Source organism: Aulostomus chinensis, chromosome 11, assembly GCF_037954235.1.
Source record: "Aulostomus chinensis isolate RoL2024-O1b breed Wild chromosome 11, RoL_Achi_v1.0, whole genome shotgun sequence".
NCBI classification, from domain to species: domain Eukaryota; kingdom Metazoa; phylum Chordata; class Actinopteri; order Syngnathiformes; family Aulostomidae; genus Aulostomus; species Aulostomus chinensis.
In genome coordinates, this window is record NC_141330.1 from 22,878,445 (window position 1) to 23,022,623 (window position 144,179).

Genomic DNA, 144,179 nt, shown 5'->3' on the forward strand with positions numbered 1-144,179 from the left:
ATAACAAAATTGCAATATGAAGCTTTTCAATAGCCCGATTGTAACACTGTTCTACAAGGCAATTATTTGACAATTAAACTGAAGAAAATCTCAATTATCTTTTCATTTCATTTCCTTGACAGGAATAATGCTATGCCATGGCCTAACAACAAATTTTAGCCAGAAAATAAAAGAAAATCTTAGCTGTGTTCCCCTTGTCTTTTTTCACACACTTTTTTCACCTTCCCAAGATGCATGCAAGAAAGAGAGAGTGCAATGTGACTAGAAGGACAGTTGGGGAGAAATTTGTTTCTGAGGTGAACAGACGGGATTTGCCTCGTGCACAAATTTCTTAGCGCGGCACTTTCCCATCCAGTCTGAATTTAGCATAACGATGTTGAATTCACTAGTAAAGTTATTTCAGTTCCCATTAACACTAAAGTAAGTCTCTTTGGGGTTTCGGATGGGGTGTGACAAGGAGCAGGGGAGTGATTGAGGGGATTGGATGGAAGGCCCAAAGAAAGAGAGTTTAAATTTCAGCCCGGATGGCTGTGATTGGTCAGATTATTTGCGGTTTTGCAGGCGCTAGAGAGAATGGATTTATTTGGTTCCTTTTTTCTCTTCTGTGTAGGTCTTAATATAGGACCCTAACTGTAATGTTCTTATTCTGCTAAGAATAAAACTAGCTGTTTATTCACACTGTTCAGACACTTGTTGTCCCGACTTCATACATTCACTCACTCAGTGGCCTACTGAGGTTACACTGCCACCTTTGGGCGATACCATTAATAGCACTTGTTATTACAATAACCACTATCTAAATATCCATCCATCCATTTTCCTCCCCTTATTCCTGTTAAGGTTTGTGGGGGGGGTGGAGCCTTTCCCAGCGGCTATGGGCGAGAGGTGGGGTGCACCCTGGACGGGTCACCAGTTCATCGCAGGGCCAACATGTATAGACAAACAACCATTCACACCCACAGTCAATTTGGAGATCCAATCAGCCTAGTCCCCAATTGCATATCTTTGGACAGTGGGAAGAAGCCAGAGTACCCGGAAGAACCCATGCAGGAACAGGGAGAGCATGCAGACTCCACGCAGAAAGATACTGTGCCCAAGCCAGGACTCGAACTTCGAACCTTCATGCTGTGAGACGACAGTGCTAACCACTACACCACCGTGTCACCTCCATCTAAATATGTTGGAAAATGATAAATTTTTCTAAACATAGACCATATCTTTAAGAGCTGAAATAATTATTTTGAGTATTATTATTTTTATCAAGTCAGAACCAAAATATTTTGATCTACTTTCAGCTTCTGATACACAAGTATTTTCGACTTCCTGATTTTGTATCACTGCAGTTGAATATATTTGGGTTTTGGAGTATTGGTAAACACCTCAAGACATCATTTTGAGCTGTGTAGATAAATTTATTCATATATTTGCTTTAACTGTAGATTAATCTATACATATATATTTGCTTAAACTACTTCTATTTACAGAGTGGACACAGGTGAAAAGGTCACGACAGGGAATAGCAGGAGTGTAGCTCATGGCTAGCATCACTCCCTCAAGCTAATTAAGCTAGAACAGAGTCCACAGAATTTCTACAGTAGCATGAAGTAGTGGGAGTCAGAAGTAGATAAGAGCAAGGTCATGAATCAGGGAAAAGAGAGGTTGTGATCTTCACAGATGCAACAAGAAGTCTACGATGGGAACAGATGGTGCTGGCACGTGGTCAGACAGAAGATTCTGCAAAATAACATGAAGATCAAAAATACACACTTGCACGCAGAAGCGATCACATAAGCACCTCCTTGTAACACATAAAACTGGAGAAGATAGTTAGATAGTCGGACTTCTTGCCCCAACGCCAGGGACAACGCATCTGCGTATGCTGACTCCAGGATAGGGGAAGACGACCTCCAGAGCTCTGTATTCTTTCCTGTTAATCTGAATAAATTCTTCTGAACTAACTAGAAGGTGTCCTCTTCAGATTTTGAACAGCGCAATATATACTCTGTGGGTCCTTCTGACTGATTAACGATGACCTGTTGAAAAATTCCTACAGCTGTTATGCCTTATTTATCTGCCACAGGAATAAATAAAGTTTTCTGAATCTGTTATGATTATCTTTTCAAATAGTGTGACAATAAGACCATCTGAGACACTGTTGTGGCGATTCCCAACCTGCGGACCCTGGCCCACAGATGGACCGTGAGGGCATTGCCGGTGGTCTCCCAAATACTTGGCTAAACACTATTTTTTTTAATTGAATAGTAAGGCTGATGTTAGAAAATGGTAGTGATACTATGTTTTGAAAATGCATGTAGCCCACCCATCCTAACACTTAACATGACTACTGTTAGACTGTGTGTGGCCAGCTGGGTGGGCCACAAACATTTTCAATATTTTCAAGTGGGCCCTAATGTTGAGAAACTTGTGAGCCACTGCATTGTTAAAAACGATTTTCATAAATGCTTTGGTCTGAATCCCTTTTGTAGGATGTTGGTCCTGAAGCACAGCAGACATTGAGTGAGCAACTCGACATGGTGGTCTATGTCATCCAACGCGAAGGAGCTGAGCCTACAGATAACCTATGGGATGTCAAAATTATCATAAAGGGGGTGGAAGTGCTGTAGGACATGAAGGACATGGCAAATTGTTGTGCACTCCTCCTTGGGCTTATCTACTGCCTAAATCTGAAGTACCCGAGCAACCTCAAATAAAACTTTGAATTCATTCAGAAGGTATTTATGGACACAGATGGACAGAAACTGTCACAGAAGGTGTAGGTCCTCAAAGGCAAACAATACGAGTAAGGGACAGGAGTTCACCATGTGCTTGCACCAGTACCTTTGACTTCTAGCAGTTGAACTGCACTATAATACAGTCAGCGACAGATTTTTTTTCTTTGCTATTTTTTTAAAACTTTTTTTTATTACTAACCAGTTAACCAACTGTCCCCCCTGGCATCTTTATAAGCTTTTGCAGTTCTGTAGGATAGAGTTATTAGCGTTATTGTTGGAAAGGTTATAAGTGAACTTTAAATTATGTTCCAGAACATCAATGGTGGCTCATTGTTACCCAACACCTCATTGGTGCACTTTGTTCCTAATTTGTTTACATGTGCTTATTTTCAGAGAGACACCGACAGAGACAGAGACACAAAGAGACTGTCACAAGGTAAGTGCGGAAACAGGACCCAAACGCAGACCGCAGGCGATGGAGTTCAACAAAAGTATTGAATTATCAAAAAAGGCAAAGTAACAACTCAGGTAGTTCAAAGTTCAATGGAAGGCAAAAACAAAGTAGTAAACAAAGCGGTCAACAGGCCTAAGTCCTGGATGGGTAAAAAGTACAATGAAACCAAGCGAAAAAATAAGACTGAAAACTAGTGATGGGCAAATGATACCGAGGCTTTGGAGCTTGTGTCACTCTTCCTGAAGCGGAGTGATTCTAAACGCTGTGTCGGAGCTTGTATCAAAACACCAGTGTCACGTGACTGATGACATTCAAAGCTTCGAACATCATTGTATGCCACATGGAGTTTGTGAATGCTGCTTCTTTTGTATCTCTGCCTCAGATGGGCATCGAGGTAAAAAAAAAAAAAAAGCTTTAAATAATATTACTTTCACAGAAGATGAACACATACCAAATTTTTGAATAAGCATATTAGCTTGTGCATACAACAAACAATACTGCCTATAAATGTCACAGTTATCAGACAGGGCATCAGTGATGTAGTCTCCTATATTTAGCCTGGAGTGTTCCAGACTGGGACAAATTTGAAGTTATCGGTTCTTTATCTGCCTTACTTCTGATAATCATGTTACTCTTCTTTGCGTTATATTTGATGTCAAAGTCAAAACAATATTGAGCGCACATTCTTAATAGCTGTTGAAAACCAGCACTGTATGGGCAAAAGACCACCAAATCATCTGCATACATCAGGGGATTAATGATGTGGTCACCAATCATGCAGCCTGTTTTACAACTGTTTAACAGCTTTGATGATCCATCCATATAGATGTTAAAAGGGTAAGGGGATAACAAACTACCCTGCCTGACTCCATTTCTAACATTAAATCAATCATTGGGAGCAGGTGTGTTAAAGTTGCCACCAGCCCATGAAAGCTGGTTGTTTTCAACTCAAATCCAGAACTCCCCTGGAGGCTCCTTGTCAAGTCATGTTAGTCTTGGATAGGCTATTTTGGATACTGTGTTGCAGTCTATCCATGACGGGTCAAGTTCAGCACTTGTCTTGGTCTCAGAAGATGAATCCTGTAGTTAGAGCTGATGACAAAGCGCGCCCTTCCTTCCGTCACCTACCCATGTTCCGGCATGTACCGCAGCCATTTATAGCACAAGAGCATTTTCAGCCGCTTCCTCGTCAATGGTCGTTGCCCCCCCAATTGATTGCGCTGCTGTTACCGCCAAAAACACCACACCAGAGCATACGCGAGACAGATGCGCGTGCCGTGGAGGTGTCATGCGGTTTAGATCAAATCTCTGTTCGTGTGGATCTCTTCCAGCTGCGCGCATGGTCTGTCCCATCGCTGTTCAAACTGGGCTCATGCCAGGCCAGCAAGATCACCCCTCGCTTCCTGTATTTCCATCACAGACTGACGGAGTGCGACGGAGAGTCCCAGGTAGAGGCACCCACTATCATCTTTCCTCACTTACCGTTCGCTTTCGCTACCTCGATTAAGTTTGTTTCAGTTTGGATATCTGGGTTTGGATAGTCGCGAATGATCAGGGACCGTCTACAACTTACTTGCAAAAAATGTGAAAAGATTTTTTTCCTCAAAAGCTGCTCTGCCATGTGACACGGTGCCAAATATTATTACCAAAGAGACAAATGGGAAACACCTCTTTAATGGGATTTACAGCTTGTCTATAATTATATTCATATTTAGGGGAAAAAAACAGGGTTTTATCTCAGTAGCTCCTAATTCATGTGATGCAGTGACTCCAAAGTCAGGCCAGATAATTTACTCAAGGGACAAATGGGAAATGACTGTTATTGCGTTGTCTATAGTTATATTAATGTGGAAAATTCAGCATTTTTTTTCAATAACTCCTAGGTGATGTGACCCAGTGCATCACATTGGATGTGGATTTATATTATATTGTTGTTGTTGTTGTTGTGTTTTTTTGTTTTTTTTTTTAAATTGTGAACGCAATAAGGGGCTTCTGATGGCTGGGGTCCGTTTCACAAAGCAAGTTCTAATCCTGATCTCCGAGTTGATCTACCCTAAGATAGAAAACTCAGAATTTTCGGTTTCAGAACAGCGGATTTGAATCAGTTTGATCAACTCGGAGTAGGTTCACCTGGGGTAAAGCGCGATCACGACAACTCTAAAAAACCAGCATAAATGGAGCCCCGATTCACCGAGTCACCATGGCGACGGAGAAGCGGAGAGCTTCGTTTTTTACGTCAGTGGAGTCGGAAATCTTGATGCGATCATATGAAGAGTTCCAACACGCGTTAAAAAAGAAGTGCAACACCACTGTAGCTGCAAAAGAGAGAGAGATGGCGTGGAAGAACATTGCTGCTCGGGTCAATGCGTGAGTTTAAATGTAGTCCTTTGCAATCATGATTATCATGGAGGAAGCTGCTTACATGGTAGCGCATTAATTTATATCGTTTGGATGCAATACCGCGGGGGAGAAACGCACTTGGCAGCAACTTAAAATGAAGCATAAAAACATTATTCAAACAGGTAAGACCATCTCATGGGGTACCCCATGTTCTGCATTGTAAATTAAATATTAAGTGGCTGTTTGACTGTGTACAATAGTTGTTTTATCCCCAACATAATGCTGGTTTCATACACAAATGTCTTTTCATCGATATTCATGTTCTGTTAAATAATTAAGCCTATTTAAACAAACACAGACTTCTACTCAGCCAACAGAAAGAAGGCAGATGCCCCTAAAACGGGTGGTGGCCCAGCACCAGCCCCTCTAACAGAGGCACGGGAGCTGGCCCTAAGCCAGAGTGTAGGAAGGCCAGTGGCTGAAGGAGGTCATCCTTAGAACCCAACCCCCAAGACACTAGTGCCTTCATAAAATGTAATATGGCGCTTGAGATAGATAGATAGATAGATAGATAGATAGATAGATGACATGAGAGCATGACTACGACTTGTGATGTTGCAAATGTAAGGACGGAGGAGGTTGTGTATATAGACGATGGACTGTGATGTGAAACGGTACCAACACTGTCTTGAAATGCAAGAACGTCTGATCACCATCTCCTGACAAATACTTAATTTTCTGCGCAGCAATGCTGCACCTTCATCCACAGGATCATCAAGAAAAGGACAGGCCATGTTAGTTGAAAAACTCGCCTGCTGATGAATGAATGCGGAAATCAAATGGAGTTTGTGGCTCTGAAAGTGGGCGGAGACAGTGAGAAACTTGAGGTTCATTGACAAAAACCTGGTCCCGACCAGATTAGTTTCATAGCGTCTGTAACTTCGGTAACTGACCGAGAGCTTAAGTTACCGCTGTCTGTGAAACAGGCTCGAGTTAACCCTCTTTCTCTGGTTTGAGTGACCTCCCTTTGTGAAACGGAAAACTCAGTGTTTTCCTTATTTCAGGGTTAATAGACCCCGAGTTTTCACTAAACCTGCTTTGTGAAACGGACCCCTGGTCTTTCTCTGGTTGAAGATTAATCCTTGCTTGATCTGTCTAATGGTTAAGCATACTGCAGACTTACTGGCCGTCATTTAGTGACCTTTATCAGCAGTCATCTGCATGTTGAAACTCTTGTGGCTCTTTCATCCAAGTGTGAAGCTGCTGCATTCTTCATTCTTCAGGCAGAAGAAAATTGAAATTCCAAATTCTGCTGAATAGGAAAACACATTCACATTGAATGTCTCACACCTGTCTTTCAGGTTGTTGGTGGTCAGCTTGTGTATACCTACTATTTGTGTTATACTCCTCCTCCACAAGGCGATGTCGTCAGAATTCTACCATTTAAACTTGCTATTCACTGCCATTACGACAGGTAATTTTTGACACATCCACTTCGCTGTCGTAAAAAAGTTTGTCTCTTCCCAGTGACTGTCTTTTTATGGATTTTTATAAGTTTTAATCATTTCCATGTCCTTTCTCCAGACTGTGAGCCAGATATCTCTATGGTAGGCCACTGAAAGCAGTGTCCTTTTTTATTGCATCTCAGACATATACAGGGGCTTGAACAGGATTCATGCAGAAGGCATTCAAAAAGTGTACTCCCCATTAGGGGTGCTCCTGATTGATTGGCCATCATTGCAATCAACTAATACAAACTCTAAATAATTTTGAGATTTCAGTTGTCTCTGAAAATTGCATCTCCCTGCATTAGCAGTTTATCGAGCTGGCTGAAAGGAATAATCAACAAAAGATACTTCACACATCTAATATGAGACAGGTGTGTTAGAGCAGGGGGGGGGCTCACTGGAAAGTTACAAAAGATTTCTGTCTGTTGTCTAACATGTAAAAGCATTTTTACTTACAACATTTCAGTACTGGACCTTCATTGGGTGAACAACTTGTATGAATAGAAAGCTATAGGGTAGTGATTAAAATAAATCCTGTAGACAGTGCCTGATTTAAAAAAAAAAAAAATCAACATATTTAATAAGATCCAACAGATTTGGGGGGACCTGATCTATACTGGGGTGGCATGGTGGTGCAGTGGTTAGCACAGTCGCCTCACTTCAAGAGTTCAGAGTTCGAGTCCCGGCTCAAGCACGGGGTCTTTCTGTGTGGAGTTTGCATGTTCTCCCTGTGCCTGCGTGGGTTCTCTCTGGGTACTCCGGCTTCCTCCTGCAGTCCAAAGACATGCAAATGGGAAACAGGCTAATTGGATACTCTAAATTGACCGTAGGCGTGGCTGTGAGTGTGATTGGTTTTCTCTCTGTGTGTGATGGCCCTGCGATGGACTGGCGACCTGTCCAAGGTGAACCCTGCCTCACGGCTGAAAACTGCTGGGATAGGCTCCAGCCCCCCCCTGTGACCCTTAACAGGATAAGCAGTAGAAGATGGATGGATGGTACACCTTAATCTTTTCATCCTTTAAAGTAGAAAATGTAAAAACAATAATGACTTTATTTTTGTGAAGTTTTAATCATTTGGTAACACTCTAACTTTTTTTTAAAATAATGATATCATTTTTAGCGATGTCCCCTATACCCTTTTAGCACCAAGCCCTTGCAATACATACTAAAAACCTTATCTTAATGTCAATCCCTGAATAGTTTTTTCCTTCCTCTGATTGTGAGCATTTTTGTTTTTGCTGTAGATGAAGTGAAATTATGTTCTTAAATGCAAAATACATCACCTTCCAGGGGCACAACCAAGGAGCGCCCATGGCCTCTTGCCTTGCCTATTAACTGTTTACAGTGAATAACCATTACTTAACCATAACCATTACATGTCCTCAACAACACAGCAATGAACTTCCACCACAAGAGGGCACTGGTGTTACAGCCTTTCCAACAGATTTTATCATTAAAACCAGTCATTTCATTTTTTTTCAGTACAGTTTCAAATTGAAAGCTTGAGTTTGAGCAATATGCTGTTGGCTGCCTATTTTTTAATGAAATAACTCAACATTTTATCAACAGAATTAAATAACCTCTATTTCACAGAATACTCAAGTTTATGGTAACCCTAATTTGGATAGTTGCTTAAAATGACTTCGTATGGCAAAGCTCCAAGTAGAATATTTTTCACGCTGAGAACATTCACAGACATTCATATACCAACTTCTTGCAGGCGTGCACAAAGTCAGGCCTGGGGACAAATTCAGCCTGCCATCAGATTTGATTTGTCCTGCCAGATGTAAAAAAAATAAATTCATCATAATAGTATTTTGTTAGATAAAAAAATTTCATGTGGCGGCATGGTGGTGCAGTGGTTAGCACAGTCGCCTCACAGCAAGAGGGTTCAGAGTTCAAGTCCCGGCTCAAGCATGGGATCTTTCTGTGTGGAGTCTGCAAGTTCTCCCTGTGCCTGCGTGGGTTCTCTCTGGTACTCCAGCTTCTTCCCACCATCCAAAGACATTCAATTGGGGACTTGGCTAATTGGATACTCTAAATTGACCGTAGGTATGACTGTGAGTGTGAATGGTTGTCTGTCTACATGTGTTGGCCCTGTGATGGACTGGCGACCTGTCCAGGGTGAACCCCGCCTCTTGCCCGTAGCCGCTGGGAAGGGCTCCAGCCCCCCAGTGACCCTTAACAGGAATAAGTGGAAGATGGATGGATGGAAAAAAAATTCATATTTTAAGGTGGTCATGAAATTTTGTGCAGGATGTCAATTTGGCAAGAATGAAAAAAGGGGGGAAAAAAGGAAAGGTGCCAGAACTTTTTCTTTTTGTCTTAAGGCTCGTTATTTAGTTGGTGATTTAGACCTTAAGGAAAATGTTTGAGCATTATTGTGTAGTAATGTAAGTGTTAGTTTCAACTGTTGCACTGTTGTTGAAAAATGCACCAATCCTTTATTTCAGGTTCCATTATTCTTATCAAGTTGGCTTCCGACCTCAGGTTCTGCACACAACATTTATGAAGAATATCAGAAGTAAACCCATCTTCACCCTCACTGTCTGCAATGGTAAAATGCCTACAGTCTCAATTTATTGTTGTGGGACGACAGTGATTGTGCAAAGTTCTCAATGTGCAATGTGTAACGAGAAATTAAGTGTCAGCATATCTCGTTCAAGTGGTGCAGTCACAGACAAAGGGCAGATGTCAGTTGCAATAAGCCTTTAATGGTTGCAGTACTGCAAAATCATAGGAGCAGTTATTGCGGTTCACGCGGTTTACCTGTTTTCACTGACAGTATCACAGGTTTTTTTTTTAAAAAGTACTTTGTAATGTCGGTACTAGGAGAAACCTACCTGCTTTCACATTGATTCCCATGTAATTTTTTTGGTGGAGTTTAAGCAGATTACTAAAGATCCCCTTTTCATGTAATTTGCCTTCATGCTATCATTTCATTCCACCAATAAATAAGACATAGACGTTTCCACATTCCATAAGATCTGGGTGCACTTCGCAATCAAAAATGGAACCAATAGGAGTTATTTAGAGAAACAGGGGCCCCTATTTGAAAGCACTCCATTGTGTGTCTGTTACACATGAAAAATGCTTATTCATGCTGTCTCCTAGGTCACTGGAACTGAAAGGATAGCCATCACCAAGGCAACTGAACATGTGGGCCATTTACATTGATTAGCCTGAGACTTCAAAGGCTTAAATTTCTGCCTTTGAGTGATTCACCTGAGGCAGTATAACCTTGCATAAAACAAACGGTGTAACATTTAAGATACAACCATTTGGTACCTTTTTTGTTTGTGTATCTGACTCCTGAAGAATGACCAATATAGACCTCAAGTGTTAGTGGCTTACTGCACCAGTATCTGCCATTGGCCTGTAACTGTGCCAGACAAACCAGGAGTATGTGGTTAGAAGCAGGCCCATTGATAATTTCCAAGAGGAAAAACTTCTTGCTTGTATTAGTCAATTGGTTTTTCCAAGCTATTATATGTAGATGTCAAAATGACTGGACAAGTGTCTCCAACTAGCAAGGAGGCTCAAGGGACATGCTGACACTGAGCAGTGCACCCAAAAATATGCATACTATTTATTTACATATGTACTTTGTGTCAAATGATCTTGCATTCATACTGAGTATGCTGTTTATAGTTATGCAACTTCCACTGTGGCCTCTCTGAAGTAAAAAGATGTCACTCTCTTGCTAAATATTTGTGATAAAGTTGCCTTTTACTTTTACAGTGATGTTTTAAATGAACAACAATTAGCCACAACTATAAGTTTAACTAATTTGAAATTGAAACCATAACTTACAATAACTAGCATGCGTATCATTGAAAAGTTGACATCAAGTCAAAATGAGGTTGTACTGAGTTTGCTCAATAAACAAATTAAACTTTTTTTACTTTTCAGATCAATTTACAGTCCTCTCACATCTTTTGCTGACTTTCAAATTTAATACTTGCCATAGTTTTAGTATTTAAAAATGGATTGCCCAGCACATCTGGAAAATGTTTGAATCATCTAGAACAAGGTGAACAGACCTGTATAAAAGTAGGCATTGTAGCAGCTGATAACTACAGATAATGGAACAACTGTAAAAAAAAACATTTTTAATTTATTAAGAATTTATTTGTTTTAAATTCTGTATGTAAACAAAGAAACCCCCAAAACAATTGTACCCTTGCCAGACCTTATCGTGCCCCCTCCAAGAATACAAAACAGAATGTACTTCTGAGTCACAAAATCTGCAAACCGTAAAGTATAAGCAAAAGTGAAAACAAATGTACATATTGCAGGTTGCATGTTTCTCAGTTTTCTTAAATGTAAGTGCTGTTGGTTTTATCCTTACTACTCCCTACTCAATGTTAACATCCTCTTTCCTTCCTTGAATCTGTTTGTCAGCCCAGTGGGAACCTGTTCCTTCAGACCATTGGTTCTTTTTAGGAGAGCAGGTGTATTTTTTGGCCCAAACAGGAACCTTATTGGCTAAAGAGAGGCTTTATGTGGACTCGTGCCATGCCACAAGTTCCAAAGACCCAAACGGCATGCCCAGAGTGGATATTATTACAAACTATGGGTTTGAACACGTTTACACTCATTTATTTCAGTAATTGTTTTCTTTACTTTGCCTGTTTTGATTAATTGTGCTCTAATCTTTGATTGCAGTTGTATGACAGAAAGTCAGAGGGAGGGCAGCAGCTCCCAGTTCTGGCCAGGGGGGAGGAGCATGCTGAAATTCTCTGTGGATGCCTTTCGCATTGGGCAGGTCTCTCAAGTAAGAGAAATTTTAATTTGAATGACAATTCGGGTCCCCCAGTTTTTCACATATATAAACCTGTAGGTTTTGGCCCATCCAACCCAAATGACATAACTTGAGGCAAATCATTAGACTTTGCAACTTCCACTGTGGCCTCTCTGAAGTAAAAAGATGTCACACTCTTGCTAAATATTTGTTATAAAGTTGCCATTTACGATGATGTTTTAAATGAACAACAATTAGCCACAACTATAAGTTTAACTAATTTGAAATTGAAACCATAACTTATAATAACTTGCATGCGTATCATTGAAAAGTTGACATCAAGTCAAAATGAGGTTGTACTGAGTTTGCTCAGTAAACAAATTAAACATTTTTTTAACTTTTCAGATCAATTTAAAGTCCACTCACATCTTTTGCTGACTTTCAAATTTAATACTTGCCATAGTTTTAGTATTTAAAAATGGATTGCCAGCACATCTGGAAATTGTTTGAATCATCTAGAACAAGGTGAACAGACCTGTATAAAAGTAGGCATTGTAGCAGCTGATAACTACAGCTAATGGAACAATTGTAAAAAACATTTTTAATTTATTAAGAATTTATTTGTTTTAAATTCTGTATGTAAACAAAGAAACCCCCAAAACAATTGTACCCTTGCCAGACCTTATCGTGCCCCTTCCAAGAAGGTTTAAGTAACGTTCTTTTGCACATATGTAGCTATACTGCCCAACACACTGCAATATTTCTGATGTGTAAAACCAGAGTTCCCAAAAATACTCAACTGTGGTGAATAACAATGCACCAGGATCGAAATATGCATCGAAGCACAGATAGTATCAAGCAACTGTATTACTCAGATAATAATTCAACTCTGATCATTTTGCACAATGATACCAATGCTGCATGATAGGGTCCACAACATGAGCGAAGGTCAGCCTGTATTTGCAGTGTCAGACTCACTGACCTAGGGGCCATCCATACAGCAATGAGTTTAGGAGTTGTTGTTTTTTTTTTAAATTTTAATGTATGGGTTTTTCGTCCACCCAGAACTGCTGTTTTGGGAGTCAGAATACAATAATTTTTTAAATAAGGTCCCAAAGTGAACAAATCTGAAGAAACAGCTTGCATTATGAACTGGACTTTGCATTGCTGCATTACATCTTCTATAAACTGGACTTTGCATTGCTGTATTACTTTTCTATAACGGGACTTTGTGTTGCTGCATTACTTTTTCTATGTATATAGATATATAAGATATATATCTGTGAGCAATGACAATAAAGATCTATTCATCTATTCCAGTGTTTACATCCTATGTGCATCTTTTCTGAGATGATGACAACATATCCCCACATCTTCCTCAACATGCATCAGCTAACCCAGCCAGAAACAGCATTAATTGTGGATTATAGTGACACATTCATGTTGCAGAAGCTACTGGGCTTTTTTGGGCTTTAACAGCAAAATCTTCTGCTCCTCTACTAACACTGTAAGTAACAAGTCAATATGGAGAACAGCATACGCCACGTGCTCTCAGATTGCACGAGTTATACGCATGCTCCATGTCTTCTCTGTTTTGGGTGTATTCCTGTGGCAGCATTACAGCACCACTTACAGGCCTGACATACACACTACAGTGTTGTAGTGGTTTTGTGAGGGCACAAACGTTTCTTTAGAAGATTCTGTGCTCATGGAAAATCTTGTTAAAACAAGATTGTTTTTGTCTCTGTGTGGGCAAGGCCCTTGTCACACTTAATTCACATTGTGTAATCAAGCCTGAGATGGTCATGAAAATAAGTCTCAGTCATCCAGGTTATGGTACTGTATCTCTTACGTGCTGTGTTGTAGTCAAATTGACTGTCAGTTTCTTGAAGACATTTCACATCTCCTCCAAGAGGTTTCTTCAGTTTTTTGTGGGTGTGACCCTCTACAATATTGTTGGTTGTATAGTTGTTGTAATGTCATGTGAGAATGCGAGTGAGGCAAGAAAAAGCCCTTTGAAATTGAGACAAATATTATTCATCTGAACTCTACACACAGCATATTAGACTCGTTAACACATTAGTAGTCCTTCCTCTCTTCACTCTCTTGAAAGCAGACAAATCATTGCTTATCTGCTTTACATTAAAGAGCACGTAAACATGTGTTCAGCTGTCTCTTTGGCTCAATTAGAGGCCGCTGGAAGCTCTCACAACAGTAAACACATTAGCTTTATGACACAGTCCCTTAATTGCTCCTCTCAGTGCAACAGAGAAAGTGTTCTGAAGTTCTTTCAGTCAATTAAGTTTTTTATTGCACAAGATTTGAGATACTACAGTATTGTTGAGCATCATGGATTTTTACATTTTGATTTTTTTTTTGTATGTTTAGGTGCTCTATCTCCACTGTTCAATGTCAGTTGGTGTCGCCACTTCCCACACCTCAAAGTCCTGCAGCTACAGCAAGGCTACTGGCAGGTAAGCACATAATGTTATTAAATAACTTTCTGTGCAAGTATATATTATTGTATGAGAGCTGTTAAGTTGTCACAATTTTGTCTTTGGCATATAATTACGACATTTTGCTGTGGCTTTCAGCAGTCACACATTAACGAGCAAAGTGCATAGAATAAGCAGCACATTTTCTGTAGCTATGCAAACAGTATGCCTCAAACGATGGTTTGCAGCTCTTACACAATTATACAATGCCTGGCCAAAAAAAGTCACCACCAAAAAAAAAAAGTCACACACTCTAATATTTCGTTGGACCGCCTTTAGCTTTGATTATGGTACACCTTTGCTGTGGCATTGTTTCAATAAGCTTCTGCAATGTCACAAGATTTATTTCCATTATTCCATACATTTTTCACCAAGATCTTGTATCGTTGATGGTAGAGACTGACTGGGATGTGTTGGAGAATGCTTTGCACAGCAAAGATTCTCAATGGGGTTAAGGTCTAGACTCTGTGTTGGCCAATCCATAGGTGAAAATGATGTCTCATGCTCCCTCAGCCACTCTTTCACAATTTGAGCCCAATGAATCCTGGCATTGTCATCTTGGAATGTGCCCTTGCCATCAGGGCAGAAAAAACTATTGATGGAATAACCTGGTCATTCAGTATATTCAGGTAGTCAGCTGACCTCATTCTTTGAGCTCATACTGTTGTTGAACTTTGACCTGACCAACTGCAGCAAACCCTATCATAGCACTGCCCACACAGACTTGTACAGTAGGCACTAAGCATGACGGGCGTATCACTTCATTTACCTCTCTTCTTACCCTGATGCGCCCATCACTCTTGAACAGGGTAAATATGAGTCCAATATTTATGATCCCTGGCAAATTGAAGCTTTTTTTCCCCCAGTTACCCTCACTTATTGGTGGTTTTCTTAAGGCTACATAGCTGTTCAGTCCCAATCCCTTGAGTTCCCTTCACATTGTGCCTGTAGAAATGCTCTTACTGCTCTCTTAAAAATTAATATGGTTGACAATAAGTTTGGGTATCATTCGAAATATTTTGATTTCTTTGACATTTTGTTACATTTTTGTCCTTCTCTATACAAATTCTGATACTGAACTTCAAGTGTCTCTCAATTCACCATACTCATCTGATACCAGTGCATTAAAAAAAAAAATCTAGGTTTAATATAATCTTTAAGAGCTGTAAACTACTAACCCTGTATTGATGTGGTAAATCACTATACATTTGTAAAGCAAATACAGAGGATGAATGCCATTGAGCTTTTTATTATCTAGTTCAGTCATACCTGAGAGAACGCAGATCCTGGAATAAATAATATTCCCTTGAGCACACTGTTGGTGCAGCCACAGTTAAGAAAAATGAATCATTTTTGTACTGTTTTTAATTCTAATTTTTACCACTGTAGTGCAACAACAACTTCAAAGATAAAGACATGATAAGAACAAAGGAATGAATGAGTTCCTTTCCTAAAAGCTGTCTTTGTAGTATTCACTAAATTTTTTGAAACCTGTTCTGTAAATGAACTGTTTTATATAGCACCTTTCTACCTTAGTGGCACTCAAAACACTTTACAGTGTCATCTCATTCACCGACTAGACAACTACTTGCTAGACAACCACTCTACCTCTGAGCCATGCTGCCTCTGTTTCCACCGTAGTTCATTTGCCTTGTTGAACTCATCATGTTTTTGGTGGGATGCGTCTTCAAATGCTTGACAAGACTGCTGGTACTGAGCCTCCTAAAGGTCGGTGCCACCCCTTTAAACTAAAACCTTTAACACTGTACATGTCACTGTTTTACTGGTGGGATGTTGTCATGGCTGACTTTTGTTGCTTTAAAAGAGTGATGTGTAGCTGCTGGAAATGACTGATTTCATGGCATTAAGGAAGCAGTGATCTCTAGTAGTGTAGGCTAACAAGACGGCAAATGCTAGTTGCTTCTTCTTCCCAACACCAGGGAAGTGATTTGCAGGAAAGGAAAAAGGAGTCACTTTGTTTGGATATGTATTATCAAAAATGTGGTATATAGATGGTTTACACAAACAGGACAAATCTCATACTTATTTTCTGGTATTCAGGGCTTTTCCAAATTCAGGTATCAGAAAAACTCTAGTTTCTTTTCAATTCTTACCCATTGAGAATGGCACCAGTTCCAAAAACAGTTCCTTTCTTTTTAGAAATGGGAAATACCAAACAAAGAAAATTGGCATCATTGATTAAAAAATAAGCCTTGTTATCTGTTTCTCTCTCTTGGTTATAGTCTATTTGCTATTTGTAACATGATCCCACAAGGGTATGCAGGCGGCAACTAAGACATGTAGGTGTTCCGTTCCACTTGGCTTGGATCTTGAGCTCGAACAGTTACTTACCAATAATAAACTTTAACTGTGCACCTACAGGCCCATATAGGGTGGTGTCACATAAGTATTTCAAACCATAGCAGAGAACTTCACTTTGCTTACAGACTTTGAACACATCACTATTCCTTCTATACATTGGTGAAAACCCTGCTGTCTCTGTTTCTATCTCTACAAATCCACATGCAGACCTGTTGCCACACCTGTACTTGCAACTATCATGTTCCTTTACAGTAACTATGTAGTACTTTAGGTACCATAGAAAAATGGGTATGGCCATGTTTTCAGAATTTTCCCATGGATTTGGTGCTGAAGTATTGGGGGTTGTGCTATCACTTCACTGCTATAATTATAGCTATAACATTGCAGCTGATTTCATACATAATATCAACTACTTGAACAAAGTTGTACGACAAAAAAGATGTACCAGCCTGTTGAGGCACTTGTATATTGTCTCTTTTACTTTAAACTTATGCTGTATTGACACAACTGCTATGGTCTTTGTGTGCAGGTGGGAGGAGTTGGAAGCACCACCTTCAGTATGCTCCTGCTGTGATTCAATATGCGGCAGCATCCAGGAATGTAAGTTCTGTAAATGTGATTACGGTAGACTTTATTCTACTGCTACCAATTATAGCTTTACAGCTGTTAGAGGTCAGATCAAACAGCTGGAGAGCATGTATATTTTATATTGAGATTTTACATTCTTCTAATGAGAAAAAACTAAAATTTTTCCTTAAAAATGGAGCGGAAGGAGATTTAGTCCAATATGAGGGACACAGATCAAACAACAGTGTTCTTTTTACAAACTCAGTTCTGTTCTTTTAAACCAAGAGAAGTCTCTGGCCTAGGGGAAATTGTGTTTTTTGTCTGCCTGATGGGAGGTTTAAGTTTGACCCAACCCAGATGTGGAAGCATGCTTTAGGCATCTACAGTCCTAAATCTCTAGTCCTGGCTTGGGCGCGGGATCTTTCTGTGTGGAGTTTGCATGTTCTCCCTGTGCCTGCATGGGTTCTCTTCGGGTACTTCCTCCCACAGTCCAAAGACATGCAAATGGGGACTAGGCTAACTGGATACTCTAAATTTACCATAGGTATGCCTGTGAGTGTGAATGGTTGTTTGTCTATATATGTTACTCAGCACTGCACTGTCATCAGGCACCAGCATTGCCACCCCAAGTTTGACATTAATTAGATGATTGTTGTTGATTTCAATCAGGCCAGAGACATAATTGGAAATTGTTTTTTTGCAGTGCTGTCTTTTTTTTTCCCTCAGCTATGAAGAACACAGTAAGCAGTCCTGGCTGGCACACTCAACAAAAGGGTGATGCAAAACCAAGGGTGGAGCCAACTTCTTTTCAAGCAGAGGAGGGAAGAGCATTGTTGGATCAAGAGGAAAATATTGGAGTTAGAGTGGACAAGCACTTTGAAAATATTAGCCAATCCCTGTGTCTTGTGGAAAAGTGCTATGATTTGACAGAAAAGACCAGTTCAGAGGAAAATGAGATTTTTCAGGCCAGGAATTGGGTATCTAATTTGAAAAAGGGTTCTGTGAGAGGTTTATCCATCAACACCTCTCTTGATGCTTTAAGTGATGGTTTTATCACTACAATGAATTCCAGCTTTGGTAGCAATCATGGTTCCGCTGAAAAAATTTCAGCAGCTGGAATTGCCACCTTTGAACCCACCATAACTCCCTATGTTAGAGCTGTACCCAATGCCACTGATGTCCATGACAGTCTAGACAGTAGTCTAGGGACTTTATCAGGGAGACATTTTGTTAGCAGTAACTTTGAAATAAGTGCTCCTGACTTTCTCGATGGTCAAGAGAAAAGATTGGGTTCAAAAAATTTGGACGCTGTTCTATGGTCAGAACATTTCAAGTCCACTAATGAATCGGGCAAGACTGAAATTGGCAAATAACTAACAAGGAGTGGGATAAGAGTTTGATATTAATCAGCCAACTGAGTCGAAATAAAAATATTTCAACTTGGAACACATCCTTTTTAAGTGGCTTGAGGGGTTTTTGCCTTTTTCACTTGGACTGTCAGAGGTTTGGAAACTGAAATTGCTTTATTATACCAGTGCAACCTACTAAAACCACCTGATAACAGTTCAAAAATATTTGAAGTTTTAAATATATGGTAATGAGACTAATCAAAAGGTAATAATGTATGTTGTGGGCTGTTGAACTAAGTGGGTTGGTTGTTTAATTGTTTTGGTCTGGTGGTACTGCAAATATGATTAACAGGAAGGGAGCTTTACAAGACACAGACCTCAGGTCAAGTAGTAGTTAAGGGTCATAGTGGAGGCATGATCTGAAACTTGTATGCCGAGAGAAAGACACAGATATTGACGAGCACTCCATATGATCAGGCTTTTATTGCGATTGATTAAAACTGATGGCAAGAATGCTCTAGATTTTTGATAAAGCAGAAAGGTCCCCACACATCTGTAATGAAAGATTAGAATGAGAGCTTTTCAATTATTCCTACTGACCATCAGTTAAAGATCATTGTAACTCCTGAAAATGTAGTTCTTGTCATGAAACTTGGTGTGCACCTGGCTGTATCTTTGCTAATGTGGATCGGTAATAAACCCCTGACATAGTCCTTGGCTATATTTTGCCTAATTCCATTTATCTGTATAGCGTCAATGATATGCAGAATGGCAACTATTGCCGCTTTCTTTGCCAATGAATGTGGTGTTGAATGAAACATTTGCAAAAGGGAGAATGATGTGGATTCAGTGTTTATGTGCTGTGAAACATGCCACAGAAAGGTTAAAAAGAGTTGAGTCAATTCCACTGTAATTAAAGGGCTTGAATACTCCTGAGAAACACTTAGATGGTACACAAACCACAGGGCCTCGAACATTATTCTTCATACTAACAGCAACATTGTCACAAGCATACTTCTCAGAAAATATTGAAGCTGACTATTACGGTAATGTTTAAAAGAAAACTTTACTTGCATGAGAGGAATCCAAGCACTTTGCAAATTGAACCTAGTGCTAGTGAATGTGATGCAAGTTGGGCCTCATGCCAAATTTTAAAGATAGAGCAAATCCTCATGTCATATAAATACAACAAATTTTTACCTAGGTTTTCAACACCTGTTCGGAATGTTATAGTTACATTTATAACTTTTTCATTTTGGCTGATAATTGAAATGCTTTCAATGAACTATTTATCCGCATATTTAAACTGTGAAAACTTTTGTTCAAAATAGACAAACTGCAACCAGGATTTAAAAAAATCATGTTTTTCATTCTGCGCAATAGTGTGCAACATCACCAGTGATGTAGACGGGTTTAGAGGGACGTGACTGGGGCCAGTTTCAAGTCAACACTTGCCAAGATACACACCTATTTTGACTGTAACATATTTATTTTACGTTCTTTTGGGTTATCAAAAGAATTTGAATGTTTTCTATTTTGCACAACTCTGTGCCACAGCACCACCTATTGACCAATTGGCACCAAAGTTTTCATGTTCAGTATTACATCTACAATAGCTGAATGAACTTTCATGTCTATGGTGTGTTTGTTGTTATGTTTTGACTGTTGAAAAGATAAGCAACACCTCCATTTTTAGCTGCAATGTGCAGCAAGTAGATCGAAGCGAAGTAAAATCTGGTCAACTGGACGTAAGTTTATCTTGAAGACGTTTCACCTCTCATCCGAGAGGCTTCTTCAGTTCTAGTGAAGAGTGTGGAAAGTCCAGCTTATAAACCTGTGTGGGAGTGGTCAGTGCTATTGTGGTGGAAACAGCCCACCCGAGACTCACCTGGCCTCCCCAAACGACAGTCGTTGTGCGGTGTCAGGAACGGCTGATGCCAGCACAGCCCATTAGCATCTGAGTGGTCGGTGAAACTCCCTAACAACCACCCCTGAAACTCCCTGACACCTTTCACCATCGAGGGACTAAAGAGCAAGCTAGATCACCTTAATCAAGAGTTAACGCCATTTTTGCCACCCGCCATCTTGGACAAGGTCACCTCCTTCGTTGGGACAGCCCAACTATCTCAACATTAGAAGAGCAAGGAGAGGCAGAAAAGGAAATTCGCGCGCCTCCAGTCTCGCCTCGACCGGGAATGAGAAGCAGAAGGCCCAACCCCAGCGGACTCACAGGACAGGTGGATAAGGAACTTATCCAACAGGGAGCTCACCAGTCCTGAGAAACGCGTCCTTGCCAAAGGAATGAACTTTGCTGTCACCCCGAAACATCTCCCGACGGTGGACCTCATCACTGCCACAGAATCCGCCATCAAGAAGAACAACCTCTCCACCACAGAAGCAGATGAACTACGACTCAAGGTCACAGCGGCCCTCTCCGAAGCAAAGGTCCCCTCTGCCAACCTCTCGGTCAAGGAAAGGAAGGCCTTGAATGCACTGAGCAAAGATGAGAACATCACCATCCTTCCGGCTGACAAAGGAAGATGCACGGTGGTCCTTGACACAACTGACTACCAGGACAAGATCACATTTCAAGCATCTTTATGCAACAATACAGGAGTATTTAATATCTTTTCATTTGACCTTGATGCCTCTTAGATTCGCTGCCCAAACCCGTAGGTGCTAGTTAGTTGGATGGCCACCAGGGTCCTGTGAGTACCAAATGTGCCACCTGCTATCCTCCCTCAGAGAAGCTCACATCTCACTTAATATATCAGCGCAAATGTCATCCCAAACCAGCTCACATGTCCTATGTTAAACACAACAAACAATTGAATCAGCGCAAACCTCTGCAATATTCTACTCAGTTTGTTCATATATCTTTATATTTCCTTTGTAGTGGTATTGCTTCACACTCCAGGAACAGTAGCCACTCACTTGAGTTTTTCTCTTATTTCTTTGCTGCCTTCCCTCCTATATCGACAATGGCCTTTTTCTAAACATTAGTTTTAATTGTGAAAGCAGCCTTTAACAGCACAGCCATGCATCCTGCAATTTTGTTGGGCAACTCTGTGGCTATGTGGAATTTTAACAGCTCCAAATGGTAACATTAGCAAACAACTGAGTGCTGGTAAACATATGTGATATTATTGAGCTGAGCCATGTTTTGTCACTAGTACATGATGTTACTCTGTCTGATGCCTTCCAACAGAAATGGAAAAAAAGTGCATGAGAAAAGCTTTATTTTTAAATTTAATAAATACAGTAAGGTTATAAGTGTGACCACTGACAGTAGAAGAGAGATTTATCACCTCATCTGCGTATTTCAACTCACATCACAATCAACTTTCTATCCTAAATGTTGCTGCCTTGTCATGCTGTTTGTCTTTGAGACAATGTTTATCTCATCGAGGTTTGTCCCTTCATGACATACTTAACATTCTGGAAAACAAACACAGTGCTATCTTTCCCATCATCTTGCCCCTCCACCTTTTGAAAGCTCCCATGCACTGGCAAAAATATCAATTTTCTATACCGCTTATCTGTTCAGGGTCATGGAGGGGCTGGGTCCTATCCCAGCTGACATTTGGCAAGAGGCGGAGTACATCCTGGACAGGTTACCAGTCCATCACAAGGCCATCAGGGGCAATTAGGGGCACAGCATCTTGCTCAAGGATACTTCGACATGGTCACTGGGGGAAGTGAAGATAAAAACAAACCCATCGGTTGCTAGACGGCCACTCTACCTCTAAGCCATGCTGCACTGCTGGCAAAACTAAAAATAAGACAAGTCCCGAACAGTATTATATATTTTTTTTATATTTAATGAATATTCAAAAAGCATAACCCATCCCTATTTACTTCTTATATCTGTGGATATGCCGTGTGAACAGTGTAGATGCCTCGTTAACAGATGAACAGGTTTCTCATGAAAGCAAAGAATTCTATCAGATTTCTCACATAATGGGGAAGAGCCTTTGAACTAAAACAGAGTAAAATCATTCCAACACTAAATTTTAAATTTCAGATCATTTTCTTATTCCACAGAATTGAAACAAATGACACATTCCTCAGTTTTTATAATTTCACATCAATAATTTAGATAATGATCAAATTCGAAAAAAAGTTGTGTTTCATGTAATAATATCAAAAGATATAATCATGCTGAGCTAGTAAAAGAAAATATAACTAAAAGGAAAAGATAAAGGCAGAATTGTTTTTATTCAGGTAGTCAAGGGCATGAGGCAAGGTTTCAATCTGATGAGGGGCAGGCAAGCTAATAAGAAACATATTCCTGTCCCAATTTTTGTCTATCCTTAGCTAATCATTTGAATCTTTTGTCCTGCATTTTATAATATGCATACATTAAAATACATATATTTTATACATTCTATAGGATTTACTTTAGGACCAAGCACAAGGAAGCATGTAGCTCCATCCCATTTGAATCTGCAATTGCCTCTAGTTTAGCTTGACTTAACTAATAATGCCCCAGGTCCAATAGCATAATAAAAAGTTTATGCTCATCAATTAAAAGGAGTTGGGACAAAGGTATTTCACCTCATGTATGACTCATGTACAGCACCCAAATTACAGAAAACTTCAGACAGGTGTCTTTCTATTTGTATATCCCCAGTCATACAAGACAGTCATAAAAGTCTTAGATTGTAAGGCCCCAAACTCATTTGTAATGTATCCGTATGTGATGGAGCACTAGCTGTTACAAGTCAAACTATTACTACTTATTTGTTTGATGGATTCATTATTCTCATTTTCATTGATCAGGCAATCAACAGAAATGATGAATTCTGTAGTCTCCATTGAGCAGTAAGGATAACACAGAGGCATGTCTCGATGAGATTTTTTTAATCAACTCACCTTATCATGACAAACGTCTGAAATGAAAGAATTTATTCAATTTAAAATACAGGATTAGGATCAACTGCTCTGAAGTGGCAAAGAGGACCTACAGCATATCTAAATCAATCCACAGAAATTGTGAACAGGAATCAAAGTCAAGTTTAAGCATGACACAATAACCAAAGTATTTTTTTGTTCCCAAGCCTGAGATTCTTTTGAAATACAAGTAAGGAAAGAACCTCATTAGGACCACATTTTGCCTTTAATGTCGAACGCAATCCATCTCTGACGGCAACTTCTCTCCCTCGAAAATGAATGAAAATAAACTAATGTCCCTGTTATTTCCAAATAAGTTAATATGACCAGTCATTAAATCATCTTTCCCTTTTTACATACAACAAAATATGTATTGTATTGTATAAAATATGACAAAGGGAGGGAAGGATTTTAACTTTTCTTAAAAGAGGAGAGTGTCAGGTTTATAGAAGAAACAATTGCATTGAATCCCACTCATAGACACTAATGGGCTTTACAGTCTCCAGAGGCACTGAAATACTGTGCTACACACACACACACACACACACACACACACACACACACACACACACACACACACACACACACACACACACACACACCCCAATATTCCTTTCATGCTGTCATGTCAAAACCTCATTCAACTGAAATACAAACTTTTAAGGGGAGGAATGTCGGGCAAATGCGAATTTGATGTGTTGTCAATAGCAAAACGTAGCCTGTCATTGGTCCAAAATGCTGTGTAATTGGGTCTACATAACAATTTCAAAAGCTTCAAGTCAGGAGCAGAAGTACTTAAATCATTTACGTGAGTAAATGTACCCAAAGCCATAAAACTCCATTACCAGAAAACTACTACATTTAAAAGTAATGTATCAATGGCTAACCTAATTTCAAGTAACAAAGTTACTTGCTTTGCAGGAAATCATACGCATTTTCATACAGTAGAATACTCACACTGAAGCATCAAATGAGCAAAATAACATGTTGTACCTGCTAGAGGTGGAAAAATTTAAGACTGATTCATATGTGTACAGCAAAGTTATAGTGTTTTGTCCAGTAGTTCCCAACCCAAGAGTCAATTTCATCAAAGGTTAAAAGACAAATCTGAAAGGTTAAGACATTAGTTGAAAAACCATAAAACAGGCACACAAGCCTGTTTTAGAATTTTTACCAATCTTTGCTTAAACACTGATAATGTAACTAAAGATAGATATCAAATTGGCGTGGTGGAGCAGAAAATACAATGAAGTATTACAAGATACATCACATAGTTCAATTTTACAATACTCAGATAAAATTTTGCGGGAATTGAAATTTACCAAAGTAAATTTACTTGGCTATTTTATTTTGAGACTAAAGTTCCAAAGTGACTGAGGAGAACTAAGAAATCCTTCGCTTGCAAAAAGTGAAACTAAAAGAAGTGCAGCTAATAGTCAACAAATAAATTGCGATCTAGAATAGAAAAGCTGGTGCTAAACTGCTATGCTACCCTGAAAAGTTGAATAATATGAAAATCAAATGAAATATGTAGAACAAATAGTATAATTACAAAGAAATACTTTAGAAATACGTAGTATCAGTCGTAAGTAGTGCAATAGTTGGAAAGACTTGTTAATACAAATGGAACTAAAGTTGGACTAATCTGAAAATGTTTACCAGATGTGGAATATTGAGGGGGCAATAAATATGACTGGAAAAAATTGGGCCATATGATAAACTAGAAATTGCCAGTAGGGAGCTGTGATAGAGTGAGAATTGAAGAGACAGATATTTGGGTAAACCTTACAGGAGAGGATGAATGCATCTGAATTACTTGACAATGCAGAGTTTATCAAATGATATCATCATAGCAGAGCAGCAGAACAATCATCTCTATTACCAACTGGATGAGTGACGCCATCTCATGACAGTTATCATTACATCATAAAAACTAAGCTATCTAGAGAGAGGAAACAGCACTGGCTTCAAATTTGTTGTAAGGAAGTGGTGGAAATGTGTTGTAAACTTTTTATTCTTTAATTTACAATTGGGATGTGTGGATGGCAGGTATCCATCAACAGCCCCCACAATTAACCACAGATAATGGATGTTAACATAACATGTTATTCGTAAGGAAAGTATATTGCATTTTCTGAAATTCAAACTTACGTAATAATGTACAAGGCTACTATAAAGAAGGCACTGAGTCAGAGATGTACTTAATTAAAAAGCGTCTGTGTAGGTTCTCATTCATCCAGGTCATCATAGATCGAAGCGAAGTAAAATCTGGTCAACTGGACGTAAGTCGTCCAGTTGACCAGATTTTACTTCGCTTCGATTTAATTAAAAAGCCTTTATTATTTTTTGGTTTTGCCATATCTGTCGTTCTCGCCCTATGTTCTAACAGCAAACAATGCCTGCCTTCATTGTTCACTGTCCTGCCAGCCCAACGGCCAATGAGCACCTCTCCGTTTTCATAACTGTTGAGCCAAGTGCTCTTTCTTTTATTATTATTTTTTCTTTAATATAATCTAAGGTCTGTTTTTCATCAGGCCAAAGTCAGACTACCATAACACAGCACTTGCATGTCAGGATATCCACCTCGGCTGACTTGCTGCCAAAAGATTTGTGCATCTCCTAGTTAACGCATATTTAAATCCTCCTCATATTCTATTTTTCTCTGGGCAGCACAGTTTGACAGTCCTTTCAAGTTTATAACAGACAGTGTTTACTTTTACTCCTAAATGCATAAAGCACTTTGTTCTGTGTTGGAGCTGTGCCATCCTTCGTGACCAACTTTATTGAATTGCTTCATCTTGTGCTAAACAATGGAGAGGTGCAGAGGAGCAGCTATGAGCAGACAGTAGACGGAAGCTGCATAGCTCACAATTAAGAGGGCCATTTACAAAAACAGCATTGCTAATTTGCAGATGGCAGGAGGGTGCCGATATATAACTTAATAATAGTAATTATTGCGGGCAGAAGGTGGGTGGATAATTTGTATGTGTATGCAGATTTGGGTGACATACTTAATATGACATATGTGTATTGAATGTAAACTCCTCTTAGGAACTTCTCAGTTCAATGTGACCTTTACCTGAGAATGTTCTTGAATAAGGAAACCCACTCAGTGATTGGTCTTTGCCTCCACTGACACCCAGCATCCCATTTTTGGAACAGAAAAATCTTGTGAATCAGCCCCAAGACTGACACTTAAGATTCCTTAAGAGTTCTTGGCCCTACACTTGGCTTACAATGGGACAGAGATTCTCAATAACTAACTTTTTAATGAAGATTTTTTTGTATTCTCATGTCAATTCTGAGTATTCCTATGAGTAATTCTGAAAAGCTTCCTGCATAACGGCTCTGGCTACAATGCAGGAAAAACTTCCAAATTAATAACACATTCATTCAAGATGTGCAAAATCAGAAATCATTATCCAGGCACATTTCATGTTAACACCAAGTGGGAATTGGATTGATTCAAATCTTGTGCAATTGACAATACATTACGTTTAAATGTGTAAAAAACATTTAGTTGCTGCTGACATCTTACATCATTCTTTCACATCATTTTAATTTAATTTTAATAAAAATCTTAAAAGGAAAATCACTTATCATTACAACTTGCACCCTTTTAGTTTAATTGCTGTAAATGTCATGGTGACATCACTGACATCAGCAATTACTGTATCAGGAATTCTATTGACAAGGCAACACTTCATGTAACAGGTCAAGCTCTCAGACTGTGACCTAAAATGTCCCTTTTAGCAAAGGACAACTGTAAGCACACAATTACATTAAGTACAAGATGGAAGACGGTCTGTAACATGTGATGCTGTTTACCTTCATGGGCTTTCCTAGGAAGGATAGAACATCCCAAAAATTTAAATCCTGTCATTATCCTCATGCCAACAGAAGGTGGGGTTTAGGTTTTTTTAGTCAACAAAACCCTGCTGGAGTTTTCCAGGAAAATATTTTGTAGTAATATCCCAAAAATACTGAAGAGAATGGTGATCAATTTTCAAACATAACAAAATCATAAAATATCATATATAATAATAATATAGTATAATATTCATTGCCTTCACCTGTCCCTGACATCTAACAGCCTGGCCATCCTTTTTTTTTTTATTCATAACCTGGTTACCTCCTAGAGGATTACTGTAACTCCTTTCTCTTACGTCTCCCTCTCACTGTCACTCCATAAACTTCAACTGGTAAAAAAAAAAAAAAAAATCTTCACCAGAAGCATCTCCATTAATTATTCCCCTGCGGTTCTTCAGCAGCTTCACTGGCTCCCAGTAAAATATCACACTGACTATAAGACATTGATGCTCATCTTTATGGCCATTCATAATCTCACTCCATAGCTCTGTGAAATCTTGCACTTCAACACACCCACCCACACTCAGGTCTTTCTCTTCCATCTATCTCAATGTTCTACCTACCAGCCTGACTGTAATAGGGCTGGGGCTTTCAACTACTCTGACCTTGATCTGCCTTTTGACCTACAACCAGACATCCGTAATGTCACCTCACTCCACTTTCAAAGTTTGTCTTAAAACTCATTTGCTTAAACTGGTATATTTTACTTAATCACCAATCCATCCATACATTGTTTTATCTGAAGATTTGTCTCAAATTTTTTTTTATCTTTTTTTTTTTTTGCCTTTTTTTTTCAAAAATTCTGCCTTGTAAGGTGACCTTGACAGGTTTGAAAGACACCTATAAACAAAAAGTATTATTGACTGCCCTGGAAATTTGTTATGATTCTTGATTGTAGCACTGTTGGCACTATATTAGTGATGTCACTGTTCCTAGACCCCACCTCCTAAATTGGTGAGTACATCACTTGAACTGGTCAGAAGGGTAGAAATAACACTGGTTCATAATTTACTGGAATTATCCTTAGAAAACAATCATATGAAAAGACATCTCATGCATTTAGAGATACAAAAATATCATTCTTCTTACTCAGTGATAACAGACACTTCCACTTCTCCAATCCAATACCATCCCCCGGTCCCTCTACCAAAACAAATACCGAGACACTCACAGTGATATCTTTCATCATCAACTCAGACACTTCCAGAGACCAGTAGAGCTAGGATACTTTAATGAGCAAAAAAAGACAGCAAAGTACCAATGTATCAGACTTATTCCCAGTTAAGAAGGGTAAAAGGTAAATTACTATATAGTGCTCTTCTAGTCTACCAACGAATGAAAGTGATTTACAACACATACACTCATTCACACATATTCATGCATTGCTAGCAGAGGGAGCAATGCAAGGTACCAACTTTCAAGAACATTAACACCCATACACCAATGGCAAAGGCATCAGGAGCAAGAAGCGGTTGATCAAGGACACTTATACACAGTCTCTTAAGGAGGCAGCAATGGAACCTCTCGATAACTAGACAGCCACCTGAAACATTCCACCCCCTCCACTGAATGGAGGAGAACAAATGCTTTATCTGTAAAACAGTGCCCTATGAGCAATACACATTCTCAAACACAAGCCAGAAAAAGACATAAAGTAACAGAGCTGTCTGTGCTTTCATTATCTGGGGTCTCATTTATAAAACATTGCGTAAGATTCATACTACAAGAGTACATATGCAAAACTCCAAAAATGGTATAAGTAAAAAAAATAAATAAATAAAATTAAATAAATAAATGTAAATATATACTGTATATATATATTACACATAACTGTGCCTACAAACTCTGCAAGCCATTTCCCTTTAATAATACAGTCTACCTGCAAATATGCGCACACATTGCGGGCCACACATACCATCCTTGACACACCGCCATTCAGTCAATGTAAAGCTGCTCATGAATGGTGAATGACTAACTCTAGCTGGGTAATCAGTAGTTACTCACAGTGAATTAAAGAAACAAATGCCAGGAAAAGCAAGAAATGTGGATCAAAAGTCATTACACGAGTGCCACTGCAGTATCTATATGTTTCCATCATTTAGACTGGTGGCTTCACACCATAACAACATGATGCCATCTATCAGTGCCATTTCATTATCATTTAATCATGACAGATGATAGGTGAGGACAATGTAAAATCACATCATTGTGAACTTGAATGTGCAGTGATTATAGACTTCTAATGAGGATGTGGATTGTAATAATTGTTAGACAATTCTCGCTGGCTCTGTTTAGAGACCTTGCTAGTGTAGTGCTCCATATGTAAGAGATGAGGATGACAAAGATGAGGTGATAGGAGTGTGTGCGCCACTGCATTGTCTCTGGGTGTCTGACAGTTATTTTCAATGCAACTATTTTACACACCAAAAGCCACAGAAAAAAGGAAAATGGTAACAACTGATTTCACAGCATTAGATGATACAATAACACCCAGTTCTCTTGTACCTTAATGTGATCTTTGATTCAAACAACACAGTTATATAATCCAGTGCTTTCCTTCATTCTAGTGGTAGAGAATGTGACGCAGAAAAAGCACTGATGAAATATTGACACCAATAGACCAGACTTTTCTTAGGCTATAATTTAATATTATCAACATATCATTTCAATATTGAATGTGTTCCTGGAACAACCATGGTTTACTACAAGTGCATGTAGTTTACATTAAAAACAGAACTGCTAGTTTGGATGGTAATGATAACTAGTTAAAATTTGACATGAGGTGGAATTAAGCGAGAGAGAAGTGTCTTTACAGAATATGATGTTAATATACCAGTGCAGCATACCAGTGCACACATTCTCTAATCAAAATTGATTACATAAATCATAGCCATTGAGTGGAAGGTGGTGTACACCAGTTTCTGTCACAATTGTAGTATACAAAAACTTTATAAATGAGACCCCTGGCCTGTTATTGGTCCGCATCAAAATCCGTTTTGTTGATCTGGATTCAATCCATTGGTTTTCATGCATGAAGTGAATTTGGAAATTTGGACTGATTTAAGCTGACTGTACCAACCACAAAGTATCACTGTGTACAGGAGATGGCAAAAAGGTATATGTTTTGGCATTCTTGTCTAAGGGGTGTTAGAAGGAAAAAGACAACGTCAGTCGTGAGGTTTAAATCAGTTTCAAAAAGTTGTCCTACAGCTGAGATGTTGAGTTAATTTTTATTTGAATAACTCAAATAAAACTTTTCCATAATTCATGTTTCTGTAGAATGAATTAATGTGCCTGTAATATTTGTCAGGTTTTACTTAGTTGAGTCTCTTACTTGTATAGTGTCAATGTATTTTTGTATCTATGTCTGTTTAAATTATTACATTCATACATATATATTATGACACAGATCAAAATCCATATTTAAATCTCTAACATCCCCCTTATTTTCTATTCTCTTCAGATAGCTAAATGAAATGATGACTTCCAAAACTCAAGTTGAACATGACATTCAAACTTAAATACTTCTGATGTGAATTTTAGGCAATGGTTCCTACTAACAGAAAAGGCCTTTTCAGCAGTGAGCGGCCTGTTCAAATAGGTGTGGTTGAGGTGTAACAGGAGTAGTTTATTTGACATATCAACATTCTGGTTTGAGTGACAGTGCAACTTAAGTAATTCCACTAAGGATGCTTGCAGATGACTTTTCATTCTAAAATCTCTTTCCCCTACCACTCTCAACATATATAATACATCAACTTTGATTACTAGTTTTGAGTGGTTTTGGTCCTTAACTGTCGACAACCTGGTGTGGCAGAGTAACAGAGGAGCCATTGATAAATGAGCCTTGTTTATCTCTTCCCTTGAGAAAAAAAGTAAGCAGCTCCCCTTTTCCCTTGACAAAAATGGGTCCCCGCCTCACAAAGCGGAAACCGTAGTCCTTTAGGATGTTGTAGCAGTCCTCCACCACCTGTGGGCAACACACACATGAAAAAAATAACTACAGCAGCACCCAGGAGCCTTTGGGAATTGAGTATCATGTTACATGTAAAAAAAATTTTAAAAAGTAAAAGTATAGATGTAATCTGTTCATTTGGTCATTTAATATGAAACAAACATTCCCGATCACAATGAAATTAACTACACTCATACATAGATCCTTACTGGATTAGCAGACAGGTTAAAAAAGGGGGCAGAAAACATTAGAAAGTGTAAGTTAAATCAAGGCCAAAAGTGAACAATATAGGATGAATTTTAGATAAGACAAGACCTTAAACACATTCTCAGTCACTTCAACACATTTTACACATTTTACACTGTGATAAACTTGTGTTGCAAAATTGTAAACACTGGCAGGAAAATGTGAACACAATTCCAACACAGCTATCATCTTTTTCACAAAGCAACTCAAAATTGAACTCATTTGTTTCTAACAATGTGATCAGACTGATTGGGCAGGAGATGGATGGAGATGTGCAATTTAACTGTATTTCATGGAGGGATAGAGGTACAGAAACCATAAATGATATATGGAATAAAAATAAATGTATCTCTTGGAGCGATCTGCAAAATAAATCTAGGTTGGCTTATGAAGAAATTTTCAGATATATGTAACTTAAAAGTTTAATTCAGTTTTTCGATTTACATACATTTGAACAGCAGAGCAAATTACAGGAAATTATATATGATTCAGAAACAAATAAAAAATTAACAGGAAAATCTACAAAATTTTACAAGAATCACATCAGGTAGACACTCTGCTGCAATCTAGAATACACCTGTGGAACCAAGACCTAAAGAGAAATGATTTTAATTTAAGATGAAGGGATAGTTGGAACTTAACAAGAGATTTTACTGCCAAATAAAATTTACATTTAATTAATTCAAAATAATATGCAGAACTTATTGCAATAGAGATAAAGTTAATTAACATGAAAAAAACATGTAAGGGAATTGTCTTAAATGTGGAACTACAGATTCCTTAATTCATGGGTTTTGGAAATTTAGTAAAATACACAAGATTTGGTTAGATATAGAAAATTGGCTGACAGATGTGTAGGGGCAAAATTTTATTTTAATTCATCACCTTTTCTATTTCAAGATACGTTACATGATACTGTTTGGTATCCATATCGATGGATTATAATTTTTTTTTATCAATTACATTGAAGAAACTGTCTCAAACAGTGGAAATCTACATATGCTCCATTGTTAAACTGGAAAAAAGAGATGGGTTACTGTTTGAACATAGAAAAGGCAATAGCCACTGAAAAGAAAAAAATCAATTCAATTTGAAGTTGTATGGGGAAAGGTGTTACAAACCTTGAATATGTAAAAGGAAAAGAAAAGATGACATTTATAAAGAAACTTGGTTGGGGATTATTGTCTGTAATTTTTGGTTTGTATGTTAAAGATGCTGCCTATCTACTCATTTTGAGTTATATGATGAACATACGTTTGTTCATTTTTGACTATTCTATTGGAGTTAATCAGATATGAATATGTTGGGGTTGAGCGAGTCTGTTGGTGGGGTGGTGTAAATATGTGTTATTGTGGATTGTGTTGGTTTTTGGGGGGGGGGTTTGGTTTGATTTGTTTGTTTTTATTTATTTATAAATGTTTGTGTTGTGTTGTTTCTTTTGCTTGTACTCATTAAGAGAATGGGTCCTTTATTTGTGGATGTGCAAATGTCTATTAGGGAAAAAAAACAAATGAGATCGGAAGGAGAACCCTTTTCTCCCAAAGACACAAAGCACTCATTGTTTCCGTGGTCTGTCAAAATAATGAAATCTAACCCCGTGAAATCGAGCAGAATGATTGAAGACAATACTTTGATGAATCAACAGTGTGTCTCTGTCAACTTATAGACCATGTACAGTATATACAGTACCCTTTGAGCGCAACTCGACAAGAGTCAAAGATCTGAGATATCAGTATGTGCAAGTAAGTGTAACCTACACACACAGGCCTACTGTCCTATAAGCATAGAAATGTACTGGAAGCATCTACAAAAACCTATTCATGGGAAATTTGCCATGGAATCTCGTTAAAACACTATACAAAAAGGTAAAAAGTAGTTTAGTACAGTAAGTGATACAGAAAGACTTTTGCAATAGTGCATTTACAGTATATGCACTCAAGATTTATGTACATTAAAATATAGTTTACAGAACTGTAAAAGTTGAAACTGCTAGCCTACAGCAGCTACTGTTACTGTAGGCTACAGTAACAATAAATAATGGATTATGGACGCTTCACCAGTGTGCTGACATTTTTTTTTTTACCCCATTAAATGTTAGGAAGACAGAGCCAGGGTCCAGCTGGGTCAACCTGAAGTTGGTTACTGTATTCTGATGTACAAAGTTACCAACTTTTATCAAAACAAATACAAATAACAACACAAGGTTATAAATAAACTAATAGAATTCAAACTTCTGGCCTCAAGGGGTTGGTAATTTGGATAGTGATAATGGTATACTTAGTTTCCAGGATCTGTGTTACATATATCCATGATGTGACTAGTTCATCTTTCTTTTTTTGCTCGGAAATATGATGAGCAGTTCAATCAAGTGAGTGCATGTGCTGCTGTGGGCTAAACTAAGCCAAGACATTTTGATGGATGGAGAACCACTGAAGAGGGACTTTGACCCAATGATGTTGGAAATGTCTCGCTGTTCAAGATTTCGGGACCCAACCCAAACACCCATATTCATCTGAACCGAGACCATGCCTTTTACTATGACTAAGTTAATGTCTGGATTACCCTGACCAAGGATAAACCTGGATAAAATTATAATTTAATCCGAAACATTAGGTTCTACCAACTAATTTAGCCTGCAGTAGTAGAAATGCTTACTGTCATACCTGAATGTTTCCCATCACCCCAGTGGACTCCATGCGACTTGCCACATTCACAGTATTTCCCCAGATGTCATAGTGGGGTTTGCGGGCACCGATAACTCCTGCTAACACGCCACCCTTATTCAGACCTGTTAGAGAGCATTAACAAATGTGATTTAAGCAGTGTTACAAGAGGCTGTGCTTTTTTCCAAAGCCATTGTCCCTGTAGTCACAACCACTTTCTGTACAACTTTGTTCAGACACAGGTAGAACTGACAAACTTGGTGAGTATTGCAAGGCACAGCGCAAAACATCAAGCCATAACCCCTTTTTAAGGGATATCTGTGCTACATAATAATATAAGACCCTTTGGCCACCCTTTTCTGTATTAACTGAAACAGCCTGTAATAACTTAGCCTCCTCCATAAAACTGTTTGGACCTTTAACATTTGTTTTCACAAGCTCAGAATTATGACAGCACAATCAAAAACTTGCGAAAAGTAAGGACATACCAATGCGTAGCATGAAGTTGTTGAATGACTGGTAGTTGATGTTCATGAGTGTGACCTTCATAGCCAGGGCAAAGTCTGCCAGGTCTGCCAGGTGCTGCCAGCGCTCTCTGTCTGACTGCTCCTCCTTCTGACAAACACCAAACAGTTCAAACCAAACTTATAACTACCCATGAATGCTAAAAAAAAATCTCATTTTAACACAATGGAGATGGTCATTTATGAGGTTTCTAATGCTACATCATCGGTATTCCATCCATCCATTCAATCAGTCCCCAGTCCTTATTTGCCTGTCTTTGGACTGTGGGAGGAAGCCAGAGTACCCAAAGAGAACAGGGAGAACATGCAAACTCCACACAGAAAGATCCCGTGGCCAAGCTGGGACTCAAACCGGGAACCTTCTTGCTGTGAAGCGCCAGTGCTAACCACTGCACCACCGTGCCACCCCATCATTAGTATTATCACATTCAACCAATATTTAATCCCCTGATGAAGATAGTGATAATGATGCAGACTTAATCTCTCATTGGTTCAGAGTGCATATTAACAGATACACTACAGACTGGGTGAAATAAAAGCTCCCTTCCCACTGGCGTTAAAAACTTTAACTACAGCTACCATCTGGCATTTACGTGCGATTGGCATGGATTTAATTGGCATTTTGTCCTGTGTCAAATGACTGCAGTTGATATGGGTTTTTACTGGCTATGAACAGCATTAATGTGAACATACAACATGAGTGATTTGCCTATTTCAAGCATCTCTAGTCATGGACCCACACCAAGCAGTTGAGGTCTTCTATCAGCAATATGCACAGAAGCAATGAAGGCTTGTTGTCCATTAAAAATTCAACATGCTTGCCTTCAAGCAGCTATCTAACATGTTTGTCCACTGCTGCATTTGAAAGACAGATTAAAGCAAAAGACTACAACAAAAACACCATCACTATCTTCCTTGCTGGTTTTAGTACAGTGACCAGTGAGTGTATACAAGTCCAAGATTATACATTTAGGGGCTTTTCATTTCTTATTGGCATGGTTATAGCAATTGAACATGATGCACTAGAACAAAGCAAAACAAAGGCACTCCTGCTCTATTGAATAAAGGAAATGGGTATAACTGTCTATGCTGACCTTCATGCAGGTGTAGCCATTGCTGGCATCTGGAGTGACACCTGATGCTGCCATGTAGGTACTTCCGATGGTCTTAATTTTTGTGATGCAACGAAATTGAGGCTCATCCAGCAGCTGTATTGAAAAAGATCAAATACTGAAGTTAAACTCCAGCCATATGAAAAATAATGCACTTTTGGTCAAGTAAATACAAATAACAGCAGATGTCTGGAAGTCAGGATAAATAATGTATTTTAAACCACAACTTAATTAAATCAGTTCTTATTAGGGAAATTACATGTACATAAAAACAGAACAGTTAATAAATTTGTTTTTGTTGTTGTTAAGAGTTGGACAGAAAATTGTGAGCACCAGCTGTTCAGTAAACAGAAGCTGGAAGTAGATATAGCATGCTAGCAATCTTAACTCGCTAGGAATGCTTGCCAGCTATTATGACACAAAGAAAAAAGATTGTAGCATGAAAATAAATTTCATAGAGTTTAATTTTTCCATGGTTCTGCTTTCAAAGAATGGGCATCATCATGTATTGACTGCTTACTGTCAAAGTTCCCAGCCAGCTGAGCCCTCCTCCACCTGTTTCCCATTCCCCAAATGAGCACACCTGCAGGTACTAAACCCTAGCCTTTCACGCTGTTCTCCACCAGATTGTCGAGTTATCTAACGCTTCTTGCACTCCAGAAACCTGCATTTTCAAATCCTGCCTGTTTTCCAGCCTCTCCACCTGCCTGCCTGCTCTGCCTGCCTCCCCGCCCGCCTGTTCTGCCTGCCTGCCGGCCCTGTGTAAACCCCTTCCTGTCTGCCTGGTGTCCCTGTTCCCGTGTCTTTGGATTTCCCTGTAGCCACCTAAACCTGAACCTCGGCCTTGCTCCTGTATGCTGAGCTCTAACCTCATCTCTACCCCACAGATAGGGCCAGGATGGCTTTTGTCATCTCCCACCTGTCTGGAAGAGTGGAAGCCTGGGCCACTTCCGAATGGAGTCAGGGCTCAGAGATTAGCTGCTCCTTCCCAGCCTTTCCAGTGGCACTTCAGGCCAACATCAACTACCTGGAAGGGTAGTTGATGTTTTCCAGACCTGTCCTGGAAACGAGCAGGCTCACCAGTAGCCAGGGGAATACTGACAAGCCAGACCAGAGAAACCACCTCTTCCCCAACCTGAACTCTATTTCATGTCTGCCTGTACCTGCCACCTGGACCCCAGATGGTGGTTGCTAACTAACACTCCTGCGGTGTTTCAAAACCTGATCAATGATGTGCTCTGAGACTTTGTGAGTCATTTTGTTTTTGTGTATCTGTTTTTTCTGGCTCTCGGAAGGAACACATCAACATGTTTGCATGGTCCTCCGAGGTTACTGGAGAATTCCCTGTTTGTAAAGCCAAGAAATACAAGTTCTATGCCTCGGTCACCTTTCTGGGATTCATCGTGGGCACGGGTAAGGTGGAAGCAGTGGTCAATTGGCACACTCCAGCCAGCCGCCAACAGCTGCAGTGCTTTCTGGTGTGGCAAATATTATAGTTGATTCATCTGTTGATACATCTCTGTGGCAGCTCCACTTACAGCCAAGACCTTGGTGAAGGTTCCATTCCAGTGGACTTCAGAGGCTTCTGAGGCCTTCGAGACCCTGAACAATAGGTTCACCTCTGCCCCTGTTCTTCAGGTACAAGACGGTGGTGGAGGTGGATACTTCAAGCATCAGGGTAGGGGCCATCCTGTCCCAGAGGGCCGCCATGAACCAGAAACTCCACCCATGCACCTTTTCCTCCCAGTGCCTATCACCAGCTGAGAGGAACCATGATGTGGGTAACCAATAGCTCTTAGTCATCAAACTGGCCTAAAAGGGGTGGCATCACCAGCTGGAGGAGACTGCAGAGTCCTTCCTGATGTGGACAGATCAGCGGAAACTAGAGTACCTTCAATCTGCCATGCAACTCAGTGCCAGACAAGCCAGATGAGTCCTCTTCTTTGCCCTTCACTTTTTCTCTCTCTTAAAGACCCAGGTCCAAGCCAGACACACTTTCTTGCATATGCCTGGAGGGAAAGGAGGACCCTGCACTGGAGCCTGAGCCCATCCTACCAGCCATTCACCTGCAGGCTTCCCTGGTCTGGAAAGTGGAGGAGAGGGATGCATCAGAATGTCAACTTTGTGCATGCCTGAACAACAAAGTGTTCATTCCTACCACTCTCAAGAAGGATGTGGTTCTATGGGGACACTCTTCCAAGCTTACCTGCCACCCTGGTAAGCACAGAACAAGCGAAATCATGGAGTGATGGTACTGATGGCACTCTTTGAGAAAGGATGTCCAGGAGTTTTTGGAACCAGTGTTAGACCTCCCGCCAGTCTCCTCCACCTCATTGCCCCTGATTTTAAATCTCCGTTGACTTTATGACTAGATTTCCCACGTCAGATGGGGAAATAACGTGTCCCTCGGCCCTGGCAATGTCAGCGAGCATGGAAACGGGCCTCCCCATGTTGAGAAAGCAGTACAAAGTGTCCGCTAACCAAAGACGCTCCGGGGCACCCAAGTATAGAGTGGGACGTTGAGTATGGCTGTCTAGCCACAACCTACCCCTGAAAGGTGACAAGAAGAACCTGAGTCCATGTTGCATTTGTCCTTTCCCAAGACAACAGATCATTAATCCTGTGGCAGTGAGACTCCATCTGCCCCTGTCCCTGAAGGTTCATCCGACATCCCAAATGTAAGGGGTTAAACCTCATGTGGAGAGTCCTCTGGTGCCTGCTATTCCTCGACCACTGCCTCCCCACATGATCGAAGAAGAAGGCCTGGTCCATACTGTACGCCACCTGCTGCAGTCCTGCCATTGGGGATAAGGTGTCCAGTACCTCATAGACTGAAAGGGTAATGGGCCAGAGGAAAGGTTGTGGTTGCCCACGTGGCAGATCCGAGATCTGCCACGTGCACCCCAATTACCTGGGAGTCAACTCCCTGCAGGAGACCCAAACAGCTCAGGGATGGAGACCTCCTCGGGTGGTCGCTGAGGTTGATGGGCAGCAGTCACTGATGACAGACCACTAAACTTTGTATTGGGTGTTGATTGAAATGCAAGGAGATATGACATCATCCAGTCAACCACTGCTGTACACATGCACAGTGTCCCCAAACTGAAGTCCTACACTGAATACTTCTCAAAATAAAGCAAGAGCATTGAGATCATTAAGAGCAAGCAGCTTCTGCACTTGATTGAAACTGCCAGCACAAACATTGTGCATGATGATAATAATTATATATTTTTTAATATATTTTCGATATTAAAAATTTGTGGCGAATCTCAAATGGCTACAGAGGTGCAATAGATAAATAGAACAATTATAAAACTATGAAGGTAATATCAAAATTCAATTAAACAAATATACATAGAGGCAATATAATAAGAAATACAAACATCATAATAAAAGGGTTGAGAACAGTCCCACTGCAAAAGAAGAAAGAAAAAAATGAGTAGATACGTAAGTGTGCGTCTAGCAGTCTATTAACAGTTGGTCTTGTTAAAAAGGAAAGGGTTGCTGGCCTTTTTCAAAACAGTGGTGTCCTCATGTGACCAGGGAGATCAGTTTGGGAATGTTGTTGAGATGACAGAGGAGGCTTTGCACAGATGTTTGATGTTGGCATTGAAGCCCTGAGTATGATGCCCAGATTAGTGACCTCTGGGGCAACTGATTTTCTGGACAGTCGTGAATTTTATGTGTGAACTCTTGACCTGATGTGGGGTATTGACCAAGAGGGCCTCAGTTTTGGAGTTGTTGAGTTAAAGGAAGTTGCATGATATGTAAGCTTTTATCCCCTCAAGGCAGGTGGACATTGATGATAAAGTTTTAAAAGGAGTAGGTCTGGATTTATAAGTAGAACTGTGTAGCATCAGCATAGTGATAGAAAGAAATGCCATACCACTCAGAGACGATGTAGAAGGTGAACAGAAAAGGACTAAGAACTGACCCTTTTGGGACAAGACAATTGATGAATTCCCCAGAGAGATGTACTCCACACTTTCAGACAGATAGAACTGAAACAGTCTAGTGCAGAGCCAATGAAACTGTGTTGGCAGTTGAGAAGGATGAAATAGTGGACAGTTGCTCTGAGGTTTAGGAGAACCATAAGAGAGGATAAGCCAGCGTCAGCCACTATTAGCAGATCATTTGTAACCCTAAGCAGGGCTGTTAAAAGTCCTGTGGGTTAAGTGAGAGTCTGACTGAAACGCTTTATAAATGTTGAGCTTAAAATTGTCCTAGAGGTGAACAGCAACCCCTTAGACTGGCATTGAAAGTTAATAACTGGTCAGTTCTTTGTGAGAGCTTATGGGCTCAGCATTTACTCAGTTTTAGAGCATATGGGACATGAGTGATTTATAGCTTGGGTGACTGAATTTTTCGTGCGATTTGTTTACATGTAAATTCTGTGTAGAGAGGCAATTAGACACAGATTTGCATGTATACTTGCTGGGCAGCGTGAATGATGCGCATTGCGAATTTTGGGTATTTGCGTTTATATGCAAGTTGAAAATATTCAACTTGCACGACAAATTTATTGACATTGTGTTAAGAGAGCCTATCATTGTTGGTTCCCCCTGAGATCAGTGAAGTCATGTCAACGGTCCTGGTGCCTGTAGTTGGTGTCCATCCATGATATCCTGGCACCGATCCTTGCCAACAGGTCATCTAACTGGGCCCTTGTCAGCCTGAAGGACTGCTGGAAATGGCTGTCGTCCAGGTGGAGTTCCTGGAAAAGGTGGTGAATTCACCCGGCTGTGTGCGCCTCCGGATTGTGTCATGGATCCAGATACAGCGGCATTTGGTTTTCTGTCGTATCTGGGACTTCTACTACAGATACAAGCCAGCAATATTGTAATGTCAGCCATGTTTGATGATGGAAAGAAACGGTGAAAATAATTTCTCCTCACAGGGGAAAAAAGTTCACGCGAATGATGCAAATAAAAACAAATAATCCAATAAAGCAACGCTATAATTCTTGTTGTATTTGGGATGAATACGCCTTAAGAACTATCCTGTGCTGTTCTGAACTATACTATTTGCCAGAATGTGACAAATGGGTCTGAGGGACAGGTGGAGGGTTTTGTCTAGGGCAGGCAATCCATGACTCCAGAGCTGCATGCAGCTCTTTTGCCTACATGCAATAACACCTTTGCCTTCCACAAAATCTACATGGAGATATATGAAAACATTTTTTAACATTATCATTTAGATCCAGAGGGATTCCTGCATTTCCTAAACAGAAAAAAACACACCCTAACCCACACAGAATTAAAAAAAGTTTTAAAAAATTAATTCAACTAAAATATGCATCACAGCCTGCGTCTCAGGTCTGGTGCCCTCTCCTCTGCAGGTGGCTAGCTAATTGTGAGTCTCCTGCAGTCTCCCCAGCTATGCTAACCATGTATTCCAATTTTTAAAAAAATAAATTACAGAGGAAAAACAGAGAATTTAATAAGGCATGGATAGATTTGTTTGCTTACACAGCCAGTGTTACTGACTTACTGGTATGTCTAATCTGCAGTAGAAATTTGCAAACAACAAAAAAGGCAACATTGAAAGACATTTCCAAAACAAACACACAGAGAAGTATCTGGCTAGGGAGGTGTTGTGTACTAGCCCCTTTTCCTTCCTCACACTTCACAGGACATCTGGAGTACCCCCCCCCCCCGACCACTTAGTTTGGAAAGAGGAGCAGAACATTTCCCTCTTTGTCTTTTTAATGGTAATTAACCTTTACATGAAACAAGAACTTCTACTCCTCCTTTTTCCTTCAAAGACTCCAGTGATCCACTCTCACTCATCCTGTCCCCGGAACTTGCAACTCCAGTCAGGAGTGCTAGGCAAAAGGGGGTTCCTCATCTCTCTGCGACCTCTACCCCCACAGGGTGTAACAAATGTTTGCCTTGCGGAAGACACCCAAGATCATGGACTAAGGATGCATTGTCTGGTCATGTGAAGATGCACCCTCTTTCTTGGGATGTATGGGTGCTTAAACATTCCAGCTTCCAACTGCTAACATCAATTAGAATGTTCATGTGATTGAAAGGTTCTGTGTCACTGTTAAATGAAGTGCAAGAGTATGAATCTATCAACATCTATAGATGAAACCTGGACTCCATATATTAAGTTATGCTACCTTGTTACTGAAGTCTGTCACAGAATTCCTCGTTTAACTTCAATCACACACACACACACACACACACACACACACACACACACACACACACACACACACACACACACACACACACACGCACCCAAATCCACTCACATAGTCATGTATCTATCACGAACACCTATGTGTATGAATATGATGCCAAGAATATTGCTTTCTCGGTTACTGTAATAACGCTGAGCAATCTTATTCTAGATGATCTATCTGTGTGATACATGATTGCTCTTTGTTAAACCAGTATAATACGGTAATATCTGATAAGTATTGAGGACCGCGAAGAGTGCTGATTGGCCAGTGGCCCCACGCAGGTCAAAGGTCACTCCCCCGACGCAGACCAGTCCCACTATAATAGTCGCAACACCATTCACCATTCTTGCTTCTTCTTCTGTTTTTCTTTCACTCCTTCTGTTCATGGTTCTTGCTTTTTTTTTGAGCAGCCGCTTCGCCTACTTCTTTTTATGACCATCCACCTCGTGGGTTTTGGACAAATTCTTTTTTCTCCTTCAATAATTCCGCTAATAGCAAGGTTTTGTGTGCGGAGTCAAAAGTGCTTCTTTTTCATCTAAGTTCATGAAGGCATCGTTCCATGTAACACCTACATTATTGATTTTTCAAATTTTTGTAATTTGTCGTCAATCGCAGCTTACAGTCACAATACTATTGACCTCCCATGAGCCTCGCATCTCCACCCTGACCAGTGGACAGAAGTGACTTTGAGCCTGAGAAGAGCATCGCGTTGAACCAGCCAGAAGCCTGAGACCAGATGGTAGCGAACCAACGTATTTCCCTTCCCCATCCAACGAATCCTAGCGGAAGCCACAGTCGTCGAGGTGGAGGCTTTGGAGGCCGTCATCCCAACAGCTCGTTGGAGAGGTATCGAACATCGATGGGAGCAATCCAGCTGAGAACATAAGCCGGTTCCACTGGTTTTCGTGGTGTCGCAATAACAAAGATCAGTGCTGCATCTATTCAGGCCTCGATCTCTCTCACTCACTGCTAAGTCCACTAGACTCCTTAGAGTCTGCTCAACCTCCATTCAGTAGTTTTCTTTTGTTTGTAGGTCACTAATCGTTCAAACCACACACCTTTTTACCTGCTACCTTTGCCACCCACTTGAATCTCAGATAAATCTTGTAATTCATGTCTGATACTCAACATGTGCCTTAATTGCTTTGCTGGGATTGTTACTCTGTCTTACGTGTTTTCTTATTTGTATTAAATCGTCTTAAAATTCCAAGAAGTGTTCCAACTCATTTATATATTTGTATGCAAGCCACTGACCCGCAAAGAACTCATTGATAAACTATCACCTGAGATTAATTGTTTCTCTTTGGACAAAACTAAATTACAATGAGTGGTGCCCAGAGTAACAACCGTGTAAAACATCCTAAAGATATGCCATCATCATCAGCTTATCGAGTCACTACAGAGGAGAGAAAGAGATTGATTTCAGAACTGCTGTGGAAAGCTATGCAGAGCAAGCGCACCTTAAAGAAGTGGATCAAGCCTCCAAACTCCACTACAGCTGCAATTATAACAACAAAAAACTTTGAGTAAAAATGGAAGAATGCATTTACCATGTTTATTTTAACTGAAAGGAACAAGTTTTCCAATGAATGAAACAATAGGCAACTGCAAAAATGGCAACTTCAAGTACATAATAAAAATTTATAGACCACTGCATAGTAGACAAATGTGAAAATGTTGCTGAAACTTTAGGTATATTAATGTCTCATATAATTTGTGGCATCAGATAGATTTTTCTGCTAAGGAGGGGTGCAAAATGGCTCTTTTGATAGTAAAGGTTGCTGACCCTTGGTCTGGTGGATGCTTCCCTCAACTTCTTTCTGTGTCAAAACAGTGAGCCTGGAGGCTGTGAAATTCCATAAACCTGGGCAATGTGAAATTGCGAAACTTTTGAGTTGTCACCACACTATGTGGTCATGGTAGGCCTGTGAATTTTGACAATTTACCACAAAACTGTTATAGCTCCTCCACACAAGCTTCGCTCTCTTTCAAACTTCATGTTGGATACACTGAGGACATCTAGAGGTCAATATTGGCATTCAGCTCCTCCTGGTTTCAACAGGAAATAACAAATTGTACTCTGTGATGTCCTGCACTTACCCTGTTGACTTTATTCCTCTCAAATTTTGTCAGGCACACCCTGAAACTTTACTGACTAGCCCAAGTGAGAAGTGACATTCCATTTAATGGTTACATGGCGGCAAGCAGTGAATGTTTATATTTTGCTATTACACGTGAAAATGTTATAACTTGACTCCACACTTTCAAATGTCATAGGTTTGATACATGTCCTGTCCTAAAGACATCTCCATGTCAATATTAATTCTTCATAGTGTTATAGCACCATTTAATGGCAAACCCAATTGACGTATTTACAGATTACATTTAACACTTCACTCATTGACCTTATCCAACTCAAAGTTGGCCAGAAAATACTTCAGAACTTTAGAGGAATGTTGGTTAAGACTATGAGGATGTGAGACTATAGTGAGATGAAAAATGATTTTCTTGCCATGACACATGCAACTGTTGTAACCTGACTCCACATGATCAAATTGTCATGACACTTTGCACAGACATCATGCCTGCCTAAATGTTACATATTTTTTAGGTATCATGCAAAGATTTGCCAAAATTCTTTAGTGGCACCCCCTACAAAATTAAAATAATTCTTCCCAAAAGTGTGTTTCATCTGCATGCACGGAACCTGGTACACATGTTTAAGGCTTATAAAAAAAATAAAAAAAAAACATTGGTTCCATGACATCAACTCAACAAGAAGTTTGCCATTTCAAATTAAGTCTGTAATTTCCCCCCATTTTTTGGCATTTCCAGGGATCATACTTTTATCAAATTTCTCCTAGGGTCATACTCCCATACTTTTCAACTTCAAAAAAATCTATCCTGGATCCCTTGGGGATATGAACTTGCAAAGCTTTTTAGGCTGTGTGACCATGATGTGGTCTTGGCAGGCCAGCAAATTTGGATCATTCACTATGAAAGTTGAAACTGTTATAACTCCTTTCCACGTGGACAGATGTTTCAAACTTCACATTTGATAAACATCCAGCCCTGGAGACATCTATAGGTCACTACTGATGCTTAGTCATAGTGCCACTATGCTGTCCTCATTTGCATGTACATCAGGATAATATACAGTTAGTGTGTTTTCTCTTGTGCCATCTGGGAAATGCAAGAAGTCAGCGTTGCTCCAATTAAAGGACACATTGGTCAAAACCATTCCCTAAAATCCAACAACAACATTGTGTCATGACCTTCTTGCACTATCATACAGCAACACATCAAGAGCCACCCTGTGTGGGTGCGAGGGTCAGTTTACAGCTATGTGCCGCTTTCAACTGTACTATTATTATCATTTTTTATTGCAATCTCTTGCTGCCATTTCTGTATATTATCAACTGTTATGGGTATATTGGTTTGTACGCAAGTTTATCTGTGTCTTTGTGTCTTCAGTTTTTGTCATGTTCATGTACGTTGCCCACTTTATGTTTATGCACTTGCACAATTGAAAAAAAAAAAATCTTGTATGGGTGTTTTGTGAGGCTATTCCAGCCTCTCTATCCCACTCATACACTCAGACTTACTGTAGATAAACACGCCCCTCCCCCCTCTCACACAGCTAATTCACACATTCCTCATGCAAATCAGGCTACTGACTGGCCGGCATAAGTGAAGAGAAGTAAAGAACAGCATGCCTATTATTTATTGTTTGTACATGAACGCGCATCTGGAACAACTGGATCAGTCACTCATAGCTCCATGTCTGGGTCCACTCCTGCAAAAAACTGCTCGATGTCTTCACAGTCGACCGCAGGCTCCTCGTCAGAGTGTCCGAGGCGAACAACTGAAGCACTATTTAAGCCTCTTGCTCTGCCTAAAATCACTTACTGGCCATCCTTTCCGTCACTCTCTCGCTTCCACCGGCATCTACTACTCCAGCGCTGCTTTACGCAGCCAAGCTAACTTCACGCACGGCGAGTGCGCAATCGCCGTGTTGTTGCCTACCAAACTTGATACTTTCAAACAAGGTACCGTGTTTTTCATCTGTTTCTTGGCAAAAAGAATATCTACTTCCTATTAGGAAAAAATCTCACAGGCAGGCATAAGAGTCATGCAAATGATGCATGGTCCGTTATGTAAACTGGGGGCTGGTTGGGGTTTCAGCGCTGTAGCTCAACAACCCAGGCACCAATTGGCTCATGTGTGATTTATTTGTGTTCAGCAGTGCCTCACATGACCAAACAAGTCATGTTGCATGGACTAAATCAATAACGACAACTTTATGCAACCTGGTAGGGAAAACTAGCAGTGATGCTTTGAATACCGTGTAATGCTATTACTCAGGTAAAACATGGATTATGCTGGAAATACAGAATGCTGGGGGAAATCCTTTAAGATCCCACATTTATGGACACTTACGGACTAACCAAAAGCAGCTTGTTTTAAAATTTGGTCTATGACGACGTCGGGAGTACGAAGTTGGTATGTAGGTATTTTCCTTCGCATGCTGTCTGCCTAGCAACATTTGAACTCAGCTCCGCTGCAAATAACTTTATTTGTTGTGATTGGGTGCTACTTAATTGTTAGACCACCAGGTACAACAAGGTATAACATGACCAGATATGTTGTTGTATGCCATTGAAATCCATCGAATACCGACATTGGTATCGGTACACTGCGGCTTAAGGGGTTAGACATCCCAGCGTAGAGTATGCTCATTCTGTACCCCATTTTCTGCCCTTTTTACAGAGCTTTTAAGTGTTCAGTTCTGTGTCATATCAGTACATCATATGTGTCATCTCAAAACCTATGTCATGGCTCATATCTGACTATAGACCCTTAATCCCAACACTTTAGCACGATGCCATCAAATTTAGCACAGTACTCAATGACAGCAACAGCAATATTAGATTAGTAATCTAATATTGTATGGATAATCATACAAATAAGCAGCCCCCCCCCCCCCCACACACACACACACACAGATAATATTTGCTAAAGAAAACAAAAATAATCCAGGCGTTTTTTTCAACAGTGGTACCAACTGTAATCCCCCTGGGAGAAAACAAAAATGTATAATCAATGATATTTTCATAATACTTATTTCAGGTGCATACACTAATAAAGAGAAAATGATTATGCTGCAGTGAGGGTTTTGACAGGAGTTAGGAAGAGAGAACACATCTCTCCCACTTTAGCTTCTCTCCACTGATTTAGAATTGACTTCAAAACTCTTTTACTGACTAACCTCTTAATGATAAAGCTCCATCCTATCTGAAAGAACTAATTATTCCTTACTGTCCAATCAGAGCACTCCGCTCCCAGAATGCAGGTCTGTTAGTGACTCCTAGTATCTCTAAAAACAGACTGGGAGGTAGAGCCTTCAGTTACTGGGCTCCTTTACTGTGGAACCAGCTCTCTCCATGGGTCAGAGAGGCAGAAACACAAACTACATTTAAGTCGAGGCTTAAGACCTTCCTCTATGACAGAGCTTCTAGTCAGGGCTAATTCAGGTAGCTCTGAACCATTTTATAGCTATGCTGCTATAGGATTAGACTGCTGGTTCCATGGAGCCCTCTCCTTTCTGCACATTTTTGCACTGTCATTATCATTACCTACTTTGTAGTTAGGCCTTGGTGTCTCGCAGTCTCTCTGTGTTTCCACTGCGCTCCCCTCCCATGAACCAGTCTGCCATCCAGTCCTCCCATCAAGCTGGCTCGCTCTCCCTGCCCCCTGCCTATCAGAAGCCCATATTTTGTATTATAAACTGTTTTCTTGTCTGTAACAACATCTATTGCACGTCTGTCCATCCTGGATGAGGGATCCCTCCTCTGTTGCTCACCCTGAGGTTTCTCAGATTTTTCCCTGTTAAAAGGGTTTTCTATAATGTTTTTCCTCAGTGTGAGGGTCTAAGGGCAGAGGATGTTGTTATGATGCCGTGTCAAGCCCTTTGAGACAAACTGTTTGTAAAAAAAGGCTATACAAATAAAATTGCCTTGTTTTGCCTTGCCATTACTTAATTTACCCCATGTCAAAATGGAAGTTAAATTGTTCATGTCAGTTTAAACAGATATTGAACACATAAAATTAAAAGCTGTTATTTCATACGTTAGCCATTATCTACACATGTTTAATAATCAGCTGATCATAATCAGTTTTCTGCTTTTTGGTGCTCTAAACATCAGTACACTGCCCGGAAAAATTGATAAACATCTATGTCAGAGGTTTTTACAGTATGACCCCCATCCCCACCCCCCACCCAAATTGGGACAAGCTGCATGAAGGAACATGTGAGTTGTAAACAAAGCAGACAAGAATAATGGGCGATTCAGCTTACACTGTCAAAGTCCGAGATGATCTCGTTGAGGAACCGTAAGCATTCAATGCCTCCATTATTGATGCTCTCCTCTGTGTAGAAGTCAGAGAAGTTGGGGATTGAGGCAAACATGACTCCGATCTCATCATAGGACTGGCTGTACAACTCCTTGGACATGGCAGATTAACAAGTGAGTGATACATCCTTTGGCAACTCATAAACTGATCCTCAATGCTGACGAAATACTAATACTGGAGTGTGGTTTTATAAAATACAGATGGAATAAGAATACTGCATATTGCCTGCTGGGTTTGTCATATATTTCATTCAAAACACAAATAAATAATATTACTTTTTATGAATTAATAGTGCTGAAACAATTCTTGAATACAGTGAAGTCAGAACTGATCAGGGTAGATTTTGTTTAAGGATCTTACCTCGTCTCTTTTCTTAGAACCCAAAAAATGTCTGGCAACATGTTCAGGAAGCATGTTGGTCACCAATGCTTCATTCCAACGCCTCATCTCATACACCTTCTCCTTCTGCTCATGGACCTCAATCTTCCACAGGAACAGAGTGCGGGCAAGCTTCTCCACCTTTAGGAAACAACAGCTAATTTTGTGAGAACTGAACCTATTAAGATCTTGCCAATTCATCTGTTTGTTGGAGGGGTTATGCCTGTGCTTTGAAGTAACTCTCTTCTTCTTGTGTTCGGTGTACCTCCACTAGGCCTGGGCGATATATTGATTTTATCGATTAATTCGAGTTTTTTGTTGGGGACGACTTAATAAATAAAAACTTTGATTTTTTTTTTATTCCTCTTGCTATGGCGCACCTTTTGTCCCCCAGGAGCTTCTATAGATTATCCCCTCACCCCTCCCCCTTGTTTCCTGCGCACGCATAGCAGCAACAATGGCTAACGAGAGCGAGAACTTTGTTTCTAAGAAAGGAGTAGTATCGTCGGTATCGGGTTTGCGGCGACAGACGTTGAACATGTGACTGTATGCTGCAAAGTTAGTCTGAAGCCCATTGCAACAAAAGGCAGCAGCAAAACAAACTCATTTCAGCATCTAAAGCAGAGGCATCCAGCCGAGTGGGAGAAATGCCACTGTTTGCGAGGGGAACAAGATCGCTATAATTGACAAATTCCCACTAAAAAACAGTTTACTGTGGTGAAATCATTTACTCACGGGAAAAAAATCGGAAAAAATCGAAAATCAAATTATTTGTGAAAAAAATCTAAGATTTTATTTTTAGTCCATATCGCCCAGGCCTAATCTCCACTGCTGCTTCTCATGGTACTTTTAGGAGTTGCGGTAGGACCCAAGAGCAGTACAAAACACCAATAATGCAATGCAGCAAGTTTTAATTCAAGGGCAATATAATTTACAAACAGTAGCAAGACATGCGCAGATTCCCAGTGAAGGGAAAGTTAAGTTCACTGTTCTGCCAGATGCCAGACATTTATTATCCTACTCAACCAACAGGGCAGGCTGGTTGAAGGGTCAAAATGAGGAGAGCTGTTTTCATTGGACCCTCAGCCAGAATATCCTCCCCAGGGGCAACTCTAAGGGAGAGGGCGTGGAATGAAGTGCCAGAACCCCTTGAAGGAGCAGAGGAATTGGAAGGCTGATCAGGGTGACAAAGATGAAAATTGGGGATGACGTCCAGGTCGAGGATGTGGCAGGCAGGGGCCCATGACCTGCCCTCAGGACTGGAGCCCCCCCAGTTGCCTAAGTCCTGGACGCCCCTCCCACGCTGATGAGACCAGACTAGGTGCAGAACGAAGTAGGCCAGACCGCTTCAATAAGACAAGAAAGAGGAGGAGTCATTGGTGAACACAGGGCTCCCATGGACTGGTTTTATCACACTGGAATGGAGCGAGCCTGGTGGCAGAGCTGTTGAGGAAGCAGCGCAGAGCCGTTTCCATCTCCAGTCTGTTGGACTGGGGCTGATGCCCAGAGGAAAAGCTGGCAGTGGCTCCCATCAGGCTGCAGAATTCTCTCTAGAAGACTGAAGCAAACTAGGGAACCTGGTCAGACACCACATCTACAGGAAGGCCATGCAGACGGCACAAGGAGAATGACTGTGTTGCTATTAGAGGAAAGGAGGCCTATGACAAAGTCTGAAGAGATGTGGGACCAGGGTCTTTTTTACATGGGCAGGGGCAACAGGAGTCCTGCAGGTGCCTGATGGGAGATCTTGTGTTGGTTGCAGATGGAGAAGCCTTGATAAAGTCACAAGTGTAGTCCTCCAAGGTTGGCCACCAGAAATGCTGGAGGAGAAAATCTTGTGTGCGTTGAAAACTGGGGTATCAGGTGAACTTGGAGGACTGGGCCCACTGCAAAACATCCAACATCAGCATGATCCTCACCCTTCTGAAATGCTGGGACAGGGTATAAGGCTTCCATTGCGAGATCCTGGATGGCAGGAGAGGGTGAAGTGGAACCTTGGTGAAGAAGAGGGACCAGCAGGCTTTGCAGGAGTTAAGTCACTTGGCAGTGTGGGGGACTCAAGGTTCTCATGGTCAGTCAAAATTAAGAATGGCTTCTTGCTGCCTTCCAACCAATTTCGCCCATGACATGTCTGTCAAGGGTGTAGTATCTGACAGTTCTTAGGTGAGGTCAGGGGTTGGTATCTAAGGAAGATGCTATGTGCAGCTGGGTTGTGTTATGTATGGTCAGCGAGGACACTTTCAAAGGGATATTTTATGACATGTCTACGTTAACATACCATGAAGGGATGGATACGATGGTATACAGTCGGGCCTCTTACAGCATAGCAGCCAGAGGTCAAAATCCTGTCACAACAATCTCTTAATGGATGCTCTAGAGCAGTGACACTGTGCTTTCTGCAATAAACCTTTTTATATGCAACTAAGACTGTAGTCAGCGGCAGTTTTTTCATCATCTTCACATCATAACCATCTATGAGACATCAAGGGTTCGAGCAGGAACCGGATAGGACAGAGGAGTCCGCTCAAGCCCCAATAGCTGAAACAAGCCCCATCAATGTTATGACTGCACCAGAGTCTAGAGAGAGAGAGAATGTCTAGGGACCACCAAGAAGGAGCAAGTTGTAGGTCTCTCTCGATGAGGTGACATTATTGAAGTTGGGCTCACTAGTATCCCCCTCATATGCCTGCAGCGGCTTTAGACATCATTGCTTCATGCTGTTGCAGGACACTCAATCTGTTCAAGTCAGCTCAGAGGTGACAGAATGTGTCCAAAATTGGCCAGATTTTATTGTCAGGGGTTTGGATAGGACTGAAGAGTAGCACAAAACACCAATAATGCAATGCAGCGAGTTTTGATTGAAAGTCAATATAATTTACAGACAGCAGCAAATTCTGAAGCAGAACTGGAAATGGGGTCTTTGAGCAGACAGGAGAATAGTGGAGCCAGAACAAGCGAGAGGAAGCAGGCAGAAGTGTCAGCAGGGGCTGGCAATGGGTTGGACACCACGGTAAGAAAACTGAACTCTCACACAGTGAGTGACACATGAGCAGGTGGATTCTTACAGGGAGACCAGAGCGATAATGCCAGGATGCCACAGGCAGATGAGAAGGCGGTTAGATTAATGGGGCTGAGACAAGGAGATGAGATCAAAGGCAAGCAGAGTCGAAACAGGTAGATCCAAACAAATCGTGCTTGAAAGTTGTACATGCTACAATGACAATCTGGCAATGAGTGAAAGGAGGCGCACTGCTTAAATACAAGGTGGTTAATGAGCCGCAGATTGAGGGAAACACGGTCAGGGCGTTGTCATTGATTAGACCAGAGATGAGTGAGCCTGGGCAGAGTGTGACAGGTACCGCAACCTGTCTGCCATCAGCAAAGCCCTGTTCATTCCTTTGGATTTGCTCTTATTATATCTATTTTTGAACGATAAACCAGATACGACCCTTTCCTTGTGTCTTGCATTTGGGTTGCAAATTTGTATACAAAACTGAACATTATCCCAAAAAACTTAACATCTTTCAATGCCTCAAATTTTGCATCACACATAAATATACAGCACCAAGACACATTGCAACATATGGTGTGTGTTTATATACAGTATTTCATTTTTGGTTATTTTTACTGTGAGGTCAGATATGTTGTATTCCTTTGTTGAGTATGAGCTGAAATTATTGTTTTAGTGTGTGTTCAATTTATTGTCCTTTACTTTTCCTGGGGGTAGAATATAAGATAGTTCCTCAGATAACAGGTTTGGCTGTCTTATTAAGTATAGAAAGGGAAATTTCTGCAGTCTTCAATTCCATTAAGGAGGTCTACGCTAGAGAGAGGAAAATTGTTTAAATGATAATGTTGGGAACAAGCTACTTAACTGCTGCAGTCTACATGGAGGGGATGGCTCTTTTTATGCATTAAGCCAAAACTGAAGGGTACATGGTCTGAGACTATGATGAGATTAACATTCAGATCAGATTAATATGAATTTGGAATAAACTGCTACTTAGTTACTCAGTACTAGTGGATTCTGGAGAAACATGATAGAGGTCATCTACTTCTCTGTCTACCCCTGTTTCCCTGTATCCTTACCAGTATTTATAGTAATCTAGCAATCTAGTATATTCATAAAAGCTGTGACCACACGTGATTTTTTTCTGATGTGTTATTTCTGACTTTCTTGTTCTGGTTTTTCCTGAACTGCTTCTGTGTGTCTATGAATTATCCCTTTTCTCAGTTGGACCTTGCCTCCCCAGGTAGCCTGCCTACCTCCCATGCTATACCATTATTCCTCCAGAAATTTAGACAGCCCAGCCACCATCCTGTAAACCCACTATCTCAATTAAAACCTTGGGTTCTCCGTCTGCCTTTGAGTCCAAATGTTCAAAGTTTTACAGGGTTGCTGGTGCATTCATTTGGATGGGATTCCACTTAGCACAGTGGCAACTTAATGTCTCCTTTGATCGAGATTTCCTGGGCTATGTTTTAATTTTGGATTTATATGCCTTCCTTTAAGTAAAGATGACAAATAAAACATCAAGTGCATCAAGTGGACCACAAATACATAGAGGAAGGGGGAGAAAGACAGTGAGCTAAGTGTTAAAGAAACCAAACAAGACATCAAAATTACAATAAATTTAAGTGTGGTGATCACATTATATATAAACTTACATGTCGGGAGAAATAATAGAAGCTGACCATCATGATGAAGATCATAACTGTCATGGTGAACTTGGAAGCTACCAGATATGACCTGCAAAAAACAGATATATTGACAATGCTACAACACTTGCTGACAACAAGTCAACACATTAATTATTCTATTAAAGGTCTCAAATAAAGATTACAGCTTTCGTCTGGAGTAGGACCCTGGTGCAGTCTTCCTCTACTGAATTAGTCTGCTTGATTCACTTATCAATGGTACTGATGAAATCAATAACTGGATGAGACTAAACTTTCTTCAAGTATACAAAGGCAAGACAGAAATAATTGTATTTAGTGCCAAAGAAGAGAGCAAAAGTGCTCATCTTGAATCCTAGCAGAAATCTAGGCATAGTAATTGACTATGATCAATATATCCATGGTTAGATTCTGGAAAATTACAACATCTTCTTATTACCACCTTAAATACATTGCAAAATCAAAGCTGCATTAATATTTCAAGGTCCTTCCTGAGAAATTGATGCATTTCATTTTAGTAAGCTTGTACTACTGCACTATTACAACTGTAATATGATTAAAACCGTAATAGTGCCTTTACTGGCCTAATACATCTGTCAAAAAACTGCAGCTCATCCAGAATGCCACTTGCTTGGGTCCTTACTGGAACTAAGAGATCACATCACTCCAGTGCTCAGATCTCTGCACTGGCTTCCTGTGTCACAGATAAAAGACTTTAAAATTATCATATATGTGAAAAAGCACTCCATGGTTGAGGGCAAAAATACATAACAGACCTCTTTGAGCCATATGTGCCCACTAGATCACCAAGTTCTTCATGTACTGCCCTACTCATGATTCCCAAGGTTAAGACTAAGCATGGTAAGGCATCTTTTCAACAATATGCTCCAAAGGCCTACAAAAAGGTGACAGAAACCCTTAAATTAGCCTCATCGCTACAGATTCTATTTTTAAAAATCTGTTGTTTGTTGGAGCATTTAAGAACACTAACTTACCTTAAACTCATCTTTAATCAAAGATTTTCATTAGATTAGCTTCATCATCACCGTTTTTCAAAATCCAAATTGGAAACTGTTGTTTTCTGGAGTATTCTAGAATATTACTTTTAACTAATTTTAATTTTATTTTGAGTTTTTTTTTGTATTATTCTACTCTTCTGCATTGATTTTTATTCATTTAATTGCATTGTTTTTCTATGGCATTGTGATTTTGTGAAGCAATGTGGGCATGACAGGGGCTATAACAAATCAAATTTCCTTACTTTGCCTTCTAATACACCAAATAACTATAACTGTGAAATTGCAACAAAATGTGTAGGCCTCTGCTGACTGTCCTCTTTTCTCCTTACCTGTAGTCCTGAAAGCGGGCCATGTCATAGCGGTCAAAGATGTCCTTCCAACTGTAGATGTTAACTATGCCAGTAGCTGCTGTGATAAACAGCATCAGCGTGAGCTTGACCATATGACTGACTTGAACCAGCATGGTGGTGGCCATCAGCGCAAGCACAGCAATATAGCTATAATATTTGGGGTTGTTAAGGCAACCTTTAGGGCTGGACCAGGTGGAGGATGAGGAAGCGGGAGCCAATGTGGTGCTGACTGCATTTGGGACTCGAGGCAGACAACTCAGCTAGGTTGACATAAACACAGAAAACCATGAGCACAGTAATTACTTCAGTTCTCTGTAAATCATCCAGGTTTCTGTAAAGATTTCTGAGCAATTTGCTAGATCAGGTGTCTTAGGCATACAGGTGACCCATATTGATTTAGCTTTTGAGGCTATACATGCCATAACATTGCAGCTCATCATAAACCTGTGCAATATGATTTCAAATCCATTTCAAGATTATTTCAGACTACTTATTTTGTCACACTTTCTGCCTTGAGCAAAGGCCATATAGTAATTTCAAAACAATTTTGATTAATTGTTCAACCTTAACCATATAGAATATGATTTTGCTAAGATGAAATGCCTGACCCAAGCTCACCATATCCATGATGTCAGCCATGGTGAGGATGAAGATGGCTGCCATGGCCCAGGTGTTACGAGCCCAGCGAGTATGGTCAATCCAGGTGGAGAAACCCACAAGCTTCTTGGGAAAGACCTGACACAAACATCATTGCTATTAGGATTTCTATCCTACGTTGTTCAGTGCACCCTACAAACCAAATATATCTATCAATCCGTGAGTCAATTCTCAATAATCATTCATCTGATCAACATCAAACTTGAGGTGTGCAATGTGTGTGTTGTAAACACTTTCGATTAGTCAACATACACTTGTAAAGGAGCAGCTCCTAGTTTTATTTTATTGCTGTGTCTGAGGTTTGCTTTTTACATACAATCCCATGGGTTGCAAATGTCTCATTGGTGCACAACAGTTTGCAAAAATCTCAGTACTACTTACGGTGCAAAAAAATAGACTTACAAGAAAAAAATCCATATTCAGAATCAAATATGTAAAAGTATGCCTTTTCATTAAGTGGAATGATCAATATAATAATAATATCTATGTCTTATTGTCCTGCATTATAATGCATGGCTTCATACTGGACATGCTACAGCAGGTAACAGCGGTGCTCTTTTTGTCAATGAAGCCCCATCCACAATTGAAGAAATGGGCATGTTTACTGTGGATTCTGTACTTTCCAGCCACCAGGAGTCAACTTTTCCTTCTTGACTCCTGGCGGCTGTAAAGTGGTAGACAACCAACTGGATTTTAGCTGAGAGTGGAATTTTTAAGTGGGTGAAACTATAATTCTACAAGATAGATGTGGGAACTTACATGGGACTCACCACATAAAGGGATTACTCCATGGAAACTTTCCAAGTTTCAGATGTGGAAAAAAATGTTACACATATTTCACATTAAATTTTAGCATGTTCTCTGATGGTAAATTTGATCTCTAATTACATGATTTTCACATGTTTTGTTCTGTAAGGGAATGTTTTGAACTTTAAAGAAGACTAACCTGACAGTTATTGACAGTTGTCTATTAAAAAGAACAAGGTGCTGCTAACGATGGTTGTTTTTTTAAAATATCTTTTTTATACTTACAGGAACTGAAAACATGAGAAATCACCAAGGTATTCAAGTATAAAAGTGTGTTTTCACTTACTCTGGGGAAGACAGCAGCCAACGAACAGACTGTCAGGATTAATAGCAGGACTTCTCCCACTGCAAAGGTGATGTAGTTTGCAATCAGCCTGTCCCATTACAAATGGACAAAGAAAAACTGTATAAACACTCAACGTAATCAACAACAATATATTCACTGTCTCAATTCAGGCTTTAATTTTACATCTGTCCTTCGTACAGTTTGGGAGTAATATTGTAATTCCACATTTAACATATTTGGCAGGCATTTTAAAATTCTGTTGAGAATTACCATAATTCTGCTCCCCAAAGGCCCATTTAAGCGACATGATTATTTTTGTGATCCCAATGTCTTTACAGAGTATAGTTAGGGGTTTCAAACATAAATTCAGGGTCATTATTTCTATGTTGTACATGCTCTGCTACTTAACAGCCTCTGTTATTGGTCTCACTTTGATGGTGGGGGCTTAGGGGGCAGGTGCATCAAGAGTGCAAAATCTTTACTGAGATGCTGAGGGGGATTCTCGTGTGAAATATTCTGTCCAATAGCATAGCCTGTTAGAAGGCAAAACATATCTGACAAAAACAAGAATTTTGCCCAAAAATTAAATATGACTGAATTTTTACGAGGCTTCATAGATGTCTTGCCTCAATTAACTGTTATTTTATTGGTATTCTAAGGGAGATGTTTATTACACAATGTTGTGATAGTGTCAGGAACTGGTTTGCATTTATCTGAATATAAGAATTTTAGTTAATAGTATCAATGATATATCACCCACTTACCAGTACCTACTTAGAGATACCAGTTGCGTACAAAGAATGGTCAGTGCTTAACATTCGGTTTTTGATATTGTTGATCAAAACATTAATTAGATGGTACAAACAGAGAATACATTATTAATTAATTAACTTATTATTAATACATTAACTGTGACCAAAATGTGATATCGTGCAAGAAGTAATACTATATCAAGTCAGGCCAGACAATGAACACAAACTTTGGAAGTAATGCTTGAAATCCCAAGAGTGAAGGAACTCTCCAAAGAAAATAATTTGATCGATTATAAAAAATAGTATAATTTTGCCAACTTTTTTTTTGTGTCCAAATTTCATGTGAAATTATTTTTGTCTCCTTTTGCTCTCTAGGTGGGAAAGTGTCTCAGTCATTTGGTGTGACAATGACACCTAAAATTTCAGTAAATAAATAATAGAATGAACACATTGTGAAAAGACTACTGTTGACATTGCGTACTGACCAGGGGTCTATGAGTGCCTCCATAACTGTAGTGAAAACCAGGACCACACATGAGCAGCAAAAGGCAGCACCACTTTGCTTCTCTTTCTCCACTGAGTAACGAGTCTCCAAGTGTGGATCAACAAACCTCAGGGAGAGCTGGTTGGTGTGTCTCCCTTTCAGACTGATGAGAGAACCACAGCAGTTACATCAAATGTTAAACACTGGTACATTATCTGCAGTTGAGCTTGTTCTTTAATATATTTTCCACAACCAATAGTTTTGTATTTAGAAATCTTGCGATATAATCAAATATATACTGGTTGGCACCGCTCAACACGGATGTAATCTACGTGTTCCTACCACTGTCTTGCGTTTTAGGCGGCTGGAAGAATATGGCAATAGGTATCCAACTTGACTTTATATTCTTTTTTAATGGTATCAAATATGTGATCAGTTTATAAAATTAAGAGTGCACCAAACTACGCCTAATAGTATATGAAAATTATCCCAGATATTTTTTCTCAGGGAAAGAACTTCAACGTCTGTATTTATCTGAGATAAAAAGAGAAGCCATAATCTCCTAATCAGAAAACCTAATGTCACATCTACACCAGGACAATATACTTGGTCAAAAGTCTTTTGGTGACTGCATGATATACTGTTGCGATTATACTCTAATAAATTAAGCATCACACTTAAATTTAAGCTTATTATGAGTAAATGCTATGGTTTTCATCACAAATTGTCTATTAGATTTATTTATTTTTTGAACATATGAGAAAAAAGATCAATTGTGGTTGAAACATATCAATAAAAGTAGACTGTCTCGTCTCAGGCAGTATTGCACCATCAGTGATAGTGTGGATAGTGTGTGATAGTGGAGTCTTTTGTTACTTCTCCTTCACTGAAGTCCTGTGCATGCATGAGTGTGGTTTCCAGGTGCTGGAGATCTCTTCATCCCTGCAATCCCTGGTTGCTTTCATTCACGCTGCCAGATTTGTTTCCGCTTCTACCAGTGGTATTGTTGGCCCAACCCCTATACTTTTGATCTTGTGAACATGTTTTCCAGTGATTATACTGACAGATTAATTCCTCCTTTCCTCCTTCATTCCAGTGTGCCTCTCCCCCCTCCATCACATACCATCCAGCCCTGGCCACATATCCAGCACCTGAGTGCCAGTGCCTCAGTATGACTGAGAGACCTACTGTCTCTGAGCCACAGCTGCCCACTGCTACATCTCTATAACACCTCAGAGCTTCAGACACACACTTCCCTGCCTCAGCCACAGCTCCAGCGCCTTAGATACACGCTGCCCTTGCCCATCACATTCTATTAGCCCTGGGGCAACATCCTTTTCACACTTTTCCCCTGGTCTTATAGTCTTGCTCTTGGCTCAGGTTTGAAGACACCAATAAATCATCACACTTTCTAGTACTTGGAGAGATACTGGCTGATTAGTTCTGGCTTACCAAATGTAAATTCAAAATAAAAAAAGAGATAAATATAGAGAATAATGTCATCCATTTTCTACCACTTATCCTGTTAAGGGTCGCAGGGGGGGCTGAAGCCCTTGAGAATAATTATTAAATTAAATAATGTTCTTTATGTTTAAAAAAATACTGTGAATCACTTTAGCCCACCACTTCTAGTTATGGCCCTTCTCAATGGTTTGGGCACCCCAGACAATTTATGATCTCTTTCAATTTGGTACCCTCTGCTTTGAGAGTTGCTAGTCAGCTACATATGTGATGACTCCATACCTCTCGGCATAGGCCCTATGGGAGGGCACATCTGAATCATGCAAAATAATTTCCATAAAAACAGTGCAAACATACACTTAAGTGTTGCTCTTCCCAAAACCTATTATTGATATCAAATGCCCATATTTACATTTACTGGTCATATTTATAGTTCTGGCTAGAGTACTTCATTAAATGTGTACCTGCAAAACCACACCATCACTGCAATGGAAAATAGCTACAAACAAAAGATCTGATAGAGACATAGTTGGAACTCTGACCAATACCTGACAACCACTAGTATCACATACATAGATAAAGTAGTATCATCGTTAGGATTGGGGTTGTGCTTCTCTCTGTCTGAATGAGCAGGTGAGAGGTATGACATGGAACTCATCATCACACCTGCAGGCGGTCATCATTCACCACTTACCTACAGATGTTAGAGTATTTAAGATCAGCTCCTCCCTGCAATCATTACCAGTTCATTACATACCCTGTGTGCCGTCACCTCTGAAAATCAGCTGCTGACCAGCCTCGCCTGCCACAGCCTCTCACCAGCTTCACTCCTGCTGCAACCTGCAATTCCCAACTGTACGCCTCGCTCTGACTCCGCTGTCCTGCCCTGGACATCTCACCCTTACTCCGCCAAGCTCTGTACTCCTGCCCCCAGATCCTCACATAACCTGAACTGTCCAGTGACTGTTCTCCTGCCCCTGTGGAGCTCTGGTATCGTCCCTGCCTTTCACTCCAAGGACCCAGGTTAAAACCCACTTCAGCCTCTGTAGGATTACATCTGCATCTCCTGAATAAACCTCTTGAACTAGCTCTGCATTGTCTGCATCTTGGGTCCACCTGTTGTTCCAACCTAACAATCATAAAAGTGCTTTTAATGTATGGAGAAGCAAAGTTTTTTGCTCTAATATTGAGGGACTTAACTTACACTTGGACAGTCTCTCTCTCCAGCAAAGCCTCATTGAGTAGTTTGTTGAGCTCCTGTTCATTCTCCTGTGCATCAATCACCCTTTCAGCCAGGTCTCGAAGACGCAGCCTTCGCCGAGGATTAGGGAAAGAAGGGTTCACCACCTGCAGTCCCACAAATCAATGCCATGTCAGTCAGCTGTACAGTCCATTCAACATATCATGAAACAGCACAGCAAAAAAAAAAAAAAAAAAAAAAAAAAAAATTGGGCCAGAATTAACATTTGTACAATGCAATTTACATTTGTCCAACAGAAAAAAAAATTCTCTGGCAGGGAAATTTTTACTGTCTTAATTTAGACTACATCATAGTACTGAGACTAACAATGGTCTAAAAGAGATGCGTCAACCTCAGCATTGCTTCTGGTAAACCCTTGGTCCTTGTGATATGGTACTATGCATCAATGCAAAAATTAACACTGTATCTGCAGAGTGAGTATACAGTCACAGGGTTCCAACTTGACCGACAATTTGACGCCAATACATCTTCAAATTTAAGTGAAAAATGTTAGTTTGACAGAGTGTTGGGGCTAGGGATGGGGGGGGGGGATTTTTATATTCACTTCAAGAAAAAAAGTGGATATGTCAAGCAAATATTGGAAACTGAAAAACATCATGGGGCTGCAGCATTAACATCACTTTGATTACTTTACTGCAGCAGTGTATCAATCACAGTTCAACTTGTTCAAGTTCAAGCAGAGAGGCATACAAGCAGAATAAGGGATAGAAGATCAACAAAAAGATGATTCGTATGTGTTAAATACTTGCAGCGACCCAGACAATAAGGGCATCTCCAGTCTTCAGTTAGTGAACATTTACAACCAAGATTAATTATTTAAACATCCAACATGTGGACTGAAGCAGCCATCATTTTTAAAGGTGATTAATTTATGTGCCTTCTATTGATGTTTTTGTTTCAGGTTGTTTGTAAAGCTGAGAGGCTGCTTTCACTGTAGACTTTTCCATTTGTGCAGTGAGGTCCCTCTGGCAGATAGTCTTGGACAAAGGCATAATTAAAATAACTGTAGATCTAAATTTGACAGGGGAAACTTCTGGCTTTAGTTTCAATTCCAATCCATGATTACAAATCTACAACAGGAACAGAATATGGATTTCCATTTTAACACAACTTTGACATATATATATATATATATATATATATATATATATATGTGTGTGTGTGTGTGTGTGTGTGTGTGTGTGTGTATATATATATATACATATGTATGTATATATATGTATATGTGTGTGTGTGTGTATATATATATATATATATATATATATATATATATATATATATATATATATATATATATATATATGTCAAAGTTGTATATATAATAAGCTGTTCCCTGCTGATTATGTTTGTTTTTGCAAAGGGGAAAGTGGTGTCTCACTCTCAAAGTTCCCGTGTAAGGAATTGAAGGACAATATTTTTTCTCTGCTTTAGCAGCTCTCATTAGATCCTTCCCAAGCAAAATGGAGTGATCGATTGCACCCCTTGCCTGCTAAACCCTTTCCCTTGTTTCCTCTCCTCACACAATCATTTTTGTCTCACATCCATGATCTGCAGCTCTTTCAAATTTTATGATTTAATTCTCTCTTTTTAAGATCTCCCTCTGAGCTTGCCTGTTTATTGTTCCCCTTTGTTCCACAAATGTCTGTCAGCGCTGCTGCTTAGCTGAAATTGAAAATTGCACAGGGATAAAACCTTTAGATTATAATGACTGACTCTTCACTCCAGCACTAAAATCAGAATAAACATTTGTATCTCTCCTACAACGACTGCGTTTTATCAGAAGCAAAAGTAGCATGGTAAAAAATTGTCAGTCCTCATGATCCAAGATGTTCCTGGTTTGTAAGTAAAAACATGAGTTAAATGATTTTTCATACCCGAATGAATATACTGCTGTCTGTCCCATTCTAATTGAAGACATTATTCTAAACTAGATTACCCTTGTGTCCAGTTCTTCAAGCTCTTCTGGTGTGGTGCAGGCAGTGTTTACACTGCCATTACATTCTGTGGTGTTAATTAACAGTGGAGAGTTTCCATCAGAAGAGGTTACCGACAGCTTCTGTGGTAAAACAATAAAAAGGAAGTATTGATTGAAAAATTGCTGTTTACATCATCTCTTTATTCCCTATTTGCATTCTTACAATATATTTCAAATGTTGCCCACACTTTATGTTATGATTTAAGATATTCAGGTCTAGCTTGTGGGTAAAATTGTTTAATAGTAACTTTACATAAACAACATTTCAACATATATACTGTGAATCAAGATCCTGGATATGAGACTAAGATTTCAATACTGTCTGAGAAGTTTGTGAATGACAGGTTGACTCACTACACCGTTGATGCCATTCTTTCCCCCAGATCTTTTTGGAACAACTACCAGGTAGGTCTCGATGCCTCTCTCCCTAAGGTAGTCACAACGCTCGCCTCCATTCCCTGGCTCCACATCAAACTCTCCATGAAGACACTCCATTGTGCTCTGTGAGATGTGGACTCGACTGATCGGCATACAGAGGGGTCGAAGGTTAGACAAGTTATTTAAATAGCAAATATCTTGGAACAGCTTTTGTAGACTTAATTGAGCCCCAGAGAGTCTTCTTAACACTGTCATTTTCTAATAATTTAAAAATGAGGTCAAATGTAGCAAAAACACACAGTTAATACCTCATTAATTACTTTGTGACATAGACATTGAAGTGATACACATTCTTCACTCTAACAGAGTGAGAAATTCATACATTACTTGAGTGGTTCCACTTTCAGTGAAAAACAAGATAAGTCATGACATCATGTGCCATCAAAAACAGGATATGTTAAAATCTTCTCCACTATTTTTATGCCTTACTAGGTCTTTATAATAGCCCAGCGTATCCAGCTATTGTGATGGATTCTTCACTTGATAAGCCTTTTAGTTGATAGGTAAGCAGTATTTTGTAAGAGACAGGAATTTTTAGAACTAATATCATACATGGACATACATCTTCCTTCATCCTCCCCTCCCCCTGTGGGTTCTCAGTTGCCTCTCATGGATGCAGTGAAGCCGAGAATAATCACTGAGCAAATGAGGATATAGCAGGACCGTTTCACAAACAAAAGTGAAGATGTACACAATGCTGCAAGCAAGAGGGTGTCCTTGATATGTTCAGTTTTTCCAATAAATTATATTTGTCAACTATTTTAGTATGTCACCATTAGAATCAAATGGTATCTGTTTGCCTTTCCTGGTGTTTGTTTGTTGGCACAGAATCATCACAGCAAATTTGTAATATAGTGGTTACAATTAGCTTTCTCCTGGCTTTCTTTTTTTTGGATCAAATTTTAATTAAAATTTGAGAAAAAAATCGAAAAGAAGTACGCCAAGACTTTTAGGGATTTGTCAGTACAGCACACACTCTCAGTTTTCACAGTCGTCATACAGTGGACCCAAGACAAGGGAACATGTCATGGGATACTACAGAACACAGCAATAGTTACATTATTAATAAAAAAAAAATAGAAGAAGAATTGCTCAGAGACAACAGTGAGGAAAAGTGCACACATTAAGTGTAATTATACAAAGCGACAGACACACACACACAAGACACACGAGACACACACAAAACAAAACAGAGGGAACTTCACATCCAGGGACAGTAATGACAAACCTTGTGAAAAGAAAAATGATTAAAAAAAAAATCTTACAGCATATCTTTCAGAGAATCAGCAATACAACATCAGGCATTTAGAGTGCTCTCATTTGCACCATTAATTGCTGAAAGTTCTACATATACGACATCCAGAAAAGAATTAATCAAAGCTGTTATAGTCAGAGAATGAGGTGGCTTCCAGCGAGTACCAATTTTTTTCTTGGCTGCGGTCAGTCAGGCAAAAATTACATGCTTTTTGAGCTTGGGAATATTAAGAGTTGACAAGTCGTTCAAAGTCAACACATGCATATTAACAAGTACTATTTATTTGTATCAAATCCAATAATTTGGATACAACATTGAGGAAGAGAAATAGGTCTTACATCAATCAGAAGTGCTTTGTTGTTGAATATTGGAGAGAGTGTATGTGCCTTGGAAGAAAGATTTTATTTTTATTTTATTTAACCTTTATTGACCCAGGCAAGCAAATTAAGAACAAGTTCTTTTTTACAACTGCAGCCTGCAGGAATCTTCTTTTGGGCAGAGGAGGGCTAAGACAATAATAAAAACAGGGTATGCATTATACAATCACAATATAGTGCATATGGAAAAAGGTGTCATGAAGTTGTACATCTATATAAAGCAATAGTTAACAGCAACATCACATGAAATACAGTGTCAATGGAATGAATGATTAAGGAGAAGAGTTCAGCAGGTGCATTGGTCAAGTAGAAGTTGGTGAAGGTTTTGTTTGAAAACAGTAAGTGGTATCGTATCACTGGGTTTAATGATTGATTGTAAGGCATTCCAGTCAGACGGTGTAGCAAACCTGAAGGCCTTGCAACCAAAGGTAGTGCGGGATTTGAGGATGGTGAATTTGATGAGTTTACTGGATCTGAGGTTTAGTTCGATGTGTTTCAGCTGAACTCCATGTTAGTGCAAGATGGGGCCAAAACACAGATGACATTGTTTTCTAGACATATTCACAAAAAGAACCTCTTTAAGCATCCATGGGCTTACTAAAGAGCTTTCAAATGTGAGTAATGAGACAGCGGAGCATGAACAAAACCAGAAGAGCAGGGGTCTAAGCACAAACTACTCGTCCCTGATAGAAAAGAATAAGAACAACCCCAGGTTCCTCTTCAGCACCGTGGGCAGGCTCACCAAGAACCATAGTGCTGTTGAGCCATGCATCCCCCCAACTCTCAGCAGTAACGACTTCCTTTCTTTCTTTACTGAAAAGATTGTGAATATTAGAACGAAGATTGCCAGTAATGGAGGACAGACTACAGTCCCCACAGAAGCACCTCCCAGACTTGGTGCATACTTGGACAGCTTCTCCCCCATCGACCTGTCAGAATTAACTTCTGCAGTCGGTTCCTCCAAGTCAGCCACTTGTCTGCTGGATCCCATCCCAACAAGCCTCCTTAAGGATGCCTTCCCTCTAGTCAACACTTCTATATTAAATCAAATTAATCTTTCCTTAGTCACAGGTTATGTGCCACAGGCCTTTAAGGTGGCTGTCATCAACCCTTTACTTAAAAAACCCTCTCTTGACCCAGATGTATTAGCCAACTATAGGCCAATATCCAACCTCCCCTACATCTCCAAGATCCTTGAGAAGGTTGTCCTGGAGCAGCTACATGAACATCTGCACAGCAACGAGCTCTTTGAAGCCTTCCAATCTGGATTCAGGGAACACCATAGCACTGAAACAGCACTGGTCAGAGTCTCTAATGATCTTCTTATAGCTTCAGACAGAGGTCTTGTCTCTGTGCTTGTCCTTTTGGACCTCAGTGCTGCATTTGACACCATCGACCACAGCATCCTGCTACAGAGACTAGACCATGACATTGGGATTAAAGGAACTGCCCTAAAATGGTTTAAGTCCTACTTATCTGACAGGTTTCAGTTTGTTAATGTTAATAATGACCATTCTGAGTATAGCAGAGTTACATATGGTGTACCACAGGGTTCAGTTTTAGGACCGATTCTCTTCACTCTTTACATGCTCCCATTAGGTGACATAATCGGAAGCACTCGATCAACTTCCACTGTTATGCAGATGACACACAACTTTACTTGTCGATGGAGCCAGACGACACAAGCCAGCTTACTCATCTGCAAGACTGCCTGAAAGACATTAAATCCTGGATGTCCTCTAACTTCTTAATGCTCAATTCAGATAAAACTGAGGTAATCATTTTTGGACCTAAACACCACAGGGACACACTCTTGAATCGGATCTCTACTCTAGATGGCATCACCCTAGCTCCGAGTACAACTGCAAGGAACCTTGGGGTCATTTTTGACCATGACCTTTCCTTCAGCTCCCACATAAAGCATGTGACTAGGACCGCCTTCTTCCATCTGCGAAGTATCGCTAAGATTAGGAATATCCTTTCCCAGAGTGATGCTGAAAAACTGGTGCATGCATTTATCACTTCTCGGCTGTACTACTGCAACTCTCTCCTGTCAGGATGTCCTAAATACTCTCTAAAGAGTCTCCAGCTGGTCCAGAACGCTGCAGCGAGGGTTTTGACGGGAGTTAAGAAGAGAGAACACATCTCTCCCACTTTAGCTTCTCTCCACTGGCTTCCTGTAAGATCTAGAATCGACTTCAAAGTCCTTCTGCTGACTTATAAGGCTCTCAATGATACAGCTCCATCCTATTTGAAAGAGCTCATTAGTCCCTACTGTCCGACCAGAGCACTCCGCTCCCAGAATGCAGGTCTTTTAGTGATTCCCAGTATCAATAAAAACAGACTGGGAGGTAGAGCTTTTAGTTACCGGGCTCCTCTACTGTGGAACCAGCTCTCTCCATGGGTCAGAGAGGCAGACACTTTAACTACGTTTAAGTCCAGGCTTAAGACCTTCCTCTATGACAGAGCCTTCAGTTAGGACTGGTTCAGGTAGCTCTGAACCATTGATAGCTATGCTGCTACAGGCTTAGACTGCTGGGGGACACATCAGGTTACATGGAGCCCTTCCCTCCTCTCCTCTCCTCTCCACTCCCCCTCTCTCCTCCTCTCCTCCCTCCACATTTTTGGAACTGTCACTACCACTACTTGTTGCACTTTGTAGTTTAGCCTTGGTGTCTTGCAGTCTCTCTGTGTTTCCACAGATCCACCAGAGCCCCAACCGCCGCCTGCATCGCCCCCCCCCCCTCTTATTCCCTACTGTTACACCGGCCTGCGCTCCCCTTCCATGAACCAGTCTGCCATCCAGTCCCCCATCAAGCTGGCTTGCTCTCCCTGCCTCCCCTACCAGAAGCTTCCTTCTTCAGCTGTTATTAACATTTCCGTGTTTCTCACATTCTGCATTGTAAACTGTTTTCTTGTCTGTAACAACATCTACTGCACGTCTGTCCGTCCTGGGTAAGGGATCCCTCCTCTGTTGCTCACCCTGAGGTTTCTCAGATTTTTCCCTGTTAAAAGGGTTTTCTATGGAGTTTTTCCACAGTCGATGTGAGGGTCTAAGGGCAGAGGATGTTGTTATGATGCCTTGTGAAGCCCTTTGAGACAAACTGTTTGTGAAAACGGGCTATACAAATAAAATTGCCTTGCCTTGCCTTGCCAAACTACCAAGAATAAAGTTCAAAATTAGGAACGGCCAGTCAGCCCTTCTCCCTCCTCCTCCATAGAGTAGACATTTTCAAATGCTGTCTTTTTTGGTTCCAGATGAATTTGGAAATTGCAGATTGGAGTTTGCTCCAGTAGTCAGGTGGAGTGGGAAGGGGGACTGTAGCGCTGGCCAAATTAATCCTAGGAAATACATTCATTTTTATAATAGAGACACGGGCTCGAATAGGGATAGGAAGACCATTGGTCCATGTACCTCAGGACGTTGTTCAGAGACAGAGAATAATTATATTTAACAATCTGATGCAAAGAAAAGAAATCTCAATTCCCAGATATATAAACTGTTGCACTATAGGATTATTAACCACAAGAACCAATGTTTAGGCAGAATCATTCAAATGTAAGAGAGCAGACTTAGACCAATTAATTTTAAAACCTGACATATTTCCTAACTCCTCACAGATGGACAAGAGGTGTGATACAGACTGAGTGGGGTTTTCTAGAACTACTAATACATCATTCCCATATAAAGACACCTGGTATTGTGTATTATGAATAGTGATGGGTGAGATTGAGGTGGCATGGTGGTGCAGTGGTAAGCACTGTCGCCTCACAGCAAGAAGTTTCCAGGTTCGAGTCCCAGCTCGGGCATGGGGTCTTTCTGTGTGGAGTTTGCATGTTCTCTCTGTGCCTGCATGGGTTCTCTCCGGGTACTCCGGCTTCTTCCCACAGTCCAAAGACATGCAAATGGAGACAAGGCTAATTGAATACTCTAAATTGACCGGAGGTATGACTGTGAGTGTGAATGGTTGTTTGTCTCTATATGTTGGCCCTGCGATGGACAAGTGACCTGTCCAGGGTGTACCCCACCTCTCGCCCAAAAGCTGCTGGGAAAGGCTCTAGCCCCCCCCCCCCCCCAATGGATGGATGGATGAATGGGTGAGATCAGACTGGACTGACGAATCGACTGAGCTAACAGCTCCAAGGAGAGCACAATTAATGCAGGACTTAATGTGCAGCCCTGGCGCGAGGACCTGGAAACCGGAAAAAGAGTGGAGAGAGTTTGACCAGTTAGCACCTGTGCAGAGCGGTTTGAATATAATGCTTTGACCAACCCAATAAAAGTGTTAGCAAAGCCCATCACCTCCAGAACAGAGGAAGGATTGTCAGTTGCTGCATCAATGATAGGAAGAAGGCCTCAGACATTATCCATTGTCAGTCGTGATTTTATAAAGTCTGTCTGATCGGAATTGACTAATGATGGCATGTAACTTTCAAGGCGGCGAAAAAGGAGTTTTGCAAAAATCTTCAAGTCTGAATTAAGGAGGCTAAGAGGACTATGACTACAACAATCACTGAGGGTTCTTATCTCTTTTCAGCAGCAGTGAAATGAGGGCTGTGTTAACATCCCTTGAAAATCTGCCTTTTTCAGTTGAAAAATTTCCAATCCATATCCATTGGATATCCAATCATATCCACAAGAAATGGGCCCAGCTGATCCCAAAAACTGACATAAAATTCAGGGGATCCCATCAATACCTGCCGATTTATCTCTCTTCACCGCATCTCTCACCTCGTCAAGTGTGATTGGTTTATCTAAGTTTACTGAATCCGTTCTCAAAAATTGGAATAAACATAACTGATTCAAACATTGGTCACACCTAGCCTGGCAAGGCAGACCTACATCAAGATGTTGGTCCAGAAACACACCATTGGCAGGGCTCTATCAGAGGGGCTGGACAAATGGTGATCTTTCAAACTCCCTCTGCACGCAATCGGACAGCGCTACAACCAATCAGAGTGACAAAGAAGGTGACGTAGTCAGAGCAACGGAAAAGTTATGGAGTCAAATGCCATTTTTGAAAAAAAAAAAATTACAGTCATGCTTGCACAACAAGCATCTTCGAAAAACTGAAGTATTGGCAAGCAATTACTGCGGTAGTGAAAACAATGGAAAGTCGAACAGAATTTGACAGCAGTGTCTCACCCTTTTATCGACACTTAAACATGACTTACCGGACAAACTACTACTGCAAAATGGTCGCAAACCTGGCGTCATGATGTCTAGCCCGCCTACCAACAAGCCTGTGATTGGACTGACCTGAGTTTGGGTTTGCTGCTCCAAGCCTGAGATGTGTGCAGTTCGACTGACCCTGGCTGCAAATTGATTTTGCTACCGCTGCCACCAAGAGCAGAGAACCATGTGGGTAGAGAGTGTGCGAGGAACTGACTGGCACTGGAACCTTCAAACCCCTCGTCGAGGCCAATGATGCAGATTTTGCACCTTCTGTCCCTACCTTCCATGTTGGCTAGTTTGTGCTCCATAGCATGCAGAGCTTGACCGTCACTGTCAAGTGACAGGCGGCGCCTACTCCACCTTTAATGATACCAAGACCCGCCGTCAGAGTTGCTAGTTCTGCCTGGATAGCACCTAGCTTCTCTTAACATTCACTTGGACTCAAGGATGATCTTAAAGATTTTGTCTGTCAAAGGGTGAAGTTCAATGTCACATCAAGTCATGGCATTATGTCTGGGACACCTTAAGGAAAGTTCTTCAAATTTGAAACAAACATTCACCCTAACTCTGGGATGAGCCTAAAACATTTTGGTCATCAAAATTCAAGGTCACAGCAAACACTGACTACAGTATATCTAAGGAACACCTTGAAGATATTTCTTCAAATTAAAAAACATATTTAAAATGTTGACAGCTTTGTTTTTCATTTGTTTCCATAATAAACATTTAAAGTCAGCATTTTGCTTTGTTCCTGCAAATTTGACCGCTGGATCATTTGTTTGTATTTGTGTCATTTGTGCGAATTTGGCTGCAGGATCAATTTGCATCATTCGCATGAACTTTTTTCACCTGCGAGGAGAATTTATTTCCGACATTTCTTTCCATCATCAACCATAGCTGACGTTACAACCATTGCTGGCTTGTACCTGTTGTGGAAGTCTATGACACAGCAGAAAAAACAAAACGGCGCTGTATTTGGATCCACGGCATAATCCAAAGGGGCACACAGCTGGGTGAATTTCACTGCTTTCTCCTGGAACTGTGCCTGGACGACGGCCGTTTCCAGCGGTACTTCAGGCTGACCTGTTGGCGAGGATCGGTGCCAACTACAGGCGCCAAGACTGTTGATGTCAGTGACGTTAGGGGAATCTAAACGCTGATAGGCTCACATGAACCTCTGAATTTGTTGTGTAAGTTGAATAATTTCAACTTGCATTCACACTGCCCGGCGAATTGATACGCCATTTTTAAAAAAAATTTCTTTTCTTAACACACGAAAAATTTGCATGGGGTTTGGTGTGAACCAACCCTTAGAGTAGACCTGGGCATTTTACAAAAGTGAAAAAGTATTTATGCTGTGCATGAAATAAAACTGTGTTGCTTTTATTTTGAAAAGCCTGGTGTTTTTATTATTTACATATGGACATATCTGCAACTGTCTGCCTGCACAGTAACTGGTGAAACCAGCCAACTACCCCTGGCTCCCTAAAAATGTTGGCTCACGTTATAAAAAGAAAAGTTGATTACAAATGTAATTTTTTCAACAAGACATGAACTGCTAAATATTTCTAAACAGAAGTCAAAGGTAAAGCCGTGCTCTTTGTTTGTGGTCCACAAGTCGCTGAGTTTAAGGATTATATTCTGAATTGCACCTGCGCCACAGACTGGATTTTGCCCACTGAGCAAGTAAACTGGACATCAAAAGCACTTATTGCTTTTGGTATGAATTTGATTATTTGTTTATCTTTAACATACTGCAACACACGTTTTTCAGTGTTTATGAAGATTAGCAAGTTAAAAATAAAATATAACAGTGATGTAATGATGATCTTTAAGACTGTTTTTTTTTTACTTTTATAGGATTATCTTGACCACAATTCATAAATTTACATAAATATTCACAAAATATTCTTATACTTAAGATTACCAGTAGCAGCTAATCAAAACATATAATTTACTGCTTATTTACAATGGGAGAAAACTAATATTGATCAGAATTAATTTTTTCAAGTTATTGTTGGTTCAGCCCTCCAACACAGTTCAGATTTTTCATGCAGCTCCCTGCAGAAATCAATTGCCTAGCCCTGAATTAGAGTCTTATATTGATGCATGTAATTAAAATATGCCTTGTAACAGACACAGGATTAAACAAGACAGGAAGCCACTTGGCTCAGAAGATATAAGAGCCAAGGGGTAAAGTGTCATGAGATAACTTTTGTTGAGATGTTGCGCATTACAAATATGATTTACTTGTTTTTCAACTTAAAAATAAAGGTCAACCAAGAAGAAATTTAGAATTTTATGCTTTTTAATCTTGTGTTTAACCTTCTCTTAGTCTTGCCGTTTTTTTCAGTGTTCATAAACATAATGTTATCAGAAATTCGGCTTCTTTCAACTCATGTTGTCCATAACATTATAGAACTTTTGAGCATCATGTTGTACTGAAAGTGTACTTTGTAATGTGCTTTGAGTTCCCTACCCACATATTTTACTTTTTAACATATTCATTGGACATTCTACATCGTTCAGATTAGTTCAGCTCTTTACAGCTTCACATTCACACTAAGTTTCAGCATGAAATGCTAAATGGTGATTTTTAAAAATAAAATTCCACAAGATCTTTTCATAGTCATAGTCACTTCAAACATGTGTTGAGAATCCCAGCCTGAGGACATCTACAAGCTGAATTCAAGTCATAGCACCATCTAGTGATTACAAGAAGTAATCCTGATTGAACAAAAATTTTATTTACATCGAAATGACAAAAATTTCTTTCAAAAATTGTCCCCACAAAATGTACTTCTCATGGATTTTTTGGATGATTTCGAAAAGACTAAGGAACTCTCTCCTTCAGAGCTTTCTAGATTCTGTGTGTCCTCTGATAAGTTTCCAGGAAAAACCTCAATAAAGTGCTAATAGTGATGATAAATGGGAAATTTCTTGCCAGAACCAGTTTCTTCAACGACAACGACAAAAACAAAACAATACAATATTAATCTCAAAGACACTCAAAATACAGAAAAAAATCCTTTGAAATTCATGTACTGGGATTCAGTTTGAGGAATGGGTGTCTGCAGGTGCAACGGCTTACTCTGCTCCAAGCTTTTCCAATTTAATTGCAGGATGTGCTTGCTCATTGAGAATTGTTGGTTGTAAATTCATTAAAGGAGTGTGGTACTAAACCTGCTCTACTTGTTAAGTGTCATGAGATAAATTTTGTTGTGATTTGGCAAATTTTATTTGGCAAATAAAATTTACTTGACTTTGCTTGACTCATTTTGTGCCTCTTGAGGCCTACAAATGAGAAGAAGATCAGAACTGCAACCGCAGACTTGAAGGATGTATCAGTTTTCACTAAATGTCTAATTGCAGTCACTGCTTCACATATTGAGTGATGGATCCCTTAGCTTAATGCAAGAACCTATCTCCTGATTGTGAGCAATATACTACTGTCCAACTGAATTACTGTTCAACCAGATTTGCTCAGCTGACTTGGAGAAAGGAATTGTATTAACAGCAATAGCCCCTGGAAGTGTTTCATCTATGCTTCAGTCAACATAATGCACGTATGGGCAACATCTAATACATGATGCTTCATGCATCTCTGGATGAAAACCAGAAATTGTTTGACTTTTGGCTAAATTCTGTTAAAACACATATTCTAACTTGTTCTGAGACCTTTACATTAGAGGTTGATTAGTATGTCTCATACCTGCTTCATGCATCTCTGGACGAAAACCAGATATTTGACTTTTGGCTATATTCTATCAAAACACCTGTTTTTCGATCAATAACTAAGATCTAACATTCTGTTTTTAATTTACTCTGAGACCTTTTCATGAGAGGTTGTTTCGTGTGTCTCAATACATTTATGTTTCAACACTGATGGCACCATGCTGAGATTGTATCTGCTAGGTTTAGTAAAATTTTACAATTTAACAAGACATGGTGAAATACTTCCATCCATCCATTGTCTTCCTCTTATTCCTGTTAAGGGTCGCGGGGGGCTGGAGCCGATCCCAGCGGTTAAGGGCAAGACACCCTGTCAGGTCGCCAGTCCATCGCAGGGCCAACACATAGAGACAGACAACCATTCACACTCACAGTCATACCTACGGTCAATTTAGAGTATCCAATTAGCTTAGTCCCCAATTGCATGTCTTTGGATGGTGGGAAGAAGCCAGAGTACCCAGAGAGAACCCACGCAGGTACGAGAACAAACAAACTCCACATACGCCTGAGCCAGGACTTGAACCCGGTGACTTGACTCGAACCTTCTTGCTGTGAGGCGACAGCGCTAACCACTGAACCACCGTGCCACACCACTGAAATACCTAATTTTGCCAATTTCAGTGTCATGTGTCATTCAGTGGCTTGTCACGAGAACCGATACTTCGGTACCAAGTCGGTACTAAGATGTGACGGTACTGACTTTTCTAGAATACCTGAAGTACCGGTGGTACCGAGGAGCCAGATCTGGCCGCTTCTTTAGCGGTGATTTTTGGCTGTCAATGAGCGATTATCTGGCAACCCTCCCACAGTGCTGACCACGCATCTGGGTCGTCAACTACAGCGACAGCTGCCCCTCAATTAATTGAGAAGAAAAATGCCAAAAGTCACGAATGGAAATACTTTGGATTCGAGGCTGATGAGGAGGGATTACTTATTGATCCACAAACAACGATGTGCAAAAAATACCGTCACCGTACCACGGCAAGGGGGAGCAACACATCAAACTTGGCAAAGCATTTAAAAGACAAACATCCAGATTTGTACAAAGAATTCAAGGTGAGTGCATTTGAATTCACATGTTATCATTGTTGCTCATGGGAAAATGGCTTTATGGCTGTTTTTTTCTTTTTTTTAACTTATCAAATTGAGGTTGCACCTCTTTGGCTAGACGTATTTGAGAACTCTCTCAAAATGGGCTCCTCCCTCCTACATTTCATGAATCACCAATAACATTGATATTAAATATAGATAAGAATGTCACTAAGCCAAAAAGCCAGAGGATAATAGCACTATGATGTAATGACATATTTTGCACCAATTTTAGACACAGAACAATTGGATGGAATGAATGTGTTCTTACCCTGGTATCCCTCCAGCCTCCATTTTGTTGGCCACAGTGACATCAGTTGACCACACATCATACTGCCAGCGTTTCTGACCCAGCACTCCCCCAAGGACTGTACCACTATGCACTCCAACCCGCATGTCAACATCTGTCTGAGTTTTCTCACGCACATACCTGTAATTGATTAGCAGAGATGCTCCATTAAATTAAGTAGCATGCAACATAAATATTAAGCTTGTTTAACTTTATAATCAATGCAATGTTATGATCAAGTTCTCATTCAAAAACTGCCAGCCGTGATTCTCAAACTACATGTACATCATTGTACTTATCATTCCTACACAGAGAATTGATCAATATAGACATGAGCAGAGGTTACAAACAAATCTCACAAAACTGCAAAATAACAAACAGGCAGGTGAAGAAAAGACACATCGAAAGAGTGGAGAAACTAAACTGAATAGATGATCCAACAATGACAATAGAGAGAAACAAACTAAAATACAAACTGAAGTAATCACATAACAAAAACTGCTGTTCCTGAGGGCAGAGAAGGAGCTGATACATAAGAAATACTAAGAACAGGACCGTGGATGATGAAGACTGAAAACAGATGAGACACTGGTAGGAAAATAGACATTGACCAGAAGAACAGCAAAGAGACAAAAAAGGGCAATGATTTTAAAATAAAAGAGAAACAAACAACTACACGGGAACAATTAAATAACACTAAAATGTAAAGTGAATCCATAAAGATATAGACTTCAAAGAGTCCAAAACATAAATAAGTCCTGAAGTAAAAATCCACATGGTCCAAGTGGAACCGTCACATTGTGTACATAAGTTTTGTTGGTATCATGAACTTGAGGTACAGCATAATCAAAGGATTGTTATTAGACAACGATGGCATCTCATCACATGCAGCCACATATTCGTTTAAAAAAATGGCTTATGGTAAATATCAGGAACATAAGTTTAATTAAATATTAAATCAATATTGTAAAGAGTAACATCTGGGACTGATCCATTAAGTAAATGATAAAGATAACTTTGCCCCGAATACCTGGTAATCCGACAGTCTAAACAGTTCAATCTGTATTCAGACTACATTTGCTTGTAATGCAGTGATGCAAAGGATTACTTCTGTAATACAGTGTGTAATTTAAAAAATCATCTTGTTGCTTGCATTTAAGTGCTTGAACTACTTGCATAATGGGAGGACAGGAAAACAAATCAAACGTGTTTTTAATGTTTGTACTCAACACTCATCTGACCTCACTTATGTGAGATAATATGACTCAGACTGGGGTGCTTGAGTTCATAGAAGGGGAGACGGACAATGTCAAAATGATGGACCATCCATCCATCCAATTTCCATACCACTTATCCATCGAAGGGCGGGGGGGGGGGGGGCTGGAGCATATCCCAGCTGACTCTGGGCGAGAGGTAGGGTACACCCTGGACAGATCGCTAATCTGTCGCTGGGACAACACATATAGACAAACAACCATTCACACTCACAGCCATACCGATGGTCAATTTAGAGTTGACGATGAACCTAACTTGCACAGCTTTGGACTGTGGGAGGAAGCAGGCATACCCGGAGAGAACCCACGCAGGCACAGGGAGAATATGCAAACTCCACACAGAGAAGCCTCAGAGAACCTTCTTGCTTTGAGGCGACAGTGTTAACCACTGCACCACTGTGCCGCCCCCCACCCCACCCAATGATTGCCATTGTCTGATGTATCTTAGAGAGACCAAAACTAAAATAAATCTTGTAAAAGCTTGTATCAGAATCAGATCAAGGTTAATTATCCTCATTACAAACCAATATTTAGTTTGCTTTATTTTACAACTGCAGAAAATCAATGTTAGCACATCAGTGATCAGTTCCACACTGACCATGTGATTATCCAATTATATCACATAAACATGTAGCTGACAATGATCTGAGGCCAAGAAAGGTTGTACTCACGAGATAGCCTCCACCATGGCCAGGCCCATCATAATGGAGCATGCAGCATGGTCATCCCTGTAGTCTGGCAGTCCACAGATACAATAGTAGCAATCTCCCAGGATCTTGATCCTTAGCTGGTGATATTTCTAACCAAAATGAGCAGGTGTAGTCAGACAATTGGAATGGAAGTGAACTGGGATATAAATGGCTTTGTGACTCAGTGATAACTGGATATATCCTTTTATGGCAATGATTAGAGCGCAAATTTAGCAGGAAAAAACTTGTGAGTTTACTAGTTACTAAATATATCCAATCAATATCATATCTGGCATGTGCATTGCTGGTCACTCAAAGAAATGAAGTTTGGATGGTGGTTCAACTTTTTTGGCCACCAAACGAGTTTCTTTCTTTCACTTCATGTTGTGATCAGATGGCTCTGTCAAAGCAACTGGGTTAAAACTCAGCCTTACTGCAAATTCGGTACTTTGGTGTCAGTCAGAATAAAATTGATGTTTTGTTTTCTATTTTTATTTTTTATTTTATGGTAAGGAAATTATTACTTCTCCTTGGGACTCAGCGAGAGCAGTCGCACTCCTCCTCTATCTCCTCCTCTTCTTTTCTGTCTGAGTCTCATTCTTTGTCTCAACTTCTATCCAACGCAGCTGTGAACTCTCCACCTAAAACTAATCATGGAATTGATAAGCTAGTCTCTCAACGCTATTGACACCATATTTTTGACAAGGAAATCAGGATCGGAGGAGCCTGCCTGTCCACATGGACATAGCAAAGACATGGGCTATGTCTTTGATTCCTGGGGGAGATGGCGTGTCGCGTGCTTGACGCCACTCTCTGTGGAGGACATTGAGGACCTCTACTTATTTGGATTCATGGTTGTGGGGCTTCTCCTCCTCGGACTTGGAGGTGCCCTCACATACCGCAAAATTGGCAAGACGACGGCTGCCACCAGATCTGGATCTCCACAACTAACCGTCATTTACAATGCAATTACTGAGGTTGGCAGAGCGGGGCAACAACAGACTTTTGAACTGAACCTTGAACTGATGGAAACCATCTCGGAGCAGTTGGCCGCTCTGTGAAGAGGAAAGTGATGTTGAAGACCAGAAATTTAACTTTACAATTTGGATTGGACTGAAAGAGAAGACAGATTGGAATGTGTTCTCCTCTGCCCAAACCCAAACACAGCTTCCTTATCGGCTGCTGAAGGTCGGCCGCCCCATTGTTTATCCTCCAGGAGAACTCCATCTGCCTTGGTGACGCAAATGGCACGTACTATCTTCCCCTCCCCCGTGTGTTCCTGACCCCTGCCTCTACCCTCTCCACCTCCCTTGGGGTGGCAGCGCTGACCTTGTTGTCTGGCTGCAGGCCTCACTCTCACTTGCCTCCATTGGGACAACAGACTTTTCAAGTTTAGTGTACATACACAACAAATGTATATGTACTTGCTGTTGTTAATTCTGAAGTGTACCATTATTACGATTAACCTGTAATAATTGTGACTGTTTGTGTTAGCTGTATCAGGCATTTGAGTGTGGAATGGAATTTCCCCTTGGGATTAATAAAGTATCTATCTATCTATCTATCTATCTATTTAAGGAGAGTAAGCACAATGATCCTCCCCAGCATTCACGGAGCTTAGTAGGTCAGAAAAGACACAAAGATCACTTATAAATTACTTGAATTACTTTATCGTTCATCCGGGATGTTTGATCTCAGTGGCTCTGTTTGCAGCAGCAATGAATCTCCTGGTCAAGTCAGTGGAGAAGCCTACACCGGGAGCTGTTCTCTTAAGTTTCATCCAGCAGGTTCCTGTTAGGGCCTTTATGGGCAGCCTAACAACTGAGCGAGCTCAGGCAGATGGATTTTGGAAGACCTGACAGAGCTTGCAAAAGCAGCCATCTGAATCCAAAAGCCTAGTCCTAAAGCAGGGGCATGTTCAGGACCACTTTTGGTTTAAGATGGGTGAAGATGTCACACTCACTGAGAAACCTGTAAAGAGCTCCAATTTCCTTAGGAGGCTGGCTATCCCAAAAAGCGTCTGCTCAATTGGCCTGTACAGTTCAGAGAGCAACTTGCACACACATCACACACACATCACGGAAGAGTACAAGACAACTAAAGTGATGACAAGGCAGTGTGGCAGGCAGAAATCACAGTTAAGACAGGGTTCTGAGGAGCACTTAAAGCATGCAAACATTGTGGGCACTGTGAACCAAGTAAGGCTGGGCCTTGGCTGCATGTCATAAACAAGCTGGAAGGAGGAAAAGCAAAGGAGAGGAGAGGCATGGTGCAGAAGGAGATTCAGGCAGTAGAGGAAGAGGGCAGGCAAGGCAGGGCAGTAGCCATGAGCCGGCAGGGCAGCTGAACCCCATGGGACAGTGTGTGGGGAAGATCCCTCACTTGGAAGGACAATTAGAACATGGAGGGACATCGTATAAAGTTCTTTCTCCTCTCTTCCGTGTACGACATGCTGCAAACACCAACAAACCTAGGTGGAGATTGGCAGATGATCCCAGCTGTGTCGTATGTGGAAAACCAGCAAACTTTGAACACATCCTGTCATCCTATCGAGCAAGCCTGACAGACAGGAGATTTAGATGGCGGCATGATCAGATGCTGGCGCAATTTGGCAATGGACAGAAAAATGAAAGGAAACGGAGGACCACCAATACCCAAGCCAAAGGCCCTTGCTTTATTTCCTTCCTCAGGCCAGGAGAGAGGGCAGGCAAAAAAGATGGGGGGCACAGGGATCCTTGGCACAGCAAAGCAATGGTATATGAGAGTTGGCATCAAAAGATAAAGCAAATTTCCAGAAGTGACTGATGTCACAAGCCTCCGTCCAGATATTGTGCTCCTAAGCTTCCAAACAGGTGGCCCTCATCGAACTGAATGTGCCCTGGGAGGAAAGGATTGACAAGGCACACGAGGGTAAGTGGGGTAAATATCAGTCCCTCATCCTGGAGAGCCAGAAGAGGGGGCAGAGAGCCTGGAACCTACCAGTGGAAGTCGGTTGTAGGGGCTTTCCAGGACAATCGCTCTGGAGTGCAGTGGGAACCCTTGGGGTGAAAGGGTCAACCCGCAAGAACCTGGTGAAAAATATCACAAGGCAGGTAGACGCAAAATCCAGGTGGCTTTGGCTGAAGAAAGGCGAACAGTGGCTAAACCAGGCTGGCAGGGGAGGGGGGGGGGCAGAGCTAAGTGTGGAAGACCTGAAGGGCTGAGGGAGCAGTTCCAGGACGCTGGTTTTGCTGTCAAGCCCCACGGAGGTATCATGGGCTAGCTGATGAAACGCCAAAGATGTGGGGTGACCACTTGAAAACCCTTGGCTGATGGGCCTAATGGTGTAAGCACTATTAGTGGTAAAATTGGGAAGCCTCCACATGATAAACTGCCAACTCTCAGGTTTGATCTCATGCGCAAAAAACATGGCATTCAAACCTGAAGAGCAAACATATGAATCTACCGGACCCAGGACCGTCTTGATCGTTTTTGTAAATGGCACATTCTCGTGGCGAGTAATGAAAAACACAGCAAGCAAATTTTTTTTTTTTTTTATCTCTTGGCCTGGGATTTGCAAATGCAAATGCAAATGCAAAAAAAATTAGGTTGCAGTTAAATGTTTGGATTGGAGGGACTTCCGGTGGGATGGTGTCGAGCATGGATGTCTGAGTGTTGCGCTCCCTGAAAACCAACTTAAAAACTCCGTCCAGACTCGAATAAGTCTGTTATAAATAAAACTATTTGGGACATGGACGGAGCTTTAATCAAGGTAAAGAACAAAAGAAACCCAGATAGACCTGGTAGAGAAGCAAGGTGACAAACCAAAGAAAAAGATAAGCTATCAACCGAAACTAGCGTCATGACTAGCTTGGACACGATTAGCAAACAAATCCAAAGTGTGAAAGACAAACTTAAATCTGAATTCAAGACATTTAAAGAAGACCTAGTGAAGCAAATGAAGGACGACCTGGCTGAATTCAAGGACGACATCCATCAGAAGCTGACAAAAGTCGTGGCCAAACTCAGAGAACAAAATGAAAAGATCGATGCTACACTGACTCGCACGGAGGAGATGGAGCAGTGGCGCTACGATATTAACGACTCGCACGGAGGAGACGGAGCAGTAGAGCTACGATATTAACGACACGCTTGAACAGTTAATTCAAAGACAAGAGAGGATGGCTGATAAACTAGAGGACTTGGAATTGAGATCGAGACGAAACAACATGAGGATCTTTGGCGTTCCGGAGGGCATGGAGCCTCAAAGCGGCTCCGTAGCTAAGTTTGTAGACACCTGGCTGCGGAAGGAGCTGGGACTCAACACGGAGATGCAGATTCAAAGGGCCCACAGAGCAACTGTCCCTAAGCCTGATCCAGGCCAACCCCCAAGGTCTATTGTGATTAACTTTCAACAATTCAACACAAAGGAGTCGGTGCTGAAAAAGCCATGGGAAAAGAGAGATGTTAAACTTGGGGACCACCGGATTTATTTTGACCATGACTACATGGTCAAAATGCAGCAGTGTTGGGATTCAGAGCCCATGTGCAGACGAATGTCATTTTCTTCCTCCCTCTGTTCCACGTGGAGATGGGACAGGACAAAGACCAATAAAAACTTTCCCGGCAGCCACCAGGTTGAGGTGTGGCAATCCTCTTCAAACGGGGAAAACCACTACTCATTGGCTGAGAGCCCAGAGGGTCCACGCTACGTCATCATCAGCGGTGGACCTATAAAACCAGATACACTGCCGAAAAGCTTCGCTTTTTCCCAAGTATGCTAATTTCACCAAGTAGCGTCTGCCGAAAGGGAGCAACTACCACGTGTCTCCCCTTGTTCCTCTCTTTTGTTCGTGGAGCCGCAGTCTACAACTCGCGGGACGAGTCAAGTCCACAGACTTCACTTTCGATTCAGTCACTTGACCGCGGTTCTCCTCATCCCCTAACACGGAGAATCCACGCATCCCTTTTTTTTTTCTTTTTGACTTTGTTTTTGGATCCAAGGGAGACAACCCCCCCCCCCCCCCGATCTCCTCTACCCTGCAGAAGGACGCAAGTTTTGTCAGGACGTGTTGCTCAGGACAATTCCCCGACCCAGTCGACCGCGGAGGCGCATATCCGAGCCAAGGAACGGACCCTCTGCAAGCGCCATCTCCATCTCTGCCTCGGAGCGGAGCAACGATAGTAAGGCATTAATGTGTCTGGGCAGCGATCGTTGTCAAGAGTGTGAGAGTAAACGCTGCAAGTGAACGAGCCGCCGAGCTCTCATCATTGTATTACTGTCACTGTGTCGTTGTGCTGTGTTAACTCTGTTGTATCAGACGGGCCCGCTGAGCCCTCAGTTTTTGATCATCAAGAGGTACCACTGTTTGGTTTCCACAGCCGAGCTGAGTTCATGATCGGTAGCCGTCTATGAAGTTGAAAGAGCTGTAAACTCGTCTGTGGAAGCGCACGTACCAGACTCGGTGGAAACCTGTACGCGCGCACATGGCGAGCGGGAGCGAGCTCGTTGTCTTTGTCGGTGCCATTTAATCTGAATTTACAGCAAGGTTAGATCTTTCCTTTCCTCCCCCACTCTGCTCCCACTTTTCACACCTCCACACACGTGACTAGGACTCTGCAGCCTCCCTGCCCCCCACCCCTTCCTACTCAGCGGAAGTCAGGGCGGCCATTTTGGCTCTATTCGTCCTAGTCCGCCATTTTGGGTCAGTTACCCTGACCCGCTCGGGTGCGCACGCGCACCCTCCATCCCTCTCTCTCGCTCTCTCTCTCTCTCTCTTACACACACACACACACACACACCCTTGACAGAAGTAGATGTCAGATAATAGTCCGTAATTGTGAAAATATACCTATTGATTATTGCTGTGTTAATTGTAAAAATAATATTGTGATAATAAATGTGTTATATTTTGCAACAATTCGACTCCTGGTTTTATTGTGTGTGGATTGAACTTTGATTGCTGGTTTGATTGGGTCAGTGCTCGGAATCACACCTTCTATTTGATTGAGACTGAATAGACCTGATAGTAATTGATTTTAATGAAATAATTAATTGTTCAATTTTAATTGATTCAATAGTTGTTGAATTTGGCCAAGCAAATTTGACAATTTGTTTACCCTGTTCACCTTTGAGGTCGATAACAGAGGATTGGCTGTTCCCTGATTCCAGGGTGGTGCCCCGTTAATAGATTATATTGAAATAATCATATTTAATAATTGATTATTTTCTTCATAGTTTAATTTAAGATATCGCCAATCCTCTCCCCCCTTTACGAGCCCTAACATTTTGGTGCCCCGTGTGAGGCCTAACACCTACAGCAGCAACGCAAATCATATGCTGGCATCAAAAAAGCATTAAAGAAAGAGGGAATACGCTTTCAAACACTGCTAAACAAGATCCAAATTCATTCATTGAGTGCGGCGTGAAGACCTACGCCACAGCGGCTACCGCGGCAATCGACATGGAGAAGAGAGGGTACCGAGTAGATGATCTAACATCTGCCACCGGGACCACCGACACTGCTGAATGGCGTCAGGGATTGGATGTCAGCATCTGGAAGCGAGTGGAGGGTAACCAGATGACCAGAAGAGCAAGAAACCGCCTACAAAAATGTAATCGCATCAACAATGCTTAAAAAGACGAGCACATGAGTATAACAGTTCATTATTGGTTCGTCGGTTTTCGTTCAAGTTGCTTGTTATACTAATGGGTTTCGTGGTGCAATCATAATGTTGGTTGAGTAGGGAAATTGACTTCAGACGGGAAGGGAATAGGATGAGGGTGAGTAACCTGATTTCTATTTGGGGGCCCTTACTTCTTGAAAGGTCATCCCTCTTAAGGTAAAAGAGAATCAACAAAAGGGAGAGGTTGATATCTTTTTTTTGGAAGTCGGATGTGGTGGTGAGGATTCGTTCACTTCTTAAGTTCGATTTGTTATGGCTCGAATGTTTTTGTTTTTGATTATTTTTTGTATGAGGGGGAGGTGTTACAAGTTTGTTAAAGAGCAATATATTAATGAGTGAAAAACGAGCAATACCAGTCCTGTTGTTAAATGTTAACGGTCTGGGAAATCCAATTAAAAGGTCTAAAATAAACACTGATAAACCTTTTACAAGAAACGCACCTCACAGAAGCTGAACATGAAAAATTGAAGGGATTTGGATTCAGACATACTTATTACAGTTCACATTATAATACACGTAAGAGAGGAGTAGCAATTTTGATATCCAATCACATTCAGTTTGACTTTCATAAAGAAATATAAGATCCAGATGGACAATATATAATACTAAAAGGAACAATAGATCAAACAACAGTAACATTGGTGAATATATATATGCACCACCCAGGAGTAATAAGATGTTCTTTAAATCACTTTTCAATGTAATAGTTGAGGAGACAGAGGGTGTGTGTACTGTATATGTGGAGAGGATCTTAATGTGATTTTGAACCAAATAATGGACACAGCTAGCAAAAAAAGACTACATGGCTCACTGCCCAGTTTTGTTAAAAATACCTGGAATGATATTGGTTTTACTTATGTGTGGGGAGAGCTACATCCTAAGCAGAAGGATTTTACACACTATTCTGCAACACATAAGGTGTACTCTAGAACTGACTTTTTTATTGTACAAAAAGAAAATCTGGATCTAATAGAGGGTTGTTGTATTGGGGTATCTGATGTGTCGGATCACAGTGCTGTTTATATGAATGTCAATTTGAGGGGGAGACGAAAAAAAACTATCTGGAGTTTCAACCTAGGAATATTAAACCACAACTCGATAAAAGATCAGATGAAAAGAAAAATACGTAATTACTTAGAAGACAATGATAAAGGTAATACAAGCCCGGAAATAATATGGGACGCCTTAAAAGCTGTTTGGAGGGGGAGACTTATTGCTGTCACAAGTAACATGAAAAGACAAAGAACAAAACAATATGAAGAACTCACCAATAAACTAAAACAATTAGAACAACGCCACAAATATCTTATAGAAGGTGAGGTCCAGAAACAAATGAAAGAGTCACACCAAAAAAATAACCATCTGCTACATTATGAAGCTGAGCTCAAAGCCAGATACCTGAAACAGAACTTTAATGAATCGGGTCCTAAAGCGACCAAATTACTGGCGAGAAGACTAAGGAAGCAGCAGGTAGATTCGATGGAAACAGCACTCTATGATTCTAAGTTGAACGCAATCATTAAGGAACCAAAAGAGATTGAAAATATTTTCAGGAAGTATTATCAAGAATTATACAGCCAATCAGTAACAATAACTCAAAAGGATATGGATAATTTTTTAGATACTCTTGACTTGCCATCAATAGGGACAATTCAAAATGAGAATATAACAAAAACAATAACTAATGAAGAAGTTCAAAAATCAATTAAAAATTTAAAAAATAATAAGGCACCTGGAAGTGATGGATTCCCTGTACAGTGGTACAAAATATTTCAAAAAGAATTATCCCCATGGTTGCTCAAGACGTTTAACTATGTTATTGACACAGGCAAAATCCCTCCCTCATGGAGAGAAGCGATAATTACGGTCCTACTGAAACCAGAAAAGGACAGGAAATACTGCCAGAATTATAGGCCAATATCCATGTTAAATATAGACTACAAAATATTCACTTCAATTATATCGAACGGACTCAAATAATTTATAATAGACATTATAAATGAAGATCAAACAGGTTTCGTTCCAGGCAGACAAACACAAGACAACATCAGAAGGACTTTGCATATTATTGATAAGATTAACAAAAACAATATACCATCTGCACTAATCAGCTTGGATGCTGAAAAAGCATTTGATCGGGTAAACTGGGAATATCTATATAAAAAATTAAGAAAATTTGGATTCATTGTGAAGGCAGTTAAAATTATCTCTTCCCTGTACAAAAAAATCTACAGCTAGAATAAAAGTGAATAGCTCCCTTTCAGACTGTATCAATATAGAAAGAGGTACCAGACAAGGTTGCTGCCTAAGTCCAACGCTGATCGCTTTATACATAGAACCTTTGGCTCAGATAGTCAGGCAAAACAAATTCGTCAATGGAATAAATCAATGAACAGCAGCACATCATCAGCTTATTTGCCGATGACGTCCTTATATATCTACATGACCCAGGAAATTCATTTTCTCCACTGGTGAGAATGCTGGAACAGTTCAGAACATATTCGGGATACAAATAAATATTTCCAAAACACAAATACTAATGTTAAATTTTTACCAAGTCAAGAATTAAAACAATTCCAATTAAATTGGGAAATGAAAACAATCCGATAGTTAGGAATAAATATCCCTAAAAATCTCATGAACCTGTATGAAAGAAATTATGAGAACATAGACAACATAATTAGGAAGGATATTGAACGGTGCTTTACATATCCCATGGGACTGAATGAGAGAATAAGGACAATTAAAATGAACATATTGCCACACCTATTGTATCTATTTCAGTCCTTACCAGTCCAAATTCCAGAAACTCAGTTCAACAAATGGGATAAACTCATATCAAGGTTCATATGGCAAGGAAAAAGACCTAGAATAAGAACTGTACTCTTCAACTTTCCAGGGATAGAGGGGGAATGGCGCTCCCAAACATGAAAGAATACTTCCATGCAGCCCAATTAAGACCATTACTATATTGGTGCAGTGATGATTATTTAGCATGATGGAAGGACATTGAAATTCAAAAACAGTTTCCAATTCAGACACTTATTGGCGAGAGAGAGATATCCCCCAAGATAGCAAAAAATATCGATATAAATAGGACTATGACATTTATTTTGGAAAAGTGGTTTGAAATAAGTCAAAAACTGAAACTAGGGAATGAAGTTGCATTTCTGAAGTGGATAGCATTTGATAGTGATTTTTTACCTTGTGAAATGGATATGACATTTAAACAATGGTCAGAAAAAGGATTTAAAACTATGTTTATAATGACAAAGAAGGGATGTGTCAGACAATTTGAGGAACTTAAGTCTTATGACTTAACAAATAAGGATTTTTTTCAGATATTTACAGCTAAAACATTATTATAATAAAAAGATTAAAAAAAATATTAACACCAACACAGCCAATTATTAAAATTATAATCCAAGCATATAAAATGAAAATCCCAACAGCTATCTCGATCCTGTATGATTGTCTGATGCAGACCAAGAATGAGTCGACAATACATATTAAAACAAAATGGGAGACTGAAACTGGAGAAATTATTTCTGCTGAGATATGGAATTACATGTGGAAGACCCATCAGTCAACGACACAGTCCTTAGGCTGGAGGGAATTTGTGTGGAAAAACCAAACCAGATATTTTATAACCCCTCTTATCACAAGTAAACAATTGTTGAAGGAACAAATGTGCTTGAGACTGTGTAAGGACAAGCACTCAAACCACACTCATATGTTTTGGAAGTGCCCCGTGATTCAGATATTCTGGAAGAAGATACATAAAATTATCTGCAAGATGTTGGACTTCAAAATTCCTTACTCATGCTGCACTATGTACCTCGGATGCTTAAAGGGTTTTGTACATGAAAGTGATCAAAATTTGGTAAAAATCTTACTAGCAGCTGCCTGGAAGGCAATCACAAGGAACTGGCTGAGACCGAACGCACCAAGTGTGGGAGAGTGGACTGTCATTGTAGAAGGTGTGGAGATTATGGAGAGGCTCACATATAAACTGAGGTTGAAGTTGCATAGTTTCGAGAAGGACTGGGAAAAGTTACTTGTTTATGAGCAAAAGATCGATCAGTAAGTATGATTGAGTGTAGCTATAAATGAAGAATAGTAACACCCCCCCCCCCTTTTGTGTTTTTGTTTTATTATGTCTTTGTTTTTTGTATTTTTTTTGTTCAATTTGTTGTGGCCACAAATTTTTTGTTTATTGTAAATATTGACAAATAAAAATTAAGTTAAAAAATGTTTGGATTGAATGAAAAGGGGGAGAACCTTTTTTTGGCTAGAGTGAAACCCCTGTATTATTAAAAAAAAAATGAACTGTGACTTGAGCCACACACTCCCATCCCCCTAAAAAAAAAAAACATCCACACAACTTTCTTTCAATTTAATGAAGTGTCTGTTTAAGACAGAATAAACAGTCTGTATGTTTTTTTAATTGAAAATTACAAATATATTTTATGTATTTCTGTATTAATTACTTTCACACAAAGAACTTTGTTTTCTATTTTTAAGCCTATTTTTTTGTGAATGGAATATTCTATTTACATGTATCAATAAATATTTTGTGTGTATATATAGTATATATATATAATTATAAATAATTAGTTTATATCATGATGTGACATTTATACATAACTCATATCATGTGATCTGTTATGAAGTAGTAATGTTAAACTTACTGCTGCCAGTTTGTCAAATCGAGCGAAGAGTTCATTGAGCAATTTAACCAGCTCCTGAGCACTGCATGATGATGAAAGCTGGGTGAAGCCGACAATGTCTGCAAACAAAATACTACACAAGAGACAAGAAAGCCTATTAGAACAGTAGAGCATGCTAATATTATCATTCATTATAGGCATCTATGTTGTTGGGCAGGTCAGGTAAATGCCCTTCTCTTTGAAAAAAATTCAGAGACATTCCCTCCCCTGTTTAAAAGTCAAAATGCTGCAGAAATATTCATTAGAAAGAGAAATCGGGTTTCTGCAGCCAATTTGCTCTCGAACTACTACTTCAACTATTTTGAGAACCTCACTGTTGAGATCTGTAACCACAGACGTTACTGCACATCACATAATATGTGGCCCTCTCCCTTACTGAATGAAATTGTGAGATATGGCCACTGAAATAATAGGCAGTGCCCCTTGAACAAATTGCCCTGCAATGGGTGGCATGGCTCAGGGGTAGAGTGGCCGTCTTGCAACCGAAAGATCGCTGGTTCGATCTTCAACCCCGGTGACCATGTCAAAGTGTCCTTGAGCAAGATACTGAACCCCTAATTGCTCCTGATGAGTAGGTTGATGCCTTGCATGCAGCCTTCACGATCAGTGTGTGTGTGAATGGGTGAATGAGATGACACTGTAAAGCGCTTTGAGTGTCGCTAAGGTAGAAAAGCGCTATATACAATGGAGTCCATTTACCTGCAGAAGTACATTGAATCTGGGACTTGTGAATTACAATTTCATTTGGCAGACGCTTTTGTCCAAAGCAACGTACAACACAATGTATATTTATAAACTAAAATCCTTTTTAATCTTCTACTGGGTCTTCATGCTCTTCTCTTCAATACATTCCTACCCTAAAAGCATCCTTGTGCGCAGACAAGTCTGCTAGGTGACAAGTTGCCTGTTGCAGATATTCTTACCTACCACATGCACACATCCTGATTAGTATTCAAGGATCCCCAGGAATTTTGTAGTGTACACAGAAAGTATAACACTACCTTAAATATGCCACATCTGCACCCATTAGGCCTTTTCAAAAATCTGCCATAAGAGTGAAACACTGGGAGTAATGCATTTAACTGTAATCTATGCCATACCACTGGGTTCACACAAAGACATCCTTGAAAATCACAGTACTACATAGATCTTACCTACCTGACATTTTCATGTCGGTACATATACATAGTATTGAACTGCTGCATCTCTTTCTGACTGGGCTCCTTCTTCATGTCTTGCAACATTTCATCTGCTATGTGCTTTGGAAGGATGGACAGCAGAAGTCGTTCCTGGGGAGAACAGAGATAGGCACAGAGACCGAGTAAATCAAAGCAATCCAAATTGCTGTTAATTTGGGCAAGGTCACTGTCACCTCACATGAACACAATATCAGGAACACCTTGAAGAAAGTTTGTCATATATAGTGTAAACACACGAAAAAAGGTCAGTGGGCACAAGGCTTGTAGGTAGATAGGCAATCCAGTAACTGAAGGGTCGCTGATTCAAGCCTCACTATATGTGTCTGTGTCTCAATGAGGCAACACAGCTTTCAGTGCCACAAAAGTACATACTTGGCAATCAAATAAAAATGCGTCCTCTAGCCTGTATCATCCTCTTCAGCCGATGGGAATGATCTGTGCCTCTCTTAAGTTTGTGAGTGACGGGCATCTCAGAGCACCCATGCATGATTTGTAGTGTGAGGGTGTTCAAGTCACCTTCCTTAATCAGGTTTATTTAGGTTAGATGGCATCTGCCAGTGTGTGCAAGCAGGCCCTATGAAAACTGCTGAGAAACTACTACGGAAAAGAAATTTCTATGAAGGATGCTTCTATCACCACAGCTGTTCCTACACACACAAATGGTATATATGTACATTATTGCCAATCAAACTGTGATTTAGGGCTATCTACAAATTAACAGGAGGGGAAAGTATTATTGTTTAAGTGGAAAATTACCTTATGTCACCACTGGCCCCGGAAGAATTTTACAAATCTTTGGTTCAGCCTGGTTTCTATCTTGAAGCAATGTATGATTTCTTTTGTTTCTTCCATTTTTATTGTGAAGGACTGTGAATAATATCAGCTGTGCCATTGGCAGAACAGAAACCACACTGGGATTCAAGGAGGATTTCCTTGGATAGTGGAAGGAGTCTCTTCATTGAGAATGCAGTCAATGATCTTCCCGGTTGTGCATACATCTGAGACACCTCTATAGTTACCTTTCTTTCTTGTCTGCCTTTTTGAAGATGACAGCAGTAACTTTATCTTTGAGGTCTGTGAGTACCCTTCAGGTTCCTGATTTGTAGAGTGGGGTGGCTTTACGTTTTCCTTCCCCCTTCTTTCAGGCATTAGTCTGACGGTGATACTTGAGCAGATGTGACAGTGGTCTGTCCAGCATTAATCTGTACAGGTCATTGCCAATGTTAAATGTGCATCAAGCAAAAGTAGTATGGTAAACTTATCAAAACCAGACAGACAGGTAGAGAGGCAACAAAGCAGCTGAACAGGCTGGCTCTGTGATTACAGCTGATGTCAACTTGGGAGGCCAGTTGCCACGGTAACTGGCAGTGACCAGATACTCTGCTTTTTGATGGCTTGGTGGCCCTAGTCTCCCAGCAGCCTCTACATCTCATTAGTATTCTGGAAGTTCCTTCCTCCTGTAGTAAAATCAGCTTTGTAGTTGTCTTTTTTCTCCATCACTTCTCACTACACATTCCTTCTATAGTATCTATCTAGTGTAAAATCCGTTAAGAGTCAGGGATATTCATCCACCCATCCATCCATTTTCCATTTTCTACCGCTTATCTTGTCAAGGGTCACAGGGGGGCTGGAGCCTATCCCAGAAGCCTTCGGGCGAGAGGCGGGGTACACCCTGGACGGGTCGCCAGTCCATCACAGGGCCAACACACATAGACAGACAACCATTCACACTCACAGCCACACCTAGGGTCAGTTTAATGTATCCAATTAGCCTAGTCACCAATTGCATGTCTTTGGACTGTGGGAGGAACATGCAAACTCCACACAGAAAGACTCTGTGCCCGAGCCGGGGATCAAGCCCGGAACCTTCTTGCCACAGCGCTAACCACTGCAACACCATGCCATCCTCACTATATATAAAATTTAATCTTTAAAATATATATTTTTTTATATTACATTATTTTTTAATCTACTGCCTTAGACACACCACAGTTACCATGAAAAGAATATTCAACCATATGGTAAAACATGTTTTTAAAAAAACATTGGGCCAATAAGGCCATATAACTTTTGTCAAATTACTTTATTCATTCTGTAAGACTTCAGATGCTACATCATTTCAAAAAAAAATTTTTTTTGCTATTTAAGAAAGAGATAGCTCAATCAGGTAACATGACATCACACACAGCATCACTCCTTCACAAGCAACCTGCAGGGCCTCTTCTGATTATGCTCTCCATCTCCTTAAAAAGTGGTAAACTTTGAGGGGGGGGGGGGGACCAGGGGCCTTATAAAACTGTGAAAAGGTGACTAAAGGTAACCTGACATGCTAGACAGTTTGTTACAGAGAACCATCAAGTAAGTCCTCTGTAGAAACTGTTGGAAAAGGACAGCTATTACTGAGCAGATGATTGAATGAACCATATGTCTATTACCATCTTTCACATTAAATTCAACCATCAAGTAAACAAATTCATGTATAAGCTAAAGCCAGTTGCAGCTGCAGAACAAGTTGCACCCTGGAACATGAAGGGGTATTGCAATTCTTAATCTGATGATTTAAAAAAAAATCTAGTATTTTTTTTCCTTCACCCTTGCTTATACTTGTTTGTGTCCATTCAGCAGGTGTCCTTGACCACCAACACAGTAAATTTCTGGTGATTCACATCTCAGTAATACTTAAACAGATGCTCATGTGGAAAGCTGATTACCTTATGGATGCAATGTACTTCAACTTCTGGTATAATCTTATCATTCAACATTTTTGTACAGCATATATGTGTTTATTGGGGATGAGAATTTTTGATGAATGGTTTGAAAAACAAAAACAATACAGACCTGATAACCCAGTGTTAACAAATCTGACATTATATATGTTTGAACACTTCAAAAGGGTGAGAGTTGGTTGACAGCCACCTTAGACATGAAAAGGATGCACACAGGACCCAAATGCAACACACGACAAATAGATGGAGAGTTTTATTGTGATTAGAATGGCGGCATTAAACACAGAGCAAAATGGCATCTTCTTCCTTCTGAAAATTGGGACTGGGATTTGGGGCATGCAGCAGAGTGGAGTAAGCAGAGGATCAGGGGGGTTAGCTTCTAAACAGGTTTTGGTATATATCTGGTTTAACAGGAAATACTCATGCTCAATTTATCAGTTTCACTGGAAGCTCAACAGGACAGATCACAGGTCAAATTCCTCTCCACAGAAACAATACAGGCAGAGAAACTGGCAATAATCTCTTAGCTGACAAATGACAGGCAACTTGTGGTTTACAAGATCAAGTTTGAGGAGGGGAATGGAGTGAGCCATTTTACTGAAATGATTGACAAAAGTGTAAAGGGGAAAGACGTGACAAAATCCAGAAAGATGTGGGACCAGGGACAATAGACAATGGTAAGTGGGTGGAGAAGACTGGCAAGGGCTTGATGGGAGGGTTTGTTTAGATTAAAGACTGGACAGGCTTTTATAAACTCTTCAATGTCTTCTTGACATTGACATCTTCTTGTTGGCCACTAGAAATGCATTTTCAGAAACTCTTTTATTCCATGAATGATGGCAGTGGATGCCAATGGATGACAGTTCAACTTGGAGGAATGGGCCCACTGAAGTACCTCTGACCTTAAAGCAGGGGAAACAAACAGACAGTCAGAGGGGCAAGCACTGGGGCCAGGCTGGTTTTCAGAGGCAGCGTTGAGTCTTAAAACCCTTTTAACGCTTTAATCCATCTTTCCTATCCCAGGAAAGAGAGGCAACAAGACAGGAGGAAGGCAGAATGGTGGCAGATTCAGGGGGAGAGTCCTCTTTCAGAAACTGGTGGGACTGGGCATCAAGCTTAATGTTACAGGAACTGGGGCAATATAACAATGTGAAGCTGAAGTGAATGAAAAAAAAGGACCAACAGGCTTAATGGGAGTTGAGTCTTTTGGCTATGCGAAATGTGTTCAAGGTTCTTAGGATCTGTTGATACAAGGAATGGGGTCTTTGTCCCCTCAAGCCAGTGTTGCCATTCTTCCAGGGCTAATTTTAATGCAAACATCTCATAGTGCCTTATGCCATCATTTTGCTTGGCAGGAGAAAGACACAGAGGAAAGATGGCACAGGGGAGTAATTTTTGATCTGAAGTAGAACTATGAGACAGAACAGCCCCCACAACAAACTGTCTTTCTGGGTCAGGAACATGCAGGATAGTGGTTTAAAATGTGCCTTTAGGAACTTCAACGCTTGATTAGCTGCAGGAATCCAGCCCCAGGAAGGTTTTCGGTAGAGCTGCCGGGGTGCTGTAACCCTGAATAAAGTGGCACTAAAAACTGGCAGATCACAGGAAATACCACAGCTGCCTAAGCTTTTCAGGAATGGCAAGCACATGAGAGCAGAAACCTTAGCAGGATCCATCTGAAGCTTCTCCTGAGCTACAATATACCCCAGGAAGGAGACATGAAATTCAAATTTCTCACTTTAATATACAGGGAATTCTCTAGGAGTGCCCATGGTGGACATACAGATTTGGATAAGAGAAGATCAGGCTATAATCAAGGTAAACAAACACAGCAAGGTTGAGCATTTTGCAAAGGATGTCGTTAACCAGAGCCTGGAATACTGTGGGGGTATTAGTTAAGTCAAAGGGCATGACCAAATACCCTCAAGTGTCCATTGGAGGTGTTAAAGCCATTTTCCACTCGTCCCCCTCCCTGATGCAAACCAAGTGTTATGGATGGCAAGCTTAGTAAAAAATGTGGCTCCCTGGAGCAGTTCCAAAGCAGTGGAAATGAGAGACAGATGGTAATGGTTCTTAACCATGATGTCAATAAGTCACTGATAGTCAATACATGGTCTGAATGACCATCTCTTTTCAACAAAGAAGAATCCAGCACCGACAGGGGAGGAGGATAGTCAGGTTTCCATTGCCTCCCTCTCAGGGCCAGAGAGGAAGAATGCTCTCCCTTTGGCTGGGGAAGTGGCTGGCAAGAGATCAACTGCCAAATCATACAGTTGGTGAAGAGACAGAGAGGTGGCCTTGGCCTTGCTGAATACCTCACATAGGCTGTGGTAACAAGTTTGGACCCTAGAAAGATCAGGCCACTTGGAGGTGGGGAAGAGAGCGGTGCAGCCACCTGTTTCAGGTAGACCCGATGACAAGCAGAGGTACAACTATGGACAACCCCAGCCAACCAGTTGATAAAAGGATTGCGGTGATGTAATCACGGGTAACCCAGAATGAGGGGAGCGAGATGAAGGCAGAACATAAAACTGAATGGTTTTATGATGATCACCAGACATGAGCAAGTAAATAGGCTCAGTTTGATGAGACAACATCCCAAGCAGGTGACTATCAAGAGCCCAAGTAGGCACTGAGCAAGACAGAGGCAGGTCACCAACCCCCAACTGCCAAACATTATTTATGATGACACCATCAGTTCAGAATCAGTGAACCTAGACAATCCTTGGGAAGTGTCAGGCAACTGAGAAGGGGCAGTTAAATAACTAAGGAGAGTTTGAAGGAAGCGGGGCTCATCTCCTGATGAACCTGCCCTTTTGCTGGGAAGTGAGAGATGAAATGACCAGTAAGAACACAGAACAGTAGAAAGTTATCCTTGCAACCTCCTTCTCTTTCTTCTGGGGATAAATTGGTGCGACTCAACTGCATAGATTCAGGGTGACTGGGTTATATTACAGACTTGGCTGTAGGGCTAACAAGGAGGAAAGGGACTGGAATTAAGAGACTGTTACTTCGGCGCGTCTCTCTTTTACAAGCTTGGATACATAGGATGATGTTGGTTGCAAGGGCAATTGAAACATTAATGTAAGATGGAAGAGCAGAGAAAACTTGCTCATCCTGAAAATAGTCCTCTAACTCATGCAGAAAAATATCATGAAGAATACCCTCGTTCCAACTGCTTAAACAGACCTTACCGTGGAGGTCAATACAGAAGTCATAAACTTCAGCCTGACCCAAACTCAAAAGACCATGAGCAACAGTAGAATGGAGTCCCAAAATTTTGCTGTCTCATTGGAAGAAACACCAAATGCAGCACAAGCAATGGTCTGTCTGTCCCATTCTGCAGTATGCAGCTCTCCCTGTCAGCTAATTGATGGTGAAAGCTACCTTGGTTTCCTCTGTGACAAATGTTAGTGCTTGTTGCAACCCAACTGCATAGATTCAGGGTTACTGGGTTGTGTTTCAGACCTGGTTTTTGAGTAAAGAAAATGGTGCAGTTGGTCAAGGATGGATTACAACCTTCAGGCTTGATGACATACTGATAAGAGCTCCAATACGTGCTTAAGAGGTTGATCTAGGTGGCCAAGGGTGGGATTGCAGTCAAGGCTGAAAGAAGAGGTGTGCACAGGGATACAGTTGAGCAACTACTGTAGTTAGCTGCTTAATTTGGCTGGAAAGGGAAGTGAGTGCCTGCTCCTGAGCTGCTGTTGTATGTTTAACAACCGTTGAGGCAGATGCTATAAGAGCCGTCATGTTGCTGTAGGATACCTTAAATACGTTCGAAGCAATTCTGGGCAGGGGGGAAGTGTGCTTGGTCCATGAATGTCCAGATTTTTCCAAAAAAGATGCACATAAGACCCAAATGTAACACACTGTAAACAGATGAAGAGTTGGTAATGACTTTTATGTGATTAGAATGTCAGCATTAAACAGCAGAGCAAAATGGCATCTTCTTCCTTCTGAGAATCAGGACTGGGGTTTGGGGCATGCAGTAGACTGGGGTAAGCAGAGGATCAGGGGAGTTAGCTTCTCAACAGGTACTGGTAAGTATTGGGTTTAACAGGAAATACTTCTGCTCAACTCACTCAGTTTCACTGGAAGCTCAACAGGACAGATCACAGGGCTCTTCATAGAGGAAGAAACAGGCAAGGTAGGCACCGGGTGATCAATCTGGAGAAGGGTGCTGGAAAGTTGTGCATAATGCAGAGCAACAATCTGGCAATAAATGAGCAGATGGAGACGCATAATATATACTGGCTTGATTGCAGCTAAGAATCCAGGTGACAGAGATGAGCTGATGAAGTCAGTGTGGCTGACTGGCAGAGTGGAGTGCAAGGCAGGGGGGAGGGGAAGAGCAAACTGTGATAAGACAACTTCTCCGATGACTGAGATGCTTGTGGGTTTAGGTCATATTCAGTGCATTTTATTACAATTATACTTTTAAATAATTCATCTAAATTTGACTTTATGGCTTTGATATTTACAGATCAAGACTTGATAGCCTACCAATGGCATAGCATATTGTAGAGGAAAACTTATTTTGTTATGTAAAGATTATTAATTAATGAATCTCACCAGAGAGTCACTTGTAAAAATCAACCAAACAAGTGAAGTTGAACCTGGACAGCTAATCTAAGATTCTCTTTAAGGTTCACTACGACATACAATGCCTCTCACATTACATATTCCCAACATACCATACTGAAATAATAATTTCCAGTCAGTAGACTGTCTGGGTGGTTTTGTTTGAGGTTCCTGTTTAATTAACAGCTTGGTTACAGGCACATAAATTCCTTGAGTGTAACAGATAGTGCTGATAATGGACAACACCTAACCTGTGATGTGAAGGGTGGCTTAATATGACCTGGAATGCAATAACCTTCCCTTCACCCATTCCACATTAAATCAAGTACACTTGTGTCTACTATACATAGATTTCACCAACTGCACCTGCCGCAGTGACCTACACTGCCATCTTAGAAACATATATAACAGACAAATGTTACAGACAAATTAATGGCTTCTACAATAATTTTGCACATTGTGGTAGTAAAACATATATTGATTGGAGCTAATGTAAACTCAATATAAACACATATGCAATACTGTTTGATCACTGACCTGTTGCTGGCTCTGCTCTTCCAGGTTGAGTTTGACCTCTAGTGACTGTCTCGCCTCAAGAAAGGCCTTGCGATGTTTCCTGTCAGCCATGTAGTAAGACATGATGCCAACCGTGATAGTACAAATATATATTATGATGTTGGCCAGAAGCTGAAAAATAAAATAGAACAAAAATTAAACAGACAGAGTTTACGGTGATTAATACAATCTACGACTAGCAGCACAATAATTTAGGACAGCACATGGGCACTCCCAATATTAATGTTAGTGGCCATTTAAAACATGGGCTTTCTCTGGACTAGCCAGGGCAATTCAGACTGAAAACAGGCAACAAAAAAAGAGACAGAATTCTTTGAAAACAGCAAGTATAATACTGCAAAATGGAAATATTTAATCTACTAGGAAAGAAGAGCACTATTTTGTATTGAAGAGTATTATTGAAAGATGGACTGTTTTACTCAATGTCAGAAAATGTGAACATTTTATTGCAAGGATGGTTAATGTGTCAGTGTTAACTTGTGGATATTAATTACTTAAATTTCTAGGCAGCTGGATTGATGAGTACAAGATAATTCAGTCAATCAACATCCTTTGGGCTAATAGATGCATGGTCTAGGCGGTCTTCGGCATGACTGTCCATTTAAAACAAAACAATTTTCACACTGCAATTAATTTTATGGGCGGCACAGTGGTTAGCACTGTCGCCTCACAGCAAGAAGGTTCCAGGTTTGAGCCCCAGCTCGAGCACAGGGTCTTTCTATGTAGAGTTTGCATGTTCTCTCTGTGCCTCTGAGGGTTCTCTCAAGGTTCTCCAGCTTCCTCCCACAGTCCAAAGACATACAAATGGGGACTAGACTAATTGGATACTCTAATTTGGCTGTAGGTATGAGTGTGAGTGTGAATGATTGTCTGTCTATATGTGTTGGCCCTGCGATGGACTGGCGACCCATCCAGGGTGTACCCCGCCTGGGATAGGCTCCGGCCCCCCTGCGACCCTTGAGAAGATAAGCGGTAGGAAATGGGTGGATGGGATATATATTACAGAAAATAATGGGGCAATAGAGTTGCAATGTCTTTTTTTGTCGATATGATGCAGTCCAATTAACATTTCATACAGATGCAGCCACCGCAACTAAAACTATTTATGTGCAAGATCACTTGAAAGGGGTAAAGCCTGCACTTGCTGATCAATCACCAATATGGAGAGATTAAAATCTGTATATTGTCACCTTCTTAAAATAATTGCCTGAGTCAATTTTTGACAGTTTTTTTTGCCTAAAACGGTCTCAGATCGTCTGAGACGACTGTCTGGCTGATATCTCCACATGGATGAAGGAATGCCACCTTCAACTGAATCTGTCTAAGACTGAACTTATGGTCTTTCCAGCTGGTCCATCTGTTCAGCCTCAGGTCAGTGTCCAACTTGACTCGAGCCTACTTGTGCCCACAAACTCAGCCAGAAACCTGGGTGTCATGATTGATGACCAGCTGACCTTTAAGGTTCATGTGGCCTCAGTTTCTCGGTCTTGCCGTTATGCCCTCTACAACATCAGGAAGATCAGACCCTTCCTGACCCAACAGATCACACAGCTTCTGGTTCAGGCTCTTGTCATCTCACGCATTGACTACTGCAACTCTCTTCTGGCAGGCCTCCCTGCATGCTCATTCAAGCCTCTGCAGATGATCCAGAATGCAGCAGCACGTCTGGTCTTCAACCAGCCAAAAAGGGCACATGTCACCCCGCTGCTGGATTCTCTTCACTGGCTTCCAGTGGCAGCCAGAATCAAATTCAAGGCACTTCTCTTGGCTCACAAAACAATTACAAGAACGGCTCCAGCCTACCTGGAATCCCTGATCCAGGTCTACTCTCCTTCTCGCCCACTACGCTCTGCATGCGAAAGACGCCTGGTGCTTCCAGCCCAGCGCTGCTCCAAATCTGTAGCCAGACTCTTCTCTTCTGTTGTTCCCAAATGGTGGAACGAACTACCCAACTCTGTGCGTTCTGCTGAGTCCCTTTCTACTTTTAAGAGACAATTAAAGACTCAATTGTTCAGAGAGCACCTAGGCACTTAACCTGACTCTTCTCCTCTTTGTCCTGTGGGGTAGAATAAGTCAGAGGGTCCAAGACCCAGCACTTAGTGATTATGTAGCACTAACTGTGTTGTGTGATGTTGTATGTTTGTCCAAAAAAAAAAAAAAGGGGGGGGGGGGGGCGACACTTCTTCTGCCACTAGATGGCAATACCTGTGACCAAATCACAACTGAAGCACTTTTGCGCTTACTATGGGTTTTTCCTTAAGTCTGAATTCTTGCTTGTGTTGTATGTTGCTTTGGACAAAAGCGTCTGCTAAATGAAATTGTAGAATTATAGAATTGTAAAACAACTCCTTATGATCTTTTGTCTCCAGTTTTCTTTGTGTTTTCTTAAACACTTGAAAAAAATGACTTAGGCAATTATTTTTAAGAGAAAGTAACTACAATCCTTCACAAAAATCGATTGTTGTGATAATTAACTTTTAAATGACATTACAAGAATAGGTAGCATAGAATATGGCATTTTCAATATTCACACTATCAATTACATTTTTGCAGATAAGCAAAGCTTTTGATTTTAAAAGTCCAGTTATCAAAATAATCAGGCCAGATGTCATTGCTGGGAGGTCCAGTCTTGGCCCATGGGCCACCCTTTGCCAACCACTGCCGTAGAACATAGCAGCACACCCATCATAGCAATAGCTGCAAAGCACTGCAAAAACTGGACTGTCTGATAGATGCAATATGCTTTTGTGATATCACATCAATTAATATTTGCCAGCTTGTTAGAAACATACAAGTCAATGAGATGAATCACAATCATGCTTTCAATGTCCTACACACTGAATGTCTCGTACTACCTTTCTTTAAATGGCACATTTGTGTATTAAGACCCAGCTGAATTAATGATGCTGATATTGATTTATCACTTTGCTCCTTTCTGAGATGTAAATGATCACTGAATGTTAATATCTCTCTTAAAGGGGGGACATGCTCATTGTCTGTTGGTGTTCAGTTACTAACTACTAACAGACGAACCAAGTTACACTTGGGTTTTGATTAGAACTTGTAAGCTTAGGAGAAATTGTGGAACTAGCCAATCCTGGCTACTGTGTTGTCTGTGCTACAACATTTGGCATTTGGTCCACTCGATAAACTTGTTTTTGTGGGTAATTTTAAAATGATTATAGCAGTAACCATCTTAAGTTGCACCCTCTAACTAATAGTTTTCTACTCTATAGTCACTGTTTTTACTTTCTTACATTCAGCAACTCCACATTCATAATTTTGGCTTGATGCCAAAAGCAGTAACTCCTACAAGTGGTGTGGTTGCTGGGTGACTGACTGGGTGAACAAGTTTAAAGTTTAGTTTCATCTTCTCCAACATCTGCCATGGGTGATACAGCAGGTGACAAGAAGAGAGTCACTCATACACATTTTCTTGCACTAGAGTGGCTCCAAAGTGTTCTTCTTTTCTATTGAATTTTACATTTGGTGGTCTATATGAGATGAAATGCCACTGATTTAACAAATAAGATTCCAGGAGACAATCCACTGTGCTCTTTGAGACTTTTAGTGTTGCTGACACTGAAGACAGTTTAACAGGTGTGTTTGTCATTATTCAAGCTCCTACAGTATCCAGGGTAAACAATTTATCTAAAGGCTCACTACTCTTGAGGTGCTTTCTTATAATTCAACTTTAATATGAAAATCAAACTAGAGCTTTCAACCGGTTGGGCTGACCAGACAACCCTAACAGGACCAGCGGGTTCAGGTCAAAAAAATATCAGGTCAGATGTCGGGCTGCCTGTTTTTTTTCAAAGAAAAAATAAAATCACCGGTAAAGAAAGTCTATACATAGCATGCATCATGGAGAGGGACGGGGGCAGCGCTGACACTGCTGCGTGCATGCCTTTAGCCTGGCCCTGGAGGAGAAGATGGAATTGGTGAAAAGTAAACTTGCTGCTGGTAAACTCACCATCACTAGACTCACTAGGAGGAGGAGCAGGGAAATCAGAGGTGTGGGAAGTGCTTGCAGCAGTTCTAGATTCTGAGGGAATGGATACTGTGTATGAGAAAAACCATGTAAGCGGAGTGGGGGGGGGGGGGCGGCTGCAGGCCAGGTTCATGCTTATAATTCATGTTGATGTGTGGAGCTGGGTAGGGTTTGAGCTTTAAAACCTGCTGGCAGGGTCGGGTTGTAATTTCCAGGCCCACTGAGAGCTCTAAATCAAACATATGAAGGAAGTGAAAAGTTGTATTCTTACAATTGCATAAAAAGCCTTCAATCCTCTCTCATCTTAGTCATAATTTTTTTCTGCTACAGTACTTTGCAAAAACTAATATACTGAACCACAACAGAAAACAGATTAACTTATAATATGCAGAAATATACACTATTCTTGTTCTGAGATGTCTTTCCAAAAAATAGTAAAAATGAATTTAAGTTGTTATAAAAATCTCTAAATCTTGAATTTGCAAACACTGCTCTGCTACTGTTCTCAACAGGCACATGGTACTCACTATGATACCTTGATGAAGCAATTTTTCACAGCCCTATTGGTAAGGTTTTGCACATTTTGACTACAAAAAAAGATAACTTTTACATCCCTATTAGACAGGTAGAGAAAGTAAGACCGGCAGGTAGGTAACAAAATGATTCCCGCACATTACCATGTCTTCAATAAATCCATTAAATAAGATTCTGATATCATGAATTGCAGGGAATACACGTGGGACACTGATGATTGTGAACTTTAAAAAACAGATCTTACTGGGACCCCTAAAGAATATTTCTGATGAATAATTAATGACCAGGAATTCATGCTATAGAAACACTGACTTTTTCCATCACAAATTAACCACATTTTCAAAAACTGATCATCACAGTCCAGCGGTGAACTTGGTTTGACCTCGTTTACCTGAAACTGTTGTGAAATTTGAGTCATTGTGTCCATTGAGACATCCTCAAATACAATTTTTTTTCATCTTTGAAAGTAACATTACCATGATTGGTTATGTACCAGAATGTGTATTTTCAGTTCACACATCCGGTTTCAATTTACATCCTTCATTGTGTGTCACTCGTTCCTAGGAGCTACCAGAGAGGGTGTTCAAGACCAAACTTACATGCTCAAATAATACACACAATACTGAGGTAGCTCTATTAGTAAACTAATGGGACCACTCAAGGTTAGCAGCACAGGTAAAAGACCGAACTGTTAGCTTCAACAAATAAAAGCTTTGACCATTAAAAACTTGATAAACCCCCTTAGTTTCAACTCCCTGCACTCAAACAGCATTCAGCAGTTACTCATCGCTTGCAAGAGTTGAAGCAGAACAGTCAGGGAACACTGGGGTAAGATTGTTTTCTCCACATGATATTAGCCAGATTAATTCAAATGAGTAAATCAAGTATAATGATGTGTTTTGTACAATATTAATCTAAACTATGACAGGCTTCAGACATCTCTCTTTTGTCAAAAGTTAGGGTCACTACTGACCAATATTTTAAAAAAGGAATAAAATGTCAGGTAAATAAAAACAAAGCAGTGATGTATGCTCAATATTTCATGAACATCGAATAAACAAATTATGAGAGGTTCACTATGCATTAAATAACTGGCTTATTTTTTATTAAGAAATCATTATCCATGCACCAACTGTTCTGAATCTGTGAAAAAAAATGTTTGTCTAAAGTTTATCAACTCATATATTGAAACATTTTTACAGAACCTATTTAAACTGAAATATCTGAAATACTTGTTACATCCCAATGTTTATATGTGTTCAGTTAAGATTAATTATAAAACATGTAATTAATTAGAATAAGTTGTCAATGGTTGAGAGGTCTAGGTCTGACATTTGGCAACTTGACTAACTGAATATGAGGTTAAACTAGATTATTAACAGGCCTGTATTCACATCACTCTACCCTACTTTATATCTCTTTCTCCCCTTCCACTCTCACCTGTCTGCCAAGCGCTGCCCCCTGGATTTCTTCCTGTTGCTGCTGGGCAATGGTGACGCCAAGAACCAAGGTGTGGACCCCGCAAGTCACAGTGGTGATGAGCACAATGGGTGTCAACCTCAAAGGTAGAGTCAGAAAAAAGGAGAAGCAGAAGAAAGCCTGCCAGCCCACAGTGTCACTAGCCTGGTGGAAGCGAGCATAGTTCAGACCCAGGTAGCAGAATATCTGAGCAGCTATCATCACCCACAGGGCGTAAGGTACCACCCGCCGTGAGATCCGATCTGGCAGCAGCCCAAAGCGACACAGCAGGTAGAGGATAATGTCTGCTAACAATCCTAATGATGCCACCAATACAGAAGCCAACTTGTCAGTGGTGTAGACAACTGTGCACATGACAATGATGTAACTGTCGAAGAGGGCAGCAAACACAACGAGCACCAGGAGAGTTTCATGTCTCTGCCGTCTGAAGTAGGTCTGGTAGAGGTTCTCCAAAGACTCTGGTGCAAAGGTGAGGCGCATAAATCGCGGTAGGCACAAGCAGCATCCTGAGCTCCGAACTGTGACCTCATGTGTTCGTCCCACTGCTTGCCCAGGGTCAGAGGGCAGAGTCACTGAGCAGTCCGCTGAATACTCCGCCGAGTGTTCTGGCTCGGAGAAGGCTCTATTCCGAGGCATGGTACCCAGAGCTGCCGACTTTCACTTTCTACAAACAACTTCAAACCTGTTTTTATTCTGCAGGAGTAAAGGAAAAGCTGGAAGAACTCTCAGACATAGATCATCTGCTACAATGTCCCCTGAGAAGCCATATATGTGGCATTAATCACAGCCGTATGTTGACTGTCAGGAGCTACACCCTAGAGAAATGTCTCCTACATGGCTGTGCCTGTGGTCGCTCAATCTAATGGATTCATTTGACTTAGCTGGTCCTGTGTCATAAGCACAAATTGAGCACGCCTACTTCCAGTCTCCAATATGATCCAGAGAATGCACACGGCTTGTTTCCTGGTTCACTAGCTCATTTCCATCATTGCTTTCCACACTTATATACCATGTCAAAGTTATTGAACTCATCAAGATTAGGTCATCTAAGTTTAAATGACCTCCTCTGTCTCGATCATCTCCATCATTCCTTGGGGGTGGGCAGCATTCGGCATTTTGGCCTTCCATAGTCAGCTCACATAGCCTGAATAAACAGAGATACATTTATTTTCTTTTATGATATCTATAAAACACACACAAACAGACATGTATACAGAGTGAAAGACAGAGAGCGATAGAGAGAGAGAGAGAGAGCGATAGAGCGAGAGAGAGAGAGAGAGAGGTCGATTTCACATGCAAGTTCAGCAATTTAAATCAATGTCTTACATAACGAAAAACTGAGAAGTGACTTGTTTTTGTTGTCGTCGATGAATAATATTTTACTGAGTTGGCAACGTTGCTGAGGAAATAAGACATGCTCAAATCCGCAGATTGCGGCGTCAGTCTCGTTACCGAGGCTAGGCCCTTTAATGTGGGCCTCGCAGGCTACATGTTGCGCTGACAGAGCTGCACAGGTTGCAAAAACCCGAGACGACATTACTACAGGCTGTTACAGTCAGAACTGTTAACCGTCAAAACGTAGGTTATTCAAGGAATTCTGAGTCTGCAGCCGCCACTAAGTCATCAACCCGTTTCAATGGCTGTTCCTGCAAGTTCCCTACATTTAATAGACAACACCTGCATAATATATTCAGTGTTCACTGGAAACGTTGACTATCTATTTTGAATTCCCCAGCTATATTATGTATGTTGATATGTTGACCCCGTTCCCAGAGATGCAGTGAAAATCTCTGATGCATCCGCTTACCGTGTGCAGCCTACAGACAGATATCGTCTCCTTGGTGCGCTAACGTTATCTCCTTATTACAGATGTGGATGTCATCGGAAATACAGCAGTCAAGATAGACCTATATCCAACTTCAGTCTGGTGGATAGAAAAAAATGGCTCAGAGAAACTAGACCAGAAGGATACACAAACCCCCGCTTTTTCAGTCTTGAGTGTTTTCCGCAGAAGACAAGAGTAGATGTACTGTCAAGCTAAACCGATACAAACACCATTTCCTGTTTTAAAAAAATGAAAAAATTCGGATTTTTTTTTTGAGAAACAAGAAGTATAAATTGATGTATGTATATTCATTTAAAATTACAACCCCCCCCCCCAAAAAAAAACGAATTAGGCACTGTTTTGGTAAAAAAAAAAGAAGTAATAAATAATTAAAATGTAGACTACATTTAGGACGATCACAAGTGCAAGTCAAAAAAGGTGCAATCAACTACATTAAATAATACATTAGCCGATTTTCAATTAACAATTGTGCCATGTAATAATTCATGCTGTTTGTATTAACTACGGTAATTTATAAGTAATGTACTGTAAGCATGTAATACTTATATAAGTAATTTAAAGATTATTTAATTGTTTATGATGTGATCATGGCCTTGGTTTGTAAATTAATATACATTAAATAATACTTTATGCATAATTAATGTGTAAATAATATAAATGAACAAGACAAAAATGAATGAGACATCAATAAATTTCTCTAATTGAGTATCAATAACTATACAATACATACAACTTTATTTTATTTTTCAAAGAGCAGTTTCATCTTGGGCAGTTCAATTCAAGAAAATGTACTGGGCATACATCCATCCATCGTCATCTTCCGCTTATTCCTACATATTAAGGGTCGCGGGGGGGCTGGAGCCTATCCCAGCGTCAACGGGCGAGAGGCGGGGTACACCCTGGACAGGTCGCCGGTCCATCGCAGGGCCAACATAGAGAGACTAACAACCATTCACACTCACATTCATACCTATGGTCAATTTAGAGTATTCAATCAGCCTAGTCTACTGGGAATACATTTTCCTGCATATCATTTTCATTCTAATAGCAAACATACATCTTGTACACATATTGCAAGAAAAATCTTCACAGGCATACAAAAGACCATATAAAATACGTTGTAGCCTCTGGATTGAGATGCCATTTAAATAGCTCACAGCTAAGTTAATAAGAAACATCAATGTTTTCGCGGACCAAAAAGTAGGCTGTTGTACTGTCTGCACACTGGGATCAGTGAAGTGTTAGTAGCATTGCTCTACAGTGCAGCCTTCAGTGTTTTATGTCCTAGGGATCAGGATATTATTGGTTTTGCCTATCTATCTATAGAGAGTGAGCCTGAGAGTAAATAGTCTGTTGTCGCCACGTTGATATATCATGGTATAATATGCACAAACACAATACTTGGTTGATTTGAATATCAAGGAGTGCGTCAATAATAAAAACCTTTATTTTGAAGGAAAGGATGTATAGCTTCCGTAACATTTCAAGTGTTTTCTGTCGAAATTGATACAGCGGTATTTTCAGCTCCACGCTCAATTCGATCCCTGGCCGATACGTGCATCTCACTTATTGGAGTAAAGAGTTCGTTGCCGTGACTTTATTATTCCTATTATTAGGGCCTGAGCCAGTCCCTGGCGAAGACCCTATTATGTTTCGAAGTCACACTCGCCACTTCAAAAGTAAATTTGACCCCCTAAACATGCATGAAAACTCACCAAATTTGGTAAGCACATCAGGTGCGGCGAAAAATTCGATAATTAAAAAAAAAAGAGGCGCTCTACTCAATAGCGCCACCTACATACACAAAAAACCACGCCACAGACTGTAGGAATGTCCTACAGACATGGGACAAACACCATTGAACTCGTCTCATCAAGACGGATAAATCATACACTCACACCCCTGACCTAACTGTAACAGGATGTCCACAATTTGGACACGAATGTCTAATTTTGGACAATTTTGCGCCCCGAACAAAATCTATCTCCTCCTGAACCGTAAATGCCAGGGCTTCCAAACTTTCACACATTACTCTCCCAACTGTGCTCTTCAAAAATCTTTAAAGGCTAATATACTACGCGCTCGGTTTGGATTTTATGAGCCGTCAAAGTGGGGGAGACACTTTTCGCCTTACAATGGAAGTATATGGGGAGAGCGTGTCCTCTCAGGGTACATACTCTCAAACAAATGCTTCTCACATCTACACCATACATTCCACAGCTTTTAAAAACACAACACTGTATTCCTGACAAAAATCCCTACAAAAATATGGTATTTTGTGTGACTTTTGACCAACGTATGACGACTTATTCAGCTTTTACACACTATATTTCTCTTAATCCTCCACTCTCTCCACTCCAGCACAGATCAGACACAGTGCAGCGGGGGAGGGGTTCTTAAAGGAACAGCTGGCAGCTCTGCTCTCAGCTCTGCTCTCAGCTCTGACAGAGATGGCAGAGAGCGAGCAGAGAAGGGAGGGGCTCTTAAAGGGCCGGCTCTCAGCTCTGCACTCACACTGTGCAGCGCACTGAGGCTCATATCTCCTCAACTACAAGGCCTAGGGATTTGCCGATTACACCGTTGGATTGGGGCCGGTGTCAAGGACGCGGCCGTAGGCCGCGCGGGGGCTCAGGCCCTAACAACGCTGCTTGCAGCTTTAATTCTTACTCTTACCATTATTATAATAAAAGTTGTGATATTAAATTTAGACCAAAGTCTCAGCGCTTTCTTTTCCCACTCCAAGTTTGGCTTAACGTAGTCTTACAATATACCGTTGTGTTGTCTTCTTTCGCGTTCAGCAGACAACCTCGTTCTACCTATCGCCAACCAGAGGTTTACTGCTGGCCCAGCCAAATTATCTCCATAGAATTGGACAGTGACTCACGCTCAGAACCTGGGAGAGGGTTGCATCAACTGGACAAGTTTAGTTTCAATCTTTATCTCGTTCATGTATAATTAATGGGGAACTGGGGATGTGGATACCATTTGCTCTGGGGTTGTGCACTTGTTATATTGTCGTTAAGTGTTTGTAGAACAGGCAGTGTGTATGGCCCCTTCTTGGGTGATGTTCTGGGCTGCTGTGTGTTCCCATGCAGTGTAGTTGTGCACTACCTCCACAACCCACATATGCCCCACCTAATCTCTAATTTGCTGCGCATATTCCTTTAATGGATAAGCAACTTGGATTTTGTTTGGTGTATTTTTTCAGATCTCCAGAGCTCATCTCAGACTGGTTCATTACTCTCTTGGCAATAATGGGGTATAATGAGCTTTAAAAGTTGGAATTGAACACGCCATCCATATCAAGCAATACAGTGACCTCATCTAGCCACACAATGATTACATCACACCCCCTCCCATCACATGATGAACACTGCATGCCCCGTGTTTATGCCAGAGACCCTCAGTGCATGGGAATGGTCTGATTGGGTTAGGCAGCTTGAAATGGCTGCTGAAGGGAGCAGTTGGAATGAAGGGCTGACACTTTAAATTCATGTCCTTATTACTGTTTGGCTGGATAGGAAATATTATATTGACTTCCCATCTGAGTCCTGTGGGAACAACACTGTTCAAAAAAGCAGTGGAGAGATGTTCAGAACCCTGTCACATTTCAGTCAATCAATCTTTATTTATATAGAACCAAATCACAACAAAAGCCATCTCAAGGCACTTTACACAAAGAGCAGGTCTAGAACCTTACTCTTTAATTAAGATGGACATGACCCAACATTCCCACATGAGCAAGCACTTGGCGACAATGGTGAGAAAAAAACTGCCATTTACCAGGTAGAAATGGCTCAGAATGGGCGTCCATTCACCTAGACCAGTTGGGGTTGAGAGGGGGAGGAGAGAGGGTGGAGAGATGAGAGAGGGGTGGGTGAGAGGGAGGGGCAGGGGGATAAGAGGAGAGAGAGATGGAGGGGTAGAAAGGAGGCCAGGGCGAGAGGGTAGTTTGTGACATTTGTGACTGGTATGGGTAATTCTCTAGGGTGGCTGCATAATCTGACGACATGACAATTTGGCAATACTTTACGTATAGTGATAATTAAGATATATCCAAATGAAATGTCTGCAGTTTTGAGCTTTTTGCCTGAAACCTTTTTTTTTAAATCAAGCCAACTGGTACTGGGTAGCTGCATGTTATTCTTCATAGTACCAAACCTAATGCGTTTGTAGGAGTCCTCTGCTGACAGGATTACAGCCATTTCAGTGTGCGCTGGTGCGATAGAACCACATCTAATACTTCATGCCATTTGGGAACTTTGTGTTCAGAGTGTGCACGTAATTGATACTTAAAGCAAGACTGTCCTTACATAAAGGAAAACCAGTGGTGGCAAGCACAGCAAGCCAAATGCCCAACCTTAACCTTCAATTTACTGAACTGGCCTTGTGTAACTGTGTGGACGGCTACAGAATATATACTGCCTGGCCAAAAAAAAAGTTGCCTCCCATGTCTCAGTTACATTCCTCTCAGCCTTATGAAGATATCACACTTGATGTTCTTGGCCCTCTTCCAGAGACCCAAAGGAGTGCATGCTCTTGCTATTTTTGATTATTTGACAAAGCAGGTATAAGCACTACCCATGCCCAATCATGAGGCTGATTTTAAAGCTGAAGAGTGAGAGTGACAGCAAGGTACTGCTGCAGTATTCATACTAATCGGGGAAGAAACTTTGAGTCTACCTGATTTGAATGGTTTTGTGGGCATTTCTCCTTTCCATATAGTCTGATGGTTTGATTAAAAGCTTTAAAAGGATAGTATATTCTGATGTGGGGTTATATGAGACAGATGCCCAGTAAAAATACAGCTTGTATTACTGCCAGCAGTGCTGACCTGAGCCTTTAAGGGGCCCTAAGCAGAATTTGATTTTGCCCCCCAAAACACCACCATCACCACACGGAGTAAACTGTGCTTGACAGTAATTGACATAAATTGATCATGAAATCAGAATTTTTTTGCAATGAATTATTCATTCATTCATTAAATTATTTTTTCAAGTCTATTTTATTTATATAGCGCCAAATCACAACAAAAGTTCTCTCATGACACTTTACAAGTAGAGCGGGTCTAGTACCAAACCCCTTCAATGAATTTACACTCAACAATTCTCCATCAGCAAGCACATCCTGCAACAGCGGCGATGAAAACCTTCCTTTTAATAGGCAGGAAAGTCCAGCAGATCCAGGCTCAATGGGGACAGCCTTCTGCTTTGACCGGTTGGGGGGAAAGAGAGCAGGAGAGCGGGGCAGAGATAAAGACAGATCATGGAGTGAGACAGAAGGAAAGAGAGGGACAGAGGAAAAGAGAGAGAGAGAGAAAGGGAAGAGACTGATGGACAGACGGGGACATGAGCAGATGGTGCTACGGGTGGCAGCTCAGAATCAGAATCAGAAAAGACTTTATTGCCAAGTATGGTTTTACACATACGAGGAATTTGTTGTGGTACCACACCAATTGGTGTTCTGTTGGTGCATGCAGCCCTATAATCTAAACAAAACTAAATTCTTAAGTGCAGAAGCATATAAAAATATCAATATAAATATATACAGTCGGTTATGATGAATAAAGCAGCAGTGCAGTCGGCAGTAATAATGCCACAGACAAATGTGCAGATGAAAAGGTGGAAATGAACAAGTAGTCCAAGTTGAGCGTTAATGTAACGCATAGTGTTCGGGTACTGTCGATGTGACAGGTAGACAGAGACAGAAGCAAAGTGGAGTGTAAGAGTGTCGGGGGGCGGTTCCGGGACTTGTTGATAAGGCTGACAGCAGACGGGAAAAAACGTGTCCTTGTGGCGTGAGGTTTTAGTCTTGATGGACCGCAGCCTCCTGCCAGAGGGGAGAGACTCAAAGAGTTTGTGTTCGGGGTGGGAGGGATCAGCCACAATTTTTCCAGCGCGCCTCAGGGTCCTGGAGGTGTACAGGTCCTGAAGAGTGGGAGACTGCAGCCAATCACCGTCTCTGCAGACCAAATGACACGCTGCAGCCTGCCCTTGTCCTTGGCGGTGGCAGCAGTGTACCAGATGGTGATGGAGGAGGTGAGGATGGACTCAATGATGGCTGTGTAGAAGTGCACCATAATTGTCTTTGGCAGACTGAACTTCTTCAGCTGCCGCAGGAAGTACATCCTCTGCTGTGCTTTCTTGATGAGGGAGCTGATGTTCGGCTCCCACTTGAGATCCTGGGAGATGATGGTTCCCAGGAAGCGGAAAGACTCCACAGTGTCAATGGTGGAGTCACAGAGGGTGATTGGGGCAGGTGAGGCTGAGTTCTTCCTGTAGTCCACAGCCATCTCGTCTTTAAAGTGTTGAGCTCTTAGTTGTTCTGGTTGCACCAGATCACCAGGTGGTCAACCTCCCACCTGTAGGCGGACTCGTCACCCTCAGAGATGAGTCCAATGAGGGTGGTGTCGTCTGCAAACTTCAGGAGCTTGACGGACTGGTGACTGGAGGTTCGTATACAGGGAGAATAGCAGAGGAGAAAGAACGCAGCCCTAGGGGTTCCGGTGCTGATGGTCTGAGAGTCGGAGATGTGTTTCCCCAGCTTCACACACTGCTTCCTGTCAGACAGGAAGTCTGTAATCCACATGCAGGTGGAGTCAGGCACGTTTAGCTGGGAGAGCTTCTCCTGTAACAGGGTTGGGATGATGGTGTTGAAGGCAGAGCTGAAGTCCACAAAGAGGATTCTAGTCAATCGTATGTTTTACTTTTCTTGCTGCTATGCTCAATTTAGCCCTCACAGGCAGCACAGTGTTGTAACTGCTTCAAGCTGAATCAAGTGTATGAAAAGTTTCTTTGCATTCCTCCACTAATTGATGAGCCAGAAGATCCTGAGGAGGAAACTTGATTTTCAACGGTACTAATTAGAGTGATCTCCTAAAGGAGATCAAAAGGGGGAATTGCTTTTGATCATGTTCTGTTCATATGTCACCACCATATCAGGAGTTGATTGTGTACATGACGTGATTGTTTATGTTAAGTTGTGCAGGCTGCTAGTTGCGCCCGAACTGTCAAGGCTGAATGACAAAAACAACTGGACAAGACGACCCAACTGTGCAGGAGGCTGGAGTACTAATCAAGAAGTGTGATATGCATGAGTGTAAAATTACGTATGCAAAAAAGGTGTGGCTTCAAGCATATATTCACTGTCTGTTAGTATCTTATTCAGACTCTCTGCTGCACTCTCAAGGTGCATGTAGTGGGGTCTCCAGATATATCTGTGTCTGCTTTGTTGTGTGAAATAAAGTGTTGATTGTCTTAAGCAGACAACTCCGGTTGATCTCTTCTCATCAATGGACCCGGTGAAGTCGGCATACTTCAGCAGTTCCTGCAGAGTCCAGGTGCTGGAGGATATAGTGGAGGGCCAGGTTGGCAGCATTGTCTACAGACCTGTTGGCTCTGTAGGCAAACTGCAGGGGGTCCAGGAGAGGGTTGGTGATGCTTTTGAGGTCTGAAAGCACAAGGCGCTCAAAGGACTTCATGACCACAGAGGTCAGGGCGACGGGTCTGAAGTCGTGAAGTCCTGTGGTCCTTGGCTTCTTGGGAAAAGGAATGATGGTTGAGGTCTTGAAGCAGGCTGGCACGTGACAGGTCTCCAGTGAGGTGTTAAAAATGTCTGTGAACACTGGAGACAGCTGATCAGCGCAGTCCTTCAAGGAGGCAGCTGCTTTCCGGGGGTTCTGTCTCTTAAAGATTTTGCTGACGTCCCTCTTGTGGATGGAAAGAGTCATCACTGAAAAGGGTGGAGAGGGGAGAGGGGGGCCATTGAGGTGGGCATTGGTGGTGGTGACTGGATCTGGGGCTGTTGGGTGGTGTCGTGGGGGATGGTTGCAGGGCTGTTCCTTTGTCTTTCAAAGCAGCAGTAGAACTCATTCAGGTCGTTGGCTAGGCGTCAGTTGTTGATAGAGTGGGGGACTTTAGGCTTGTAGTTGGTGATCTGCCTGAGCCTTCTCCAGACAGACACAGAGTCGTTGGCTGAGAACTGGTGTTGGAGCTTCTCAGAGTACAATCGTTTAGCCTCTTTCACCGCCTTGCTAAACTCAGCTGTCTGAGTTTGGCTGTGAACCAGGGTTTGTCATTGTTGTAACTCACCCTGGTGCGTGATGGAACACAGCAGTCTTCATAGAATCTGATGTATGACGTCACAGCCTCCGTGTACTCATCCAGACTGTTGGTAGCAGTCTTGAACACATCCCATCAGTAGAGTCGAAGCGCACCTGGAGATCCTCCACAGCTTCACTGGTCCACTCCTTTGTAGTCCTCACTACAGGTTTGCAGAGCTTTAGTTTCTGCCTGTAGGCAGGAATCAGGTGGAGCATGATGTGGTCGGAGTGGCCGAGTGCAGCATGGGGGACGGCGTGATAAGCATCCCTGACTGTGGTGTAGCAGTGATCCAGAATATTCTCCTCTATGGTGGGGCATTTAACACATTGTCTGTATTTAGGGAGTTCGTGACTGAGGTTACCTTTGTCAAAGTCTCCAAGAACAATAACTAAGGAGTCCGGATAGGTCTGCTCCACACACTGTATCGGGTCGGCGAGCATGCGGCTCATTTCGGTACATATGCGTTTCCGCAAGCACTGGGTACCACATCAGCGTGGGTGAACTCCCTAGCTGAGAGTTCCCTGGCGTAATTTGTGTGCCACACAACAACAACAACAATGGATGACATGGAGGCAGCGTTTTGCTTGTTGCTCAGTCTGTGGTTTTTGTTTAGACTAAACTAAGGGATAACAGACAGGCAAGGCTTCAAGCAGGGAAATAGAACACCCAAGAAAAGTATTCCACCTAGACTAAGATGATACGTAGTAGACTACATAAGCGGTTAAGTTATCCAATCAGTTATCCCTGCTATGTGCTTACGCCACATTTTTGTCCCTGCTTGGCTCGCTTGGAACCCGAGCGGCCAAACCAACCTGACCCGAGCCAGAGGAAACGAGCCCTGAAATGCTTAGGAAAGTGGCCCCAGTGCTTCCTATTTTAGCTGCTTAAGCATACTGGACCATCATTTCTGAAAGGGAGGTAATTACAACCCACATTCCCTTGCAGCATCAAATTTGAAAGTGATGCATCACTTGTTCTAAAAGATCAGAACAATTGATGGGAAAAAACAAATATTGTCAAATAGGTCATAGATCAACTCAAGGTTTGTTCAGTGTGTTTGATGAAGCAGCATAAACAAACATGCATTGTTTATTATTTACACATGTCATTAACAAAGAGAAATGCATGTTCTGCTCCTGTCTTTTAAATCAGCAATTGGAATAGAAATTACACCTAGCAAAGAAAAACATCAGTCAGTCTTGTTAGTCTAAAACATATTTCAAATTGAGAAGTTGAATAGAGTGTCCTGTGGAGAATTTAAAGTACACTGTAAAACCTAATAAGTTCAGAATACTCAAAACTTTTGTGGATATCAGATTACCTAAGAAAATTTAAGTACATGAAATAATAATTACACTTTAATTTAAAACTATTTCATCTGGACTCAAAATGCATCGAAAGAATGACAAAATGTTCTCTTGTCTCATTATATTTATACTAATATCTTTTAACCTCTACATACTAGTCTAATTCAATAACACCTAGTGAAGTATCGTTCAACCAATTTTCTCTGACTCAAATTTAATTTTCCACAACTTAAAGCTACTCATAAGATTAAAAATGACTAGATAGTAACTCTATATTCAAAAACATATTCAAAGTACATTGAAACAATACAAGTTTTTTATTGTGTTTTACAACAACCTGACATTTCAGTTATTTTTTAGAAGGATACTTCAACATTCAGGTAAGAATGAAAACATGGGCACTGCAGGGAAATAAGCCTGAAAAAAAGAAAAAAGTGTGTGGTGTGTGTGTGTGTGTGTGGGGGGGGGTATAATGAAGGGACAGTTTGGCACAGCACTGGTAAAAGCTCTATGTGTATAACCCAAAATGCAAATGTCCTGTGGCCATATGCTTATGTACATGTAGGTGCATATGTGTCTGTACATGTGTTTGCGAGGTGTGTATGGATAACATGATATGGCACAAGTGTCAAACTGGTCCAGTAAAGGGCCGTGTGGCTGCAGGTTTTCATTCCAACCGAGGAAAAGCAACACCTGAATCTACTTAAATCAATCAAGCAGTGTCCACACAGCTCATTGGTTGGATCAGGTGTTGCTTTTGCTGGGTTGGAATGAAAACCTGCAGCCACACGGCCCTTTACTGGACCAGTTTGACACCCCTGTGATATGGCATTGACAAAGTCTTTCTAAAGGTCCTCATAATCAATGTCGATGTTTGAAGCCCAAAAACCAAACTGACAACGTTGGATAATAGAAAACTGACGAGGTATACTGACAATTTAATAACTCAGTCTTCCTAAACATTGCGTAATTAATGCTTTGCAACTTTAACATTTGTGATCGAGCAGAAGACCTTCAAAATAAAAATCTATTTTGTTCATCCCCTAAAACTACATAATTTTACATGTGTGGACACGCATGTTCTAAAATGCAAATGTTGTGTTGCCTTGTGCTTGTGCACATGTGAGTCCACATACTGTAAGTGTCTGTACATATGTTTGCGAGTGGGTGTATGCATAACATGGTATAGCATTGACAAAGCCTTTCCACAGGTGCTCACAAGCATTGTCAATAGCTGAACCCCCTATGCACAGCAACAAAGCAAAAGCTTTTTCACATTACCAAACTGAACATGTTGGATGGTAGAAAACTGACATGAAAAAATCTGATAACTAAGTAACTCCATCTTATTAAACATTACACAACTAGAGTTTTGCAACTTAGACATTTGTGATCAAGCAGAGGACCTTCAAAATCAAAAATCTCTTTTGTCCATTCACTTACAACATCATACAACTGCATCATTTTAAATTCACCTTAAAAAAATGTTTACAGCCATTTGGAAATATCTTCTTATTCCTGTAACAAGCAGGACAACAGCAATGTTTAGATGTGTGCTGATCCTTTAAAAAAACAAACAAAGCAAAAATAAGCCTTCTGTACAAGCCCAAGTATTTATGAAGCCTTTGTGCATAATAACATCTCAGTTTTTGCCTTAATTCAATAAATCATTTTTCAAATGCAGTAGGGATGGTTTCAGTGGTTTGTTATCATCTAGACCAGGGGTGTCCAAACTGGTCCAGTAAGGGCCGGTGTGGCTGCAGGTTTTCATTCCAACCAAGCAAAAGCAACACCTGATCCAACAAATGAGCTGTGTGGACACAGCTTAGTTGATTTAAGTAGAATCAGGTGTTGCTTTTGCTCGGGTGGAATGAAAACCTGCAGCCACACCGGCCCTTACTGGACCAGTTTGGACACCCCTGATCTAGACCCATCGGTATTATCTGAATGAATGTGTGGATGAGTTTCTTTGGATACTCCAAATTTAAAGACTAAATAAGGCCAAACGACAAAATAAATGTATCAGCCAACTTCAGAAGATCCCTCAAAACAACCTTCCCCTCCACTAAAAACTCCTTCTCGGCACTGAAGGGGTCCGCTTCAGAAGTGAGGGGAGCAACAGGATCTTTGCTGATATCTGGCTCATCTTCTTGCTGCAAAACATAATCATTGCAATTAACAGCTGTAGAAGCAGACTTGTAAACTATTGTAATACTGCAGCTCACACAGGTTTCACAGCTTTTAACAAGGAGATTTTCACAGTAAACAAATAGAAAAATAAAGCATCACTGTCTTAGTTTTCAGACTGTGAGACAAATGTTACACATATCAAAACATCATGTACGACTCATGGTAAATGTCCCCTTTACCTGACCAATGTAACTGTTTGAATTTCAGTCTCGACAAACTTTACTGATGAATGGCAGAGACTTGAACTACAGTATTGTATTAACACTGCAACTCACACAAGTTTTGCAGGTTTTAGTTGCAAGGAAATTGGCATTAAATATAAAGTAAATGTCACGATCCCTGTCCCATGTTTCCTGTTGTGTTGTATAGTCAGTGTCCTTTCTTCTTGTGCTCCTCCCTGTGATTACCTCATGTGTCTCACCTGGGTGATTACACCACCTGTGCCTTGTTTCCCTTGTGTATTTAACCTCTGTGTTTCCCCTTGTCCATGTCGGGTCATTGTTGAATTGTTGTCACTGTCAAAGTGTATGTCGACGTAAAGGGTTGCAAGTCTCCAGTCAACCGCCGCAAGCCTCCAGTTCCGGTTTCCCCCCAACGTCTGTAAATAAACATCTTTTTGTGAACTCTCCTCATCCCTGTCTGCTATTGGGTCTACTCCCCCACCGCGTTCCATGACAGTAAATCTAAGAATAAAATAAGTTCTCCAAAAATAAACAGGTTAAGTGAAATTAAAATGTATTCTTAAATCAAAAATTTCATTTAAATATTACTATGACATCAAAATGTGCACTCTAAAATCAATGAGTAAATGTTTGCTCCTTCTGAGCTAAAGTTCAATGACAGGAGGACAGTGAATCTATGTCAGCATTCTTGCTTAAAAAGAGAAGCTGATCAACATGTTCAGATGTAAAAGCACTTTGTGCTGTCACAATGTCACCTGCTATTGAGAAGACTCGTTCTGCTGAGACACTTATACCAGGGATGCAGAGGTATCTTTTCCCCAGTTTAGCAAAGGAAGGATAGACTTGTTGGTGTATTTTCCACCAGTTGAGTGGATCCTTGGTGAGTGCCAGGAGTGCAACTTCAGTGTATCTTCTTACCTCCTCTTCAGCTATGGCAGAAAATGATTTTGGTGGTGCTGCAATATCCCTGTAACTTTTACCAAGCAAGGCTACAAGCCCACACAACTTCTTGGCTGGGATTGTAAGGGATTCAGGATCCTGCTCAGTGTGACTGGGTCTCTCCTGATGTTCCAAGGCCTCTGCCTGAGAGATGGATGACTGCTTTTTTTTCCTGCACAATCCACACATGGAAAAGCAGAGAGAGAAGTGGGGAGAGAGAGTTTATAAATTTAATGTATTTTAGGTATACACAAGTATTGAGTAAATATGCTGTGTATTTATTTAAACAAGACGGTGGTAACAACCTGAATAAAATGATTGTTTATTTGGCTTTGTATTTGTTTACCTGAAGGGCTACAGCCTCAGCAACCAGTCTGGCGAAGGTGTCCTGTCTTTCATCTGGAGTCAGGAACAGGAGGGTTTTGAACCTGGGGTCAAGAGCTGACGATGTGCACAAGGTGTTTTCTCCACCGAAGTCACATATCTTTTGTTAAGATCTTGATATATGTATTTTTTTATGTCTTGGACGAGTGCTGTGTCTGCAATACTGTCATTAGTGTCGTTTAGCAGCTGAGCAAGCAGCGGAGCCACAACTGAAAAAGTAGGACTCTTTTCCTCTGACATTACAGTGGTCGTCACCTTCATTAATTTCAAGGCACATACAATTTCCTCTGTGTACGCACTGTCCGTCTCATTCACAGAGAAGATTTCACTGGCCCTCCTTCTCTCTTTGGGAGACAACAGGGCTGCACTAATTGTAGGCTGCTGTTCGAGGAACTGCAGAAGCATTTCGTATGCACTATTCTATCGCGTGCTCACGTCAGCTTTGAGTTTGTGGCTCGGAAGCTGCAACATTTTCTGCTTTGTTTCCAAAGCATGGTTTGCCACCGTGCTTCTGTTGAAAAAGGCAGTGATGCGCCGTACTCTCGCCATAAGGTTTAATGCCTGCTGTTTTAGATTCCAGGATCGGGGGTCATTTTGTGTGTGTGTGTGTGTGTTTGTTGACTTTTTTTGTCTTCTTTTTTTTTCCACTTCCTCATCACCTGTCGCCTGCTGGACCAGTGAAGAGGGATGCCTGTGACGTCACCGGGATGTGAAGTGAGATATCTGGCTCGATGAAGCCCTCTTACTTGTGTTTACCGGACTTCAAGTGCGACTCCAGAGCCTTTATCCCTAGTTGTTCCCAGTTGAACATTTTTTCTGCACAAAGGGCAGCAGGCTTCGTGCGGATTTCCAGTAACTCTTTTCAGCCAGCATTTCAATTCTTTTTTGTCCAGCCATAGTTCATTGAATCGGCACTTGCCCGTTTTAGATACCCGATCAGACTCACTGCGCGCATCCACCACATGTAACCTGCTCGACTTTCTGTGCAACATGGAACTCGGACCACACGAATGTGATACGCAGTGTTCAGATTTCTCATTTTATTAGTTCCACCTTGAATAATTTTTTGTTTATGTGGTCGAACTGATTTCATTGTCGGACACTCCTGTGGGAACTTTTTTTAACATGATAGATCTAACGTAATGTCAATTTAAGACTTGGCACCTCATTCTTAAGACCTACTACCAAAATTGTAGACTTTTTAAGGGCCTTAAATTTCAGATTGTTGAATTTTAGACTTTCAAGACTTTTTAAGACTGCGCGGGAACCATGCTACGAGCTCGTTCCTGAAGCTTACCAGCAAAAGTTTAGAGCCCACCGGAAGAGCCCAACCCAGACATATGCGGAGTTTGCCAGGGATAAGGGGAATCTTTTTGATTGCTGGTTGAGTGTGTGTGGTGTGACTGGTTTTGTTGCTCTTCGTGAGCTCATCCTGGTGGAGGAGTTTAAGAGAAGCCTTCCAGAGCGCATGTTGATTTATTTTAATGAACCAAAGATTACTTCCTTGTCTGCTGCTGCTGTGGTGGTGGCAGATGAGTATGTGTTAACTCACCGGGTTGCTCCTCCTGCCTTTGTGCTTTCTTCTGATCGGCTTCGCTCTGCTCCTGTTGCACTGTGCAACTTAAACAGAGCGCCCACTGCGCATTCCAATGAGCGACTGTGATTTTCCTGTCTAAAGCCCGGCCATCTCGTCACGGCGTGTTGGGACTTTAAAGGCCAAAAGCAGAACCCAGCGGCACTGGCAGCACAGGCCACTAAACCAAAAGGTATAGGCTTAATCAGTACCGGCGGTACCGGTGAAATGGTCTCTCTCCGGCGTGAGGAGTGCTGTGCTTTCAGCCGTTCATTTCAGAGGGTTGGGTGTTTTTGACAGGTAAGCCAGACGATCAGCACTCAGTTCAAATTTTGCGGGACACTGCATGTTCCCAGTCTGTCATTCTTTCTAACACACTGCCTTTCTCTTCTGTGTCAGCTTGCGGCCTCAGTACAGTGCCACAGGGAGTGGAAATGGGTTATGCTCCCCGTCTGTTGCATGTTGTGCATTTATGATCCAAACTGATAAGTGCTGTTTTTCCTGTGGCTGTTTGTCCAGCCCTGCTGATCCAGGGGATTTCCATGCTAATGGGGAACAACATTGCAGGTGGGAATGTCAAGCCCGTGCTCAAAGTGTTGGATGCCACGCCTGTTGTTTGTGAGCCCGCCTAGATTGCAGTAAAGTAAAAGCCACTACTCAGTCAGGTAACAAGCACCTACTCACCATCATGTGCACCACCACTCGCTTCCCCGAAGCCGTGCCTTTGAGTAACATAACGGCTAAATCTGTTGTGCAAACCCTGTCAAAGTTCTTTTCCACATTCGGCCTGCCAAAATCTGTACAGATGGACCAAGGCACTAACTTAAAGTCAAAGTTGTTCGTACAAGTCCTTAAAACGCTTGACATCCAGCATGTTTCCAGCGCGTGTCATCCAGAGTCACAGGGTGCTCTGGAGAGGTGGCCCCAAAGTTCATGTTGCATAAGTATTGTTTGGAATCTGACAGAAGTTGGGATGAAGGACTCCCTTTTGTCCTTTTCGCTGCATGTCTGTTCAGGACTCGTTGGGATTCAGTCCCGCTGATCTTGTATTTGGGCACACTTTGCGCGGCCCCGTGCATGTTTAAAAGAGCAGTTTCTCTCCGCGGAGTCATCCACAGAGAATGTGTTAGATTATGCAAGTCAGTTTTGTGGCCGGTTACACTATGCTCTTGCCCACGCCCAAAAAGCCCTTTCTTCCTCTCAGTCGGAGATGAAAAGGTGTTTTGCTTTACTGCTGATCCCTGGCTCCTCTCTGTCAGCGTGTTTCTCCAGTCCGTACATTGTTAAACAAGCACTGAGTGATACTGATTATGGGGTAAACACACCCAATTGTGTGTGTAAAAGTCGAGTGTGTCACATTAACATATTAAAGCCTTATCATTCTCGTGTTGCGTTGCCTGTCTTGTCCTCTGCGTGTGCTGCTGCAATCATTGCTCCTCTCCATCCACGCTTCTATCCAATTCAGCCATGCGTAAATTACTGCCCGAAAAACTTCCTCACTTGGAGGAAAATCAGTTGTGATCTTCTCGGCCTCAGCTCGGAGTTTCCTTGTCTGTTCAGTGACGTGCCCTATCGTACTACCGTGATCAAGTATGACATCAATGTTGGCCCACACTGGGCCGGTCTAGGGGGCCCGAGTGGACAGCCCGCACTGGGCCTGTAAGACTTGGCTCATTGGCAATACGCTGGCCCCGCAATGGCAGCCCTAACTAAACCCACGGGGCACCTGCACTGGCCCTGCGATGGCCCGCAGTGGACAGCCCTAACTAAACCCACGGGGCACCTGCACTGGCCCTGTGAGGGCCCGCAGCAGGCAGCCCTAACTAAACCCACGGGAGACCTGCACTGGCCCTGCGATGGCCCCCAGTGGACAGCCCTTATTTAGCCTTCACTAGGCCCTCATTTAGCCCACACTGATATTGCAGGTAATTACCCTGCTAATCATACATATATAAATACACTAGTTTCACACATCTAAAATGGATGCAATCACTGATTCTCGCTTGTGTCAAAAACGCACGATTCAATAAACACACACACATAACACACTTGAGTTCTTTTTTTATACCAAACTTTATTTGTACTTAACTGGTACATTACAAAATTAGAATTTTTTTAAAATATTTGATCGGTTATGAAGGTGAATCTTATATCAAAGACGGTTAGATAAATAGAATATCTTTGCTTATATTGTGTAGTAGTTGAATAAATCAGATGATTGCACGGTAGTATCTCTATTTTATAATAGTTTGTAACTCAATGGGCTGCTTATGAACGTCATACGGCTGCCTCTTGAGCTAATCACACGGCCGGCCTACCGGGAAATTTTCCGGGCCGTCATGATAGCCGCTCCGCGCCTACAACACAACATTCATAGTAGCTGCATCCACGCACATTCCTACTGTGATGTGTGCGTCCGCGGATACAGAGGCAGACACACACACACACAAAGACAAAGACAGACAGGCGCGCGTCTTCATCCCTGTGGGCTGCCGCTTTAGCGCAGGCACAAAAAAAAAATCCCTCACGGAACCGTTCATTGACCGAACCACACAGGACCCACCCCGAGGGCGCGGCCATGAACAAGCAATGATGGAACAAACCGTTCATTGACCGAGTACAGGACCCTCCCCGAGGGCGCGGCCATGAACAACTAATGTTGGGACAACAGAACAGATAAAAACTGTGATTGCCACTGAATGAGTAATATCCCACAGACAGCAAACTGATAGAGAGCCATATTACGGAGCAGTTTTGAGAAAGGAAAGCTAGCTTGCAGTACCAACTTAGCTAACATCCTGCGAAAAACACTTCAAATTAAAAAGTTAAAATTCATGGTTTAGAGAGAATATAAGTGAGAAATGTCTTGGAAATTTCCAGTGACCCAATCACCCTATTGATCTAATAAAATTAATGACAATAAATCCATGAGTATTACCAGAAAATCAGGAGCCCAGCCGATGTCTTTTCTCTGCGCCTTTTCTGAAATTCCCTCCAAAAAAGTGAGGGAAAAGACATGGGCTGCCAACAAAAAATAAGCGTGGGCCCACATGTGGAAAAGTCCTTTGGGCCCCATGTGGGCAAGCCCGCACTGGGCCAGCATGGGCTTTCTGTGGGCAAAGCAGTATGGTGAGCTGGTTTCAGGTAGCCCACAGAGAGCCAAGACCTTTGGGTTCCATGTGGGCAAACCTGCACTGGACCTGTTAGGGTTTGGTCTGGGCTGGCCCTAGCCCACAGTGCCCGCAAAAAGCCTGCATGGGCCCCACTGGGGCCTGTTTGCAGGGGCAGCATCTGCACCAAGTAAACCTCGAAAAGCGTGAATTCATGAGAAAAGAGTGTGAGTATATGTAGCAAAAGGGTTTAGCTAAACCCAGTTCCTATGCGTGGAGCTCTCCCTGCTTGCTAGAGGGAAAACCAGATGGTACCCCGCGCTTTGTGACTGATTTTCATAAAGTAAATGCTGTAACTGTGCCCGATTCATAGGTGTTACAGATTCCAGGATCCGGGGTCATTTTGGGGGTGTGTGTTTTTTTTGTTTCCGCCACCTCATCACCTGTCGCCTGCTGGACGAAGGGGGATGCCTGTCATGTCATTGGGATTCCCTCGGCTGTGCTCCGCCTCCACCGTGGTTCCACTGCTCCAGCTGTGCGCTATTAACTGATCACCTGGGCCTCCCATCCTCTCTCTATGTTAAGAGCCACCAGTGCTGTTGTTGATCTTGTTGATCTTGTTGAAAGCTATTTAAAGCTGGTGGTCGCTGCTCTGTGTGAGAGCCAGGTGTTGTGTGAACTGTTTTGTTTTTTGTTTTTTTGTGGCTGTATGCTGGGCTGAGAGCCTTCGTTTTGTTTTGTTTTTTTGCTGCATACTCTGCTGCATTTAATAAATGGCTGGCTAGCCTTGTTACACACCTTGTTATTTCCCTTATTTACCCCTAGGCTCATTCTACATCTTTTGGGTTGTAACACCCGCTGTGATGTGAGATTAAGCGTGTGGGCAAAACACTTAACATTAATGTATCCAGCTACCTGAATGGCGACACATATTTGAAGCATTGGCTGTTACCACAATAAAGTCTTTGTCTGCAATCCCCCTTCCTCTGCTTCATTTCACAGGAGGTCAGCAATGCTGGCCCCGGTGTGGCTTTCATGCACCGCTCTTGTTTGTAGAACATGCAACTGCAGTTCCCAGTCCTCTGTGATGAGGTGCGATGTTACAGTCATGGATGAGTCCACTGACCTCGACGTCCAAGCGTCACAAGTTAATGCGACCCTTCCAGCTGTTCTCAAGGATTCTTCAACTTTAAGCTTAACTCCTTGGTGGAGTTTAGGCACAGCAGTATCGGCAAAGAAATGGCAATATGGAATCGCATACCTGGGGTCGAGTGTCTTTAGCGTGTTTCCACCATGCTGAATGGACCTAAGTCTTTCACCATGAAGTAAACAATGGACTGAGTATTCTTCCTTGCATGCTCAGTATGTGAAGGTCACTTTATTAAGCTCAGTGTGTTGTGTTGATTGATTTCTTGCAGGCGCTGGTTTCATTTGGCCATCACCTGCCAGTGCTGCTGGGTGGTAGCGGTTCTCATGTTAGTTGTGTTCCCGGAGTATTTCACTTTTGTACGACAGTACTTGCAGATGGCATTTGTCATGTCAATGTCTTTCTTCCCCTCTTTTAGAAAAATCTGCAATAACTCCAGACGCTTGACTTAAATTTTGACGGCACATTTATCACCTTCTTTCTCTGGGTGTGTCTCTCCTTCGTCCATGTTGTGGTGCAGTGATCACCTTTGACTTACTCACGTCCCAGCCAAATCTTGCAAGAGCCGCGCCTTGGAGCTCAGCAGACAGTGAATGGCACCATCTAGTGGGCTAAAGCAACAATTGATTTTATTTTGGTTAATACAGAGCTGATAGTAGGGCTGCACGGTGGTGCAGTGGTTAGCACTGTGGCCTCACAGCAAGAAGGTTCCTGGCTCGGGTGCGGGATCTTTCTGTGTGGAGTTTGCATGTTCTCCCTGTACCTGTGTGAGTTCTCTCCGGGTACTCCGGCTTCCTCCCACAGTCCAAAGACATGCAATTTGGGGACTAGGCTGATTGGGTTCTCTAAATTGACCATAGGTATGAATGTGAGTGTGAATGGTTGTTCATCTCTGTATGTTGGCCCTGCGATGGACTGGCGACCTGTCCAGGGTGAACCCCGCCTCTCGCCCGTAGATGCTGGGATAGGCTCCAGCGCCCCCACGACCCTTACTAGTAAGGAATAAGCGGAAGACGACAATGGAGACGATGACAGAGTTGATATTTTTCATATTTGTGACCAAAATATTGATATTTGGTGTCTCTGACTCGATACAATATCGCCATGTGAAATATCGTGATATTTCATGATAAAGAAATTTTTTCCCCACTCCTACTAGGCCCTATCGACAATGATCCATATATGTTGCCATCCATCCATCCATCCATTGTCTTCCGCTTATTCCTACATTAAGGGTGGCGGGGGGGCTGAGCCTATCCCAGCGTCAACGGCCGAGAGGCGTGGTACACCCTGGACGGGTTCCCAGTCCATCGCAGGGCCAACACATATAGAAAGACAACCATTCACACTCACAGCCACGCCTACGGCCAATTTAGAATATCCAATTAGCCTAGTCCCCATTTGCATGTCTTTGGACTGTGGGAGGAAGTCGGAGTACCCCGAGAGAACCCATGTAGGCACACACACTTGGATTTTTTTATTTAACCAAACCAGGATTATTTCAATAGCTCAATACAACTAAAACAATAGTTGTTTTCCACAAATTCAGCATAATATACCACCAAAATGCTGCGGTAAATGAAAACTACATGGTCAAAAGTGTTAGCACCCCTTCTTAACAAGTGTCTGTTGTACTGTTTAAAGAACACTTTTCATTGTTACAAGTTTGTGCTCATGTTGTGGGTTGTCAAACATCAGCTTTTGTAGCATTCCTGACAAATATAAGTCCAGTTCTAGGACAAAAGACTCCATTTGACTAACATTACAGTTCAGTATATTTCTATGGAAGACAAGATGTTTTCTTCTGAGATTTCCAAATATTTCCATAAGCACTCTTCAGAGTATTCTTAACACAAGCACTGGTCAGGAGGCCCCAAAATATCTCCTTTTGTTTAGTTGCTCTATAGAATTAACTGTCAAACCTTTTGCCAAAAATGTATATAGTTTTGGTTCAGTGATCTGCGCTGTCCATGCTTATGGAGAAGAAATATGTATAGACGAGGAAAAATTAAACATACAAAGGAAAGTGTGCCCTGTCTAAACTGAAACACTAGAAATGGCCTGATATTTGTCGGGAATGCTACCAGAACAAATATCTGACTGCCATAACCTTAGTATAAGATTTTAGAGATTTTATTGAAAAATTTGCTTTTATCATTACAAAAGACAGGTATTGTGAAGGGGTGCCAACACTTTTGACCACTTTTTGTGGTATTTTGTGTTGAATTTGGGGAGGTCAGTTGTTGCTTTAGTTGTGTTGAGTTAAAGGATCCACAACACAAAAGTGTGTGAGTTCTGCTAGAAAATCAGCACTTCCTGAGGGCGTGGCAATACTTTCATCCATGACTGTTAATCAAGAGTAATTCTAATTTTAATAGATTTCATAATTTTATATTAAACATGAGTAAACTTTACTCTGTTGTTTGTTTATTGTAATTTTAAGTCAACTTTCAGATTTAATTTTGTGCAACAGTACTGAAATGTCGACATACAATGTGATCACTGCTGTGATGTCAGAGTTCATGCTAGACATACCTAGAGATCGTAAGCTTCAAGGATCTCTCACAGTTCCTCTGCTGTCTTGCCTGTCCATGATGCCTTTAGTCTGTACAAGTTGATCAGTCGTGAAGTGTGTCGGTCCAGCTCAGAGTAGAATATGTTCCTTAGGTTTACATTGGTTATGCGGTGAAACTCATCACACATATGCACATCTACATATTTCCAGCGTCTGTGATTGTTACACAGTGCCAGTTCTATACAAAAATCTTTCATTAAAACATATACATTCAAACATGGGGTGTCAATGGGTGCTGGGATTTTGTAACAAATATTTGAAGATTATACCTCAGACTCCATCTTTAAGACTGGCCAGTTATCCAGGAAGTCCCTAACCAGCAGGTCTCCCTTCACAGTATTTTGTCTGCTTAGAGCAAAGGTTTTCTGCAGAGTTTTTCTATTAGTAGCAGATTTCTCTGCGTCTTTTCAACTTCTGTATGCTCTGCTGTCTCACCTGATCAAGAGCAGACTGGTGCCCTCGTTTGGGAAAGCTAGAAGGAAAGGAAAGAGGGACAGATAAAGAGAGAGAGAAAGGGAAGAGACTGATGGACAGACAGGGACATGAGCAGGTGGTGCTACGGGTAGCAGCTTGAGCCTCTTCAGATCTGTAGCCTCCTCCAGTAGCACCTGGGATCTGGGATGCAGGGAGCCCGATGGCTCCGGACAAGAACATTACATAAAAAAGAAAACGATTTACTTACCAACTGAGAACGCTTATGACAAAAAGCAGGACAAGACTTGTGAAAAGTATCGGTTGACTCTATGAAGAGGCTTGCAGGTACATGCGAAAACATATACTTCCTTTCTGTTTTGCTTTAAAACCTCTTATGCTCACTTGAAGGTAGCCATGTTGATTTTTCTGAAAACTTTGAAAGGCGTCAGTGACATCAGACGCAACATATGACGGGATACTCATAAAATTTATTTTTCTATTTAGGTGCAAATTTTACTCACACAATTATATTCCAGTAAAATTAAAACCTAATTACTCAGAAAACAAAAATAGAGTTTGATTAACTAAATATCAGGTTTTAATTTAAACTATATTGATGACATTTACAGACTCTGAAGTTTCATAAAAACATAGTCTCTGATTTGTGAAACCTTCACTCTATTTGTGAAAATGCAATAAAGGTGCTTTTCACAGTTTTTTCAGCATTTACACCAATTTGGACCAGGTCCAAATCAAAAACTACTATGCCTAGAATTCTCAAATCTGCACTAGATCATTCTACAGACCCTGGAGATTCATTCAGACACAGTCTCTGATTTGTGAAACCTTCACTCAATTTGTGAAAATGCAATAAATGTGCTTTTCACAGTTTTTTCAGCATACAGACCACTTTGGACCAGGTCCAGATCAAAAACCATTATGCCTAGACTTATCAAATCTTGACTGGATTAACCTACAGACCCTGGAGATTCATTCAGACACCGTCTCTGATTTGTGAAACCTTCTCTCTATTTGTGAAAATGAAAAAATGGTGCTTTTCACAGTTTTTTCACCATATAGACCACTTTGGACTGGATTAATCCACAGACCCTGAAGATTCACAACAAAAACAGTCTTTCATATGTGACAAAATTGTTGTATTCATGAAAATGCAAGAAGGGATCAGGTGGGACGACCTGTTCTACCTCAGGAGCCACAGCCACCACAAGAATAGCATATAGAAAATATGTTTAGCTTTGAATTTGGGATGTTTAACAGTTTTTTATGTTTGCTCATGTTACAGTCCTCCGGAGAATTTATTGCAGAAAGAGTTACAATTTTTATCTATGTCAACAATGTGCTAAATATTTTGGAGAATAAATCTTTGTTTGACAGTCAATAGAGACCCATGTTTCTTTTGTTTCCCTCAGTTTTTTCTTTGATTATTAGACAACACATGATTAGACTACACAAAGAAGTTGTTCAAAAAGCACAGTCTGTCAAAAATTCTGCAATTTCTGTTTTTGTTTTTGTTTTTTTCTTTTACTTTTTATAGTCTCAACTCTGTTTTTGTAAGGTTGTGGCTCTCTGTTGACCATTATGTAGGCCTATGACTAACCATGAACAAAATAGTCATAGTGAAAATGTGTCTTTTCATACAGTGACTGTTGCTATTTGTTTGTTTTTTCATAGCACATATTCCGGTTATAAACTGCTGAAAATGTGGCTCTATTTTTTCTTTTTTTTTCGCGGAAGTGGTTATAGTTGACCACTAATTACAAAGGTAGTCTTAACAGCGGAGTCCTACAATCCAGTCAGGTAATTTTGATGTAGCCTGAAGTTTTCCTACAACTTCAAAATGACTTATAACAACCAGAAATGTGCTCATCGACGATATTTTATTAAACATGGCAAAACTAATTAAATGTGTTTGGTAAGCTATGCACAGATTCCCTAATTTTGCTATGATAATCAGTAATGTGCAATGAGGTCCACGGCTAGGTAGGCATGATCGGCATGACTCCGTCAGATTCATGGTGACCCTGATCTGTCCCCCCACTGTCCCTACATAAGGCGACAACCAACGCCGATAAAACAGAGGAATAATGTTCCGTTAGTCAGACTAATTTACATTGCAGCGTGTATTAAGACACCGGCATCTCTGTCGGGTTATTTGGGGAGCTCTCCACGGTGCTGACCGGCCCGGGAGGCGCATTTCCCTCAGGACGGTGCGGGACCCATGCAGGACATTTGGTTACGTGATAGTAAACTCATCACAGAAAAACGTTAATTTAATTCGCTTGTCAAATTGAAGTCATCAGTTTTATGATATTTTACATAAAAGACCTCAGTGTGATAACATTCACACTCCTGTCGTCATCAACATTAGCATTAGGCCTACATGTCCTGAAAACCAAAGGGTTTTTAAAGTAAAATAGAAAAACCCAATCTATCCGTCGTGTAGGCAACCAACCTAAGTTATTATGCAAAATAATAAATAATAACTTTAATCAGGAAATCAAGGAAATAAAAATAAGGAAATTTGGGGTATTGACAAGCATTTTAGAGATAAAGTATAAGGGCTCCTAAGTGCTAAAAAAATATCAAATTTTCAAAGTAAAGTATTCATTATATATAATTGTATGTCTTTCATTTCTTAGGCTTTAAAATTGAGAAATTGAGAAGAGGTCAGAGACGTGGCTGTCCAGATTTATGGACAGAGTCAGGAGGAGATGACAGGATAGTTAGAGAACTGTCCGATTTTGAAAATCTTAATAAAAAAATAAGTTGGAACAGCCCCATGTGGGACATGTTGACAGCTAAGATATTCAAAGAGCAGAATGTCAAAAAAAGAAAGTGGCTGTACACTGTATGGCGCAGTAACAGAAAGTTCATCAGAACAAGAGTTTTGTTGAGGCAGAAGAAAAAGATTGAAAAAGATTGAGTGTGCCTCTCAAAGATGTGAACAAAACGAAGATGAAGACAAAAGAGACACAGGATCTGATCTGAGTGCTGTTGTAGAAGATATTTCTCCGGCATGTGAGCAGAATCAAAGTTCAGAAATTCTCGAAGAAGAACAAAATCCTCATCCTCAGATTGTATTGTGAGGGGGAAGTTCAGCTTGATACAGAGGATCTAGTTAGTAAAGAAGAGTAGAAAACATTGGAAATGGAAGAAAAGATAGACAAAACACATGAAGACACAATAGTTAATGCTGAAGCCAGTGGAGACTGCATTCAGACTGACAGCGTTGTGTACCATGATGAAACCTTATTTTGTGTGTGTAAACAACCAAACAATCCCAACAAGCCATATGCCCAGTGCAGCCTCTGCGATGACTGGTTTCATCCTGTTTGTGTGGGATTCCAAAGTATTCAAGACATTGCTGCCATATCCCCATGGCACTGTCCTTCATGTACCAGAGATAGCCAAAAAATACAATCTGGAGATAAGGACCAGGTGAAGGGGAGGTTATTCTTTGGTCAAGAAATTCCATCCTGCCCCCAAGAATTTACAGTGAGCGTAACAAGGGCTGAATGGGCTGCAATTCAGCCAGATCAAAGAAAAGGATACAGAGTCTTGAAGAAAGGCTGGACGGATCTTCTGAGCGACAAAATCGGAAGCATAAACTAATTTTGTCTTCTTTCCTTCAAGTGTAACAAAATAAAATGCAGTCAAAGTCGCAAAAATAAAAATGCATACTGGAGGGGTAAGGCTGTATGCAAATTTGCTGGTTGCACAACTTACTTCCTATCTTTGGAAGAAGACCCAAATGATATTGAAAGTGATGTACCTGTTAAGGTAAAAGCACAGGGAAAAATTCATCACAGTTGCCACGAACAACATAGCCGACACTGCCGCAAACCTGAGTGCCACACACTCAGAGGACAACTTGGCGAATGTTCTCCCGTGTTGGTCCACACAAAACAACTGGCATCTGCAGACGAAGAGGAAATGCTTGCAGGAAACCTTAATGATGTTAAGTCTGTCCCAGTCTTGCAAAAGATATCAAGTGAGAAAAATCTTGATAATCGTTTGGATCGTGATGCTTTCATGGAGTGTTTTGAAATTCAGGAAAAGCAGGATGTGGAAAAACCAAGCTCTAAGTTAAAATACAGTGCCATTCAATATGTTGCAATGTCTCCCTTTGTTGTTCACAGTTATTCAGAGTCACAGTTACATATTCTTCACGAACAACAGAAGAAGAATGTTTGTCTGTTATACATGGATGCAACTGGCAGTGTAGTTACAAAACCTCACCCTTCCAGCCAGTCAGTACTATATTATGCACTTTGCACAGTCCACAACGCAAACTGTGGTTCCAGTGGCAGAAATGCTGACATCAGACCAAACCACTGCAACAATTCTACACTGGTTGGTTTGCCTGCGTCGGGATTATTACAAGGTGTTCCTGAAAGACTTGAAGCCACAAAAAATCGAAACAGATTTCAGTTGGGCCATGATCCACGCAGTAGTTCAGGCATTCAACAATGTCACCATTCAGCAATACTTACGACTTTGTTTTCAGGTGTGCCAAGAGCAGCAGACAGTGCAAATGACTGTGATACACCTCTGTGCTGCTCATATGCTTAAACTTATAAGCATGAAATTGAGCAAGGTGCAGTGCAAAAAGGAAACCAAAGATCTTTTCTACAAAATGTCACAGATTTTTCTTCGATCCTGAAAATTATAAAGTCCCTCGCATTTATTTTCTCAGCAAGGACTGAGACAAAAACATGCCAGGACCATCTGTCAACGCTGCAGGAAGCCATGCAGACACAGAAGACAGACAAAATCAACATAACTAATGCAGATGATGAAGAACTAAGTCTCTCAGAGGAACAGCATACTTCAATAAGAAAGTCTTCACCATTCTTTGCTCCCGTAGAAGCTGTCGTAAAAGATACAAGTGCTGAAGCCAGAAAGGAAGATGAGGCAGAGGGTGCACCACAAAGAAACACTCATTTCTGTGAGCCTTTGTTGGATATTCTTTTACGTTATGCTGGTACAGTTCCCCTCTGGTCAGGTATCATGATGAAACATCTTTGCAAAACAAAGGACAGCAATGCAATGGTCGAGAATTGGTTCCGCACAACTAAAAGTGTTGTTCTATCATCCAAGCTGCATAGAAGAGCAGGAGATTTTCTGCAGCTACAGCATGAGTTTGTTGTGGGAAGACTGAAAGGCATGCTGGTCAAAAAACAGACAAACAACAATGAAGATGGAGAGGAAACCGATGGCCGAGACTCTCTTTCCCTGTCACAAGGGGAGAAATGGAAGAAGCGAGCAAGTCAAAAGAAAAAGTCCAAGTACTTCAACTCACCGCCTCCAACTAAAAAGCGGCTTGCAGAAAAATCTACAAGCTAAAAACCTCAAAGCACAAACAGCCAAATCACAGGTGCAGCAGTACTCCAGCCACAAACTCAGGGATGCTGTCCATATTGGGGAGGAGAAGGGCTGATACGGCAGCAAAAAGTGTCACTCCGAAATACATGTACAGTGGACAACTTGCTATACATGCTTCATATGGCTATAAAGAGAAGACCTGGACACAAAAGTGACCTTGATGCAAGTTCCAATAGTTGTATTTCCACACTCCTTCAGGTCCACGAACATTTTGAGAAGAAGGAGTGGGCGCAAGGAAAATTATTGTGGCTGGACACCATTGGGCGCTTCAAAGGGACTTTATGGGATGCCTATGGGACTGAGGAAGACATGGTCACATGTCGTCTCGACCATCTCATGACCACAGAAATCATCCAAAAGTGCAAGAATGCAGCTTGCCCTGTTGTAAGAAGACGAGTCAGCAGCCTTGATATCTTGTGAGGATTATTTAATTCTATAAAATTAAATTCGATGCATGTGTTTTGTTAATCTAATGACTGTACTTGTGAGAACGTGGATAATTACGTACAGTATTTGTACATAATTATACATACAATGATACAATACTGATTCATATAAGTTTACAAAGATGAAGTCATATTTATGTTAATCAATATATCTTACATATGATTTATTTATTTTAAGGTGTGAAGATTTCAGTACTTTGCAGAAAGATATTGACAGGTGGATGAATGCGTCCCTTACAGCCCCATGCAAAAGGTAAGTATACAGTTTGCAAACAAGTGTTTCAATCATACAGACCATTCTCTTGAATGCATTAATACAGCTCTCCTGCCTAGTTGTCAGTTTAGTCTGTCATTTTCATAGTCCTATAATATTTTATCTTTTCCAACTCTTATCTCAACAGAGGTCCTACCCCTTGTACTGAGAGTGAGATGACAGTGCAGCGTGTGTTCATGAATGGACAGCCATGTGTATTACTGGTCTCAGTGATACACCAAGCCAACCTCAGCCACAAGCTGCATCCTACAGCCTTGCCACAACTGGTGGCAATTCTTGGTGGGAAGTAAGTCAAGACTGAACACTTCAACGTGTCACACTTGTACATGTAATTGTCACAGATTTGATTTGTTTACATTGTTATTCTAATGTAGTTTGAATTAATTTCTGAGCAATCATCACATTTTTCTGCTTTACTGTCAACACCCACACAGGTATGAGCCAGCTGCAGTTACATACCATCTGGGTACAAAGAATCATTTTGTGGCATTCCACAAACTGGGCAGTGACAAAAGCTGGCATTTTTATGATGGCCTTGAGGAGCTGCTCAACCCTGGCAAGGGCAATGTTGTCATCACTGACACATTCGTGAAAAAAAAACTAAAGGTGAAATGTAAAGTTAGCCACATTGTCATGGTGAGGGTAAGTATGGACATTAATTATGGCATAACACTGTCTTGACTTCTAAAACTAGTTTTCCTTTGTATACGAAATGTAAACATAACGACAATATTCATGTCTTTTGCTTCACAAACAAAAAGCTTAAATGAATCATAGTAATAACTAATAGTGTTAATCAGACTTACTTATATCTTTCGCATTCAGGTGTCAGTCATTGATGGAGAAATGTGATGATAGTCCTCTTACATTATCTCTCATAAAAAATATTTTATTTCTTCTTGTTTTAGGACAAAGCAGCAGAAGCTGTTGAAGCCAGGCGGCAACAAAATGAACAACTCGTTGCATTCATTGTGGACCACAATGGAGCTGATGGAAAGCTGAGAGTAAGTCTAGCATAACTTTCCCATATGGAACTATTAAAAAAAACAACTATAAAATTACAGAGGAACACCTGACCTGATCCATCTATAATGTATAACCCTGTGATAAAATGTGATGCATTAAACATCCATTAACCAGTTACGAATTTTTATGGAGAAAGTGTAATTAGTGAGGAATGAGGAAACAGCTGTAACTGCTTGTGGCTTGTTTGCTTCTGCTAAGGACAGGAATAGCATATTGTCATTATAACCGAAGTAAACATTTTATACCAGCACATTTTGATACCATCCATAATAAATAAAGGAAACTTTGAAATGTTTCCTTCAACAAAAAAAGATGAATCAGAAACTCAGGAAAATCGGGGAATTAGGGACATAGATTTAATTTGTTAGGAGTTACTGTACAAGACACCAACAGACTGAAAAAGTAAAGGGTTGAGCAGGAAAGTAATTGCGGAAAGGCAGTTCATACTAAATAGAGTGGCTACAGCCTTATGCCCTACCAAAATCAATGTATTCTGGATGCACTTATAGCACACCTGAATAATTAATAGTAAATCAGTGTAACACTTGAATTAGCTTCATTTTTGTCAAGTATGTCTGTAGGAGATACAATATACAATACGACAAATGCTAAGCAGCTAATATTTAAACCCTGAATAATTGGGTAGGGTCAGAAGGATCATGTCTGCAGGGGATAGGGTGGGGGGGGGGGGGTAGATCAGGTGATGAGGAAAGGGAAGAACACAAACAGGACAACTGGTGGCTGGGAGAACAAGAACAGGGTCTGAAATGAAAGCCAACAAACAATTTTAATTGATGCAGTATTCACAATTGTGATAATTACTGTAATCGTATTGTTCAAATGACAAATAATAGCTAAAGACGTTCTAATACAGGCAACAGTAAAGGCTTTGGAAGAGGTCTACAAAATGACGATGACAGAAGCTGTGGCAAAAGTAGACCATGGCCAGATGGAAGAGAGGTAAGCGCAAATCATGATTTTTATAGGATATTTCCCAATTGACTAGTTGATGAAGATGTGTTTGATGTGCCTCTTTCCTGTTTTGTAGTGAGAAGGAGGACATCGTTATGTCCATCAGGAATGAGATGGAGAGGCGTGCTTTGAGGTGAATAAAAGTTGTTTAAAAAATGGAGATGTCCCGTTGTTGTCATTTTCATGAATAAAGAAAATTTTTCAGAGACTGTATTTTTATGAATTTTTACATTCTGTATATTAATCCAGTCCAGATTTGAGAAGTCCAGATGTACTGGTTTTTTATTTGGGGCTTCTCCAAAGTGGTGTATCTGCTGATACAACACAGAAAAGCACATTTATTGCATTTTCAAAGATAAAATACAGGTTTCACAAATCAGAAAATGTGTCTTAATAAATATTCAGGGTCTTTAGGGTAATCAAGTCCAGATTTGAGAAGTCAAGGCACAGTGGTTTTGGATCTGGACCTGGTCCAAAGTGGTCTGTATGCTGAAAACACTGTGAAAAGCAACTTTATTGCATTTTCACAAATTGAGAGAAGGTTTCACAAATCAGAGACTGTGTTTTTATGAAACTTCAGGGTCTGTAGGTTAATCCAGTCAAGATTTGATAAGTCTAGGCATAATTGTTTTTGATCTGGACCTGGTCCAAAGTGGTCTGTATGCTGAAAAAACTGCGAAAAGCACCTTTATATCATTTTCACAAATTGAGTGAATGTTTCACAAATCAGAGACTGTGTCTGAATGAATCTCCAGGGTCTGTAGGTTAATCCAGTCCAGACTTGAGAGGTCTAGGCATAGTGATTTTGATCTGGACCTGGTCCAAAGTGGTCTGTATGCTGAAAAAACTGCGAGAAGCAAATTTATTGCATTTTCACAAATTGAGTGAATGTTTCACAAATCAGAGACTGTGTCTTAATGAATCTCCAGGGTCTGTAGGTTAATCCAGTCCAGATTTGAGAAGTCTAGGCATAGTGGTTTTGGATCTGGACATGGTCCAAAGTGGTCTATATGCTGAAAAAATTGTGAAAAGCACCTTTATTTCATTTTCACAAATAGAGAGAAGGTTTCACAAATCAGAGACTGTGTCTGAATGAATATCCAGGGTCTGTAGGTTAATCCAGTCCAGGTTTGAGAAGTCTAGGCACAGTGGTTTTGGATCTGGACCTGGTCCAAAGTGGTCTATATGCTGAAAAAACTATGAAAAGCACTTTTATTGCATTCTCACAAATAGAGAGAAGGTTTCACAAATCAGAGACTGTGTCTGAATGAATCTCCAGGGTCTGTAGGTTAATCCAGTCCAGATTTGAGAAGTCTAGGCATAGTGGTTTTTGATCTGGACCTGGTCCAAAGTGGTCTGTATGCTGAAAAAACTGCGAGAAGCACCTTTATTGCATTTTCACAAATTGAGAGCAGGTTTCACAAATCAGAGACAATGTTTTTATGAAACTTCAGGGTCTTTAGGGTAATCCAGTCCAGATTTGAGAAGTCTAGGCATAGTGGTTTTTGATCTGGACCTGGTCCAAAATGGTCTGTGTGCTGAAAAGACTGCGAAAAGCACCTTTATTGCATTTTCACAAATTGAGTGAAGGTTTCACAAATCAGAGACTATGTTTTTATGAAACTGCAGGGTCTTTAGGTTAATCCAGTCCAGATTTGAGAAGTCTAGGCATAGTGGTTTTTGATCTGGACCTGGTCTAATGAGGTTTAGGTATAAAACAAAATGGTGAAATCTCCCCTTTTGCTTTTTCACAAACAGAATAAAATGTTAACAAATACAATCGTGGGTGTCAGGCAGAGTTAATGTCTCTCCTAAAATGTCTACAATGTTTTCACATCAATACACGCCACCAAAGGCTGCATGGTGGTGCAGTGGTTAGCACCGTGGCCTCACAGCAAGAAGGTTCCGGGTTCGAGTCCCGGCTCGGGCACGGGATCTTTCTGTGTGGAGTTTGCATGTTCTCCCCGTGTCTGCGTGGGTTCTCTCCGGGTACTCCAGCTTCTTCCCACTGTCCAAAGACATGCAATTGGGGACTAGGCTGACTGGATTCTCTGAATTGACCGTAGGTATGAATGTGAGTGTGAATGGTTGTTCGTCTCTCTATGTTGGCCCTGCGATGGACTGGCGACCTGTCCAGGGTGTACCCCACCTCTCACCCGTTGACCCGTTGACGCTGGGATAGGCTCCAGCCCCCCCGCGACCCTTAATGTGTAGGAATAAGCGGAAGATGACGATGGATGGACATGCCACCAAAAGCAGACAATCAGTGGACAAACAGTCGCACTGCACATGAAGTCAATTTCCCCTTAACTGACCCCTTAAGTGCCGAATCGGAAGCTGCTGAATCGGAAGCTAACTTCAGCGTCGTCACTGGAAGACAGAGTCTAGGAACATCACACTTCCAGCAGTGGTCGAAATCCACTCCAAGGGAGAAGAGGACCATGATCCAGGACGAAGTAAGAAACCTTGAGGAAGAACATTGAAGAGCTAAATCCATTGAGCTAGCAACTCAAGGCGCCTGGACAAGGTGGAACCTTTTCAAGAGGAACATCACATGGAGTGAATTGTGGAGGCTGGAGCCTTTCCGTATCTCGTTTCTGCTCCGAGCAGTGTACGACACCCTACCGACCCCAGTCAACCTGCATAGGTGGGGAATGAGGGAGGACCCTCTGTGCAGGTTGTGTGGTGGTAAAGGAACTATGGCACATATCCTTTCAGGGTGCAAGATTGCATTGGCCCAGGGGAGATATAGGTGGTGCCATGACAAGGTGTTGGCACTGCTCTCAGACATCTTGGAGCAAGAGAGGAGAAAGAAACATCCAGCCAAAACAAGACCACCGCTGAGCACCATCACCTTATTAAAAGAGGGTCAAAGACCAGTCGTCCACAGCCAAGCCAAGCAAAACCTCCTGCAGTCAGCCCAGGGATGGGAGATGGAGGTCGACCTGGGGAGGAAGCTCCACTTCCCAGAGGCGGTACTGGCCACCACACACAAAAAATTGTTGGGTTATTGCAACCCAACAGCTGGGTTGAGACTGTTGGTTAGTTTAATTGGGTTGTTTTCATTAAATTGGGTAATCTAATAACCCAGATTGCTGGGTTATTGTAGTTGGCAGTTGAGTTATTTGCTGTTGGGTTATAATTTCCATTATAATGTGTTGGGTTATTTCGGACTACCCAACATGTTGGGTTGACGCTCGCGCATGCGCGACCAACAGTAACATTACCTCCAGGTTACCCCCACTCATTCGACCCCCCAACAGCAGCTGGATGGTCAAGTCTCGCTTTGGCCTGACCAAATCCCGCTAGAAGTCCTGGGGGAAGAGAAGAAGAAGCCCGCGAATATGTGTGCACTATTGTTTCACCACAATATTTAATTTATATGAATAAAATGTATGAGCGTGTGTAGCAGTGACTGTGAGCTCTTGGTCATTTGTAGTTAACGTTAGCAATAGCTTGTTGTGGGTAACATATATTAACAGCTACAGAGGACCAACGTAAACGACCAGGTCTTTATGGAATATGAGGTTTAGATGTGAGTTAGGGCTGTCACTTTATATTTGCTATTCGAATAACCAATCGAATATGGGGATAAATACCCGTAACCGAGTTGTCAATAAATATTTGAATGTAAAATATTGAGTGTAGGGGCACATCAGGGCGCCTGGAGCAGTGGACCGTTCCGTTCAACAGAGGGCGCTGTGAGCGCAGCATGACCCTTAGACACATCCGCTCTCTTAACCTCAGTAAACAAAGAGATTCCGAGCGGATATTAATAACATCATCCGAGCAGAGCTGTGTGGAAGTAGTTTTGGTTCTCACCGTTGATGGTAAACAAAGACCAGCCTGGAAAAGTGACAGCCTTAATGTAAGTTAATGACGCACCAATGAGCAACGTTACGATCTGTAACTATCTGTTGATAGGTAAGGTTAGGAGGAAAACGCGAGGTTTTTCATCAATTTGGCTTCCATGTATAACAACGTAAGTTAAAGTGTGTTGTGAACCCATGCGAAAGAAAAATGTGAGTGCAAATGACCGCAGTTGGGGGATCGATTTTGGTTTTGGCTACCCCGCTACATGCTAGCAGGCCCCAGCTAGCCAGCCTGTCCGCGCTGTATTAGCCAGGGTGAGTTTTCCGAGGGGGAACCAGTCACTGTCTAATTTGCTCAGGTTGAAGTTTTAAAACCGTAGAGATGTTAATTGTTCCAACCATGAAAATACCATTGATTTAACGTTACTGTATGAGCTACTTATGATACGTTTGTTTTATTTTAATCCTTGTGTTGGTTCTGCAGTTTGATTCTCCCACGCCATGGACGAGTTTGTGAGGTCCAAATTGTTTGAGTTATGTAAAGTTATGAATAGATTGGGACAATTATTCCCTGAGCCTTAAGCTACTGTCTGCTAAAGGACCACTATTTTCCTATATTAATCCACTCTTCCTGAAAGAGACTTCGATCCCACTTCTTTTTTACAATGATGACTGTGAAACTGTCAACCCCCTTGGATCGAAAACTGGAACACACAAGCTAGGCTTTATTTACTTTCAGATCAAGAGCCTACCACCAGATCTTCTCTCCGGTTTAAGGTAACACTTCCTGCTTGCAGTATACAAGTCAGATGATGCCAAAACATATGGCCTTGATGCTGTTCTGCGCCCCATTGTTGAAGAGCTGCAGTTGCTAGAGAGAGAAGGCCTCCCTCTTCAGACACCTACATTTCAAGGTGTTGTGAAGTTCTCTGTTCTGCAAGTAGTCGGGGACAACTTGGGCTTAAATGCCATCCTTGGTTACTCTGAAAGTTTTAAAGCTAACCATATGTGCCGTTGGTGCAAAGTGCATAAACAAGTCTCGGCGGAGCAGACATTGGAAGATCCAGCAAAACTGCGTAATGTTCACACCCATCAGGCAGATCTACAACTTGCAAGCATTTCAGACACAGGGTTGAAGAGAAACAGCGAGCTAAACAACCTCTCTTTTTATCATATCACTGGCAATGTTGCACCAGACATTATGCATGACATTTTATAAGGAGTAGAGCCTTACGAGATAAAACTTGTCTCGAACACTCTGATTGAGCAAAAACATGTCACACTTGACCAGATAAACTACAGGATCATAAGCTTCGATTACAGCTTTTGTGACAAGACTAACAAGCCCTCTGTCATTACCAAAAATGACTTGAGAAACCCTGAAGCATCTATGCGACAATCAGCAGCTCAAATGTGGTGCCTTATTAGGCTACTGCCAACCATTATTGGTGACCTGATCCCAGAGGTAAACAAGGAGAGTGAACTTCTTCTGCTCTTGCTGCTGTGCATTCATTTTCTCTCCCTCTATTACTGCCGCTGGAACAGTTTTTGGCCAAGATCATTGAGGAGCATCACTCCCTCTTCCTTGAACTTTTTCCAAATTTACACTTGCGTCCCAAGCACTACTTCATGATTCATTATCCAAAAGCTATCAGAAAACTAGGACCCTTGGTGCATTTTGGGTCAATGCAATTTGAAGCAAAACACAACTTCTTCAAACGTGTCAGTCACATCACATGCAATTTTCGGAATATTTGTAAGACAATGGCCTTTCGCCATCAGATGCAACTTTGTTATAACATGCGCTCTGGCACTGTGTTGAGTCACAATACAGAGGTTGGCCCAGCACTCTGAGACCAGACATAATTATGTGGTCTCCAGAGGGAAAGAAAATCATCCTGGTGGAACTAACGGTCCCGTGGGAGGAGGGCTGCGAGGATGCGGCTGAGAGGAAGAAAACCAAGTACCAACAACTTGTCCAGGACTGTCAGGACAAAGGGTGGACAGCATGGCTGATGACAGTGGAAGTGGGATGTCGAGGATTCCCAGCTGAGTCAGTGTGGACTCTGATGACAAAGGTCGGGTTGAGAGGTCACTTCAGGAAAACAGCTGTTCATAGGCTGGGAGAAGCGGCAGACGTCCTGTTGGCTCTGGCATAAGCGAGAGGAAATTAGCTGGAAGCCTGGATGACAGGGGCAGTGATTTGGCCAGTCACTGCTGACAGTTGAAAACTGAACTCATAGGGGATAATGATGGTCTGAGACAAGAATTTCACCAATGGGGACAAGAAATAAATAGCTAACTCAATAACCTTAGGGCCAATATTCAGATTTTGTCTGACCTTGTCGGAGAAGCAGAATCCTGAGTGGATAGGTGGAGGGTTGGGCAGAGGAAGCATCTGAGGTACTGTGTTCCTGTCTGGATCAGCAAAAATCATCGCAGGGCCAACATACAAAGACAAACAACCATTCACAATCATACCTACGGTCAATTTAGAGTATCCAATTAGCCTAGTCCCCAATTGCATGTCTTTGGATAGTGGGAAGAAGCCGTAGTACCAGGAGAGAACCCACACAGGCACAGGGAGAACATGCAAACTCCACACAGAAAGATCCCATGCCCGAGCCGGGACTCGAACTTGGAACCTTCTTGCTGTGAGGCGACAGTGCTAACCACAGCACCACCGTGCCGCCCATCTTGAGTCTCAATCCAGACAAAATAATAAATGCATCTTTGGTGAGGTGGAAGGAGAAGAGGGCGGAGACCCGGTGCCGGAGTTTGTTGAGAAACTCCTCAGAAGCAAGCTGCCTATACTGGAGGAGCTGGATCTGAAAATACAACGTGCACACGGTTTCCTGATGCAGAAGCCTCCACCCGATAACCCCTGAGACCTATTATCATCAATTTCCAAGAATTCACAAATTAGGAGTTGGTATTGAAAGAAGTGTGGCAGAAAAGAAAGATGGGAAAAATACAACTGTGTGACAGAACTTTATTTTGACCATGATTACGTGGCGGAGGTTGCTAAAAAGTGCAAAGAATACAACGGGATAAAGAAGGCGCTAAAAGCTAAAGGGATCTGCTTTCAAATTCCACATACAAGCATGAGGGTTCACTGGGACATGGGAGTCCGGACTTACAGCAGCACACGGGAGGCTTGGCTGGAGCTAAAGAGATGCGGACTTGACTTGACGGAGCTGAACAAAGCAGAGAGTGGACCAGGAGTACAGCTGCGTGAGCTGTTAGGATCTTGGCAAAAGGCGGCGGTTCAATGTGAGGGAAGGGCTGATATTGCTCAAAGAATGTGGGGCAAACTTTAGAGTTTCCAAAGAGAGAACACTGGCCAGAGAGGAGGTACCTAGAGGAGGAACAGCTCTGTGGAAAAATGAAAATATAAAGAAGCACTATACGCTGCTAAGATGGCTGTCTTGAATGACTGGTAGATTTACATTTGGCTTCATATTGATCATTACTAAATGTCTGTGGGTAGCGGTTTCTTTTTCTATTCGATACGTTGGACTTATAGGATGGTGAGGTTAGTTTATTTAGACTGTCCAGCCATCTTTTATTTAGGGCCCTCTCTTAGTGACAGGCTTTACCCTCGACTCACCAACGGAGTCACAGATAAGGAGGCAAGAGATCCCCCTCCAAGTTTGGAGGTCTGTTCATATAATTGTTCTGTTATTGTTCTGATTTTGTTTTGGGAGGTTGACACGACTCACATTCTCTGTGCTTGGTATATGTATGACAGGGTCGCATGACTTAAAAATTGCTTCATTAAATGTGAACGGTTTGAATAATCCAGTCAAGAGGAGTAGGGTGCTTGCAAAGATGAGAAGGGATAAGACACAAATCATATTTCTACAGGAGACACACATGACACAACAAGAGCATGAAAAATTTAAAAAGTTTGGCTATTTAAACTCATACTGTAGTTCATGCAGAAATAGTCGATGGAGAGGTGTGGCTACATTAAATTCTAATTCACTTCCTTTCAACCTGATTAAACAAAAGAGTGATAGGGATGGTATAGTTCAAGGCAGAATAGACAACATTTTGGTCACGTTTGTTAATGTGTATGCCCCACCAGAGAGCGACAGAAAGTTCTTTAAATTGCTGTTTAATACAATAATCTCAGAAAGTGAGGGAATTTTAGTCTGTGCTTGTGATTGGAGCACAAACAGACACAAATCTTAGAGATCAAAAGACCTAAGAATCTTGATAAAAGAGTCAGGCTTATCGGATGTCTGGAGAAATCTACGAGGTCATAATAAAGAATTCACACATTACTCAGCTACCCCTGTATGGAGGACTAAAATGTGCCAAAATTAAATAAATAAATACAGAAATAAATAAATACTTAAATGTACCATTAAATAATTAAAAGTGTCAATGAATAAATAAATGTATTATTAAAAGTGTCAAATAAATAAATGTATTATTAAAAGAGTCAATAAATAAGTGTTGATAAATAAATAAAAGCATCAATAAATAATTAAAAGTGTCAATAAATAATTAAAATACCATTTCATGAAAGACATTTATTTATTTCATGGTCCGTGTTGCAGTGCGTCATGAAATAATTTTATCTGTCAAACTCACCCGTCAAAGTCAGTGAGCGGAGATCTAACTCCTGATTGGTTACCCTGCACATCAAGTCTAGACATGTTGATGCCGGATAATGGATTGAGGCAGATCTTGTGAACACACTCCTACACACTGGGTGGCGCTATTCACCTTTACGTTGGTTAGATACTTGATTAAGCAAAACTTCAGTACTTTCTGCAACGAAAAACTCTTGCTCCTATATTAAGCCAGTGACAGACTATCATGGCTAAAGGCAAGGCAAGGCAAGGCAATTTTATTTGTATAGCCCGTTTTCACAAACAGTTTGTCTCAAAGGGCTTCACATGGCATCATAACAACATCCTCTGCCCTTAGACCCTCACATCAACTAGTCCCCCATCAAGCCAGCTTGATGGGGGACTGGATGGCAGACTGGTTCATGGAAGGGGAGCGCAGGCCAGTGTAACAGTAGGGAATAAGGGGGGGGGGGGCGATGCAGGCGGTGGTTGGGGCTCTGGTGGATCTGTGGAAACACAGAGAGACTGCGAGACACCAAGGCCAAACTACAAAGTGCAACAAGTAGTGGTAATGACAGTTCCAAAAATGTGCAGGGAGGAGA

General features: G+C 41.2%; 2 protein-coding genes across 9 annotated transcripts; one reads left to right on the top strand and one right to left on the bottom strand.

Annotated features, from left to right (window-relative positions):
* Nucleotides 1–4,128: 4,128 nt before the first annotated feature.
* LOC147253791 (zona pellucida sperm-binding protein 3-like) lies at nucleotides 4,129–19,245 on the top strand. Its single transcript, XM_086217394.1, has 8 exons — nucleotides 4,129–4,634; nucleotides 6,888–7,000; nucleotides 9,488–9,591; nucleotides 11,439–11,613; nucleotides 11,703–11,811; nucleotides 14,167–14,252; nucleotides 17,125–17,195; nucleotides 17,889–19,245. Exons 1-8 carry the CDS (start codon nucleotides 4,173–4,175, stop codon nucleotides 18,533–18,535), a joined length of 1,767 nt encoding a protein of 588 aa, XP_086073520.1. The 5' UTR covers nucleotides 4,129–4,172; the 3' UTR covers nucleotides 18,536–19,245.
* A 6,443-nt stretch (nucleotides 19,246–25,688) lies between these two features.
* On the bottom strand, nucleotides 25,689–105,331 carry LOC147253792 (adenylate cyclase type 3-like). Of its 8 annotated transcripts, none has more exons than XM_086219089.1 (22): nucleotides 105,097–105,331; nucleotides 103,251–104,433; nucleotides 97,247–97,396; nucleotides 89,359–89,489; nucleotides 88,162–88,273; nucleotides 76,787–76,914; nucleotides 74,824–74,982; nucleotides 62,840–63,005; nucleotides 62,447–62,566; nucleotides 60,454–60,596; nucleotides 57,790–57,951; nucleotides 56,553–56,640; nucleotides 55,421–55,537; nucleotides 54,782–55,062; nucleotides 53,425–53,506; nucleotides 48,739–48,897; nucleotides 48,323–48,466; nucleotides 47,605–47,718; nucleotides 35,757–35,870; nucleotides 34,627–34,753; nucleotides 34,139–34,263; nucleotides 25,689–31,244 (listed from the first exon to the last, which is right to left on the bottom strand). In XM_086219089.1, exons 2-22 carry the CDS (start codon nucleotides 103,923–103,925, stop codon nucleotides 31,065–31,067), a joined length of 3,477 nt encoding a protein of 1,158 aa, XP_086075215.1. In that variant the 5' UTR covers nucleotides 103,926–104,433; nucleotides 105,097–105,331; the 3' UTR covers nucleotides 25,689–31,064. The 8 variants fall into 8 exon arrangements, 6 of the variants coding, with proteins under 6 accessions (XP_086075215.1, XP_086075214.1, XP_086075213.1 ...); XM_086219088.1 differs by having other exon boundaries at nucleotides 25,690–31,244; nucleotides 34,627–34,750; nucleotides 48,323–48,469; XM_086219087.1 differs by having other exon boundaries at nucleotides 25,690–31,244; nucleotides 48,323–48,469.
* Between the last annotated feature and the right edge of the window lie 38,848 nt (nucleotides 105,332–144,179).

What these genes read in the sequence shown, in the direction of transcription:
- LOC147253791 (XM_086217394.1), top strand. Translation starts at nt 4,173, where the DNA reads ATGTTAGTCTTGGATAGGCTATTTTGGATACTGTGTTGCAGTCTATCC. An exon ending in GATATTATTACAAACTATGG is followed by an intron (nt 11,614 to 11,702) that starts GTTTGAACACGT and finishes CTTTGATTGCAG; the next exon opens with TTGTATGACAGAAAGTCAGA. An exon ending in ATGCGGCAGCATCCAGGAAT is followed by an intron (nt 17,196 to 17,888) that starts GTAAGTTCTGTA and finishes TTTTTCCCTCAG; the next exon opens with CTATGAAGAACACAGTAAGC.
- LOC147253792 (XM_086219087.1), bottom strand. Translation starts at nt 103,925, where the DNA reads ATGCCTCGGAATAGAGCCTTCTCCGAGCCAGAACACTCGGCGGAGTAT. An exon ending in TACCGACATGAAAATGTCAG is followed by an intron (nt 88,274 to 89,358) that starts GTAGGTAAGATC and finishes TCTCTTGTGTAG; the next exon opens with TATTTTGTTTGCAGACATTG. An exon ending in GTTCTAAGAAAAGAGACGAG is followed by an intron (nt 48,470 to 48,738) that starts GTAAGATCCTTA and finishes GCCATGTCCAAG; the next exon opens with GAGTTGTACAGCCAGTCCTA.